Source organism: Protomyctophum bolini (assembly GCF_963924005.1).
Source record: "Protomyctophum bolini genome assembly, chromosome: 14".
Taxonomy (NCBI): Eukaryota; Metazoa; Chordata; class Actinopteri; order Myctophiformes; family Myctophidae; genus Protomyctophum; species Protomyctophum bolini.
The window spans coordinates 15,228,267-15,329,561 of record NC_137875.1 but is presented as its reverse complement, the minus strand read 5'-3'; the positions used below and the strand labels follow the sequence as shown (position 1 = coordinate 15,329,561).

Here is a 101,295-nt window from a genome sequence, read left to right as displayed (position 1 = left end):
TATATGCCCTGTGAAGAATAGGATACTACATTTGTTTGTTCGCTGCTAAAGCCTCAACGAACATAGATAAAGATACTTAAAACTATCCATCAAAGCTTCATTGCAAGAGTATAAACCATTTTGTAATTCTGCAAGTCTACCAGTGAGTAAAGAAGAGTAAAGACTAAAGTAACTGCCTAAAAGTACAGTAGGCTACTTGTTAGAGTTAAAGATTTAGCTGGGGACCTGGACAGACTTACAGCGCCACCAAAAGGTGGATTTTTGAAAATGACTCAAATCATGAAGGCAGTGTGCAATTTACGTGGAATCTTTCACAGACTTTCATACTAGGCTGAGGAATATATCCCACCCTTTTCACATTGGCCAGTTACAGGCTAGCGCCACCAACAGGTGTGTGATCGAACCCATGAACTTGTGGTCCAAAGGTGAGAGCTCTGAGCTATCCGGTGACTCAAAGGCTAACAAACCAAATACACAAAAATATGTGACACAATAAATTAACAATATGTACGTGGTAAAAAACCTTTTATACATAATACCTCTAGTCTCCAGGTAAGCTAAGTAACACACAAGAGAAATTCCACCAAATGGCCAGTGCAAGTATTAAAAAATATATATCACACAAATACTTAGTACAAAGTATTTTTATTGTAAATTGTGGGAAATACTACGTGTGTGGTGTTACAGTAGACAAGAAAATATAATGATAGGTAGCAAAAATAAATATATATCTGCGTGGACAGCCGTGATGCGTTGAGCCGTTTGAGGTGTCTGGAATTTAGAAAGCATCAACTGATGGCAGACAGGTTTAGTGAAACATGAGACTTAGAAAAAAAACATCTGCACCTGCACTCATTAGAAAGAGAACGGTAGCAATCAGTTGCTACAAAAAAAACTAAAACTTGAAGAGGGTATGGAATCTATGGATTGTTATACTATCACATTAGCCCGTGGTAACTTTTACAACTATAGCAGTGATTCTCAACCATTTCAATTTCAAGTACCCCTTGGTTTGATATGGGTTAGGCCACACAGATGCCCGTTTGATACCAATCTCATTTCCTGGACTCCCAATCTACACTGTAGTACAAATACGCTCTCAAGAGTTACACATAAGGGTCCATTTGGTTCCTATTTGCCGGGGACCCCTCAAGGACCTCTGGGGATATATGCTTCTGAACCATCCACAGTCAAGAGTGGATACAGACGGAAATGGGGCCATCTTATAGCGAAGACCGATTACATGAAGCTAAGGTTGAACATGGATTAACCTTCTGAAAACGATCTGTAATAAAGTGATTGAAAACAACATATATAGCATCTCCTTGGTCTCTTGGCTATGATTTCCAAACTCCTTCTTCACACCAATACACAACCTGCTGCAGTATGTTAGTATCAGTGACACTGTGTTCTTGTAGTGTTTCTGTGGGTATCTCGGCCACATTGCCAGCGTGGGGAAGACGAGGGACCCTGGCTTCTTGGGGGCGTCATGGACCACAGAATAGTCAAAAGTATAACAACAAGTAGGTCTTTATAAGCAAACCATCAAACACATCATGGTGATCATTGCACGGCGTGTTCCATTTTGGAAGCTGGAATGGCGGTTCGAGGAAAGAATCGCAGTTTGAAAACCTTGTGTGTGCACCTGTTCGATGCAGCCATTGTGTATGCTAAACTGAGGTATGGTTGCCAAGTCAAGGACCAAAGCAAAAAGTACCAAGCCTCAAGGGATTGTCAGGGTAACAGAAAGGGGGACATTTTCAAAAAGCACGCGGTAACAAAATCAAGTTCATCATCATAATCATCTCATTCATGTCATGCACTGTGTGGTGAACTTATGGAAAATAACAGTAAGCTAAAAGAAAAAAAGTGTAAAAGGAAACAAAAATAATTCACATTTCTACTGTAAAATACTGCTTGCTCCATTTTAGGGGTGCAACAGTTAATGCCATTAATTGATTCAAAGATAGTGAAAATAGCCATCTACTGGTTAACAAAATGTGAACGTTTAATGCGCTTGCATTGCGTCTTGGTTGTTTTTTTGCTTAACGCCATTGTAGAACAACATATAAAATAGGGCTAAAGTGGTTAATCAGTCAGACTCGTCAATTTAGTTTATTATAAAAAATTAAATAAAAAACGTCAAATTTTAACCCCTTCTCGACTATCTGATTAATAAAAAAAGAGTAATTGATAAAATATTGCAACCCTATTCCATTTGACATCCCAACATATGGCTCGGGGGTCGCATTATAAAGGGCCCCGGATGCTTAAATCTCATTATGAAACAAGTAAAAATAAAAATAAAAATGTGAGAAATACAATATAATGTCATTAGTGTACAGTACATCGAGGAGTGGTCTGGAAAAATAGATGTGGAAATCCTGTCTGTGGAGACATTATATATATATATAAAAAGTGCCAGTTAGACCAGAAAAGTTCTGTGGTTTCCGGGCCCAGCTATTAGTGTGGTGTTCATTAATAGTTCATTTTAAGATCCTTCATATGGTTTGGTCTTATTCCACATTCTTCATTTTGATTGCTTTGTCTCCTCATTGTCCACACTCAGCTGAAGACGTCCAGTGAGTGCTTGTGTCCTCTCAGTCTGTCTGTCTCACACAGTGAGACAGTCTGTCTCACACAGTCCTCCTCTAAGCCAGGCTTCTCTGGCGGGGCTTGATTCTGGGGTAGAGCTGATGGTTGGGAGACAGGAGACACAAAGGGAGGGACAACGTTAAATCAAGGGGTTTCGCAAACTAAGAACCAAAGGATTTAGTGCCTTCCCAGCCGGGACCCAAATGTACAACAATACATTATGGATTAAAAGATAGGGTTGAAAATGTTAAAGCACTATATTTTGTTACAGTAGTAGTAATCCTTGCTATATATGGCTTCCCGAAATTATGTCATAGGCCAGCCAAGTCTATGGACATTTAATGTTTGTCGAGAGCCTTAACTATAAACTTCCCATCCCAGCCAAAGTTTATGGACTTTGTACAAATTAACACCTAGAACGCCCGGGGGTATTTGTAACCATTAAATCAGGACGCCCAGCGATTTGTTTCTTGAGGGCCTATTTCAAGGTTGCTCCGTGCCATTTTGAAAGTAGCTTGAAGTAGCTAAATGTAGCCAAAACACCCCGAGGGGATTGACAAAATGACAACAACGCGACAAGCTACGGGACCGCGTTGGGCCGTCAAAAACATAATCTTTGGTTAGAATTGGACGGATTGATTTAGATCAAGAGTTATTCACGTTTGAGGATTTTCTCCTCTCGTCAACTAAAATGGAGGGGGACCACTTTCGGTGACGTCCCAACCGGAAATGACATCGGATGTTGCTCAATCGACACTCCCAGCCTGTGGAGCGGTACGCTCGGTTATACGATATCATTAATGCTCCGTCCTGTGATTAATCTCCGTCCTGGGCGACGAGCAGGATTATTTGATAGGACGGAGACCTCCGTCTATGCCACTCGGAGTGTCAAGCCCTGTGAAACTAGCCCATGGATCCACTATAATGTGTTGTTTCCAGTGACTCACCCCTAGCAGGTTGCGGGGGATGTAGCCCTCAGCGGCATCGGGCCCCATGCGGGCCCACCACCACTCCACCTCGTCCTCGTCCTCTCGCCGTACGATGGCCATGCAGTCGCCCTCGTGGAAGCTCAGCTCGTCGCCGTTCTCTCCCGCGTATTCCCACAGGCCGTAGACCACGCCGCGGTTCATGATGCCCATCTTCTCCTGAACGCCTGGGGGGGAGAGGGGGAGAATAAGGTCAAAACGCCCGGGGGTGTCAGTGGGGGAGAGAGGGGATAAGGTCAAAACGCCTGGGGGTGTCAGTGGGGGAACCTGGACAATGGTCTATTTCTCAAATACTGCTATACTTGTGGGAACATCCGACACTCACAAATATAACACACACAAGATACTGTAACACACGCACACGCACGCATGCACACAGCCTTACCGTAGAGGAACTGCGAGCACTGGGTGTATCCGTCCTCCATCTCCTCACACTTATCGGCGGCCGTCTGCATGTCGCTGTAGGTCATGGCGAACACGGCGGCACCAGACTCCACCAGGAACTTACACACCTGAACGTTGTTACAGGAGGCCGCGCAGTGCAGTGGCGTCCTGAGAGAGAGACACAGAGAGAGAGAGAGAGAGAGAGAGCGAGAGAGTTAGGCCTGTCACAATTATTAAATAATCCCCTAATCGGGTGCTTGCTGGCCTAGTGGTCCAGGCGCATGACACAATGACACTTATAGGCTCTGGCCTAGCAGTGCGTTACGTGTTCGAGTCCCGTCCCCTTCTCTCACTCCCTCTTTCCTGTCCGTCTTCACTGTAACTATCAATATGCACAAAAGCCAAAAGAAAATCTTAAAATATATATATATAATAATAAAAAATCCTGTCACATAATCGTCAATCATTTCCATGTAGAAAAATGTCCATACATTTTCAAACATTTTTCAAAAGTCTGCAGAAATAGAAAGAAAAGACATAAAAAAGCACCTGACACGACACAACTGCATTAGTATATCGGCGGCCACTCACCAGCCGTCGCTGTCTGCGGCGTTGACGTTGACTCCGAACTGCACCAGGAACTTGACGATCTCCGTGTGTCCGGCACACACAGCGTTGTGCAGGGCCGTGATGCCCTCGTCGTTGGGCTGGCTCGGATCGTCCACCTATAGGGGGCGCCGTATTGACTCGTTAGTAAATTCAGGACGGGAACCCCTTTTTGGTGTTTTAAGCATTATGTCATACTTTAGCTATTGAAAAATAGCAGATCAGCAAGTTTACAACATGTCAGTTTGTGACCCATTGTAAACTTGTTCATCTGTTATTTTTCATTATTAAAAATGTGTCAGTAATTGCGTTGCACATTTAAGTTATTTGTCATATCTGCCCTGTGCAACATTCTATTACGAAGCCTAAAAGGCAATCCCAATTATTTGTGGCAATTAACCCATTCTGGACAGGAACCCCTTTTGATGTTTTAACCATTATTTTAAACTTTATCTATTGAAAAACCCGTTAAAATGTGGCGCAAATCTTTGAATATATTCTTTCACAATGAACGTTTTAACTCAAATCTTTGCATCTGGGGGGTCCCTGAAACTACATATTTTCAGATGGTGGTCGGTGGCCAAATACATATAGTTTCTGGGAGTCCTTGACATGAAATATTGAGCACCACTGATATAGAAACATAATGTATTTCAGAAAACTGAAAAGAATAATGGTAAGAATAATGGTAAAACTAAAATGTTTTTTTCTGGTGACAGGCTGCGTCCTCCTCACCTCGTAGATGATCCTCTGGACCAGGTCGAACTCTCCCTCCAGAGACGAGTCCAGCAGCAGGGCCAGTGGGTTGAACTTCACCCTCATGCTGTGGCTGATGCGCTCTGAGCCGTTCTTACGCAGGTTGGTCCTCTTGCCCTGGAGACACAATCACAGCGGTGAGGACGGAGGCGCGCACACACGGTAGTCTCGTGTGGCCAGACTGTTGCCTCTCGCACTTTTCAAATGCTTCCGTCCGTCATACAGTCTGGAGCAACGGCAGCTCTGATCATGAGTCACATATAAAGTGAAGCCTCCCCTCTTCCGTTTTGTCTTTACAGTCGCCGCAACTTTATCCTAATATAAATCCAAATCATCTAAGCAGATATAGCTTGCTGCTTGGCAGAAATGAAAATAAAAAAAATATATGTAAAAGATATTTTAAAATATATTTTCGTGATTGGAAATGCCAGCTTCCTTACTCGGATTTCGGGGAGGTGTAGTTCCAGACTCTGAATAGCATTCAGAGATTGTGGAATAGTTGTCTGGCTATGCGAGACTACACACACACACAGGCATCAGGAGTCCAAGCAACAACCACAAAAAGAAAGACACAGCCTATGGGTTCTTGTCCATTATGTCTACACAGCCTATGGGTTGTTGTCCATTATGTCCGCCTGCTTCTGTGTTCAGAGGCAAGAAAAGAAGCAGTACTCGTTCCAGAAGCTCTTACTTCACGCCACTGATCCAATTGAGCAACGGAGGGCGCTACCACACTGAAATATGGTTATGCAATGTGTTGTTGTTGTCTGGGGGTTAGGGGGCACAAGGCAGGACCCGGGGCAGCGGGAGAGAAATGGGTCATAGCATAGCCAGTGGTGGGAAAAATAATTAAGTACATTTTCTCAAGTATTGTACTTTTACGCCATTAAGATTATTTGAAAACTTTTTGTAGATTTAGATTATTATTACAAAAAAGATACACGCAGAACAAGTACTTTAACTTTTGGCACTGATATATTTCGATGCCAACACCTTTGTACTGGTCAGAGCACTGATCGCTGATTGGTTGACACTTTTAGGGTAATCCCTGACACCTCACGGTCAATCCCTCTTCTGAAGGATTAATGGAAGCTAAAACCCACGGTGTGTGTGTAGACCAATGGTGGGAAAACAGTACTAATGTGTTTTACTTAAGTAAAAGTATCAATACCACAATGTAGAAATACAGTAAAAGTCAGGAATTCGAAAATGTACTGATGCAAACGTATTTGTATCAAAATGTAATTAAAGGTACAAAAGTACCATTGTACCATTTCTCAAGTTTTCTAATGTATAAAAACCACTACAAAGTAACTAGTAACTAAACATTTCAAATAATTGTAGTGGAGTAATATTCGCCTTTTGGATGTAGTGGAGTAGTAAAGTAGGTATTGGAAAATCGGAAATACTAGTACGTACAGTACTACGGTAAATGTACTCAGTTACGTTATATCACTGGTGTAGATATGACACTGCTAGTTATTTTCAGCACGGCATAATGTGCTGTAAATAACCTGCGAGCCTGCAGCCGATTAGGGGAGACGACTCAACAGAGGGCGCTTTCTTCTCCCAACAATGGTGGGGATTTAGTCCATTATGCAACATGTTTGAGAACAGCTTGTTAGTAATCAGCAATGTACAGTCTGGAGTCCACTCCAGGCCAGTGGAATGACCCATGACCTTGTTGACCTGTGTGTGTGTGTGTGCGCATGCGTGGCAATACAGATTTTATTTTTAAATGCCGGCGTACAAGCTCACATCTCAGCTTGTAGGTCTCCTTTGTGTTTCTTCTTTTCTTTCTACTTATAATAATGACATCACGCCCTATTATTATTATTGATTTCCTTTTTTCGAGAGGCGCCAGCCCCTCCAACTTCTGGCTCTCAGACATGACGTCATGTGGAAGCCAAGTCTATGGACTTTTTAAATGTTTGTTTAGAGCACTTTAAGCAAACATTACCAGGCACCCGTCACTTAAATTCCCCATTGACAATCAATGGAAAATTTGAGCAAATGGGCATAGTGTCTGTTTTACGTCATGAGGATAAGAGCGGCTTACGGGTGTGATTTTTAACCAATCAATGAACTGGGTGTTCGTACCGGTGGTAGTGTGGTGACCTGTCCTGTGACCTCCGGTGCCTTCATGCTGAAGGAGTCTTCTCCCAGCATGCCCTCCTGCTCGGCGCCACTGGGGTAGGGGGGCGGCGGGTAGGGGGGGAACTCCTCCAGGAAGCCCTCGGGAGGAGCGGGGGGCGGCGGGGGAGGGGGCATGCTGGGAGGAGTGGGCGCCGCCTCCTCCTCCTCCTCCTCCTGCGGCCCTCCTCCTCCTGCGGAGGGGGGCGGCGGTGGGAACAGGGCGCCGGCGTCGGGCCCCCGGGGCGCCGGGTGGGAGGGCGGGGGAGGGGGGACGATGTCCTTGTTGTCTGCGGTGACCACCGAGGAGGAGGAGGGTGCCGGGCCGGGATGCTGCTCGCTTTGGGCTGTGGACACGGGACAGTATCATTAGGACCGGACCAGCTTAGTAGAGTCAACAGAAACTTAACAAACAGCTTCACCACTTCACACATTTACAACCTATATTCATATAATTTGTCCTCACTAATGCTCATTATAATAATGGAACCATTTGTGTCTATTCTCTCTGTGTCTCAGAGGAGGGCTGTGGACAGTTCACAAACCTGTCTATTCTCTCTGTGTCTCAGAGGAGGGCTGTGGACAGTTCACAAACCTGTCTATTCTCTCTGTGTCTCAGAGGAGGGCTGTGGACAGTTCACAAACCTGTCTATTCTCTCTGTGTCTCAGAGGAGGGCTGTGGACAGTTCACAAACCTGTCTATTCTCTCTGTGTCTCAGAGGAGGGCTGTGGACAGTTCACAAACCTGTCTATTCTCTCTGTGTCTCAGAGGAGGGCTGTGGACAGTTCACAAACCTGTCTATTCTCTCTGTGTCTCAGAGGAGGGCTGTGGACAGTTCACAAACCTGTCTATTCTCTCTGTGTCTCAGAGGAGGGCTGTGGACAGTTCACAAACCTGTCTATTCTCTCTGTGTCTCAGAGGACAGTTCAGAAACATGCCTACCAATGACATCATCGGACTGTAGTTTGGGTTATGTTCAAACGAGATTGCCGTTTCAAGAACAATGGCTTCTATATTAGCATGCCAACTTTCTAGTGCTAGTTCTAAATGCTAGTATTTTGGCATGAATTAAATCAATGTCCTATCTATTCTGAAGAAATAGGCTCTATGTCCTATGAAACTCAACTGAAATTGACAACATAAAGACAACAAATGAAAAATTCAACACCATTCCACTAACCTTGACTATAAGCGGGGCTGTGAGGTGGAAGCTGTCCTCCCTCTGCTGCCTCCTGCTGGCCATTCTCTGCACCGCCACTCAGAGGGACACCAGGTTGAGCCATCGATCCCTCCGCAGCTTTCTCCGCTTCTCCACCGGGATAAGTGGGCGTGCTGAAGGGGGGGGGGGGGAGCAAGGCCATTATAGTTAGTAATAGTCTAAACTGAGGGCATGGAGCAAGTAGTTAGTAATAGTTTAAACTTATTGTTGCTGACAAAGTGGATATTAACCCATTTCGACCTGAGGATGATTCTACAAAGGCATTTTCATTTTCATGTCAAGAACCCACAAAAATATATGTAATTGGCCACCGACCCCCATCTGAAAATATGTTGTTCCAGGGACCCCCTCCAGAAGCAAAGATTTGAGTTAAAAACATTCGTAGCGTGGAACTTGGTGCCGCGCTACGAATGTCAATTGGGGGTCCCAAAGTCAAAAAGTAAAAAAAAAAAAAACCCTACCCGGGCGAAGCGACCACCGTCTCCATGGCGGCCAGCGTGGTCTTCTGGTAGAGCAGCTTCTGGATGTTGGGGCCGGCGGGGCCCTCGGGCTCCGTGATGGAGCTGCGCTTCTTCAGGGGCCTCGGGGCGTTGTACAGCTTCTTCCTCAGGGCCTCCAGGTCGCCGTCGCTCTGGTGGTGGCGGTACGGGTTGGAGATGAAGGGGAGGAGCTTGGTGGGGCTGAGTGGCCGCGGGTTGCGTTCCGTCTCCGGCTGCTGCTGGGGGGGCGGGGTCTCCGATTGGTGGGCCATTGGTGGGTAGTGGTCCACCTCGTCTGTGGCCGGGGGGGAGCGGCGCTCCGTGTAGGGGTTGTCTGGGTGCTGCAGACCGCTGGAGATCACCGGTTTACCATACACTAATACACACAAACACACAGACACCCCAACAGTTTTAGTTTTTTGGCACAGGCAGACTCTTCACACACTAGAGCATGTCATGAGAATGTCAGAGCTGAAATCGACTTGTAATTATGAAATAAATACTTAAACATGTAGCTAGCTAGGTGTAATGTTAGAGACCACAGAAGTGAACCTTTCAAGCCTGTTTTCTCAACTCGCTGTTTTATGCAAGACATTACTCTATAATCCATATCTCCAAAACTGGTGGATAGGGTTTAATAATTTTCAATAATTTGGCTCATATTAAATCCCCGGGAATTTGCTGTCCTTTTCCCGTAAAAAAAAAAGAAAAAAAATAGCCCACTAAAAGGATTTATATGTAGATATTTCCAATAGAATAGTGATTTTATTCTTTTAAATGTTTTAAAATTATTTATTTTGAAATGTGAAAATATAAAATTATTGAATTACACACACAGAGCTCGGTTTTTTTGGGTTGAATATCGGAGCAAATGTCGGAGCACGGGAAACAATCGACCTCACGTCTTTCACATAGCTATACAGTACATGCCTGGTCTTTCACCCCTTGAGCAGTGCTGGGTCCCCTTAGGTGATCATCTCGTTTTGTACTTTACCAAAAGTCCGATTGGGTATGAAAATTGGGTACTGTCAAGTCGCAGGGGAGGAGTCCCTCGCCCCTGTACTTGAATAATACTATACCAGCCCCCGTCAAGTCAAAAACACACACTTATTTATTTAACAGACAGCCTGGCCCAGTGGCCCTCTGGACAGACGACTTCATGCAGACCAACCGCAGGCAGTCTGTGTATGATATTTGTAATAGCCTAAAAGAACGACAAATGCACTGTGGTGAAGAATAAATCAGAGAACTGTGTGTGTGTGTGTGTGTGTGTGTGTGTGCACGCGTGATAAAATAATCGTGTAAGATTATCCTGTAGTGTGTGATGCAGATGCTATCAGATTTCAGACATCAAACGGTAAAATAAATGTCAGATAATATGCGCCTCTCTGTGCGTCTCACTTGAATGGCAAAATAGTGCCATCTACTGCTTATTTAATATCTCCCAAGAAGCACATTTTATCAGTGGATGGAAACAAGAAAAATACACTTTTCTTTTTTCTAATTACTTACTTGCATCTTATTTTCGAAAATTCTTGATGGAAAGGCACCTACTGCTAATTGTGATGGAATAAAGGGCCGTACTGTCAGAGAGAACTAGCGCCAGGACTTTGAGTTGGAAGCGCCAGTGACCTGTTTAAAGGACACTGCTGCCAGGAGGAACCAGTAACTGCCACTCCCAACGAGAATGGCCTCCAGAAAAGCTTTCTGATCAATGGAAAAGGGACATGAACGGTGTCCTCCAGTTAAATGGACTCAAATGGAGTGCTAACGCACCAGATGAGCACTCCTCTCCGTTATGGAGAGAGACTGTTGACAGGGTGACACTTTTAAAGGGTGCCATATACAGAAAACCTTTTAGGTTAACTCTTTTTTTAAATAGATTTCAGAGATAGCTTTGTAGACATGTTTAACATTTAACCCATTTTGGGCGGGAACCCCTTTTGGCGTTAGCATTATGTTATGCTTTAGCTATTGAAAAATAGCAGCGCTATGAGCTTGTAGGTCTGCTATTTTTGAAAAATCGAAGAAAGACTGACATAGAAATATAGCTTTTTCAGAAAACTGTCAGGATGTAGAAGACCTTTTTAGAATCTGATCTCAGGTTAAAATGCGTTAACCACTTAAACACTCCATACTTAGTAAACTTGACCGTTGGCTCTACACTAAACCTCTTTTTTTGGCTAATGTCCCCCCGTAGAATAGAGATGCTAGGGTTCAAGTGTTTAAAGTAGATTATTACGCGGCTATGTCTTGATAATGACCGCTCAGCTGTCTAATCAAAGACTCAAGAGCACCTGCTGCGCTGCTTGGATTTTATGCTGTACCCAAACATGACAGCCATGTAAACAAACACACCATGTCATTTACAGCTAAACATTGCTCTCAAGAATGTTTTTGAAAACAATTGAAGCGAGAAAATGACAAGGCAGTGACCGAAAATGTATTCTTTGTTCAACTCAACTTCCTTCTTTTACGAGGCGACCGACTGTGCTGCAGCCGTGCAGTGTTGCAGACGGCCACTCATATACAATACAATACTTTCATTACCGTCCGTAAGCAAGGAAATACCTCGTTTTGTTGATACTTTTGGGTAAAATGTATTAATTTATTAATAAAGTAGCCGTGTAATAAGTGGGATAATGCCCTTCAGGATGATTAAACATTCTTCGTTTAAACATTCTGTGGGTCATTCTTTTTCCAACAACTACTGCCGTGTCATACATTGTATCCCTTGCATAATATTCAAAGTGTTGTTTTGATTTTAGTTTTAGTCATAGTCTCTTGAATAGTTTTCATTTAGTTTTAGTCACTTTAGTCATGATAGCTTAGTTTCCATTTAGTTATCCTCAGTGAAAAAAAGGTAATCGACGAACATTTTTCGTCTTAGTTTTAGTCGACGAAATCAACACTGATTCTTACCACTGACAAATCCATTGCCTCGACTCGTGGCGCGGTTGAGAGCCCCTTGAATGACAGGCTGGTGGTAGGTCTTCCCCGGACCACCCTGCTGCGTGTACATGGAGTAGATAGAGCTGGCCGCCAGGGTCTGCGGTTTCGACGAGGGCAGCTCCGGGGTGAAGGGCCGCACCGCGGCCGCGGGGGGGGCCATGGCGTCCTGTTGCTTGGAGGGCAGGGGCAGCGTCTGGCTCTGGGACGGGGGCACCGGGCTGCGACTCTGGGGGTGCTGCTGCTGCTGTTGTTGCTGTTGCTGCTGGCTCTGCTGCTGGGGCTTGGCGGCTTTGGGGAAGGTTCCCCCCGTGTTGAGGGCCGGCTTCCCATAGGGCCCACCGGCGGGGCCCTTGGGTTTGCTGGGGACGGGCGGGGGCACCTTGACGACAGGGACCTTGTTGTTGGCAGCAGACTGCAACCACAGGAGAGAGATGGTTAAGGTAGCAGATCTACAGTGGGGTACAGACCGAGGTTTCCTCCTGGTCAAATTGGGGCCTCTAGGTTTTCCCGGGTACCTCTAGGTAACTGGTTAAACTCATATGAGCTTAGTGTGTGTATAGGTAGTGTGTGTGTGGCTGGTATCTCTCTCTCACCTGGGCGTCCCGGACCAGGTCATCGCTGCTCTGGTTCTTGCGCAGGGAGGAGGCGGGCACTTCAGTGGGCTCGAACATGGAGAACGGACGCACCTTTCTGTCCCTCTTTAATTCCGTCTCATCTAGACACACACACACACACACACACACACACACACACACACACATTAATACACTACTTCTTCATACTACAGTATCGCATAAAAAGTAGCGGCTAAACAAAGTATTTGCACTTGGGCCTGCTATCACCATGATGCTACGCCACTGGCTCAGGCCGACTAAACAGGTAGTTTTATCAACCATAAAGTTATATATATATAATACTAGAGAGTGGACTGGGAGACTAAATCAACTGTAGATTTAGTCGACAAAACTAAACACTAAAGCATTCCAGGTGACTAAAACTAAATGAAAACGTTTCAAGAGACTATGACTAAAACTAAAATAGAGTGAGTTACCTTGCTCAGCGGTGCTGGGGCTGGAGCGAGAGGCCATCCGTGGCAGTGTGGACGCTGAGCCTCCATGGCTGTTGGCACCGGACTCACCGGGGGAGGGGCCAGAGGAGGAGGAGGAGCCCCACTCGGCCAGCTTGGACGACTGGAGGCCTGCATGGAGAAACACACCAGAGGAGACAGTCAGACAGGGAGGATGTTAACGTGTAATGGAAGCAAAGCGAAATGATAGAAGAATAAAAACACACACACACACACAGATGGAAACCAGTTTCAACCAGTTTATTTGTCACTATGAAAAGAAAATAGCAACAAGAGGAGGCTATAATGTCTCTCTCTCTCTCTCTGCTGATCATCCACATTTTGGTTGATTGTCCAACAACCCAGCTAATAGTCTCCTAAGCCTTCAATGCCTCAGCAATGGGGAGGCTCTTCTCAACCAGAGACATTAGACTAGCATCACAACTAAGATGGTGAAACAACAGATCATCACCACCAGTACTGTGCAATGCCTGAGGATTGACACCAAAAATGCATTCTCTTGAGGTGCTTAGGGTGAGCATTATTTAACAAAAAGAAGAAAAAAAAACAGCAAAGCTCTGTCTACAGAGCAATCTTCGTTCTTACTCTCACCTATGGTCATGAAGTGTGGGTCATGACCGAAAGAATAAGGTTGCGAATACAAGCTTGCTTCTTCGCCTGGAAAGGAGCCAGCTTAGGTGGTTCGGGCATCTGGTTAGGATGCCTCTCAAGCGTCTCCCTAGGGAGGTCGTCCCACTGGGAGGAGACCTCGGGGCAGACCAAGGAGCAGATGGAGGGATTACATCGACTCACTGGCCTTGGAACGCCTCTGGATCCCCCAGGAGGAAGTCACTAATGTTGCTCTGGAGAGGAATGTCTGGAGCTCTCTGGTGGAGCTTTTGCCCCCGCGACCCGACTACGGATAAGCGGTTGAAGAAAAAACGAACAGCGGGGAGAATAGAGAGGATCCAAGGAGAACTGAGCCAACACGCCAACAAAAGTACAAACACACAGCAAACAGAGACAGGACGGATAAAGTATGTTGCTGTGAGACTTGATCTGGTTTATTTATTAGATCCCCATTAGCTTACTGTACAACGACAGCAGCCACTAGAGAGACGAGAGGCTCTTTCTGGTCGCTGCCAGTCAACCCCTCCAGACGTAGTGAACTGGACGTCAGGTCCAGTACTCTGGAACGCTTTTTTTCCAGCCTACACCAAATGTCTTCGCTAAAAATGCAAATTTTTTGTACACGCGCTCACATTTTAAGCCACGAAATAAAATATGGATACTGGGGTTAAAGATTGTCAAGCTCCGGACAGACAAGTGCCGGACAGACGCTAAGAAGACCACCACAACCGCCACAGAGAATCGCAACACAGGGTAAAAACACACGGGCACGCACACGCACACGCACACACACACACACACACACACACACACACACACACACACACACACACACACACACACACACACACACACACACACACACACACACACACACACACACACACACACACACACACACACACACACACACACACACACACACACACGTACCTTTTCTCTTTGCCCGCAGCTCTTTCACAGGCTTTAGTAAGAACATGGCTTCTGGAGAAGATGCACACGCGGAGAGAGAGAGAGAAGACCACCTTAGATATTCCCGATCTCCCCCTTTGCTCTCTCCATCAGCGCTCTCCCAGGGGCCTGCCTGTCTGTCTGTCTGTCCTCCCAGGGTTCTGTCTGTCTGTCTGCTGCTCAACGGCCAGGCTGAGAGCTGCACTCTCCAATGCACTCCAGCCTCCGTGCTGCTCCCCCCCCCCCCCCCCCCCCCCCCCCCATCAACTCACCATGCGGAACAGAATGCATGCAACATCACGGGGAAAAGGGAAAAAAAACAGTGGGAGAAGAGGAGTACTAAAGTAGCAATACCACAGTACAACTTGGCCACCTCTGTCTTGTGTTGTCCCGTCTCCTGTCCCGGGCGTCAACATTTGAAACTTTCTGGAACAATGACTTTTACTTTTGGTACTTTATAGGTACATTTTGATGCCAATAACTTTTTGCACTTCTACTAAATCATTTCTGTAATGTTGCAGTATTCGTACTTTTTACTTAAATAAAACATGCAATAGCAATAAAAACCCCAGGATAGTCTGATGATGAGGAAGAGAGGAGGGGGGAGGGGAATCCATTATGCTGTTGTTCTGTGTTTTTTGTTCTGGAGTTCAGCTCATTTATCTTTAATATCAAGCTCTCTGCTGGCCCAGGGGGGCATCTAAGGAAAGCATGCAGTGTGTGTGTGTGTGTGTGTGTGTGTGTAAGCTTCTGGCTAAATGAGACCAGTATGTATCCACACACACACACACACACACACACACACACACACACACACACACACACACTGAAGCTAGCTACTCCCCAGACAGTCGCTTCAAGAAGATGCAGCTTACAGCACGCGCGTCTCTTCCGGGTTTTTAAACAGCTGGTGGATGGAAATGAAGCTTGCGCTCGGCTGCAACTCGCAGCGTCGGCAAAAGCGGTTCCGTTATTTTTTTTACAGAGCCACAAGACCTACATGTTGACCTGCACACTACCCCCATTTAGTGGTGAAATGCGTTCATCACACCATTTCTCCTGCCATGGTGAGACAACAGAATGGTGACCGCACGCACGCACGCGCGCACACACACCACCCTGCTCCTCCTCTCAGGTTTAACAGCACAGCTAGCAGCCTCACTGCAAGTCAAAACACGGCAAGAAAAAATAAGCAAAACGGTTACAGGTGAGAAAACACCCATAAGCTGATATGTGTGTGTCCAGGAGATGGACCAGACCTTCAGAGCTCAGGCTGACATCACTAGCAGAAGATGTGTCACATTCCTTGGGTTCAGCTGAGGGGAGGGGGGGCAGCAGGACATTTCATGTTATACTTCATGCTCTCAACACACTCACTGCCAGGTATTATTCTTTCATTAATTCTTCCTTAACCGCCAGCATGTTTTCAGTGAAAACCCTTATTTTGGAGGTTCCACCGGGAACCCGAAACGTAAACCGGACGTTGGGAAAACGACATGTGTTGTTGTGACCCGACGCTCGTCTTTTCTTTCAAGAGGAGGAGCGAGGCAGAGGTCACATGGTGTTATAATAATGTGTAGGATTGGGATCCTTTATGATTGTAACGATTCCGCACCAAGTGCCGCGCTATGAACTTGTAGGTTTGCTATTTTTTTTTAAATCGTGAAAATGTGCCTCAAATCTTTGAATAAATATTCTTTCAGAGTTTCAGTTTTTAACTCAAATCTTTGCTTCTGGAGGGTCCCTGGAACAACATATTTTCAGATGGAGGTCGGCGGCCTATTATATACTGTATAATTTTTGGGGTCCTTGACATGAAATATTGAGACATTTTAAAAAGACATTTTCTTTTAATTTCGACGTCAGGCATGAATGTGTTCATGCATTTGCCACTGTTGTCCTGTATTTTTGCCATGAAAATAACTGTGTTAAGTGTTTTTTCCCACACGTGGACAATAAATGAAACTAACTAACCTTGCGTGTGGTGCGCGGGGGGAGCAGGGGGCAGCGTGTTGTTGCCGTCGGGGTAGGCCCCGGGTTTGACCAGCAGCTCGTTATGTCTCACTGGGCCTGCTGGGCCGCCGCGGGGCATGGTGGACGACTGGATGTACGGACCGACGGCCGCCACGCGGGACGGACCCGACTGCTGCACCGCGGGACCGTCAGAGGGAGCCTGGGCACACACGGAGAGAGAGAGAGAGAGACGGAGGGAGAGAGAGACACAGAGAATTTGTTAGAGGTGAGTGCAGCAGCAAAACAACACAACAACGTTTTGCCCTTTCATTGTGACTGACTGTCTAGCTGTTCATTTGAGTCTAAAAAGACAGTGTGTGAAGATGTTTAGTTTCACTGCTTCTCCAAAAGTGAGTGAACAAAATAGTACTGTGAAAGACGGAAGGTCCTATATCCATTGTCGTTGTCAGGCAGAAACCTCATAAATCCATATTTTCTTCGTAAATTAATGCCCTACTTTATCATATCACCATATCATCGAGTGTCGCACAAAAGTACAGACAATAGCAGATCTACAAGCTAGTCCCTGCCAAGAGTTACGGTGCCGAAGTAAAGGAAAAAGAAAATCAACAAAACAGATTGTGTCAAGTCATTCTGCAATTAAAACGAAAGGAGTGTGTGTGTGTGTGTGTGTGTGTGTGTGTGTGTGTGTGTGTGTGTGTGTGTGTGTGTGTGTGTGTGTGTGTGTGCGCGCGCGCGCGCGCGTGGTGGAGGAGAGTAAAAAAGGTTCAGCTCTGAGGCTAGTTTTAGTTACCTGGAGATGAGTGTCTTTTGAAGCCCGCTCTTTACCAGGATAGCCATTCTTTGAGAAAGTAAACAAAAAATAATAAGAAGAATGCAACAGTAACAGTTTCAAAAGATAGATAAATGTCAGGCAGTCCCTTCGCTGATCACTACATATACACAGCCCTTATAACAGCATCTTAAACGGTGTGTCCCTTTGATGCGATCACTGGCCTAACCAACGGTGTGAATGTGTGGATGCACTCTGTGGGACTGAGAGCCTGTTCTCTGTGTCTGCCAGAAACCTCCTATCTCCATGTCGTTTGTTTTTTTCTTCATGTTCGTTTCTGTAAAGCAGTGGATTTCATTAAACCAGTGGTCCTTGAGGGCATTCCAGGTGGTCCCCAGCTAAATGATGGGAGAGTTGGTGGTAACAAAATGGACCCTTATAGATATATAACTCGAGAGAGCATACAATGAAACCAAATCATTTATGCTCTCAAGATGTTAAACACCGGCATTACTTAATTTAGAAGAAGTCTACACAATTAGAGAATGTAGATGTAATTGTTATATTGATCGTGTGTTACCTCTCCTATGGTACCAACATCAATATAGCATGGAATCGTGGACAAAATGTATCCAACGATAACCAAATATTCGAAGTCTTTGGTCTGAGAGGCTACATCTCATCAAATGGTGGTCCGTGGCTCAAATGCCGAATAAATAATGGACCTTGACGTGAAAAGGGTTGAAAACCACTGTCGTAAAGTAACATCCTACTTCGTCAAAGTGACAGCCGGCAAACAAAATAGCCGACCTAACAAGCTCACAATGTTTTGAATTTTGTGTTTAAGGGGAAAGCAAACGTGCTTGTGGGGTTTTTATTCACGAATTTCAAATGTAGTCTTACACCTGCCATGTCGGGGACCAACATTGAATGCACCGGAACACGGGTTCTGCTCTTCCATGGCCAAACGAAGGGTTTTGGAGTTACAAGGTTTCTGCCGGACAGCGGTGACATGCTTGTCGGGTGATGTCAAACCTAAAAGCCTGGGTGTGTGTGTGTGTGGCGCGGGGCAGAGCCTGGATGGGATGGAGGGAGCCTGGCTTTGTGTGGCCGTGAAGTGAAAAAGACCAACTCATTATGATTCTAGGCAGAGTGGTGGGCAAACCACCACCTCATGGGGGCCTATTCAGACCTTCGTCACCCGACACTGGTGCGCGCCACACACACACACACGCACACTCACACTCAATTAAAATGTTAGTGTCATTTAAGTTGATGATTAATTGTCACACTAATAATTGCGATTAACGATTTATTGTGTTTTTGGCACTCAACATCTGAATATATTAATTAAAAAAAGTAGAACAGTGTCCATTGGGGGGTGATCATGTATCATCAATTGACTAATATCGGCCATCTTTTTTTTTCTGAGGTCACAGACTCTTCAACAAAGATGGCAAAAACAAACATTCTTTGTTCTGTACAAAACACTAAAGTCCTTAAACCAGAAACCTATAACGCTAACCCTAAACCCTAAGGTAAGTGGGGAACATAGAACCTGGGGAACATAGGGATGACCACACACACCCACACACACGCACACTCACGCACAGTTCATTACGTGACGAAGGCACAATCAAACGAGGTGGTCTTCTGTAGAGTCCAGATATTATTATAATGAAATGTCTGCTACTCCGACCTCAACGCTGCAGGTTGCTTCAACTGAAAGGCCTCAAGGTGGCATTATGGGACCCAGTATTGAGGCACCAACTTCCAGAGCATCTCTACGCTGAGCAGGGCAGGCTGTATTTGCAATGTAAATGCATTGAGCAGCACGCTTAAAGCATGACATGACTACTGACTGCTCCTACTGTGTGTATCTCCAAAAGTATCTTTGTATAAAACAGTATTTCAATATTTACACTCTGCAACAGCACAGTATATACACATTACAGTTAAGTGGTTGCATTTGGTTAATTTGATTGAGAAAAAGAAACTTAGCATAGTTAGCATAGGTCACCGAAACACTAGTCTGGCGTCGCCAGGTGATCAGCGATCTCTGCCCAGAGATGCATGTCTAAATTCAACGTAGGGGATGGAGCTGGGTTGACAGCCGTTTGGACATTTGAAAAACTAAACTGCATCGTGGAACCAACGCAAAGACCATAAGAGTGGTCCTTCAGGGGGTCAGGGTTCGGTTTCAACACAGTAGTAGTAGGTCTAGGTCACTGTTTCCCAAACAGTGGGTCCCATTTGTGGGTCGCGGACACATTTTTATGTGTCCCTCTTTTTTTTCCTACATTTTTTATTTTATTTATATTTTTATTTCAAAACAGTTAAAAAAAAAGCACAAATGTTCCAATTATTTCTAGTAGTTTCATGAAGAAACGAAAGAAAAACTAAGAAAAACCATAAATTAGTAAAACAAAATGTTCAAAATGCAGTGAAAATAACTGATTTACAAGCTCACAACTCGCCGCGAAGCAACGTGTTGTGAGCTAGGCTAAAACGTTTGGGAACCACTAGTCTAGGTAATCTTAGCGCTGATTCTCTCCTCTGTTCTAGCCCCCACATCAAATCCCTCAGACGATAGATAGGTAGGCAGAGATCTCCAATCGTCGACACCAAAACACCATCATTCTGTGTAACAGCCAGGTTCAAGTCGATTAGGGGAAATAAAGAAATAAAGTGTTGCTGTTTTTTTTCTTTTTCAGGACACGTAGAAATCTCGTGTTGTTATTTAAGAAGAACAGGATATAAAATCATCCACATCAGCTAGGCGAGGTGAGTACGTTGTATTTGTGTTGCCTGCCATCCTCGCTGTCACCCATGTTTTCGCTACACCAGTGAATGCATCACTCTCTGACTGAACACTGTTGCGACATCGAGTATGTTAATTTCTCCTCTCTAATAAAGCATTTCCAAAGGGGAGTTTGTTTACTCAGATTTAACGGTTCCCATGGCGACTCTGGAGTTGAAAACAACTCGGGAAGGGAGGAGAGGGGCAAAGGAACAGGAGATGTCAGGGCAGTCAGCTCAGGAATCTAAACGTAAGCAGCCGAAAGGACTAAATACAACATCTAATTAGTGTTTGTTGTATTGTTGTTGATGATAACAAATGATGATATAATGAGTTATTGCAAGTATGTAATGGTCTTGAGCGAATTGGAGTTCATTATTATATGGTTCACAGCTGTTATGTCGTCTGCAGTTTCCATTGCCCCGTCGAGAGACGCACTCTTAGGCCCCTTTTCCACCAAAATAACTTTGGTTCTAGATCTAGAACCGGTTCCGTTATCTCTTTTTTTTTTGGTTGGTGGTTTACATCATATATCACCCTCTCCCTCAGGGTTCAACCTAGAATAGTGACACGGCCACTTTGGTTCCCACTTCAGTACACAGAACAAGTCATTTTTGGGGTCCGGTTCTGAAAAACAACATCCGAAGTCCGAACCAATTAATTGGTTCAAAATTAGGCAGGGAAAAAAAAGAACGGAACTGGTTCAACCGCGGTGGAAAGAGAGAGAGAGAGATTAACATCTCACAGGACATTCCTGGGAGTCTGCCTGTTTTCATTAACCCCTCAACCTCCACAGAGCTGTTTTAAACCAATGGGAACTGAGGGGGAAACGGCAGAGTTAGTGTAATAACACTCCAAGATGGCATCATTATTAGTGTCTGAGATGTGATCAAATCCCTGTCAGCCTCTCTTTATTTTTCTTCTTTTCACACAAACAGAGATAGAGATCAAAGATGGGCCCAGGAGGACGAGACATGTATCTCTCTTCCTGTCGAGAAGGTCGTTAAAGGCCTGTTTCATGCTCTGCTCAGCGATGATGCCACTGATACAGAAACATGTACAAGTATTTCAGAAAACTGTTAGAATTTAGAAGATTTTTTTCAATTTCGACGTCAGGTCTAAATGGGTTAAGGCTCCTTCGGTACAGAGAAGATAGCAGAGTGTGTCGAGAGGTCGGGTAGAAACCTTACTTTTGTGCGTGCCGATTGGGACTGCCTGGGAATCTGTGGCTTCCGGAGGTAAAAACACATAAAAACACAGTCTTTTTTTTTTTTTTTACTCCAGGGCTGTTGGTGGGACAACCTTTTTTTTTTGGCATGTGATCTACTGTATCTGGATGAGCCTGAAGAGGTATCATCACCAGCCCCGAGAGTCCACAGTGAAAATAACTGCTGCTTTTAAACACAAAAAAACCTTTTGTTTAACTAGAGTCTCTCAGGGATCTGTACTAGGCACTCCTAGTACTCCTGTACAGTCTATGTACGAGCTCACAACGCACTGTGAGCTGCCTGGTAGATCTGCTATTCCCCTATTATTCCGCTATTATTGTTTAGAAATATTTTGTTTCACATCAGGATGTAATGATCACTAGATTCAGAGCAACATCTCCCAGACTCCCTCCCCTGCAGTCAGAGTTATCAGGTTTGAATGAATAGAATTGTGTGCAGGATTTAATCTTTAGACCTGATGGGACTTTATTTAACTGACTAAACCTCTTTTGAATTCATTTTAAAATCTGAAAAATGCACACAAAGTGCACAAAGACCCGCACACCGTCTGCACTGACAATACGAACTCTATTTAGGCAACGTTTCGGTCAAAGACCTTCTTCTTTTTCTTCTTCTTCTTCGAGATGCCTGAAGAAGGTCTTTGACCGAAACATTGCCTAAATAAAGTTTGTATTGCAAGTGCAGACGGTGTTTTTATGCACTTTGTGTGCATTATTCTGATTACATTGAGCCCTGCCGTCCACACCCGTCTCAAAGCATATTAGGTGTGTGACTTTGTTGCGAATTAATTTAAAAAGAAATATCCTCCCTCACATGATGCCGCAGTGTGCCAGTGATCACTCTCCCGTGTGCCAATGTTGGCACCTGTGCCTAAGGTTGCCTGGCCCTGCTCTATCTGAACACTAGGGGGAGCTCTGAGTGAAACTATTGCCATCAACTAATTAATCAATATAAACTCAGTGGCCATGAATTTACTCCTTATTGTTGGAGCCATGCCAGGTGTGTGTGTGTGTGTGTGTGTGTGTGTGTGTGTGTGTGTGTGTGTGTGTGTGTGTGTGTGTGTGTGTGTGTCGGGGGCTGCCACAATTATTACATAATTGCCTGATCTCAATTATTTGAGATAACCACAGTTGAATAATCAACAGAATTGTGTCCAATCATTTGTATGAATTATACCTCCCAATCACAATATCATCCCTTTTACCATACAAACAGCTGTGGGTGGGGCTTCAGTTCAGGTGGATCACCACCCGCCAGGCAAACCAGGCATATACTTAATGGGTCCAAAAAAAACCCAGACATTTTAACAAATACTGCACACTTGAAAAAATTATAATAATAATTTTCCTCCTTATATAATAATAATACCTGATGATCATGTTTTAGGGCGGAAAAGAAAATCCCGGCAAATAACGTGCGAAGCAGGAAGCGCCATGACTCACCGGCAGGTTCTCCTTCTGCTGCAGCGCCGCCTTCTTCTTCCACAGGCGGTCACGCAGCTCGCTCACACGCTTGTCCATGGCCGCCACCTCCAGGTTGCGCTTGTTCAGGCTGTCCCTCTGCTGCTGCAGCTTGGAGCTCTGGTCCTGGTTCAGCTTGTTCCTCAGCTGGACGGGACACACAAGACAGACAGACAGACAGAGAGAGAGAAGTTTGCGGGGAAGTGTTAAAATGAAATGTTAACACACAGTTTATTGCTGTGTTATGGCTTTTGCCCTTTAGACATACATTTAGGCACATGCATAGATTAGCCTGGAAACCAGATGAATGTGCCACAGGTTAAAAAAAACTCGGGGGAGATTGGTCTGGCACTCCTCCGTTTGAATTACATTTGGCTCACCCTCAGAGTTGTGGGTGACCAATCAGAGCCCACAATTCAAAGTGAGATTCAAAGTTTGTTGCTGTGACATTGAAATCTGTTTGTAACCGCCCCTTTGGAAAGAAATCTTCCACGCCGAAGTTCCAGACCAATATCTACTCAGTGATATCGGACTGGCCATGCCAGGCTAGCACGTACGGTACAGTACACACATAAATACTAATTACACGTGTGAGAACCACCGACATAAATGTGACCAATGCACATATGACGAGGCACAGCCACACACACACACACACACACACACACACACACACACACACACACACACACACACACCTGCAGCTCCTTGTAGAGGCGGTCCAGCTCGGCCACAGAGCTCTGGTTGTCATGGAAGGCGTCCATCTTGCCGTTCTTCAGCATCTCCAGCTGCCTGCTGAGCTCATCCACCTTGGACACGGCCACCACCAGCTCCCTCTGCTTCTGCTGGAACAGGCTGTTCATCTGCTCTATCTCCTCCACTGGAGGAGAGAGGAGGACGGCCAGGGAGATGGACGGGGAGAGGAGGAGAGGAGGACGGCCAGGGAGAGGAGCAGAGAGGAGTGAAAGAAGAGACAATTAAATACACTGTTCCTCTGCTCTATCTCCTCCACTGCAGGAGGGATTTCTGTGTTTATCAACCCAATAAAGGCCAGGGATCACACTAAGAAAGTGAAAGCAATCCGCGGCGATGCATCCCCTGTAATGACAATCTGGCTCAAATATGGACGCCTATCACATCCGGGGCAGGCGGAACTGACGCGTTTTGTATGAACTCGTATAGCGTGGATTTCTTTGGCACTGGCGCCACGTTGTGCATTATAGAGGTGGGGCATAAGTTATGTCTTATGCCCTGACTGCCCCTGTGCATATTTCAGTTTGAAAATTCCTAAAAAAGGCAAAATAAAAATGTAATTTTGTGTTAAATGACTTATACTGGATCTCTTGTCCAATAGTCCCAACATTTTAGTCTAGTTTTTATTTGTTGACAAAATCGACAGCATAATAGTTTTTTAAACATAAACATTTTTCGTCATAATAGTTTTAGTCGACGAAAACTGGATGACGGGGCATCAGGGCCCCGGTCCGGTCGGGCACGCCACTCACCCAGCTTGCCGTTGCTGAGGCGTTTCTGCTCCACCTGGCCCTTGAGGGCCCGGACCTTCTTCAGCCTGCTCTCCTGGTTGTCCACGTTCTCGCGGAGGCGCAGCAGCTTCTCCTGCTCCGCCTGCTGCTGCTGCTGCCGCTGCTCCTGTTGCTTCAGGTAGCGCAGACGCTGCTCCTGGAAGCAAAGAAGGGTTGTTGTTGTTAACAGGGCACATTGTTTGTGATTTTTAGTTTTAGTCATAAGTCTCTTGGAACAGTATTCATTCACCTGGAATGTGTTTTGTGTCAGTCGACTAAATCTACAGTTGACTTAAGGCTCATTCATAGTTTGGATTTTCGGTGGTGAGGTGACCACCGCTCCGGTGGTGAAATAACGTTGAGCGGTGGTGAGTAAAAACAGAGAGAAGGGCTGAGGCGGTGGTTGGCTCTTCACCGCGGCTTGTGACGTCATGTTGTAGTTCGGTGGTCACCTCACCACCGAAAATCCAGACTATGAATGAGCCTTAAGTCGACTAAAATGTATTTTTGCGGGCCTTGATGCCGTCGTAATGCCTCATTTTTCTCTTGCTGAAAATAGCCGATCTACTAGCCGATCTCACAACGCGTCACTCTGCTATTGTATGCCATTTTCAGCATGCAACCAAGGGTAAAATGACTTGTCTTTTACTTATACTGCATCTCTCGTCCACTAGTCCCTTCCTAACATTTTAGTCTAGTTTTTATTTGTTGACGAAATTGCCAATATATTTAGTCTTAGTTTTAGTCATCATTCATAGATTAGTTTTAATTTATTTACATTTAGTTTTTGTCAGTGAAAAAAGGTAGTCGACGAACATTGTTCGTCATAGATTTAGTCGACGAAATCAACACTGCCTGAAAACAAGGAGGAGAGGGAGAGAGATAGACGTGTCACACACACACACACACACACACACACACACACACACACACACATAAGTTGGTTAGGCTCGTTCAACAGCCTTATTAGCTCTGAGGTAACAGCAGCTCATTGCAGTTAAGGACATTAGGCTACTTCCGCCGTGGTCTGCGAACTCAAATCTTCAGACTCCATCTTAGCCCGTAGCACTTGCCGTTGCAAATTGTGATTGGCCAGAATGACATTTGTGATGATTTGATTGGTTTAGCATGGAATGTGATGTATGATGATGTATGATGATAAGAGAGGGCCTCCCTTCACACAGGGTTGATGTTTTTGATATATTAATATATATTAAATATGTGTTGTTCTTGCTTACTGTAAATCACTCTGGAGCGTCTGCTAAATGCCTAAATTGTAAATTGTAAAATTGTCGTTGTGGGGATAACTTTTGCAGAACATTTGCTGGAAAGAGTTTATGGACAAGCTCACAACGCGTTGTGAGCTTGACAATCGGCTATTTTCAGTGAAGTTTCCCCCACAATAACAGAAAATACACCAGCATAGAGCCCTGAGGGACTCCAGTCAACCATATAGGGTTTGTATGATTTAACCGTAAGTGGTTAAAGGCTAAAACATGCTCCTTCCAATGTCCAAAAAAACAGGCTTTTCGAAACTATAGTTTGGGGAGTGTGGACATCTGGAGGTGCACGGGTTCCAAGGACAACGTTCTGAGAGCATCCATCCGAAGATTGGAATGACGTCAATTTGTGATTGTATCGCCTCCCTCTCCGAGGAAACGTAGGAGTATGGACAGCCCTTAATCCATTTAGACCTGAGGACGATTCTACAAATGCCGGCTTCTAAATCCTGACAGTTTTCAGAAAAATGTTTCTCTGCTATTTTTCAATAGCTAAAGTATAACATAATGCTTAAAACACTAAATGGGGTTCCCCACTTCCCGCCCAAAATGGGTTAAGTTTCCGGCATGGTGTGTGTGTGTCCTCGTTTCTGTTCATCCTGCATAATGCAAGCTTTGTTGACTATATGTATTCATTATTGAGGGTGTGTCTTTTGTGTGTGATGTGATGTCTTTGCCCTGCTGCGTCTCTACAGCCTCTCTCTTGCCACTGTATAACTGTCTCTCAACCGCTGTGCTGCCTTCTGGTGACTGGATTTACATCACGGGATCAATAAAGGTCTTGGCTTTAATGACAGGTGCCATTAAAAAAACAAAAAACAGTGAATTATTCTGTAATCATCAAAAATGTGATTTTAATGGCACCGGCCTTTTTATAAAACAATGAGATCATGCTGAAAGCTGAATAAACATAAACATAGATTCAACTTATCTTATCGCAAGTAAGTAACGTTGGGAACAAACAGTTCCCCAAGCTGGCTCATGGTTCAGGAGCCTATCTCCTGTTTCCGTAGCGTGAGGTAGCTTGATACACTAGTTATCAAGCTAGTACACGCCCTGGACATGATGTACAAGTAAGTACAGGCCTTGGACATGATGTACAAGTAAGTACACGGTGGCTGCGATCAAGCCAACGGTGCCGGAGATTAGCTGTCCACAGACGGACACACGGATGAACACACACACACACGGACACACACACACACGGACGGACGGACAGAGTGCAAAACATACTCTCTCCCCATGCCTTCGGCCTGGTGGAGACAATAAATGCTAGTATAGTTCCATCAAGTCTATCACTTACAGCAGTGGTTCCCAGACTTTTTCATGTCAAGGACGCCCAAATTGACACTTATTAGCCTGCGGACCCCCATTGGAAAATTCACACCAAGGACCCCCATAAGAGAAGATTTGTTACAGCTCTAGCAGTTTCATGGAGCCCCAGTTTGACATGCATTAGTCTACGGATGGACTCCCATTTAATGGCATGTCTATCTCTGGGGCCCTGATGTAAAATCAATGTCCATTTAACTCTGAGTCTACAAATGGAACCAAATGGAATTAGGTTCCATCTGTACACTCTCTGAGTTACAGACCAATAAGGGTTCATCTGGGGTTCCTAACTCATTCATCCGGGGACCGCCTGGTACTCCCTCAAGCACCGCCTAGGGGTCCCTCCCTGGCCCCACTTTGGGAAGCGCTGACTTACAGTGCCTCTAAATCTTCCAGTGACAGTTGAAGCCCAGCGGCGCGGTATAAAAACAAGCTAAGCAGCGCTTCCTGGATGAGCACAATGCAGCCTTTGTGCTGCTCGGCTCTGTCCAGGTGATGTCACACACACAGCAAAGCCAGTTCACTGACATGACACTTGGTTCTAAAGCTGTGGGTCAGGACTCGGTGGGGCCGGACTGGACACACCCAACATAAGAGCGGGAGTCATTACACCACCAGCCAGGCCACCCACAAGTGCGCGCATGTGAATCGCTCGAGCAACTTTTTCTGGCAGTTCATATAAACAGACACAGACAGACAGCTGTCTGAGACAAATGTTCTTCAGTTAATACAGACACTCAAACCTGGATATTATAATAGTCTACTGTATGTCCTGCTTATATAGATATTATAATAAATCCAACTACTACATGTCCTGCTCAGCAGAGTGACAGCGTTTTTTAAGATGCCTCAGCAGCTAGGCAGGAACACAACAGAAATGTGTGAGGTAAATAAAAAAATAAAAACACCCCCCAGAGATTGAACGAGACAAGACACGGACAAGACAGGTGTCTTTTAGGTGTGAATGAGGCCTTAGGGGGCACCAAATGACGACGAGAGACGTTGTGTGGCCGATACAGTGGGCTCCCCTCACTTCACACGAGTGTGATTCGGGAAGGGGTTTTGGACGTGTTTACACTCGACACAAAATTATATTCTAAATCCTGAATGGCGACTGACACTCCCCCACGTCCAATCTGCCAGAGTGTTTGGTCCTCACCCCCCACCCGGATCTGAACCACTTTGTTGTGATTGTTGTGTTCCTCTCTCCTTTAATCTCCTCGTCTCTCTGCTTTCTCTCCTCGCTGGCTTTTACACTTTCATCTGTCTCTTTCAGGCTGTTACACTTTCATCTGTCTCTTTCAGGCTTTTACACTTTCATCTGTCTCTTTCAGCTGTTCTGTCTTTGTCGTGTCTACCTGTCCCCCCCCCCCACCTGCATGGTATAGTACAATGTACATACTAACATTTTGATAGTAGATTGTTTGGTTATTGGTTTCACATCCTGCGATCCTATCGTGTACATCATAGGCGCTACACTGTCTGTCTCTCTGCATTTGATGCGTGCAGATGACCTTGCTCATGGAGAAGAGCAGTCTGGCTAAATGCCTACATTTGTAAAATTGTACCTTGGAAGCCAGTAGTTGTTGCTGTGCGTCAATCTGTTGCTGCTGTCTGGAGGCCATCTCCTGCAGCTCAGCCAGGGTCATGTCCATCCTGGGAGAGCCCACCTGGACAGAGACACAATGCACGTTCATCAAAAATTGGACTTGAGGTTCTGATCTATTTTGATATTATTCATTTCATCCCACATTCCCTAAGATTTACTGACCATAAAAGAAAAACCTAATGATTTCAGGAACTGGGCCTGAAAAGAACACTCTCCTAGGACAGTATAATGTTGTACTAATACTAATAGTAATGTATAGTTATAATGTAACACCTAGGAGAGTATAATGTTGTACCAATAGTAATTATGATGTATTTTTTATAATGTAACACCATGATCACATACATTAACATGATCCCGCCTATGCCTTTTGTATCTGTCCACATAACTTACTTCTTTCTTCTTGATGAACGTTTGAACCACGTTTTGAACCATGTTCAGTACACACACACACACACACACACACACACACACACACACACACACACACACACACACACACACAACACACAACACACTCACACTCACGGCTAGTATCTTTCAGAGGCATGCCATAACAAATGAAAGCCGTGTGATTTTTTTGTTTGTTTTTTGCATCGGCTATTCAAAAATAGCGTTTTGAAGGACCCGGAAGACTTGACTTCCGGAAAGTACCTCTCGGGGCTCGATATAATTGCCTCCTATGAGAGTACCTCTCGTGCTGTTCTTGTGGTACCTCTATGCCACGTCACGTCACGTCACGTCACGTCACGTCACGTCACGTCACGTCACGTCACGTCACCTCACTAATGTGTGTTGTAGTGTAGATAGACTCACCCCGTTCTCCATCCTTCTGTCCGGGGGAGCCTTCACTCCGTTCCTCTTGGGCTCCAGGCTCCGTGAACCTGCTGAGTAACCATGGAAACGACACAGCACCCGCTCAGTCATCATCAGCTGCATCATGATATGTCTCGTCTGTTGACTCCAAACTCACAACACACTATAGGTGGTCCTCATGGCGTCCCGTAAATCATTAGCAATGGGCGATAATACCGAAAATAGCGAGTTTGTAGATCGGCTGTTTATCCGTTTTTTGTACACGACCATTGCACAACGAAGCATATTCGATTTAACCGATTATTTTACGCGTCGATTCAACATAACAATTAAAAAAAAACAATACAAAATTATAATCTGCGTCTCGATTACTCAATTAACCTACATGAGCAAGATTTAGGTTGGTTATTGGTCGTAATCGATATAATTTCTATTATATTTTAAGTTAATTGGCCCAGCAGCCCTACTCCGAACTCCAGCAAACGACAAAGCGACAAAGCAAACAGTTTGCCTTCACAGAATTCTGTCACAAAAGTGGCAAGAAGCTTCCCTTCTCTTTCTAACTCTCTCTCTCTCCCCCATTGCTCCCTCCCTCCTCAGACAAACAGTCTCAACACACACACACACAGGTGTGTACGTGTGTACGTCCTCGTTAGGCTGGCTCCGCCACGGGGGTCAGAGGCCAACAGGAGTTTAGACAAACACAGACTGGCTTGTGTTGAAGCAGCTTTAGAGCTTCACTTCTTCGCAGGGACACACAAAGAGATCAGTGGTCGTCTTCGGACCCGTCATAATCCAGAGTATTTAACCCACAACTCAGCGGGCCGCGCCCTTTGTGTGTCTGTGTCTGTGTGTGTGTGTGTACGTGCGTTGCGTGTGCGTACATTCCACGTGTCTGTGGAGCACGTATGTTGTTGATCCAGGTTATTAACACATCGGCCGTGGGGGTCTTAGGGAGTCGGTGGAGCGGAACACAGACCCTCGTTGAACAAAGCCCCTTTTAACCTTACATAATGGCTCTGAGCAGCGACCCTTTGACATGCGGTACATGCATGTACTGAGACTCAGTGAGTCTCAGTGAGCGAGGCCACACCGTGTTAAGCCTTCAAGGGAGACACATGGGGAGACTTATTAGCAACAAGAAGAACAAGCTTAGTCCACCTGCTCAGGATGAGGACACCACAGCATGGCGTCTATTGCTTTGCATATTTGATCTCTGCTGCCGTTTCACATGCGTTTTTTATTTGCACTCTGTCGTACATTTACGTATTAGATAGTGTCGCTCTTGCTTCAACTCTTTTGCTTGTCGTTTATTTAACCCATTTCGGGCGGAAACCCCTTGTGGTGTTTTGAAAAATCGTAACAATGTGGCACAAATCTTTGAATATATATTCTTTCAGAGTGAACGTTTTTAAGAAAACTGTCAGGATTTAGAAGACATTTTGTAGAATCGAGCTAAAGGAGGAGACACCCGCACACCGTCTTCACTTGCTCAATAAATAAACGCTCTTATTTACATTTTGCAGACGTTCCTCGGGTCTTTTGACCGAAACGTTGCAAATGTAATACAAATGTGTCTTTACTGAGCAAAGCGAAGACAGTGTGTGCCTGTGTGGGTGTCTCCTTCTCCTTGCATGTTGCTGCACTACCTACCTACGCACCTGTCGCAGAGCCTTTCAATCAGGTGCGCAAAAGACTTTGCTCATCTCGTTGTTAATTTAAAATGTTACTGCAGTTCGCGGGAAGCATGCAAGTGCAGCATCCACTTGTTTTTATGCACAGTGTAAACTTGGGACGTGACTCTAAAAAAAGTTGATTTAGTACACGGTTAGTGCCATAAACGCGCCATGATGATCCACGTGCGTAACGCACGTGGATCACAACCTTACTTGACACCCGGCTGTTTTGTAGGGGCTGAGCTGAGCTAAGCTAACCGTGTGGGAAAACAAGAGCAGGCTAAGATAACAGGAAAGGAAAACGGGCATCTAATCCCTGCCCCAGACTCAAGCTGTGAGGGGGGGGGGGGGGGGGGGGTTGGTAAGAGGGCTTAGTTATGCAACCGGACAGGATAGACTCAAATACTAGACGTTTCGTCTGCAATTCTAAGAAAACTGAAAAGTAGCAGACTAACGACAATGTTGCTGGGACATACTAGGACTGCAGCTGTTGATTTGATTGTGTTTTAGATTAACCAAATAATCCCTGTTTTATAGTTTGTTGCACAGCTGTGTCATGCAAAAAAGTTCGAGTTTGTGAGCTTGTTCGATTTGTAGGCTTTTTATTTATTTGTCTAACTTTTCTTATAATGACACCAAAATAAGGACAGATCATTTACATATTCTTCTTTTAAATAAACTATGGTTTTCATATGTTTTTTTTGCATTATTAAAATCAATTAAATTGCTTAGTCGGATGAAGTGTTGCACCTCTACAGTGGGACACCATTCCCCAGACCCCATGTGTCTCTAACATTCAGGCTAAACAAGGCTTGACGGGGGATTTGAAGCCCGTTCATCTGAATCCATGTCTGGATCTAGAGGGGGTCCTAATAAGCTACATGCTACAGTACACAGCTGTGCTATTGGAAAGAGTCTGCTATGGCCGTTATGTAATACACCTTTTCCACAAGATCCCACATGCAGAGAGAGAGAATGTGTGCGTGCGTGCGTGCATGCGCAACTTTCGAGGAATCCCAGGAGCAGACGGACCAGGTGTCAAATGTTTTATTTTCACTTTAAGAGTCAGCTCTACATAGGACAGGTCTCACGACTGAAAATGTTTGCATAACCAAGATTTGTAAGGCTGCATGAAAGGAGACTTTTATGGAAGATGCTTCCGAACATGCTAGTTTGACCACATCAAATGCTCTAAAATAATAACCGAAAATAGACGATCTACAAGCGTCTCAATGCGCAATGCATTGAGAGCACGTTTTCGCTGTGCAACATGCCTCCAAAAGACGACACGATGGACACGGCTTCTATGGAATCAAAAAGAGTGAAATCAGTCGTGGCGACAGAGAACTTTAATCCATTGCTTACCAGACTCCCTGCTGGGGGCTCGGTCGTGGCGGAGGAAGAATCGGACCTCTGCACGGTGCTGGCCCCATCGCTGCAACACGTCCAGCATCCTCTCCCCATCGCCTACGGGACGCTCTGCAAAGACCATACACATGGTTAGGTTAGTGATTGAGGTTTCGGATCAATAGTATGTCGGAAACTAAAGCCTGTACCCGTATCGTTTACGATAGCCAGTCACTCATATTTGATACAGTCCGTTTCTGGCGGGAAATGTAACTAATTCGGCCATTAGCGATTTCTCATCGTCAATTCCCCCGGGATCATTTGTCTAATGGGGGGGGGGGGGGGGGGGAACGTGACCCAGGTAGGATGCAGTTGTAAGAAATAGTATGCCTGTTATAATTCTGTGAAGTTTCCCAAACTGAAAGAAAAACAAAGAAAAACAAAGAAAAGGGGTGCAAATTGGAAAACCTTTTAAGGGAGAAGAGGGGGCCACCTCATCCCCACCCATCCCAACACCTCACTCTCCCAAAAACCCTTCTAGCCTCTCTCTCTCTCTCTCCTGATGCTAGCGGCTGACCAAGACAATGGCTACTATGAAGAGAAGAGAGTCCGCACACAGGTTTGCTCCAATGGTGTTTTCTTTTATTCAAAACACCATAAATAAGACACAACGTTCTGTACTGTACTGTACTGTACTGTACTGCACTGTACTGTACTGTACTGTACTGTACTGTACTGTACTGTACTGTACTGTACTGTACTGTACTTACCTTAGTCCAGCACCAGACAGGAACTGGATGTGCGCTAGCCACCTGCTTTTTATAATGGCTACTATGAAGACATGCATCTTGGGCACTTGTTCTCATGTTTTGTTTCTAAAAAGGTGTTTGCACACTGGTGCAGTTTTTTTTCCCCCAGCGAATATCGGAGCGAATTTCGGAGGACGACAATCACGTTTGCACACTGCCGCCAAAACCTTTGTCTGTATAAAAGGTCTTTTCGGACCGATTTTATCCGTTTTCTGCAGCTGTCTAGTGGGGTGTTGTTTACCTGATATTCTATAGTTTCAATGTACATATACAGGATTTATTTCAAAGTCGTGCTCTTTGTTTTTAAGTGTTTAAATGGTTTGGCACCCACTTATCTCTCTGAATTGCTGAAACCTTATGTTCCCACTCCTCTGACCAGCTTCTCCTGGTGGTGCCTAAAACCAGGCTGAAGCTCAGAGGGAACCGGGCTTTTGCAGTGGCAGCTCCCAAGCTTTGGAATGAGCTGCCTCTGCACATAAGACAAGCCCCCAACCTTCAGGTGTTTAAATCACGCCTCAAGACGTATCTAAAATAATTATATTATTTTATTGTAAAGCACTTTGGTACAACTTTGTTGTCATTTAAATGTGGTATATAAATAAAGATGGTATGGTATGGTTGGTATATTGACATGTAGATGGCACGTTGTTTAGAGAGATACTAGGTTCATTACCTTTGTGTCCTACTTTCTGGAGGCACTGGCTCTACATTATTCTCTCTGCATTCTATGTGATTATTTACCTCGCTGTGGGTAAGAGGGAATGATACCAACATTGTAAAGGCGCCATCAGTGGTCTTCTTATTTTTTTTTTTTTTTTTGTTTGTTTCTTGTTTTTTTGTGTGTGTGGAGGTTTCTTGACAATGTCTTTGTCTTGTGGAAACACTTGAGCAGATTGGCTGGCGCTCTCCTCACTCACTTAAGGCAGCGTTGTCACGGCAACGGCTGTGAAGCCCAGGTCCTCGAGCTGTGATTGTGGCATTGTGCACACTTCACTTCCTGAGTGAGAATCAAAGGACGGGGGAGGGGCTTTAATGTTCCTCCCACTTTACCTGAGACGCACAGAGCACACGGAGCAGCCAATCCAAACCGCCCCAAATAATTGACAAATCACTAGGAGTTTGTTGATGTTAAGAAAATGTGGTCAAACAATAAAAAATAAAGCAGGGGCTCGCAACTCACTTTAAGATGCTCCAAACTTTATTTAACGACAGGCAGGAAGAAAATACGACTTTTTAGACCTCACGGTCTTTGTCAAGTATAGATACTCTATACTCACACCCACTCACCAGAACCTCCTATGCTGTAGGACGCTATACTCTTTAATGCCACTCACCAGAACCTCCTACTAGGACGCTATACTCCTTAATGCCACTCACCAGAACCTCCTATGCTGTAGGACGCTATACTCCTTAATGCCACTCACTAGAACCTCCTATGCTGTAGGACGCTATACTCCTTAATGCGGCTAATGCCACTCACCAGAACCTCCTACTAGGACGCTATACTCCTTAATGCCACTCACCAGAACCTCCTACTAGGACGCTATGCTCCTTAATGCCACTCACCAGAACCTCCTACTAGGACGCTATACTCCTTAATGCCACTCACCAGAACCTCCTACTAGGACGCTATGCTCCTTAATGCCACTCACCAGAACCTCCTACTAGGACGCTATACTCCTTAATGCCACTCACCAGAACCTCCTACTAGGACGCTATGCTCCTTAATGCCACTCACCAGAACCTCCTACTAGGACGCTATGCTCCTTAATGCCACTCACCAGAACCTCCTATGCTGTAGGACGCTATACTCCTTAATGCCACTCACCAGAACCTCCTATGCTGTAGGACGCTATACTCCTTAATGCCACTCACCAGAACCTCCTACTAGGACGCTATACTCCTTAATGCCACTCACCAGAACCTCCTACTAGGACGCTATACTCCTTAATGCCACTCACCAGAACCTCCTATGCTGTAGGACGCTATACTCCTTAATGCCACTCACCAGAACCTCCTACTAGGACGCTATGCTCCTTAATGCCACTCACCAGAACCTCCTATGCTGTAGGACGCTATACTCCTTAATGCCACTCACCAGAACCTCCTATGCTGTAGGACGCTATACTCCTTAATGCCACTCACCAGAACCTCCTATGCTGTAGGACGCTATACTTCTTAATGCCACTCACCAGAACCTCCTACTAGGACGCTATACTCCTTAATGCCACTCACCAGAACCTCCTATGCTGTAGGACGCTATGCTCCTTAATGCCACTCACCAGAACCTCGCCACATCTCGGCCAGGTGGCAGTCCGTCTCTCCCGGCTCCTTGCACAGCTCCACCACGTCCCGGCACAGCGTCTCCGGGGTGACGGGCACCTCGGTAAAATGCTGATCATTGTTACTGAGGTACACTGTCAGGAACATCTGGAGGAGGAAGACACGGACATGTTAATCAGGTTGGCACGCTGTCAGGAACATAATGGAGCAATGAAGAGGAAGGGAGGAGACACGGATATGTTAATGAGGTTGATACCATGTCAGGAACACATGGAGGAGAGACGGAGACACAGGGGAGAACTGAAGAACTGCTTCCAAATTCCCACCTTAGTACTTAACTTAGATATGACAACCCTGCATGCCTTGGTCAAGTGTTACCATGTTTTTGTTACCATGTTTTTGGAATATACTATTCCCTGGCTCAAACTTTATCCAGCAAAATGTCTGCTGCTCCATTGTACTCTGTGTGATGCCGTCTAATTCCTAGATAAATACCTACAATATCCCTGTCAGTGTGTCTAATACATAGATAAATAACCTACTATATCCCTTTCAGTGTGTCTAATACATAGATAAATAACCTACAATATCCCTGTCAGTGTGTCATAATCATGAACGGGAAGTGCGATTAAAAGGCTTTTAAAGCCGTAGCCGTACCGGAATATGTTCACGGCTCTGATGTGTCCGTCGGCATGGAATGAGAGCTTAGATAAGTCTGAAAATAGAAACAATAATATTGTTTCTATTGGTATAATATTATTAGACCACAGGTGCCTTGTGTGACGTGGCACGAGCTGAGCTGAGCGAGGTGTATCTCTGTGCAACAAACCTCGGCCCTGTGCGATATGCTATCCAAACGACTCACCAAAACAACTACACTCGAAACAGGACACTTGCAGTGTATCCGCTCACATCCGCCGATCTACAAGCTCACAATGTGTTGGGGGTAAAGTAGAGACCATAAAAAGTATGGCTCTTTGGGGGGGGGGGGGGAACAGTGTCCTAAATCCGCATTACGGACCATGGTTTTTTCCCCTAGTATTCTAGAAGTGTCAGCGGGACTACAGGGACTATGGGGAACATCAGAGGTCAGGAAGGGTCACAGACACAGACACAAAGCACCAGTAGCAGCTGTTGTCCCCCGACAGGAAAACAAACTATTGTCAGAGAGGCCTTTAGCCTTTACAACTGTTAGGACGCACTGCTTAACCTACTTAGACCTGAGGACGATTCTACAATGTCTTCTAAATCCTGACAGTTTTCTGAAAAACCCTACAGTATGTTTCTATGTCAGTGGTTCTCAAACATTTTCATGTCAAGGACCCCCAAAAATATATGTAAATGGCCGCCGACCCCCATCTGAAAATATGTTGTTCCAGGGACCTCCCGGAAGCAAAGATTTGAGTTAAAAACATGCGCTCTGAAAGAATATAATATTCAAAGATTTGAGGCACATGTTCACGATTTAAAAAAAATAGCAGACCTACAAGCTCATAGCGCGGCACTCGGTTGTACTTTTACTACACTACGTTTATTTGAAAAACTTTAGTTACTAGTTGTTAGTTTAGATTTAGATTATTACAAAGCATAAGGCTACATTAACCACTTCATTGTGGCAATTTGAAAATGGCAGATCTACAAGCTCACAATGTGTCGCATGGCGACGCATTGTGAGCTTGTAGATGTGCCATTTTCAAAGGATTTCAATACATTTGAAGACTTGAAATGGGACATTGTGCGTAATGAGTACTTTCTACTTTTAGTACTTTTAAGTACATTTTGATGCCAAAACGTTTGTACCTTTACTCAAGTACTCATTCCGGACTTCTACCTGTAACTTCTATATTGTAGTATTGATACTTTTACATAAGTATTAAAAAAACTTTTTCCACCACTGCTTATTCCTCAAATTTAAAGTCTCTTCCAAAAAGAAAAAATATGAATAAATTATTTCACCAGTGTAAGCGTGGGCATGGCCAGCAGATAAGACGGAAGTGATGGATGGATGGTGTGTGTATGTGTGTGTGCGGCTGTGCGCCGTGTGTGTGCGTGTGTGCGTGTGTGTGTGTGTGTGTGTGTGTGTGTGTGACTCAGGGGATCTGAGTCACACCGGTGTCTTTGTTCCCCCGGGGATATGCAAATGAATGATCTCTTCAATGGAGCTAACGATCAGTGATTCATCATGCTCGCTAATCTACAGTTCCGACACACAGCTGTGAGAATAGATCTGGGGGTCTTGACGATTCTCGCAGGAAGAAGAAGACCCCCACGGGAGAGGAGAACCGACGACAACAGAACTGGATTGATCAGACTGACTCACCACCACCCATTTATTATTATTAGACATATTTGATCCCTTGGGGGAAATTCTGTTTTCAGCTTCAACCGACTGATTGCTGCCTAAGTGGTCAGACTTAAGTGCAGGAGGGGCAGGGGGGGCGGGGGGGGCACTTAGGGGTTACATTTATCTTGCTCAGGGACACCTCAGCAAGATTTCCGGGGGCCGGGGAATCGAACCTGGGACCTTCCATTTCCCAGAAGGCAGCATAGGCTCCATTTTTGTCACTGCTAAACCCATTATCCCTAAACTTCTTTGCCTTTTTTTTTTGCAAAACATTTTTGAACACGGGTGTCCTTAAGTTGGCTAAATAATACCAAAGCCGGAACTCTTCAGAAGTCCATCATTAAAGCACTAACCCCACCCCCCTGCTGTAGAGTAAAGTACACCTCACAGACATCTCTGACGCTCGTCAGTAATTCATTCGGAACAGCTTGTTGGGAACAGCTGACATCGTCAGGGCTTCCTGTTAGCGTTGAGTAAGTAAGGGCATTCAAATGACCCCGTTAATGTCTGTGAGAGACAGACAGAGTCAATGAGAAACTACAGAGGAGGCGGTGCTTAGTGTGTGTGGGAAGAAAGAAAAAAACATAAGAGAATGGAGGACAGCACAACAGTAACGGGAGGATGGTGCGGGAGGGGGGGTGTCAGGTGGGGAGGCGCTCCAAGTCAGCACTAGGGGTTAATGATCCAGGACCCCCGGCCCACACACACACACACACACACACACACACACACACAGACCACTCCCACCAGCAAAGTGTCAGCAAAGTGCCAGCAAATTACGAGATGCAGGCCCCCAGCCTGCATCCCGTAATTTGCTGGCACTTTGCTGACGCCGTACCGGTGACCTTCATGCACCGTCCTTAACTCAAACTGACCCTCCCTCACTCACTCATTGCCAGTACAGTCCCTCTACGCCTATACGGTCTATGCCAGCCATTCACAAACTGTGGGCAGTGGCCCCGCTGGTGGGGCGTGAGGAATGAGGATATTTTCAAGTGTCCCCCCCTCCTCCTCCCCCAGTATGTGTGGGAGGGTGCACCTAAAATATGTGGTGGTGGCAGCTACAGTACAGTATATGAAAAGGTTCGGCTCCCCCAGTGCAACTAGTGAAACTGTGTCTGAGGGAGCGGTTAACAAATACTGTAAAACCAATGAAAAGGTTAAGAGACATCTCATCCCGGGCGACATGTCCGGACTTTTGGGGCGACATGACCGGTGAGTTATCCGGACTTTCCGGGTGAGATGTCCGCACTTTTGAAAAAAAGTTGGAAAAGGGGCGAGTTATCCAGTTACCAATGAAAGGTATTAACAAACTAAATCTGGAACACAGGTTCCCATTTTCTGAAAACGTTTTGGGACATGTTTCTGCCCCGACCCGACAGCGACAATGTGCTGACTGAGGTCCGGTGAATAATATGCAACGTCGCTGAGTCTCCTGTGTGATCTTGGAAGTATGGGGGAATGAATGTAATCGGTCCAGCTAGCTGGAGACAAGGCTAGCACAGGCTTCTTTTCTGACGCTCTGCTTTCCCCTCAGCCAAACAACTCCTTCCTAAGCACATTAAATATTCATTAGATAGACACCCCGTCCAGAGGAATTAAACAGCTCACTAATAACAACTCCATGATGAGACCACTAAACCCGCAGAGCCAGGAGTTAAACCACAGAGCCCCTGTGACCGTAGGCCTTTGGCTCTCAAACCTTTTCATGACGAGGACCCCCCCCCCCCCCCCCCAAATAATAAATAATGTGTCCCCTTTTTAGAACAAAATGTGTTAGATTAAAAAAGCTTGATCTACAAGCTTGTAGATGGACTATTTTCAAATATCCAATGTTTATAGGGTTCAAGCGGTTAAACTGCATACAAACACATTTGGGGGTGGGGGGGGCTTCAGACGCTTGGCTTAAATCTTCTACGAGCCAGAGAGAGAGAGCATAGGAGACAAGCTACTGCTATATCACGCTTCCTTCCTAGAGTACCTACCCAGGGGAAGGAGGGGAGGCTGGGGAGGAGTGGGGAGCATGCCGCTGCTGCGCTGGGGGACAGAATTATAATTCCACCCCGAGCATCGGCGGCCAGAGGACAGCAAGCTTCTTTCCTCTCTCTCCAAGTCTTACTAGTAATCTCTAGTAAGAGAGTGGTGACACTAGCATTGACTACTTGACTCCCATTGTAACAATGGAATGTGGAAGTGCTCATTCTATCTCAATGGGATAGTTCCAATGTTTGGAACTATAGCCCATAGCACCCCGCCTTGTGGCGAGACCAAAGCGTGTCGCCACTCTCTTACTATATCACTCTGTCCAAGTATTTCCGTTTCCTATCCATTACTCTTCCCCCTTCCACAGTATTATTATGATGATAATGACATTTGCCGCTTTTGTGTATATTCTGACTTTCCAGGGTCAAACTACTACTGACACACACACACACACCCAAATTGCATTGTCCAGGTCTTGTGTGTTTATGTCCACTTGTTGTTTCCGTTTGTCCTGTAGTTTTATTTATGAGTCACATTATGCTATTGTCTCACACACACACACACACACACACACACACACACACACACACACACACACACACACACACACACACACACACACACCTCTTAAATTAGAGAAGAGCGAAAAATATAATCTGAAACGGCCAATGTAAGACCGGGGGGTGGAGAGAGTTCTCCCCATTCTCCCCATAGAAAAATGCCTGGTCAGCCTTACTGTATATCTCCTGGACAGACTTGTCTCTCTCTCTCTCTCTCCCTTTTCTCTCTCATTCGGAGAGAGAAACAGACACATATAAGGGGTTCATGCGGTTTACTGTAAATCACCTCAGTGCTTTTCCTGCCTGCCTCTATCTGACCAACCCCATATGCCCATCATCAGGCAGGACAGATAGTCCGGAGGGGGGAGGGTGCAAAGTCTCTGCCAAGTCCGTCCCAATCTCACTGATGCATGCTCTTTCTTTACTGCCCTTCAGGTGCTGAGCTGGCCCTTGTGCAAAGGGCCTGGGCAATATAGACCTGAGCTCCATTCTACAAATGTCTTGTCTTGAAAACCCCACGTTTCAGTGTCAGTGGTGCTCACACTATTTCATGTCAAGGACCCCAAGAAACATTATATGTATTTGGCCTCCGACCCCCCTCCCAGAAGCAAAGATTTGAGTTAAAAATGTTCGCTCTGAAAGAATAGATATATTCCAAATTTGCGACACATTTTCACGATTTTTCAAAAATAGCAGACCTACAAGCTCAGCGCGGCACTCGGTGCCGCGCTATAAGCTTGTAGATCTGCTATTTTTCAATAGCTAAAGTATAACATAATGCTTAAAACACCAAAAGGGGTTCCCGCGATTCTGTCTAATGTCCCTCACCACTGCCTGTAGCAGTGGGGTCCTTTTTTTGGAAAACGCCCTAATTGGTTAATCCGATAAACAATTTAAGCCCTATATTATATCACCTTTGTTGCGTGCATAAATAGGAGCACAAAAGCTTAATCGAGGCAAAAAGTTTGAAATAACTGTGACGTCGTTTTGTAGTCATGTCGGCCGGCCATACCCGTGCGAGCTTCAATGGGCTCCTGTCTCTGGCTACCAGAGGCCCCCTGAGGGACACAAGTGTGTTACATTGATTTCCTGTATGTCCCTCTGCTAAACAGCGAGAGGAGAGGGGAGGTCCACTGGGAACTGGCTTTTCAGGCCTCCCTGCTTGTTTTAACAGGAGACTTAGGATGCCTGCAGTTCAAACATAAACAATGTAACCCATGGCCAATTAGACGAAGGCATGCTATCACAGGCATGCTATCGGGGGTGTGTGCGTCAGTGTGTATGTGTGTGTGTGTGTGTGTGTGTGTGTGTGTGTGTGTGTGTGTGTGTGTGTGTGTGTGTGTGTGTGTGTGTGTGTGTGTGCAGTGCAGTGTGCACGCACAGTGTGTCATTCTAACTGATCATTAAGATAACGTGCACTGACACACGTGTGCTCCAACACAAAAGGGCAGAGAGCAGTCTAGTACTACTACACACAGTAGACTGGATGCCAACAAAAGTAGTAGGCAGAACTTGGACCGGTAATAAACATCTGATCACAATGATTATAATGAGGTAATGGCAATCGTTTTTGCATAATCGTCAAGATACGTTTCCAATTCAATCTACTTCCCAAATCCGCCCGCAAGGGTCCATTTGGTTTCATTTGTACACTCTCAAGAGTTACAGACCTGTCGTGGTCATTCAGGTCTAGATCTCTTTATCTATACAGAATCTCTGATTCTGTACGTCCGTGGCAAAAACGGAATATTGATCAAAATGGTCACCACAAGCCAGCATGGGGAAGACCCCTGAATCCCAGAACAGGCAGAATGAGACTCAGAGACTCAGGGTTTGGGGAGAGGGTCTGGTGGTTTCATTTGAACAGAATGAGACTCAGGGTTTGGGGAGCGGGCTGGTGGTTCCATTTCCTTGTCAGAACAGTTACCCTTCAGTCGGCTTTTAAGAGGCTTAGCCTTTCGATCGTGCACGTCCCTCTCGGACGCCGCGAGCCCATTCTCTCCTTGTAAAGGGTCAATTCTGCTGCATTAGTCTCCCGAGACCGCCGTGTAAACCTGATTGCCCTCTTATCGAGTTAGAATAAAAGAGCGTTCAGAACTGTCTGCCGCTGCAGTTTCCTATCTCACGCCGCCAAGAATAAACTACGCACGACGGGTCCAAATACAATCACTCTGCCGCATCAGGCCCATTCATTACCAAATGAAAGCCCATTATAGGGAATAAACATCGATGCAGCTATAAATGGAAAAATACATCAAAACAAAAGTCACTGCTGCAACAACCGTATGTCTAATGCTCATTTGGTATTAACATACACCTGTTTACCAGGCAGCTCAGTGGCCTTGTGTTTGAGTGTCCGTCCTAAGATTGGGAGGTCAGGGTTCGATTCCCTGGACCCACCATTCCTCACTGTTCACAACAGTCCGTCTAGGGACAGCATCCGTTCGAACCCATTAAGAACCTGAGGCCGATTCTACAAATGCCTTCTAGATCAGTAGTTCTTATCTGCTATTCAAAAATAGCAGATGTGCAAGCTCGCAGCGTGGCACAAAGTGACATGCTGTGAGCTTGTATATATCTGTGATTCTACAAATGCCTTCTAAAATCAGTAGTTCTCAAACACTCTCCAGATTTTTCGAAAATGTCAAAAAATAGCAAATGCACAAGCTCGCAGCGCGGCACAAAAAGTGACACGCCGTGAGCTTGTATATCTGCTATTTTATAATAGCCAACGCTAAAATCTAAAGTGACACGGGATGCTTTCCCGGTTCAAACTCACTCGCCGCAAAGCTCATCTTTTGACATCTTTTTGTAACTTTATTGATTCATTATTATTTATTGATGGTCTCGCTGGTATATCCACCGCCTAGCAGCGTCCCCGTCGCTAGGTAAGAGCTCGGCTCGCCAGTGGTCCCGTCAATGAAATGAGTCCACCGCCATTACAAGCTCTATCTAAAAACGTTGATGTTAGACAGTTAGAGGCTCATTACTAAAATCGTCGCTACCTCGCCGTTACAAAATGAATGGGCTATTAAACACTTTGGCACTTGCATTGGATAGCTATTCTCCGAGTGGAATAGTAAGAGTGACGACACGCTTTGATCTCGCCTATGGGAACTATCCCACTGAGATAGAATGAGCACTTTCGCAATTCCATTGTTACAATGGGAGTCAACGCTAGTGTCGCCACTCTCTTACTAGATTACTCTGGCTATTCTCAGCCTGTCAATGGACTGTGTACAGTATCTGTCCCTATCAAGTAAAACTGTAAATAAGCAGTCATATAAATGAGGAAGAGAAATGATTAATTTACCTTGTAATAGGAGCAGAGAAAAGTGTCGGACTATTTCAGAATGTCAGGAGAGAGACTACAGAAAAATCCCACACAGAACTTAATCAGTAGACCTTTATAGCCGGTCTGTTAACTTAATTATGACCCCCATCACAATCAGCCAAGCTGGCAGATAGACCCTGACGAAGACCTTTTGGTCGAAACGCGTAGGTCCTGTTATTTATTTGCCTTGCTCATCATCAAATAAACTATTTAATTTTTCACCAAAGACGGAGTGCCTTGGATTCTTTTCTTTTCAAGTCTGCAATTCCCACTTTGACAAGCAGTACAACTTGGAGGAAGGATACCTTTTGTCTATATGGTTTTACCTGTATCACCAAAGAGCACCCATCTAAGAGCCACTAACAGATCCATTCCTCTACCCCCATCACATTCACCTGTATCACCAAAGAGCACCCATCTAAGAGCCACTAACAGATCCATTCCTCTACCCCCATCACCACCAAAGAGCACCCATCTAAGAGCCACTAACAGATCCATTCCTCTACCCCCATCACCACCAAAGAGCACCCATCTAAGAGCCACTAACAGATCCATTCCTCTACCCCCATCACATTCACTTGCTGGCAGTACGATGACAATGCTAATGATTTGTTGTTAATTATGCCACACAAATGTGATGCATTCATTTATAGCTTGCTTACTGCATATACCATGCATGTACCTGCATATAATGTCACTACACACTGTAGTCTACATGTGTGTAGAAAAAGTCAAGTGAAACAAGAACGAGAAACAAACCAAACATTGTTGTTTTATCTCCAATAGGCCTACTGAATATATACGTACTGTATATAAATAATTGCAGGCCAGGGGTAGAGAGATACAGGTCATTCAATCACTTAAACACTATTTCATATACTTTGGCAAGTGAAGTTGTCGTGCGAAAAAGGGTTATGGCTAGATATGCCGCGTGTCGAACAACTGCAGTCACACTGTAGATGAATGCTGGGGCTTACAGAGCTCTGGGAGGCAGCGGGAACGACAAGACAGACACAGCGACAGAGGCCGTCCGCTGTCCTTGACCATGGCTGAGGGGCTTGACTGGGGGGGGGGGGGTGCATTCTGCCCATCACATGAGCACGCACACACACACACACACACACACACACACACACACTCACTTTCCATGATAACACATATTGCTGTGGTAAGCAATCGAGCCAACCAAGTCTTGTTGAGCGAGTCACCTCTGAATGTGATTACTGTGAGTTTATGAGGAGAACTGCACCCTGCACGGAGAATGCTGCGGCAGGATCTCCCCGTCCCGTATTATACCCCCGCGAGAAACATCTCTTGTCCTCCCGGGGCCTAAACACTGTGCCTCAAGACTTGACACAGTTCCAGCACAGAGTACACCTTCAAAAAGGCATGATGGCAAAAAGAATAAAGAAATAAAATAACCCAGCTTACAGTCAGCTATATGCATTATTCCTCTTCATCATTCTCTCTCTCTGCCTCATTGGGGGAAATGAAGGGGCAAGTTAGAAAAGGTCAGAGGTCAAATACAATGCATGGGACAGAACATTTGGGGTGAGGAGGGGGGGGGGGGCATGCAGTTCTCCCGTTGGCTGCAATATTTAGGAAGACATGCAGGAGCAGACATGCTGAAACTGCAGCAAGTCACTATCTGCACTGCAGTACACAAGGGGTATAAATTTATAATCTAACCTCACAGCGTGCAGGATGCTGCTGTTCCTAATCTACATGATGGGAGAGTTCAAACGCTGTGCGTCCTTTATAGCAATGTGCAATACACTGACATTATTTATATCCATACCATGATTATATAAAGACTATCGTCCGGAAGTTTGTAATATCTATAGACAAACTATAAAATGTATCCACAATAGTTCTATTATTCACCTTTCCCATTGACCTTAATTACATAGGCATTACTGGTGATCAAAAAATCTAGTAGAGTACATACTGTATGAAAGCAGCAATAGTAATCCCCACAGTATTGCTACTGGTATTTGGTCAAACATTTAGTGACATTAGATTTTATCCATATCGTAGCATATTTTTTATATTTTAACAACTAAAATATTGTATGGGAGTTAACAGTTCATGGGACCCACCTGGAACTAAATATTTTCAAAATGGGTGTCCTGGCCAAATGCATATTAATTTGTTGTTGGCATATAGAGAAGAAATATCTTTGAACATTCCCCCTACAACATTTTAAGGCAAAATAAATATAGTAGCGTATATTTATTGGCACGTACATAGTCAGCATTGGGTCGGCATGCAAGCATGGCCACCACACAACAGCATTTTCTCGCACCAAGTGGCTTTAACTTCTTTAAAAACCTAGCCCTTACACGCCTTATCGGTCAACTTTTCACCGGTTCACAGTTCAAGCAAGGAGCAAACACAGATTCAGCCCAGAGGGCTTTGCTCAGGGAGCGACCAATAAATATCTTAGAGAGTGGACATCCGGCGCTCAGATTGTGTAGCGTGTGAACTTGGCCTAATTATAATAAGAGGTTAAAGAAAGCAGTCGTGTTTTCACCTGGATTCCTCGCAGGTATCACAGTCACTTTTCTAAGGCAGGGAAACTGATACCTGCTCGGGTAACTCTTGTGATGTGTATTGTCTTTCTCGTATAGGGAGAACAGGTTTGTGTGCAGCACTGCAGGAATGGGCCATCGAGGGACCACACAGACTGCATGTATGCATTTAAAAAGACATGCGTTTAGCATTTATTTAGAGTGTGACGTAAGAGCAAAAATGGTGAGTGAAACTGAACTAATTTTTCATGACAAAAGCTGGATGCTCTGTGCTCAGTGTGCTGAGTCTTATTATAAACACATCATTACATTTTTATTTAGATTGCACTTTACATTTGAAACAAATCTCAAAAGTGCTAAATCATCAGTGCTACATCAATTAAATTATTACGGTACAGCACTTAAGAGACCAGTATATGGTTGGGTATTACAACGTTGCCATTATGGAAATGGTACCAGTCCCAGAGTTATGAGTTATTATTACATCCACCACTGTAATGGGTTTGACTGACTTTTATAATCCATTCTTCTTAAAAGCAGACGGCGGTTCATAACAACGGCCTTGGTGTGCGTACATTTGCCCAGTATCTTCCCGGAAAACAAGCTCAAAAGAAGTGACCAGTTTTACCACTTGAGCTCCATTACATCAACGATTTGAAAACAGACGATCTACAAGCTCACAGCGGTCTGCGATGGGACGCGTTGTGATGTTGTAGATCGGGCCTTGACATGAAAATGTTTTAAGAACCACTGGTTTAAAAAGCAACAGGGAGGGGAACAATCCCAAATAAGCAACTACACTTTAGAAACGAGCCCATTAAAACCACAACCCACAACGACCAATATTTACAAGCAACTTTACAGAAAAAGGAGCTCAAAGTGGCTTATAGTAAGCCGGACATGGCAACACTGCTAGTATCCCCGTCCAGGCGATGTGACTGTGTGCTGCTTACGTAACAACCACAGAGAGCCCCCCCCCCAAACAGAGTAAACACAAAGCCTGTGCCTGACTACAGAGGAAGCCAGCGGCTCAGGTTTCTGTTGACACACACACACACACACACACACACACACACACACACACACACTAAAGTCTGCTTACCCGGAGCATTACCTCATTTTCCCACCTTCATAACAGATAGATTGTCGTGGTATGGTGTTAAGCCTGACATTTTACAGTCTCAAGAAGACGTGTGCAGTCAAAGAGAGCAACACACCACAACTGAATGAAAGTGCAGGCCAGCGAGCGCACAAACTTTCACCTGCTTGAAAGTTGCACACACACACACACACACACACACACACACACACACACACAGAGAATAAATATATTTTTGGGGAACATTCGCCCCTCCTACAAAAATGGCAATGGAGAAAATCTGCGTACAGTATGTTAACTTTCTTTCAGTGAAGTGAGTCCAATGGAAATAGTGTATGACAGACACATATGATTTTATAGCCAAACATTTTCACAAATTGTCAAGAAAACATGCAACGTAAAATATACAAACTCAGCCACAACACGTCGCAAAGCGACACACTAGCTTGTAGACGCAAGGGGAAAGTCATGTATACTCTGTACTGTAGGGTTGTCGTTGGAGACATAATGGGCCAATAAATAAACCAGCACGGAACTGTGGCCTAAAAGGTGGCATATTGGCATCCATCAATCCATGTCGAAAGAACAAGGCTGAGAGATAGGGGGGTGAATTAAGGTAGAGGGTGTTGTTGGACCCTGCAAAGGCTCCACAATAACAGAGAAAAGCATCCCTTATCAGGGTGCTGCCTGCCTGGCTGCCACAGAGCAGGCCTGCACACAACAATGGTGCCCTCCCACTCCCACAGCATGTCGTAAAGATCCCCTGGCTGGCTGGGAGAGGCCATTCATTGTATTCCAAAAACACTGGCCCCTCTCTCTTTACCATCGCGGCCAGCAATTACCACGGCCACGCTGCTGCATTCTATTCTGACCGGCGTCCCGTCGATGGCGTAGCCTGTACCAGCAGGACCAGGGGATATTGTACACTGAGCTCAGACAATAGTTACCTCATAGTCAAACATGGCTGTGTGTGGAGAGTGGAGGCCCCTTTTTCTGCTGATCTGGCCCATAGCTCACACTTAAAGTTAAACGACCATTCTACACCCAGACAGACATGTGTTAGAACATCAACATTTAATTAAGGATTGTAATTTTATGAATGCCATTTTACCCACCTAGGCACCTACAAGCTCACTTGTGGCAGCATGATGCTTTTTCCTATTCTTCCAGTTAATTTGATCCGACACACCTGTAGGTATAGTATGCAATATGCATAAGGAGTTTTTTTCATCCAACCATAGGACAACATTTCTCTTGTACAACGTCCATTTCTCAAATGCTGCTATACTTGGAGACATGTGGCCCTCACAAGTAGGCTAAAGTAATACAAGCACACGAGCGCACAGTGCACACACACATGCACACACGCAGAGCAGAGGGCAGCAGCCAAGGTTCTCGTGTGACATTATGGGAAAGCATGGCACCGTAACAATTTATATTGATATTGTTGTCCATGAAAATGTAGCTGGTCTGGCGTTGACAAACGACTTGTTGTGTGTGAGAGCAGAGCGGATGACCTAGGTCCTGAAGCAGACGGCATTCCCAAGTTCCCAACACCGATCTGTCTCCACTGACAACATGATGAATGCATGCACAGTGTCGCACACTGATCCCCCACATGACTTACTGGAAGGGGAGGTCTGACTCACTGAGCACATATTACACACGCACAGACACTACCTGTGCACAAAATACTGAGGTGCTGCACGATAATGACGCTTCACTTCACGATTAATAGTGTCAGACAAATAATTGCGATGAACGATTTAATTGTCGTTGAACACGATTTAATTGACGGTGCAATATTTCGGTTGCACCGAAACGGGTCGTAGCACCACGAAGGGTTTAATCCGCCACGGTTTGTTTGTATATTTAAGTTAGTTTCCTGTGCAATTTGTGATTACGAAGCCTAAAAGGCAAAAATAAATACAATTTGTAACGTTCCAATGTCCAATGCTAAAAAACACAATTAAATCGATAATGGCAATTATTTGTGTGACAATTAATCGTCAACTTAAATGTGTAACAGTGTTGTTTTTGGCGGAAATTTTTGATTTTAGTTTTAGTCATAGTCTCTTGAATAGTTTTCACTATTTAGACACATTTTAGTCACCTGGAATGTTTTAGTGTTTAGTCTAGTGTTAGTCGACTAAATGTCATAAGATTTTAATCGACTAAATCTACAGTTGATTTAGTCGACTGAAAGGTATTTTGGCGGGCTGATTTTACGCTGAAAATAGCCGATCTACAAGCTCACAACGCGACACATTGTGAGCTTGTAGATCTGCTATTTTCAGCATGCAACCAAGTGTTAGATGACTTATACTGGATCTCTTTCTCGAACAAACAAAACAAAACAAAAAGGTAGGAGCGCACACCAGTAGTGGGGAGGTGCTGACCGCAGGAGATAAAACTTTGACTGAGAGAGGAAAGAGGCCGCAAACACTCCGAAGTCACAATGCCATAAACAAGTTGCCTTCTTCAGGGTATATAAACTAGTACCTTTCTAACATTTTAGTCTAGTTTTTCTTTGTTGACGAAATTGTCAATATATTTAGTCTTAGTTTGTCATTATAGTTTTCATTTAGTTTCCATTTAGTTTTTGTCAGTGAAAAAAGGTAGTCGAAGAAACAATGGAACATTTTTCATAGTTTTAGTCGACAAAATCAACACTGATATGTAATCGTGACAGCCCTACTCTTCACTGACATGTATGGCCTTTGATCCACCTCCACCCACAGCAGGCTAAAACCACTATGTAGTAAAAGATAAAACCATTCACCCACCAACCCAACGATAATGTACTGATTGTGATTCATCTTAACCACTAGAACCCCAGCAAGCCTATTCTGCCAAAAAATAGAAGATCTACAAACCAAAGACATTTTGGTAGATGGTGGCAGCCTGGCAGGCATACCTACCTGATTTTTCATTGATTGAATAGTTGATTAGACAGAATGTAAAAACAGCAACATAGTACAGTCTAACACTTGACTTTGTAAAGAGGGGATAGCAAACAAAAAATGTAGGTCCTATGCCGAAACGTTGCGTTTTCCTATTAATACACTTTTCAACTGCATCCTTTTTCATCTTGCTGAACAGTAAAGAAGGGCCCTATTTTCACCGGTGCCTTACTCCTTATCCCTAAACGACTTTGCCTTATTCTTACCATTTTGAAAAACTCAAACCAGAGGCTAGTTAAAAAACTGACACCCCCCCCCCCCCCACACACACACACACACACACACACACACACAAAACTCCCTGCTCTCACTGCATACACACCAAAACTCCCTGCTCTCACTGTATACACACACCAAAACTCCCTGCTCTCACTGTATATACACACCAAAACTCCCTGCTCTCACTGTATACACACACCAAAACTCCCTGCTCTCACTGTATATACACACCAAAACTCCCTGCTCTCACTGTATATACACACCAAAACTCCCTGCTCTCACTGTATATGCACACCAAAACTCCCTGCTCTCACTGTATACACACACCAAAACTCCCTGCTCTCACTGTATACACATTACACACACACCAAAACTCCCTGCTCTCACTGTATACACACCAAAACTCCCTGCTCTCACTGTATACACACACCAAAACTCCCTGCTCTCACTGTATAGTATACTAAAGAAGTGCTGAGAGATTGGAGAGCCAACTAGCACTGCAGCAAAAGAAACACGAGGCACTGGTGATGACATGGGCACATTTCCAAAAAATCAAGGCTTTTAGTGTAGTTAGTAGAACTAAGAGCTAGAGGTTGATGGGTGGGTTCTCTGAGCACACTAAATGTGTGCAAATAAAATATTAACCCATTTAGACCTGAGAACGATTCTACAAATGCTTTCTAAATTCTGACAGTTTTCAGAAAAACCCATGTTTCTATGTCAAAAACGTCTGGGTTTCCGACGCACTATATCAGTGGTTGAAGTGATTCTCAAGCGTTTTCATGTCAGGGACCCTCAAAAATATATGTAATTGGCCGCCGACCCCACATCTGAATATACGTTGTTCCAGGGACCACCAGAAGCAAAGATTTGACTTAAAATGTTCGCTCTGAAAGAATATATATTCAAAGATTTGTGCCACATTTTCACAATTTTTCTAAAATAGCAGACCTACAAGTTCTTGAACTTGTCTTGTAGATCTGCTATTTTTCAATAGCTAAGGTATAACATAATGCTTGAAACACCAAAAGGGGCTCCAATATTAATAATAATAAAATCACACTCCTGTGAAGTGAGTGGCACTCTTCTTATCATCATACATCACATTCCGTGCTAGCCAATCAGCTGAACACATTCCGTGCTCATCATAGACACAAACACACAAAGCTCTGCATAGGCCCTCTGATGGATAATTTTGAATTATTAAGACATTAATTGTTTGTGGATGTCGTAATCATATGCCCTATGACTTAATCAGGTGCCTTTGTATCTTCATGTCACACTGTCCCAACATGATAAAGAATTGTTTTTCTACCGTTTGCCACAGATTGTATCTGTGAGAACTGTTGTTTCAAAAACAGCAAATGCACATGTGGAGCCTGAGGACTGAATTAAATATACTGTAGCTGGCGGGCGGTATAGCAGCTCAATCTCTGCACATTTCACACATGTAGGTGAAAATGCAGGATATATCACTGAAAACAATACAGGATCACATCTGGCTTTAACTTAAAAGTTTGGCTTTAACTATAAAGTTGTATGTAGGCTAACCATGGTACATGGTTAACATAATACTAATACTAAGGTTAAGTGTAACCCACCCCTTTTAGCTATATAGGTTAAGTGTGGAGTTGGGATTTATTCTGTAGGACTAGTAGTGAGTGAGTAGGGTTAGGTTTAACCTAGCCTTGGAGACCACAGGTGTTTCTCTCTCTCTCTCTCTCACACACACACACACACACACACAAATTTAAATAGCCTACCCAGTAACCAGGTATAGTAGTCGATCTCAAGACTGGCTACACCCCGGCTTGTAACATAATATCCAGCTACAATATGCATACAATGTAGGCCTATCCATCTCGCGAGGAGGAGGGTGTCACTTGCCAAAAAGTACAACAGTGCCTCATTTCCAAGACTTTTCAGTCGTCACACAAATCGAGTATAGTTGGACTTCTACTGTAAAGTCTCATTTCCTGCGAGATGTGTTTATAAGGATGTTATAAAAGGCTAACATGAGAAATATCACCTGAGCTACAGTAGGCTACCAACTACCAAGTCGGCCATATAGCACCGAATGACAAAAATTAGCATTTCAAAACAAAACGTGAGACACCAGAGTGGTGTAATAACCAAATTAGGCAATATTAGGCCCATGGTCGAATATGACATCAAGGTATTTAAACAGAAACTTAAGTAATAAGTTGCTAACGCAGTCCCATCCCGTCCCACTTACTTCTGTCCCTGCTCAAAATGAACAATTTGGATGAGATTCTGTTCTGTTCTTTGGCATCAATATAAGCGACACCATCGCACCAAATGGATTATAATAAAATGGGGCTTTAAAAAAAATGAAATTAGTAGAGTAGTGAATAATAGAGGCGAGATTAAAGAAACTCACCGGCATCATTTTGGCGTCGTACCGCATTTAGTTCTCCTCTTCCAGGCCGAGAACGTTACGGTTCGAATTCCAGTGATCCCAGTACAGTAGACACACCTGCCCTGGCTGGCTGGCTCGGAGTTTCGACAGAAGAATGCGGTCAACCAGTAATCCTCCCAGAGCAGAGCCCGTCCGTATCCAAGAGACTTTCTCCTCCCTGTCCGCTGTGTGTCTGTCTGTCTGTCCCCCTGTCTGTTCTGTTCCGAACACACAATATGCATTGCAGCTTAGCTCAGAGTCAAGTCAACAGAACATGTTTCCATCTTTGTGAATAATAAATACGAGATAACAATAATAATACGTATATTGTCGTTTAGTTTCACTGGGCTACGCTACGCCGCGGACTTGTTGCAACTAACAACTAACTATAAACACAACACACACTGAGGCCTTCTCCTAGCGAGAAAGAAAGTTTTGCGTAGCGGTCGTTTTGAGCATCGTTTTTTTTTTACTGGAAGTTTAATTTGTATTTATTTTTACGTGGCTTGTTTTGCGAGCGCGTTGTTTTGTTTGCCTTCATAGAAACACACACATTAAGTTCGGCTATTCAACTGTTATAAAAGTACTATGGGTGATATAATGGGTAGCATTGAGTGTAGATATTTACCAGAGGTAGGACGCTGCAGCCCGAGCACACACACACACACACACATACACACACAGCAGCCTATCCCGAAGTGAGTGACGTAGTGGGAGGAAACTCATCCCACAGTGGAATGTAAGCCACGCCTCTTTTTTTGAACAAGGCTTCTTTTTTTCCTCCTAAATAGTGCTAGGGGTCGTCGCGAGCTGTTGTTATTAGACCAGTTGACCCTTCACACTAGATGTATGCATTTTCTTTTCTTTTTTCTTAAAAAAAATATGTATTTAGATAAGATTAAGATATTAAGATATTAAGATATGTTTTATAGTAGAGACAGTAGAGATGGGGAGTGATTGGTTTTCAACCTTTTTCATCAAACAAGGCCCATTATTTATTCTGTATTTGAGCCATGGACCACCATGTGACCTATAGCTCAGGTCTGGTGCATAGCTCTAAATCTGCTCTAAATGAACTGCATTAGAGCTATGGACCAGAGCTACATGTGACCATTTCATGAGATTTAGCCTCTCAGACCCAAACTAAAGAATAATTTGTCCACTTATGGTACCAGGCAACAGGCATAGGAAATTGTGTTGACTTCTTTTCTTGAAAATTAGGTAATGCAGATGTTAACAATAATTGTCTCTTGAGAGTGGGTTTCATTTTACACTATCTATAAGGGTCCATGTGGTTACCAACTCTCTCAATTAGACATTTGCATACCTATCTTAGGCTATCTATGACCATCAACCATCATATTATTCATAGATGATATATATACCGGTAGATATAGATCTGACAGAGGGAACCCATCGGCAAAAAAGGAACAACAGCGCCCTCTGCTGTTCGGTTTCTCTGTTACAAATATATCTCAGTCTTGATCCAAGCCTAAAAGGCTAGCCTTGTAGAACAGGGTTAAAATAAAGACAACTTTATTGTCCACAGTCCATTAAATGTAACATGAAATGAACATTAAGCCTTTGGCACACTGGCAGTCAGACAACAATAAAAACATGATTGATTGATTTCATATTTTTAATATTTTATTAACAGTTTGCATGGGGGAACTATGTGGGGGATTAGGTGGTAGAGCTACCAAAATATTTTCTTATTTAAAATGTCCACCTCAGTTGAGGCACGTGGGTAGAATCACTGTAAATCTGAAGTGCTTTTTTTGGTTATGGAGCAGTTGTATATCCTGAAGTGAAGTTGCAATTGTTTGTCTCCAATGCTCCTTACTAGCCTGGTTGGTTGACTATACCTGGGTGAGCTGGTTTCTATCCCAGAGATTCCCATACCAGTTAGGAGACAATATAGTCATATTTCAGTTCTATTTGAAATGTGATTGTTGATAAATGTATTCTATTGCTGCACTTATTGTAAGGCAATCATGCCTAAAATAAAATCTTGGTAGGGACCAACATAAATTGAAGCAGCACCTATTTTTCGATACACATTCAATTTATCGTGTCTAACCGTTTGGCACGTCTCCAGTTAAAATAGAAAAGCTGAAGATTTTATGTTATTCAATGTTAATTTCTTGACCACATTATTTAAACGGAAGCTTGATACATTGATTATCTGGTATGCTATAGTTTCAATGTATACATTATTTTATTTTGACAGTTCATCGTTTAGATTGATGTTCTTGGTTTACTGAGGCACTTCACTGTCTTTTCTTTTTATACCTTGCTTATTGTAAATACCTAAATTGTAATGTCAGGTAATTGGCGACAGCTTCTGGACAAAGACAGCATTTATTCTCAATACAACACATGATTAACAATAAGTGAAATTACTGGGAAATAAAACATAATTTACACTTTACAGGGTATAGGAAAAAAACTGAACATGTGATGCAATGTAGTTATTTAGTCACAGGATCTTGCCAATACTTTTCATTGGTTCAATATTTATAGACCCAACAGACAATCTACAAGCTCACAACATGTTGCAGTGAGATGCATTGTGGGCATTGTGGGTAGATTCAATCTAGCTTGTAGATTCAATGTACAAGCTCACTTGCCTTGTGAGACATTGATGCACAAAGAAACAGAACATTAATTTATAGGGGGGAAAAAAATAACTTGATCATTTTGACCTGGACTGTACAGCAGGCAAAGTTAAACCACGCTGTTTTTTTGTTTTGTGTTTCCTTCTACACAAAATCCAACACTCTTGTCGTGTGAGGAGCCACAGTGATAGCTGTGTGACCCATTTAACCATCAGATAAAATAAAAAGAACTGAAAATGAAACTATTTAACCCCCTTCCCCAACTGAAGAGATAAACCCTGAATACTTAGAGAAGTGCAGTGAATAGAACCGAGTTGGCCCTATACTTGGGGTGCGCTATTTTTCTTTTCATTTTTTTTATCTCTACATCAAATCAATTTGTCAAACAATATCCGACTTCAGGTAGTTGACTGCCCACTGCAGCATGCCTTCCGAGACTTTAAACTTGAACAGCTCCTGCAACAGCCGCTCACGTGCAGCAGGTTCATCGTCGTACGCATTCGAGAGCGGTGTGCCGTCGCTGTGGACAGTGGACTGCACGGTCAACAACACGCTCTCTTCCGTAGACCGTGTCTGCTTTAATAAACCACTCCCTACTTGAGCCCTGGAAACCTGCTGGCTTGCAAACAGCCAAGTGGGAGGGCTGCTGGAAGTGCGGACCTCCTCCCCCTCCTCCAAGGCAGGCAACACGTCTGAATTGCAGTGATGAAACCTTCGCTTCCGTTTCCTCCGTGCAACCTCCTCCCATGTCCCTGTCAGCAGGAGAGGGCGTGAGGAGATCCGAGAACAGCGGCTCTTTGCGTGGGGAGACAGATTCAGAGACCTGCCAAAAGAGGCGCAAAACAGTTAATAGAACTGTTCGATTTAGTTCATTAGAAAATAATAATAATAATAATTTGATAAAATAATCAATGAATAATCTATCCCTATTTCGGGCATGTCTTGTTTTTTTATAGGCGAAACATTTTCCCCCATAACAAATCTAAAATAGCAAATAGCAGAACTACAAGCTCACAATGCTTAGATCGATTTATTGGTATACATTTAAAAAATAAATAAACTGCAATTCTGGATTATTCAATTAATTGGAAAAACGTAATCGATAGAATAATCACTAATAAAATAGAACTTGCAGCCTACCCGTCGACAGATCCCACTGAACGTCCAGAAGTTGAAGAATCGGACGGGGGACTCGGGCGAAGAGTGGGCTGTGGTTTCTGGTACGGGTGAATGGAGCTCTGTTCTCCATTGCTTCGTTCCGGTGTCCGGGAAATGTCTGATGAACCCCTGGAGGATACTTGTGTGCTGGTTGCCAAGAAGGGAACACCCTCCACCTGGGATGTAATCCCGGCTGTATCAGTCGGGGTCTTGGGTGGGATGGCTTCTGGGATTATGGATTCATCCACGCGTGAAGAAGGAGTGCACAGCAGCGTTTCAATGGGTGGAGAAAAGGCATCCCAAGGATTGGTCTCGTCAGACTTTAGTGTATTTTCCTGGGGCGATGTGTCCTCCTGACTGCCAGGGGGAGAGAGAGTCTCCACGGTCTCTGGAGGGAAGGTTTGGGCGTTCAAGTGACCCGCCATCTGATGAACAGCCTGTGAACGGTTTGGTACATCTCCAACTCTGTCGTCTGGGCGACTGAGGAATCCGCTCGGTGTCTCGCTGCTCACTTGTTCGACGGCCTTTAGTGGCTGCTGAGCCTCTTCCTCTGGCTCCGGGATAAGCAGATGACACACAGGGATGACGAAAGGCTCCGCAGACTTGTATGCGATTTGGTCAGCTTCCCAGCTTGTGCATGCGTCTGCGTGGCAGCCGGCTGGGTTGCAGGAGGATGTCGAGGGCTGCAGGGCTGTCAGAGCATCCATCTGTGTACACAGGGTTGTTAAGGATCATGACATCATGAATCGTCGTAACAATTGTGATTAACGATGTAATCGTTCCAATGTGTTGGTTATGTTACAGTTATGTATGTTTACCTTTTTGGCTTTGTGAATTGAAATTACACAGGGCAGATTAGAAGTTAAATACACAGAAATGACAGGTACCAATAGTCTGAATAAATAATGTACTTGCTCAAGGACAATTGGACACTAACTAACTCTGGGAGAGCCTGGGTTTGAAGTTGAACTGGGAACTTTTTATTTCCCAAGTGGCCGCTCTACCTCCTGAGCCACTGCCTGAGCCACTGCCACCCCTATAACCAATTAAAACTGGGAAAATATCTGTGTCATTTTAGATTTTAGTTTTTCAGAAAACTCTTAGGATTTAGAAGATTGGTTTAGAACAGTGGTTATCAAAAATATCAGATGCACTGTACTAGCTCACAGCACTGTACATCACAGCAGATGTACAAGCTTGCAGTTCTGCAAGCTTGTACATCTGAAATCTTGTATCTTGAATAATTTTAGCATTTTTTGCAACACAAATCTTCTCTTCTGGGGGGTCCCCAATCACCATGGCACAAAACATTTTCAGATGGGGACGGTCCGTGGTCAAATATACATGAATTTGGGGGTCCGTCCTTGGCAGGTCAAGTAAATAAGTGTGACACGCCTGCCTACCTGTACATCGCGCAGGGCGTCGTGATCCCACGTCCACAGCAATTGGGACAAATCAAAACCATGCTGGGCATTCTGAGACCCATGAAGCGAGTCCTGCTGGTGGGCCAGTCTCCACGTCTTACAGACGTGCTGCCTCACAGAGGCCAGAGTCATACAGGGAGGGGTTCTGTCTTTAGGCGGTCCTGCCGCCACGGTGGCCAACTTGCAGACGGACAGGAAGAAGCCGCTCCTGTCCTGCCGTGGATGCGCGTAGAAGTCCACACGGCACTGCACGTGCACCGTGCTGTGCACCAGGGTGGACTGACTGTCTGTGTCCTCTCGTTCCTGGAGGTCCTCCAAGGCAGACGCAGTTAGAATAGCCGGCACCTGACAACAACAACAGCGGTGGGAAGGTACATTATTTGTTGGGCTATCAGGCAGAAAGTACTTATTCTCCATATTTTAACTTTTAGTTTATTCGTAAATGAACGCCCTACGTGATCATACCACAGTGTCACACAAAAGCATCAAGAGTAGCAATGTTGTACATATGAAGGTTCTTTCCAGCCGACAGACGTTTTACTTTAGTACAATTTTGAGGTACTTTCATACTGTTACCTACTCCACTACATCTCAGAGGCAAACGTTGCAATTTCTTTCTCACTCCAATGAGTTTAATCCACAAACCAACGCTTGGTTCCCTCTGGAATGTTCATGATGAAGATTCAGAGGGACTGTCGTACAGTCAGTGTATTTTTGTTTCTTTGTGAAACATTTGACACTTTTATTTAAGTAAACCATCTGCCATGATCCGAGTACTTGTTCCCCCCACAGGTACAGTACGTACGTACCTGTACGACTCCGTCGGACAGGAAGATCAACTCTGTTATCCCCTGCTGCTGCTGCACTGTCTGGGCCTGAGACTGAGACATGTGTCCTACTCCAACCACATGAGCTGGAAAGAGATACATTTAGGTTAAAACGAAGAAAAACTAATTGATTAAAAAGGTGTTAACACTTGAACCCCAGCATCCATATTCTGGGGGGTAACAGGTACGGTCGCCCCTTTTCCATCTCGCCCCACTACTCTACATAGCTGTAAATAACAAACATAATTCATGTCAAATTAATTCATATTCATTTGTCATTGTTAAGTTCACTCTGTATATCCATGGGCATAATAGCATGATGATGCCATTACACAACATGGGCTACATGGAAGAAATGTGTTTAATAAAACGAAAACTCCTAGAAGGTACTAAATTAACTTAATTAAGCAGTCACCGTCTCTGTGACATGTTGTTGTTTCTAAAAATTGTACACAACATAGAACCTGGGAAACATAGGGATGACCCCCACATCATTGTCAGCCCCCCCCCCTTTTTTTTCTCCATAATAACATGTTAACTTCTGAACTGTCCACAGCCTCCATGGTTGAGTGGGGAACATAGAACCTTTTATAGAACCTTTTCTTAGTTATGTGGGGAACATAGAACAACCTTTTTTGAGTGGGGAACATAGAAGCTTTTTTGGGGGGCTGGGTGAGTCGGGAACATAGAACCTGGGGAACATAGAACCTGGGAAACATAGGGATGACTCCCCTCACTGTATAAGTTTCTTTTCCCTTTTTACCTCCTTTATGATGAAATCCTGTTCTGTTCTTTGACTATATAAAAGTGTCTATTTGTACGTCTCTAAATGTTTTGATGAATTGAACATGGTGGACCCTCTTGTAAACAAGTGTAATGCTTAATTGGGTCGTCCACTCACAGTTAACAGTCTTTGTATTGAGTTTGTGCTTGAAATGTACTGTAATTCTGCAAACTGTTAATAAATATTTCAATCAATCAATCAATCAGACCATTTTTTTCTTTTCGCACGCAGATAAGTAAGCCTGGGACCGACGCTACACTGGACCAGGGCTACGTTGAAAAGTGGTCCTTAATTGACCTTTATCAATAAAACATCTAACTTTAGCCTACCTTTGAGCCGTCGCCTGTTTGTCTGCTGATCGCTGCCATCATAGCGGAGGATACATTTTTCTATCCATGGCTCAAGTTCTGATCGAGCCATTTCAGTCAAAACAAACGTGTGTACAAACGGTTGGACTTGGATGCATCTATCAACAGTTTTACATTTTACCCGCGGCTTGCTGATTTGTAGCGGTGTAACTCTATCTACAGTCCGAAAAAAACATTTGCAAGGTTGTATGGTTCCTTCCTTCAAGACAGAAATCTGAACTTTTAATGAAGTTCAGATAAAAAATAAAAATGCATACGTTTATTGTTGTACAAGAAACATTTAAAAACTGTAAAATAGTTGAATGTCCCGAACATAAGTGAACATAAGTGATCAAAAAGAATAATCATAGATGACAGTCCTTAAAAAAATATATATTAATAATACAATAATACAACTCCGCGAACGATCCATCGAGATTTCACCCGTCATAATTGATGCATTTGCAGTATTTGATGATGACGCCTGCAAGATATATGTTCTTTTACAATAAATCTTCATTTTGAGATGTGATCTGTTTTGTTTTGTCATATTTGAACAATTTCCACTCTACTATTAGGCCTACTAACATTAAAACCTAAGTATTTTTTTTATTATCCTATAGTCTAAATGTCTGGGAAGACAACAACAATCTTAAGCAACTGCATGGGGCATATTTACATTGGCATAGGGGAGGGTGATCACTAGCACACTGGCATAAGTGTGAGAGAGAGGATTTTTCTTCTAAAAATAAAGAAATATTATTATTATGTTTTTAAGTCAAACTGTTTGGGAGGTGCATGGGAGAGGATTAGGAGATGGGACCAGGGTCACATCTTTAGGCCTGTTATTACGAGTGGGGAGTCTATGAGCAGGTTAGTGAATATATATCTGGGAAGTGGGAACTATATTTAATAAACTCACCTTTCAGTCCAATGCAGATATAATAATTATCAAAAAGGAAAGACAATGGCTCTATCTTCTCAGGAAACTGGGAAGTTTCAAATTACAAACCCTGACCAAGTGAGTATAGTGACCATAGTCTATAACTCTATACCGGTAGTTAACTTAACTAACACTTTTAACATATAATCTCCTATCTTGGTATGGGAATCTTGAAGCCAAGCCGTATCTCTCTCTCAGAGATCGAGAGAGAGATTTTTACCTGTAGCCTACTATATTTTTACCTGTACTTTGAGATTTTTACTGTAGGCCTACTTTTAAACAGAGAGAGAGAGAGGGGGGGGGGGGGGGGGGGGGTCAGGACAACCGCTTCATAACCAAAAAGGCAATTCACCCTTCATTTAATCTCTTACCATCAAGGCTATTTTAATGCATTGTGAATTATATTAAATGAATTGAAGGTGCCCCAATGGAAACATGACAATAAGCCTAGGCGTCCTTGTATTGGACTGTGCTTTTGTCTGCAAACTGTTAAAGTATAAAATGAATGGTCTTGAGTCTTGACAGTCAAGACCACTCATTTTATACTGACTGACCATTCATTTTATAATTGAGTCAAGACTTGACTGTTATTCAGCCATGCTGCCTTCAGCTGCGGAGCCTGGCTTCCCCACTAGAGAGCAGTGTAGATCCACGGTTTAGACCACAGTCTGAGGTGGTCTTAAGATGGTCTGGTTTTTGGTTGTAGTATTTCTTCTTGAAGAGAATGTGATATGCCTCTCTCATCTAAAGTGGATAAGAGTAACAGTAGTATTCTAACATTCATTAATCACATCATCTGGTTACCAAATACATAATTGGGCAAGAACACCTTGCCTTGTTTGATATTATAAATTTATATTTAGCTAGTGTTAGATTTCTGTTGTAGGGAAGAAAAAATTAATCCATTTTCTTAATCACACCCAGACAACATGCACTATATTCTCTAAATATCTGTCGTTACTCGTTAACCTATTTTAATGCTATGCAGAAAGCAAGACATTGGGTTAAGCCATAATGCATTGCCTAATAAATCAAGATATGCTCTTGGACCAATAACATTTAAATACGTGACGGGTCTTAGCACTCAGAGTAACAAGAGTTATTCTTTTATTTATTCTATGTCTTATAAGGGACAAACGTTTTGCCTATCCAGACTATGATCCTGACATGCATTGCTACTGGCCATACAACGGCCATGACATTGACATATGGTTGTTGAATATTATATTGATACTGACATGATTGTTGACCATTAATTATACTGATACATGGACATGATACTGACCAATACCTTTGTACTTTTACTCAAGTAAATTAGAGTATTTCTACATTGTGGTATTGAGACCTTTACTTAAGTAAAACAAATGAGTACTTTTTTGCTGTTGTGTCACGCAACCTCATCTGTTGTACTTGTACACTATGACTGTTCTGGGCCCTCCAGTTTGTAATGCGGGAGCTGGCGAAATCTTCTGGAACTCACTGTCACAGTGTTGAGGACACAACCCCATGTTGTGTACACTGTCTGTATACATTCACTGACATCTACTCTCACAGCCGGCTAATCTGCTTCTGAGGTCAACGCAAGCAGTGACCACACATTAACCTATATAATCAGGAGGTTAATTAGATTACTGCTGGACGTTTACTTGCTTTTCCCGCCTCAATTCAGTCTGCTGATATTTACCAATTTAGCAATTATTTTTTGCAAGTTTGTGAATCATTTTCAGGTCAGACCTCGCACAGATACCTATGTGGGCCTATGTGTTTTTCTTCTCCCCTTTTCTGGGCATTCAATTCTTGATTATTACTTGAGTATTTCAAATGTTCTGTATTTTTTACTTCTACATTCTACACTGCAGTATTGATACTTTTACGTAAGTAACACATATCACTCAGTACTTTATCTACCACTGGCATGCTCTGCCCATATCCTGTAGACAATTGTATTTGTACAGTGAGCTGTCCTGTGTTCAGAAGTTGTTTACAGTGCAGTGAGTGCACTTACATAGGCTTGTGCAGACATGCGTTAATTGCGTTTGGTCTTGTATGAGCCTCTCATGACGTGTCATAATCCTCCATGCAGCAGAGAGATGTGACGGTGTGTGTGTGACAGTGTGCGTCATTATGAGAATATCCAGATCTGCTACAGATCCCATTCTGCCTCCCCTCCCACCTCTCACATGGAGCTGCAATTAAAAAGCATAGAAGAGTATAGAAGAAATACTATAAGTAAATGTGTGTGTGTGTGTGTGTGTGTGTGTGTGTGTGTGTGTGTGTACGTGAGGGGTCTCCCCTGCTAAGCTAGGAGATTACAGTTGACAGGTGGCGTGTTGAACTTCATAGTTCATAGTTTCAGTGACAAAAAGATAGCAGACGTCTCATAGAGGCTTAGCTCAGCTTTGTGGACTAAACCAGTGGTCCGGGGACCACCAGTGGTCCTTGAGGGGGTTCCAGGTGGTCCCCAGCTAAATTATTGAAAGTTGGTAACCAATTGTATGGACCCTTTTAGATAATTAACCATTGAGAGTCCATCCATCCATCTTCAACCGCTTATCTGTAGTCGGGTCGCGGGGGAAACGGCTCCACCAGAGCACTCCAGACTTCCCTCTCCAACATTATAGTAACTTCCTCCTGGGATTCCAATTCCGAGGCCAGTGAGGTTGACCCCTTTTTTCCATATGCCAGATATATTACATACAGCCAGCCTTCCAACAGGAAGTCCTCCTGTCCAATAAGTCCTGCATGTATTGAGGACGTACGACGCGTGCAGAGAGCAGTATTTTTACTTTATGTAAGCAGGGTCTTAAAATGAAAAGCCCCTTCGGCTCCACCTGGCTTATAACCAAATCCAATTTAGTCAAATCTGCTTACATCTTCGTCTTGCCCATTTGCTATGGAGGCATACCTGTACATGCAGTACATACAGCAGGCTTGAAATATTGAATAGGGTAACTTCACTCGTCACGAGAAGTTAAAATATGTATGTACAGGTATGTACTGTATGTGAACAGAAGCACTGTTTACAATAAGTCGACATTATGTTTGCATAGAAAGGACATAAGAAACCAGGGGTACGGCCCGACAAGCCTAGTGCGTCTCCCTAGCGCCTTTTCAGACATTTTGACAAACCTTTAGAAGTGACGCTTAAAATGATTTGTATTCTATGTATACATATGTATACATAGGTATATCGTATATGTATGTCCAATATCGGAAAAAACTAAACTGAACTTACTGAACTGAACTAAACGAAAGCACAGAAACTCTGAATGTGTGCAGTAGAAATAAAAGCGCATATGGTATACCACCAATTGCATCGATTTGATCTGACGCAATCACAGACAGACGACAGTATTGACTGCAGATGTTTCAAGATTCAAGATTCAATAATTTATTTGCCATGTTACCAAGTTGATAGGAATTTGTCTTGGTTCATACTCAACATATACAGACAACCATAGATACACGAACAAGAAGGACACGATACAAAAACTAGGATACCTAAATCCCAGTCTATAGTAGATCTAACTATCCATAATAGTAGATCATAATAATACATATATGTACTGCATATTTCAGAAAGTTCCATTCAGTGCAGTTTGTTTTAATTAAAAGGTCTATATACAATTATACAGTACATGACTCCATGAGTAATGCTAGATTACCATTATATGAGAGTTAATATATACAGTACACAAACCACACTTTCATTCAATTCACTTTCTGTGTCAGGCGTTGGCCGTCCACACACCAAGCAATACTGTACATACTGTTCACCATTGTCGTCGTTATTGAGATTTTTAAAAACTGTACCTTTATAAATGAGTAAAATAGTGTTCGGTGTGTGGACGACCCTTAACATTACAGCATGAGAAAAATGAGGATTTTGCATGTTGGCATTCTCTCCGCCAGGCTGTGGAGAGGACGCATCACACATTCCACACTCCCAGGCGGTGGCGTAAAGTCACTAAGTACATCTACTCACGTACTGTACTTAAGTACAATTTTGAGGTATTTGTTGTGTTTTACTACATGTCAGAGGCAAATACTGCACCTTTCACTCCACTATAATTATTCGAAAACCTTAGTTACTAGTTACTTTGTAGATTTTGATTATTATTACAAAACTTGATTATTATTATTACAAAACCTACAGTAACCACTTCAGGGGGTCTTTGTGTTCAATCTCGGGTCTCTCATATTCACATATACCTCACACATCCTGCCTCACTGCAAGCATCCATTTGATTCATGTGCCTCGATCTGGCCGGGGTGGTCCTAGCAGACAACGCACGTCTTCGACTTCCCTCCATCTTGAGACAGAGAGAGAGAGAGAGAGAGAGAGAGAGAGAGAGAGAGAGAGAGATTGATTGATTCAGAACCTGTGGTCTTAAGCCCTAACCACACCAAAGAGTCAAGACTGTTTTAGCGTTGTCCCTGCGGTGTGATATGTCTTGTTGCACGCTGACCCACGTTGACCATAGTGATTCAACGCATAGAATTCAATGGCCCAAACCACACCAAAGGGTCGAGACGGTTTTAGCGTTAACTCCTTGCAACCGTTTGGACCCAAGGAGTTGCATGCCGGTGACCCTTTGGTGTGGTTAGGGTTTTAGTCTTGGTCGTAACAGTGTTAATTTTGACAGAAGATTCTGATTTAGTCTTTAGTCTTTTGAATAACACACCATTTAGTTTTAGTCTAGCCACTCAGATACAGCCGTCCACTCATTGAATTTACACGTCAGCAGACCGTCTGGCTGCAAGGATCTACACTGTTCTGGCCAGGTGGTGGTCAAATCGAAAACATGCGGAAGTAGACGCCACTGAGCAACTATGGTTCCGGCACGTACCTCCATCTCCTCCACCTTCCAGTCTCTTCTTCGCATCCTCGACGGCCTTCACCTTGGCCTCGTGAACATCCGCCAGCGCCCTCCACTCTTTTCTGTTGTTATTCAACCCGTCAAACATGGGCTGGATCTCCTTGTGGAACCTAGAAAACTCCTGCACTCGCACACGCGCAAAGAACCAGGGTGGGGAGCGGGGGGGAGAAGGAGAGCGATTGCATGAGATATTTCACTGGGAAATTGAACAGAAAGCAGTAAGCACAGAGATGGTACTAGAGATGCTGTACAAATGGCAGATCAACATTAAAAGAGAATAAAGTCCACGCCCTGGATCTCAGCTACTTTTTTTATTACTGTTCAACACTTCATTCAATCTATCCATTAGGAATGGATTGATGAAGACTGTTTGAGCGACACGTTGGACAGCAAAAAGAGCGAGTGTGCAGAACACTTTGTCCTCCTTTAGAGTTAGTGGCTCCTTAGTACCTTGTACACAAAGGAGCAGACGAAATCAATGAAGCCGCACTGCATCTTGGGTAGCTCTTCGGCGTGGTCTCTGTCCATCATTGGCTACAGAGAGAGAGAGCAGGATGACATTGTTGCTTTAAAAAAGGTTATGAGGAATGGACAATGTTTTATTGACTTTTATTTATTCAAGGCAGACCATTTTTCAGTAGAGTACAACATGATCACAACATATACGGATTTTATTTATTTATTATTATTATTATTCTTTTAATAAAGTGCAATATAATGAACAACAAAATAACATGATAATGCAGACACAATATCTACTGTCCAAGATGAAAGAAATGCTCTTACAATGGGTTGCTGTTCCAGAACGCTCCTCTCCAGATCCCCCTGCTCCCAAAACTCTGCTGCCACCATCAGAGCCACCTATAACCAGACCAGACCAGACCAGACCAGTCATATGTACTATAAGTGACTCACAGTTTGGCTATGGGAACAATAATGTATTGTACTCATGGATTAAAAGCAAAATGAAATCTCACAATTGAATTTTTGGTGAAATCTCACAACTGAACATGAACATGAACTGAACTGACTCAAACCGCGCGTGGAACAGAACATGACACAGAACTCTCTCTGCCTGAGAGCCAATCAGAACACACTATATGTCCAGTAAACGCACACACAATAGGTTGCAGGTATAACACTGTAGTTGGGCATAGGCTGGCACTTTTCTCCACTCCCTACAATGTGTCAAATTAGGATGTTTAGGCTAGCCATACAGCTAACCATGTTGAAGAAATTGCAGATTGAGGATTTAACGTTTAGGCTTAAAGCCTGAGAAAGGTCCGGAGGGACCGAAACGTTGCTTCATTAAATAAGAACCGAGCAAATACACAGTGTGCGGGTGTATTCTATTGCTTTCATTGATGTCCACTGGCCTACGCACCTGTGCATACGCCTGATTTCTAGGTGTGCGAAAGTTTTCTCCTACAACGTTTAGGCTTATGAAATATCTTTCATTTCATTTCATATTTATTTATTTCATTATAAATATGATAGATCATTAGGGTAAAATATAAACAAATAAACAAACACAAACAAAAAGGAAAAAAGGAACCCATTTATTACCGAATGGGTTCATGTATACTGTCTGATGATTGGTTGGATATTAATGTTTGATACAATCCCAACAATTTAATTTGTAAATTTGCTGGAAATTATTCAAAAATGGCCATAGATAGCCAGTCTACAAACTCATACAAACTATGTTCGCTATTTGTTACCCCACAAGTGTATAGGGCTTTTTTTTGGTCATTCTGGACGGGAACCCCTTTTTTTTAAGCATTATGTTATAGTTTAGCTGTTGAAAAAAAAAATCAGATGGGGGTCCGCGGCCAAATATAGATAATTCTGGGGTGTCCTTGAAATGAAATAGGTTGAGCACCACTGACATAGAAACATGTCCAGAAAACTTTTAGGATTTAGAAGAATTTTATTTTAGAATCGACCTCAGTCCTAAATGGGTCAAATTGAACGCACCTTGCTCTGGACCTCCCATGGCTTACAGATGGCTGACAAGTCACAGGCAGTCATCATCATTGCCCTGTGGAGCACACAGCGAAAGGTCAGAGGTCAACACACACACACACACACACACACACACACACACACACACACACACACACATACACACACACACACACAACACACAAACTGGGGTGAATGACTGTCCAGCCATCGAGATGAGGTTCTGCCAAAGGCATTCAGGACGGGAACCCCTTTTTGGTGTTTTAAGCATTATGTTATTCTATAGATATAAAAAAATAGCAGATCTACCGCACAGAGTGCGCAAATCTTATTCTATAGCTATTCAAAAATCGTATTATATAGCTATTCAAAATAGCATATCTACCGAGTGCTGCGCTACGAGCTATTTTTGTGGCGCAAATCTTTGAATATATATTCTTTCAGAGCGAAAGTTTTTAACTCATATGTTTGCTTTTGGCGGGTCCCTGGCTGGAACAACATATTTTCAGATGGGGGTCGGTGGCCAATTACATCAAATTTTTGGGGTCCTTGACATGAAATATTGCGCACCACTGATATCGAAACATAGGTATTTCAGAAAACTGTCAGGATTTAGAAGACTTTATTTTATTTTATTTATTTTAATTTTTTTATCCCACGATTTTGTAACCCATTTTTCACCCCTGTGTCAATTATCTAATGTGATCCTGGGCTCTACACACCCTCCGCCAACCTGGGGAGAGCAACGGACTTGAATGCCTGAGTGTCCAAGTTGCTCCTTTACACCTGACAGGGGGGAGTTTCCCTGGTTGGACGTAGCGCGTGGGAGGAACACGTTATTCCAACCAGTTCCTTTCCCCTCCATCAGGCGCCCCGGCTGGCCAGGGGGAGGCAGTTTAGAGACCAGGATTACTGCATGTTTTTTGTGAGGGTACCTACCCTAGGGGACACGGGGAGAACATGCAAACTCCACACAGAAAGGCCCTTTCGCCAACCCCGCCTTCGGGGAGAGACTATTATTTATATTTCGACATCAGGCCTAAATGGGTTAATATCTTTAATTATTAATAACTTTAATAACTTTAGCAGCCGTTAATACATTCTATATATACATTTGAGTTGGTGCGGCTTGGCTACGGAAGTCGTCAAGGTCACCATATACTGTGCTGTATGCAGAGTATGCGGAAGTGCCGCATTTTCGCAAATTGCCGCAAATGGCAGACCTACAAGCTCGTAGCGCGGCACTCAGTGCCACGCTTTGAGCTTGTAGATCTGCTATTTTACAATAGCTAAAGTATAACATAATGCTTAAAACACCAAAAGGGGTTCCAGACTTCCCGTCCAAAATGGGTTAAATTAACATCATGAAAGGTCCCACACACACTGAAGAAGGCAGTTAGCCGAAACGTTTGTCCCGATGAAATAGAGTGTGTGCGACCTTTCATTTATTACCGGTATATATTTCTCGGCATAACATCAGAAATGATCCCAGAACGTCTGCGTTGTGTTCAATCACAGGCACAGCGGACGTCGTGTCGATTCAGAGAAAACAGCCTTTTAAAAAACAGCCCAGAAACAGGAACTGGACTCCTGTGTTTCCTTCCTTATGAAGGAAACACACGCGTGACGCGTGTCACTGCGTCACGTGACACGCACGTTGACGCAGTGCAAGGCATGTTGGGTTACAGGTGCATGATTTTTATTTATTTTTTACGCTAGATGTGAGCGCGACGAAGGTCTGCATGCGAACATCTAGTAAACAATAAGTCACGTATTTACATGATGATTTCCTTCCTGGTTGCGTTGTTGGCGATGTGGTCTGTCTTCGCCTTCTCGTCCGTCATCGGCTCCGTCTGGTCAACGATCTTCTGGAACAGTGTTCTCTTCCTGGAAGCCAAAAGGGTGGGAGAGCAGTTTGTCTTAAGGCCCATTCATAGTCTGGATTTTCGGTGGCGAGGTGACCACCGGAGCTGTAATAACGTGGAGCGGTGGTGAGTAAAAACAGAGAGAAGGGCTGGAGAGAGCGGTGGTTTGCTCTTCACCGCGGCTCTGTGACATCATGTTGGTCACCTCACCACCGATAAATCAGACTATGAATAATGCTTTAGTAGTGTGACACGAGCTACCACTGCTACTAAACAACTAGGGCAGGGCACACATGAGGATCACAAAAATCCAATATCCATAAGTTTGTATTGTGATAATATCTTTTTTATATAAAATAAAAATGGTAGAAAAAAATGTCCTTCCGCACACCTACAGGGACAGGTGCGTCGGAGCAGACAACCAGTGCGAATAATGAGACAAAAGGAAATCCCGCACACCGTCTTCACTTAAATGGCAGCAGTTTATTCAGCTAACGACGTTTCGGTCTCAGACCTTTACAGGATAACATTAATACATTTACTTTGAGAGTGTACAAAAACACTTTGAGTGCAACCAGTTCAATGAACACTGATGGTTTTACAGTGTAGCATAGGGTCCCAGAGAGAAAAATAAAGTATCAAACTGGGATTCAAAATATTGAGAATAACTGCTCTCAAAGGAGTTCACCCAAAAATGTCGATCACACCCCATGAATTCAAGGCTTCATGGGGTGTGATCGAAAATAAGCAATGTTTTGGGTGTACCACTACTTTGATCCAGAGCGACTTACAATAAGCATGGCAAACACAAAAGTTTCTTACTTGAAGTAGAGTGCCAGATCTGTGGCAATAATACACACTTCAAACAGATGCTGCACCGTCTCAAACTGGCGCTTCTGAAGGTTCTGGAAGATGTTCAGATTCTGTGGAGCAACGATAGTCCCGTGTTAGTGTCGCGATAGACTTGAATGGTGTCTAAACGAAATTTAAAGAAAATGTTTTTATGACGGGACAATAATTTTTTGGAAAAATTAGAAAGTTTACATTTTATGACAATTCAGGAAAATAGAAATGATCCACCCAGAATGAGCAGTGCAGAAAGGTACCGTAATCTCTTTTTTATTTCAAGCTTGTATTGCTGAGTATGCGTGTTGTTGTTCTCACTTGTTTGACCGTTCTAGAAACACAAGTCAAAGTTCATGCGATGGAGTCTAAAGGCATATTCAGATATTTTAGATGAAGAGGTGGCCACCTTTTCAGTGATGGCGGCGTGCCGCTCATAGTCCATCACCGTGCTCACATCTCCTAACCTCCATGGCCAACAATTCCTCAAATTCGTCCATTGTTTTCCCTCTACTTTTGCTCTACTCAGTGTCTCAGTCTACTGCCTATATCTCCCTCTATTATATTCCTTTCTGGTCCTTTTTCAGTTTCTTTCCTATTCTATATTATAGTCTATCTCTGTCACTGTCTCTATTATTTAATTCCTTTGTTCTCGTTCTCCCGCTGCTGTGTTTCGCGAGTTTGCTTTTTGTTTTTACGTCGGGAGCTTGCAAAACCAAAGAGGGCCGCCCACCCAACTTCTAGACCAATCACATTACCCGGAGCAAGTCTCTGTGACCAGCGTGTTGGTGGTTAATAAAATCACACCCGTGTGAACCGAGTGGTGCAACTCCCCTCTCTCCTCTCCTCTCTCTCTCTCTCTCACACACACACACACACACACACACACACACACACTGACACACACACACACACACACACACTCTCTCTCTCTCTCTCTCATTAGCAGGCAACAGTGCAGCACTAATACTATCTCCCTCTCTGTTGGCACAACAGCACCCCTACTGGTAGTCAGTCATACTGGCGCTCATACTCATGAACACATAGGTGAACAACACATACAAACGGACATTGCTGGTTGTAGCAGTGGTTGCACCACTCAAAAACAGAGAGCTCTTCACCGCAACTCAGTGACGCCATGTTGTAGTTTTCGGTGATAGCGGTGGTCACCTCATCACCGAAAACTGGAGTATGAATTGAATAGGCCTTAAATGAAACCCACCTCGTCTGACATGAGTGTCTTGCTGTACTCCAGGTGGTGTCTCTCCATGATGGAAGAGCTGTGCAGTTTGGCCAGAGGTGACAGACTCCTGCAAGACAACAAGCATCAACATTCTAACAGTTTGGCCAGAGGTGACAGACTCCTGCAAGACAACAAGCATCAACAGTTTGGCCAGAGCAGTGCTGATTTCGTCGACTAAAACTAAGACGAAAAATGTTCGTCGACTACCTCTTTCCATGCCCCCTTCCTATACAAACCCATGTAACTTCAAACTTTTTAGAATCTAACCATGTTAGATTCATCGAAAACAAGGTTAACCTTTTTTTCATACTGCCCTCCTAATACGTGTTTTTTTTATGACTTTTTTCATTTATTTTTATGATTAAAAAAAATGCATGCTCGTACTTTGTCTGGTAGAGATTGTTGGTTCCTCTGTGGTCGATATCGTGGCAGAATCCTGCAGAGACCATGGCAAACATGTCCAGGTCAGAGTAGTACTTCTTCAGTTTACCTGTCTGTGGGAAGACAGAGAGACCCGGATGTAAACAAGTCTTCTGGTTTTATCCTCGTAGCAGTTTTTGTATTGAACTGCTTTTCATTTGAATCCTGAAAAGTTAACAGTTTGTGGACAGCCGACAGAGACGTGACCCACCGTGAGCAGTGTGAACATGGTCTGGCCCACGTTGAAGATAGGTAAGGGATAATGTATGGCTGGGTGGTTATTGTTGATAGATAAATCACCGACAGGGTGATTAATCTATCAACAATGACCACCCAGCCATACATTATCCCACTTATTACAACGTCTACTTAATACACAAATTACTAAATTGACCCAAAAGTGACAACAAAACAAAGTATTTCCTTGCTTATGCTGGAAATGAAAGTATTGCAAGGACCCGCAGCAAGAGCGCAACGAGTCGCCTCGGAAACAAGGAAGTGAGCGTTGATCAAATGGAATCAATTTTCGGGTACTGCGTCGTCTATTTCTCACTTCAATTGTTTTCAAAAACATTCTTGAAAGCATGTTGTTTAGTTAGATTGTGTGTTAGTTCACAATTCACATGGCTGTCATGTTGGGTACAGCATAAAGTCCAAGCAGCGCAGCGGCCGCAGCCAGGTGCTCCAAGCCTTTGATTAGACAGCGTGGTCCGATATAGATAGAGCGGAGCAGTCTGTTATCAATAAATAACACACCGCTGAATTCGGCGACTGACTCACCAATCATAATCAAGCATTCAACCAAGCCGTGTAATAAATGGAGATAATCAACGCTACGTGACTCACCATGAGCAGAGTGAACATGGTCTGGCCCACATTGAAGCAGTGACTCACCATGAGCAGAGTGAACATGGTCTGGCCCACATTGAAGTGACTCACCATGAGCAGAGTGAACATGGTCTGGCCCACATTGAAGTGACTCACCATGAGCAGAGTGAACATGGTCTGGCCCACATTGAAGTGACTCACCATGAGCAGAGTGAACATGGTCTGGCCCACATTGAAGTGACTCACCATGAGCAGAGTGAACATGGTCTGGCCCACATTGAAGTGACTCACCATGAGCAGAGTGAACATGGTCTGGCCCACATTGAAGTGACTCACCATGAGCAGAGTGAACATGGTCTGGCCCACATTGAAGCAGTGACTCACCATGAGCAGAGTGAACATGGTCTGGCCCACGTTGAAGTGACTCACCATGAGCAGAGTGAACATGGTCTGGCCCACATTGAAGTGACTCACCATGAGCAGAGTGAACATGGTCTGGCCCACATTGAAGTGACTCACCATGAGCAGAGTGAACATGGTCTGGCCCACATTGAAGTGACTCACCATGAGCAGAGTGAACATGGTCTGGCCCACATTGAAGTGACTCACCATGAGCAGAGTGAACATGGTCTGGCCCACGTTGAAGTGACTCACCATGAGCAGAGTGAACATGGTCTGGCCCACATTGAAGTGACTCACCATGAGCAGAGTGAACATGGTCTAGCCCACATTGAAGTGACTCACCATGAGCAGAGTGAACATGGTCTGGCCCACATTGAAGTGACTCACCATGAGCAGAGTGAACATGGTCTGGCCCACATTGAAGCAGTGACTCACCATGAGCAGAGTGAACATGGTCTGGCCCACATTGAAGCAGTGACTCACCATGAGCAGAGTGAACATGGTCTGGCCCACATTGAAGTGACTCACCATGAGCAGAGTGAACATGGTCTGGCCCACATTGAAGTGACTCACCATGAGCAGAGTGAACATGGTCTGGCCCACATTGAAGCAGTGACTCACCATGAGCAGAGTGAACATGGTCTGGCCCACATTGAAGTGACTCACCATGAGCAGAGTGAACATGGTCTGGCCCACGTTGAAGCCGTGCCTCCAGTTGTGGTAGGTGATGTCACGATAGCCCCGACGCACCGTGTACATCCACCGGGTCAGGATCTGAGGAGAAGAAAACCACGTCATCATAATCACTGGTGGAAGAAGTACTCGCAATGGTTTTTGAGGACACACACACACACACACACACACACACACACACACACACACACACACACACACACACACACACACACACACACACACACACACACACACACACACACACACACACACACACACACACACACACACACACACACACACACACACACACACACACACACACACACACACACACACACACACACACACAGTACCTCTGCTGGGACTTTGAACTTCTCCACCACTCCCATCTCAAAGTAGCAGCGGATTCCCATCTGGATGAGGTCAATCTCGGACACGGGCAGGTCACTGAAGTGGAACTCCAGCAGGTTACTCTTCTTGGCGTCAGGGATCTTGGCCCTCTAGGGAGGGGGAGAGAGAGAGAGAGAGAGACGGTTGGTTATATCTTAGCTTGACTCAACTACGGACAACTTTTGGGGTTTTTCAACCAAGGTTCACGTTTTAGGTTATTAGAGAAAGTAAAATATGAGTGTTACATTTTTTTCATTTGCTGCTTTCTTTCGTTTTAACGAATTCAGCTATTTTTGACAGGGGGCGAGGGCATTCAAACAAGTGGCAAACATCCCGTGATCTTTTGTGGCCAGATGTAATTTTCCGGAGTCTAGTAGGACTAAATAATACCGGTATACATACATATCACCCATAAACAATATACTGTACTGTAGGTAGAGTCGACCATGATGTTATCCTAAAAGCATTATCGTTTCACCATGTTCTTACCAACAGTTTGTACATTTCCTTTTGGTCACAGTCCTCTGGTGCACTGCCCATCTTCTCCTCAGTGTTCTGCACGAATAAAAAGAAAGAAGAAGGATCTAATAACACATCATGATCTTCTAAATGATCTCCATTTGCCGTAGGGCTAAAAGTTCAGACCCTTAAAGGGACACTTCACCCTTTTTGCAAAAAAATATATGTTAATGACGTTTAGAAGCTTTAGATCACTTTCCTGGGGGTATTTATGTGTGTAATATGTGGTTTTAGATATTTTAGATTGTAGCAGTGAGCCTGTTGTCTCTGATGTCATGGACACTGGTCTCACTACCTTCCTGGACTACAATTCCCATAATTCTTTGGTGCACTGCTCCTCCTTGTGGATAGGGGGAGGGCTGTCTTACTGACACAACATGTAGTCCAGGAAGGAAGTGAGCCCAGTGTCCATGACATCAGAGACAACAGGCTGCACTGCTACAATCTAAAATATCTAAAACCACATATTACACACATAAAGACCCCCAGGAAAGTGTTCTAAAGCTCCTAAACGTCATTAACATGTATTTTTTTGCAAAAAGGGTGAAGTGTCCCTTTAAGGTCCCTGTACACTGGCTGCGTTTTTCGGATTGTTTTAGTTTTCCCGTCGGTTTTCCGAAAAACGCGCCCAGTGTGCAACCACCTTTACCCTCTGAGAGTCTATTTGGTTCCAGTGTGCAACCACCTTTACCCTCTGAGAGTCTATTTGGTTCCAGTGTGCAACCACCTTTACCCTCTGAGAGTCTATTTGGTTCCAGTGTGCAACCACCTTTACCCTCTGAGAGTCTATTTGGTTCCATTCGTACACTCTCAGAGTCATGAGGATCCTAAAAACTGAACTATGATAACATAGTTATTGGTCATGGACCAATTGTTATGGGCCATGCTTCGAGTAAAATGTCTGTCGACAATTTCGTCAACAAATAAAAACTAGACTAAAATGTTAGGAAGGGACAAGTGGACAAAAGATCCAGTATAAGTAAGACAAGTCATTTTATGTTGAAAATAGCAGATCTACAAGCACACAACGCGTCGTGCTGCGACGCGTTGTGAACTTGTATATCGGCTATTTTCAGCAAGTGTAAAATCAGCCATTACGACACCATCAAGGTCCGCCAAAATATATTTTTGTCAACTAAATCAACTGTAGATTTAGTCAACTAAAATGATAAAATCTTATGACATTTAGTCGACTAAAACTAGACTAACAATAAAACATTCCAGGTGACTAAAATGTGACTAAAGTAAGTTTTATTCCAAAGACTAAAACTAAACTAAACTAAACTAAAATCTAAATTTGCTGCCAAAACAAAAACACTGGTCAGGACTTACCAGGATGGACTGGACGTGTTGTAGGGTGGCTTTGTTCTGGTAGTTGAGCTGCTCCTGGGCGATGTCTTTGGCCCACTCCGTCCTGTTCAGCTTGTCGTACGTGTCACAGTTCAGCGTGGACCAGCCCAGGAACTGGGTGAGGGCCTACAAGTAATACCAGGACACAATCCATCGCAGAAAACTTTAACCAACATTAAGACCGGGAACACATCCGTTTCACCTTAGCTTTTAACCAATTTTAACCATTATTTTATACTTTGGCTTTTGAAAAAATAGCAGCTACAGTATCTAGCTCTGACACACAAGTTACCTGGCAATATTTAAATTCCAATATAACCGTTTTGTTAGAAACACAAATCTTGTGTATACTACTGCAATCATATTGTCTAACACTGGCTTGGTTTCGTCACTGAGAAAAACTAAATAAAAACTAAGCTATGATGACTAAAATTAAGACTAAATATATTGACAAAAATGTTAGGGTGGGACTAGTGGATAAGACATGTCATTTTATGCTTGGTTGATTGCTGAAAATAGCAGATCTACAAGCTCACAGTGTGATGCAGCACAACTCATCAAATCAATCCCTTATATATTTGAATATGTATATTTGTATGTGCCTTTTATATAAATTTTGTTTGTTAATGGTACGATATATCAGGGTTGTGGCTCTTTCGGGAAAATATTTTTTTTTGTATGTTATCTTTATTTGACTCATGTGACTTGAAAATATTAACAAAAGAAACTTTGATAAAGAAACTGTCAAAATCGATTCATACTTCTGTAACTTGCTCGTCCGGCTCGTCAAACGGCTTGCCGTCCTTCCTGTTGAAGAAGGTGGCGATGCCCACTATCTCCTCTTTCTTGTTGACAATGGGCAGAGAGAGGACGTTCTTTATCTTCCAGCCCGTCTCGTCCACGGCTCCTTTCTGAGAGGTACATTAAACCAAACATCCACACGTTATCTTTTTGAGAGGCACATTTAAACCAAACATCCACACGTTATCTTTCTGAGAGGCACATTTAAACCAAACATCCACACATTATCTTTCTGAGAGGCACAGTCAACTCATTCAGGATGGGTGCCCCTTTTGGTGTTTTAAGCATTATGTTATACTTTACCTGTTGAAAAATAGCAGATCTACAAGCTCATAACGCGGCACTGAGTGCCTCGCTATGAGCTTGTAGATCGTGACAATGTGGCGCAAATCTTTGAATATATATTCTTTCAGAGCGACCGTTTTTAACTCAAATCTTTGCTTCTGGGGGGGTCCCTGGAACAACATATTTTCAGACGGGGGTCCGTGGCCAAATACAGATAATTTAATCAAACTATCTTTCTGAAAGGCACATTCAATCAAACATCCATTATCTTTCTGAAAGGCACATTCAATCAAACATCCATTATCTTTCTGAAAGGCACATTCAATCAAACATCCAGGCATTATCACATCATTAAAAGTGTCTTGATGAATCAGTAGGAATCTCAAATAACCACTTAACCCAGTGGTTTTTAACCAGTGGTCCAGGGACCACTAGTGGGCCTTGAGGAGGATGGAGGTGGTCCCCAAACAGCTAAATGATGGAGAGTTGGTAACCAAATGGTACCCTTATAGATCTTTAACTCTTGGACTGACTTAACCCATTAAAACCGGGAATAAAAGCATTCGTGACATTTTAGCTATTCAAAAATAGCAGATATGCAAGCTCATAGTGCGTCACTTTTAGATCTGCCATTAATGAAAAATCTTGAAAATCTGCACAAAGCTTTGAATGAATATATAATATTAAAGCAGAATTTTTAACTCAGATCATTGCTTCTGGAGGGGTCCCTGGAACACAATACTTTGATATATAATTATAACATGAAAAGGTTTGATAATGAACCACTGATATAGCAACAGGAAACTGTTCACGTGATTGATTGTAAAAATGTAATGGAGTAGAAGTAAAAGTATTGGAAATTGGAAATACTCAAGTAAAGTACAAATACCTCAAAATTGTACTTAAGTAGAGTACTTAAGTAAAAGTACTTCGTTTCTTTCCACCACTGAAAAGTCTCCATTCATTGTCAATGGGAATTTAATGTTTGACGTTTGTGGACGGTAACCAAAAGCTGGATGTAGAAGGGGATGGCGGCGGCGCCCGAAAAAAAAGGGGAAAAAAGGAAAATGTGTGGAAGTGATCTCACCTGGAATGTGAAGTACTCGTCTGCTGAGGCGTTCATCATGTTGCAGATCTGGGATCAAGGAGACATGAGGTTCAAGACAGTCTGGGATCATTAGAGGATACGTTTTGAATGAAATGTGTAGTGTACTTTAATTATTATTATTATTTCTTTATCCGACGATTTTTGTAACCCATTTTTGTTTTTTTCACCCAGTGTCAATTGTCTAATGTAATCCTAGACGCTATACACTCCCTCTGCCAACCTGGGGAGAGCAACGGACTGACCTCATGATTCCTTCAATACATGAAGAGTCCAAGCCGCTTCTTTTCACCTGACAGGGGGGGGGGGGTTTGCCCGGTTGGACCTATAGCGCGTGGAAGGAAGATTTCCTTTTTTGGAACGTTATTCCAACCATTTCCTTTCAGTTCTCCATCAGGCGCCCCGACTGGCCAGGGGGAGGCAGTATAGAGACCAGGATTACTACTGGAATGAAATGTGTTGTTGGACAAGAGGTCAACTTACAAATCCTTGCTCGGCCACGTATGTGGGCAGTCCACTGACCAGGGCCCAGTGGTCAGCAGGAGGGGCTCTGTGGAAACGGACCAGATCATGAAGAAAGAATCATCAGTGGTGGAAAAAAACTACTCGCATTTTTGTAAAAGCACAATATTCGGAGATGTATTGGAAAGTGTAAATACTCAAGTAAAGTACAAAACACCTCAACATATTACTTAAGTACAGTACTTGAGAAAATGAAACATTATGTCCTTCATAGATGTAGATCTGTTCATTAACCCATTTAGGATTGAGGCCGATTCTAAAAAAGAACAATCTTCTAAAACAGTTATCTGAAAAACCTCATGTTTCTAGTCAGTGGTGATCAACCTTATTCATGTCAAGGACCCCCAAAATATTTTCACCATCTGAAAATATGTCTTCCTCCTGAAGAAAAGATTTGTGCCACATTTTCACGATTTTTCCAAAATAGCAGATCTACAAGCTCGTAGCGCGGCACTCGGTACCGCGCTATGAGGGAAAAATGCATGGGGAAGTATTTCCTGGGCCTGGCCAAGGAAGCTCTTAGAAGGAAGTGAAATGGTCACGTGACTGGGCTGCGCCGTGACACTTTCATGGGAGCCAAACTCACACCGGAAGTGCAATGAATACATGGCAGTGAATGGAGCCGGCTGGACCAGCTCATAACAAACATTATTCATGAACACAGTATATAATTTTATCTGAGGATCTAAACAGCAGCAGGTATCGTTTCTGGCACTGAAGTATCGCGAGATTTGGCTGCCACACAGGAAACGGTGGGAAGTCTCGCGATACTTTGTGCTTTCAGAAAGGTACTTTGTGCTCTTTAGATACCATACCTCTATAAAAATTACACAGTGTACACATCAAATAACAACACAGCAGACAATAATGTGTTACATGTCTTCTGTTATTTTCCAGAAGTGATTACTTTACAAAAGGTCTCAATTGTTCATAAATAATGTTTGTTCATGAGCTGGTCACTGAGCTCTCATTGACTCCAGTGCATTCTGCCAAACTTCCGGGTAGTTTGGCTCCCATGAAAGTGTCATGGGCCCATGAGCCCATTCACGTGACCACTTCACTTCCTTCTCAGAGCTTCCTTGGGCCTGGCGTCGTCATGAAAGGGGGTGGGACTGTGACGCCCTATGGTGCCAGACAGTACTATGATGTCCGTCAGCTCAATATTTGGCAACAAACCGTAGAGGCACAAATGCAGATGCACAGACAGATTCCCGGAATGTACATGTGTAACCAACCCAATGCTGCCTGTATGACCAGTGTTAGTTTTCACAACAAATCTTGATTTATTTTACTCAGTCTTTTGAATAAAATTCCAATTATTTTAGTCACATCATGTGAGCTTGTAGATCGTCTCTTTTTGGTTGTGACGCGTTGTGAGCTTTTAGATCGGCTCTTTTTGGTGAATGTTCCCCCCAGAATATAGTGTTTCATGTTTTGTTGTACACAGAATATAGAGATGCTGGTGTGTGTTTCATGTTTTGTTGTACACAGGTTAAAAGGAAAGTTCTAGGAGGAGGCAAGAAGTCCAGAGGGCTTATGAGGCCTCATAAGCCCTCTGGACTTCTTGCCTCCTCCTAGAACTTTCCTTTTTTGTATTCTACGTGTATTGTTTTTATATTGGGCTAAATAAAATCAAATCTAAATCAAATCAAAACTATGCATGCACTGTTCATATACAATACAGTATGTTATGCTACTCACGGGATGACCTTGATCTCCTCCTTTTCCGTTTCCAGAAGGTAATCAATGATTTTGTAGAAATTGATTTCCTAAAAGAAAGATACAAAAACATTTGCTGATTATTATGCATTTGTTTAATCATCAGAATGTGTGTGTGTGTGATTTGTGAATCCTTGTGAAAGGATCGATCGCATCCCGTGGCATCGGAAGATTGTGGCAGACAGTGGTGGAAAAAAGGTACTCACATTTTTTACTTAAGTAAAAGTATCAATACTGCAACGTAGAATTACTCTTTGGAATTCAACATGTACTTGAGTAAAACTACAAAAGTATTGGTATCAAAATGTACCAAAAGTAGTCATTGTGCAGAATGTTCCATATTTCAAGTTTTCAAATGGATAAAAATCTTTTGAAAAAAGTGATGTCATTGTAACAGGCTCTGATGTCACACAGAGTAGTGATGTCATTGTAACAGACTATGATGTCACAGAGTGTAGTGATGTCATTGTAACAGACTATGATGTCACACAGAGTAGTGATGTCATTGTAACTGTGTTCTTACTCTGCCATCAGGTGTCTTGGGTCCCTTGTAGGGTTCCACGTCTCCTAGTTTGACCGCCCATTCATCAAAGAATTCCTATCAAACAAAAGGAGAGAGACTTGTCATTTCATTTGCAATATTATTATTAACCACAAAAAAATACTCTCGTTGTACGCCGAATGCCAAAAATAGTGGATCTACAGGCTCACAATACATCGATTAGTGATGCAATGTGTTGCGAGTCTGCAGAACGGCTATTGACATTTATTTAAATTCGGGAGGAATTCTGGCACATTTTTTGCAATCGATTTGAAAATGTTTGCCTATAATGAGTGACATGCTCAAAATAGGGACGCCGGATTGATAGCGGTTAAGTTAACGTGATTATTATTATATTATTATGAAGAAACCACAACAAAATTATCATATTTTCAGGAAATGAAGAAAACCGTATATTTTGAAAACGAAGCAATACTGCTTCATCAAAGTTGGTGTTGTGACTTTATATATTGTCAATTACTTGTGAGGGAGGAGAGCTGGTGGAGTTAGCTGTTTTACTGTTTCAGACAGTTTGAGGGTGCAGTGGAGTTAAGAGGTTTTGTCCCAAGCACTTTTTACTACTTTTCATTGGTTCAATATTTTAGAAACAACACACTGACGTAAAGGTAGGGTGTTCAATAGCACTGATTTATGCAAAAATAATAATAAAACAAATCAAAAACCTCAAAAATGGAGCAACGATATTATTTTTTTCAATGCCATGTAAAAAGGTGTAATCTAGTGTAATCTGACTAGTGTAATCTGTCAAGATTCAATAATTTATTTGCCATGTCAACAAGTTGATAGGAATTTGTCTTGGTTCATACTCAACAGTACAGACAACCATAGATACACAAACAAGAAGGACAATACAAAAACCAGCAGTATAGGCAATTACATTCAGTTTTTTAAAGTGCTATAATTATGCATATATCTATGAGTTCAGATGTCTAATGGCTACGGGGTAAGTGCTATCCCTGAAGCGACAAGTTGAGCTCTGGATACTTCTATATCTCCTGCCTGATGGGAGGAGATTGAAGAGGTGATGTGCAGGATGGGAGTTGTCTGCAATGATTTTATTTGCCTTCCTAATTATTCTGGTGGAATAGAGTGAGGAAAGTGTAGGGAGGCTACATCCTATGTTTTTTGATGCGCGACGTACTACTCTTTCCAGCTTTGATTTGTCTTGAGAGGTTGTGTGACCAAACCAGACAAGCATGGAGAAGGTTAGAACACTTTCAATAGTGGGTCATGGCTGCTTGGCTGACTTTAAACTTCTTAAGCTGACGCAAGAAATAGAGACGCTGGTGTGATTTACCTATTATGAGACTGGTGTTAAGATCCCATGATAAGGATTCATGAATGGTGGTCCCGAGGAACCGGAAGGAGGAAACTCTTTCTACCTCTTCCCCATTGATGAAGAGGGGGGGGGAGGGGACTCGATATATTTTTCCTAAAGTCTATAAACATCTCTTTGGTTTTAGAGATGTTTAGAATCAAGTTGTAACTCTCACACCATCTCACCAGCTCCTCTACTGCTCTGCGGTAGTCGGTTTCAACCTCGTTGGTAATAAAATAAGACCTACTAAAGATGTGTCATCAGCAAACTTATACATCATAACTGTACTAAAGTGAGATTGACAGAAATGAGTATATAATGAGTACAGAAGTGGAGAAAGGACGCACCCCTGGGGGGCCCCAGTGTTTAGGAGCCTCGACAGCGAGACGAGATCGCCTATTTTGACCACCTGTTTCCTGTCACATAGAAAATTAGGCGGAAGTGAATGTTTGTGGACATACCTTGTCTTTGGTCATGTCCAGGAGTCCCACAGAGTAACGTTCACACTTCAGGTATATTCTGACAGTGTACAGAGCTTTGTGAAACTGCCTCTCGATGTCAGTCAGCTCCTCAAATACCTTGCTGGCCGACCACAGCATCACCTACGGCCAAAGGGGGACAAAGGACTCACATGATGTTTTACTAAAAGTATCAATAATGCAACTCTGTTAGAAGGCAAAGTCCGGAATTCAACATTTACTTAAGTACAAAAGTATCTGTATCAACATGTACTTTATAAGTACGAGCAGTAGAAAGCACTGAATGTCTTGTTTCAAATGTTAAAATGTCTTTTGAAAAAAGCGAATAGATAAAGGGGTATTTGACTTTAAAACACATTTGGGGTCAATTCAACATCAATTCTGGCTTTTGTTTTTATCGCCTTAGAAAAAAAAAAAAAGCACAGGCCAGGTCCGGTACAGCGTACACGTACCACATGTATGATAGATATTTTAGGTGCTTTACCTGGCTCCTTCGGGACTCCACGTACCACATGTATGATAGATATTTTAGGTGCTTTACCTGGCTCCTTCGGGACTCCACGTCCCACATGTACGCAGTGTTGGCCTGGAGGATGATCACAGCGGCAAAGTTCATATATTTGTTGAAGAGCTGCAACAGTTTTTGGAGAGAAAGAAAATCATGTTGGTTTAATTTAAAACATTTTCACTTTTTATTTTCACTTTCAGTAGCAAAGAATGACACGACAAGATAGTGGCTCAAAGCCTCAGCCTTATGGCCTCAAAAGTCTAATATCTCCTCCGGTCCATAAGGATATCCCTTTGGTCTAGTAGTGGTTAAGGTATTGGACTAGATATTGGACTTTCACGCAAGAGACCCGAGTTCGAATCCCGGGCGTTAGACACAACGGGGTATAGAAACCTTATGTATATGATGTATCGCCATGTTTTGTTCTTGCTTAATGTAAGTCGCTCTGGATTAAATAGAGCGTCTGCTAAATGCCTGAATAAATATGTAAACCAACCTCCTGGTCGCTCTTTGAGAACTCGTTAGCGCCCTGCTTGTTGAGCGCCATGACCACGCCCACGGGCTCCTTGTCATTCATGATGGGCGCGGTGAGCATGCACTTAGTCGTGTACTTGGTCTGCTTGTCCACAAAGTCACTGAAGTGTTTGTCCTGGAATGGTCAGGACAAAGCGCACAACGCACGCATGCACACACGCACGCACACACACACACAAAATCGTGAACATTTGTGCAAATCTTTGAATGTATATATTTTAAGGCAAACATTTGTAACTTTGCTTCTGGGGGGGGGTCCCTGGAACAAATTATTTTCAGATGCGAGTCAACGGGCCAAATACTGTACATTATCATTCTGGGGTCCTTGACATGACAAAGTTTTAGCACCACCGACATAAAAACATACCAATAGGTACTGTATATTTAGAAAATTGGAAGACATTTGTAGAATCTGGTCTAAGCTGGTCTCATTAACTTGTGACACACATACCAAATGTTTCATCATTTTTATCCCACAATTTTTGCAAACCATTTTTGCCACCCAGTGTCAATTATCTATTGTAATCCTGGGAGCTTCACAGTACACTCCCTCTGCCAACCTGGGGAGAGCAACGGACTGACCTCATGCTTCCCTCGCTCCCTCAAGGCTCACCCTACCTCCTTAAAATGTTTTTTTTTTGGCTTTCGCCTTTATTTAATTTTTTATAGAGGGACTGACAGTAGGCTGACAGGAAATGGGGAGAGAGATGGGGGGGTGACATGCAGTAAAAGGCCGTCGGGATCGGGAGTCGAACCCGCGGCACACTGCCAGACTTGGGCTATAGCGGCCAAGGTGCCTGGACCACTGAGCCACGGCCCCAGGCCTCACCCTACCTTCTTGACGTCGACGATGTTCTGCGCTTTCTTGGAGTGCGCCGTCCACCCGATGATGCCCATGTCGGTGGGGAAGACGATCTCCACGCCGGGGTTCACCAGACACTTGTCGTAGGCCGAGGTCGGCGTCACGTCGAAGAGCACGTTGTTCAGCTCCGGGCTGCCGTTGCGGGAGCGGCACGCCCAGTAGCTGAGGCGGTCCGCCTGCACCAGCAAACAGATCCTCTGCAGGACCTGTTGTTTGTTTGTTGTTGTGGCGTGCAGTGAAAAAAAAAAAAATGACTCAAATGTTGTTGTTTTTTGTTTGTTTTAAAAAATAACTTTAAGCTTTATGTTACACTTTAGCTATTGAAAAATAGCAGATCTACACGCTACGAGCTTGTAGGTGCTGCTGTTTTTGAAAATCTTTGAATATACTGTATATTCTTTCAGAGTCGTTTTTAACTCAAATCTTTGCTTCTGGCGGGTCCCTGGAACTACATATTTTCAGAAGGGGGTCAATTAAATATAATTTTGGGGGTGAAAATGACATGAAAATGTATGAGAACGACTGACATAGAAACATAGGTTTTTCAGAAAACTCTCAGGATTTGCAAGACATTTTAAAGTTTTTGACATCAGGTCTAAATGGGTTAAGATTTGGTATTTTTGGGGGGAGGGGGGGTTTATTGATTGATTACAGTAGTTTGACAGGAAAGGGGGAGAGAGATGGCGGGGGAAGACACACAGCAAAGTTCGTCGGGATCGGGACTCAAACCCGCGACACACACTGTCAGTGTGCCTATAGGTGCCTGGACCGCTATTTATCACCATATCGACCACCACAGTATCAATACTGCAATATAGAAGTACTCTGTTACGAGTAAAAAAAATACACTCGAGTAAAAGTACAAACTTAAAGTAAGTAAGTAAGTAACAGTGCTCATTGTGCAGAATGTACAATTTCAAGTCTCCAAATCTACAAGCCCACAATGCGTCGTATTGCGACGCATTGTGAGCTTGTAGATCGGCTATTTTCAAACGGCTAAAATGTATACAGGGCTGTATATGTACAGTATCATGTATGTAATGTACTATGTACAAAGTACTAAAGTTGTCAAAGCTTTCAATGGAGTAAAATACAATATTTGCCTCTGAAATGCAGTGGAGTAGAAGCAAAAGTACTGACAATTTGACATAATCAAGTAAAGATACAAATACCTCAAAATCGTACTTACTAAGTACGGTACTTAAGCAAACGTACTTTGTTCCTCCTCCCCACCACTGACCTTGTGCAGCTGCTTCTCGAAGGGGTCGGTGGTCTGCATCTCCTTGACCAGCTCGAAGATGAACTGGGCCTCCTGGATGCTGGTGGCATCCTTGTAAGAGGCAGGGTCCTTCAACTGCACCTGGTTGTTGAAGGCGGCGGTGATCACGTCCGCCTTCACCTTCTTGTCGAAGTACTCCTTGGCGAACTGCGGGTTGTTGTCCAAGAACTTCTCGCAGGTGTCCTTATCCGCCATCTCTGCCTGAGGCTGAGGGTTTGTATGAATGGACGATATGTACTGTATGTATATCCCGTGCCAGCCGTGCTGTGTCAAGGAGGAGAGAATGCGCAGAGGAGCGGCGGCGGTCTAAATCCACAAAGACGTGTTGCGAGAAGAGGAGACACTTATCGAGGCATCCCTCCACCTCCGTATCTTCTTCTGAGCGACGTACGCAAGCTGTGGCTCCAGGCTCCTTTCACTCCCCCGGGCCAACAGAAGGTATAGTGGCTTACAGAGTAAGGGGATCCCCTGGCGTTATGACGACTCTGACGTAACACGCAAGAGTCATAAACCCACCTGAGCTTTCTTAACTTGTAAATCCATCCAGCCCAACTTGTCATTTCGGCGACAATCCCCTCACCGGTAATGATGACATGCATGAGTTATGGCACCTCTGACCCGGGCTTGTAAGAGGTCAAGAGGAGCGCGCTGAACGCACGTGCATGGGGAGGTCCCCTGAAGCAGAGCATACACATATATGTGAAATATGCAATAATCATGAATAATGTCTCTGCTGTATGCTGACAGTGGCGTCAATTTGTGCGGCTTCATGGACTTACGTATGAATTTCGGTGCACATTTAAGGAGGATAAGGATAATACCATAAATATAAATCCCTTCAAAGAGGGGCAGGACTCAGGAGAGAGGCTGTCTGCATGATAAATGCTGCCTTTAACTGCCTTATTGAGTCTGAGAGGCTTTGTATGAAGATGAGAAATGTGACCTGCATGGGACAGAGTAGTACAGAGACGGTCGTGCGACGCTAAGTTCGGGCGCAGGACGACATTGTTACGAGGAGTACACAGCATCTGTTTGTAACTCTGAGCTGAAATGAGAAATGTGACCAGCATGCGACAGAATAGTAAAGAGACCGATGTTATTGCATTACTTAATGTACAAGAAGTCTATGCATTACAGAATTGTTATTTTTTTTCCAACATTAATACAGCATGGACAACATCTTATCCAACTATAACCACTGTGCTATGACAACTGAATTCCACTCGCAGGATCACTAAAGGTCTACATGTACTATAGTCCTACCTACACACCTACCTATGTATACCTAAGTGTTTGCAGGTTGTGTGTCTACCGCAGTGAGAGGTCAATACGCAGAGAACAAAGGCCTGCCAGGGTGTTAATCTAATGACGGTGACACCGGACCACCTGAGGCGACAGCGCTCCAGTTACGACAGAGGGACGACGGCTCTGTGTGAACGCAGGCAGTTTGCGACGCTGGGGTCTAATTTTATAATTAGTCTTTCTTTATCGAATGTAGTTGAATGGTGGCTGCCATTCACCCCTGGGATGAGCCTAATTAGGGATTTGGTAATCACTGCTCTAGGTTTAATTATCTCCTTTGGCAATCACACCACTTGTTGTTGCTAAACAAATCAGATTATCCCAACGAGTTCGCCTAGTTCACAAGGTGAGCCGATGCTGATGCATGTACAGGTGTAACAGTAGCTGCTTATTTGAATAATAGATTGGTTGTTTTTAAGTCGTCTAAACGTATGCCCCCCCCCCCCCCGTCTTTCCTACCTGTAGAATAACCATGATGATGAGTCGAAGGGAGCAGGAAGCTCAGGCCAGGGCTGCTCAGACTGGTAGCCCTGATGTGTGGTTCACAGAGAGGATTGTGTCATTTGTGTGCACATCATATGCATGTACAGTACTGTCAAGGCATCAAGGCCAGGATCAAGGAGAAGGAAGAAACATCTGCACAATAGTTTAGTGCTCCGAGGACTTACTTTATTTTAAATGGCAAAAGAAACGCAACGTTTCTACCCATCAGGGCTTCGTCAGGTCAAAAGCTCCGATTTGTGGCCTATCCAGATTGGACTATACATTGTTCTTTTGCAGCCTGAAGAGCAAAAAGCATATGGAATCAGACCCATCCCTCCCTCCCTCCCTCCCTCCCTTCATACCTGGCGTGGGAATTCCTCCTCCATCCTGAAGAACTGGCTTATGGGAACGGACGCGAGGGCAGAGAAGCTTCAGATGAAGGCGAGCACAGCAGAGCAGACACCATCCTGACGTTGAGAGAGCGGGGCCCGCCTGCAGCAGACACCATCCTGACGTTGAGAGAGTGGGGCCCGCCTGCAGCAGACACCATCCTGACGCTCCTGTGTTGGCTGGCCAGCGAGACCAGCAGGAGGGCAGAGAATGAGATGCTTTGTCATGCCGTTTGCTCCGGCTGCCGTGTCACGGGACAAAAGCTTAAAGCAAACAGCATTATTACTCCATAGTGGCAATTTGTTTTAACCTTTTTTTACTCCTCACTCAGTGAAGGGAAGACACTTGACTTACTAATCACAACAGGTGCGTCGGCGACGAAGCAGCAGACTGTAGACACGTAGAGAAGGAGGGAGACCCGCACACTGTCACTTGCTGCTTCAAGAGCTTTTTATTAAAAATAAAATGCTCATGAAGCAGCAATTGACAGTATTTTGAGAAGGTTTGAGAAGGACGACAGAAAACCATTTTAGAAGACATTCGTATATGTTCATATATCGTCTTGTGGCCGACGCTAGTATAGTATTCCAGCAGCTCTACTACTAGTGGCCTTGTGGTTAGAGTGTCCGCCCTGAGCCTGGGAGGTTGGGGTTCGATCCCTGGCCGGGTCATACCAAAGACCCAGTGCCTCCTTGCTTGGTGCTCAGTATTGGGGCTAAGTCCCTGTGACATAGTAGTGTCATGTCCAGGGGGTGTACTTGTATATTATGCTGCGTCACGCTGCATAATGTAGATAGGCTCCTGCGTCTATGGGCCTCATGGCTCGGTAAGGCTTTACTTTCTTCTCAGACGTGCTAAGCTGATATTCTAACTTTCCATGGAGATGTATCTTCGGCTTCCTTCACAGCTCAGGAGGACCGAGGTGTGTCTAACTGTGTTGGAAGCCTGGTTCCACGTCACGGTCTCCCTACGTATACCGTCTGCTGCATATTCTCGGCCAGCAGCAGCAATACTAATCCCCTGCCTTAAATAGTATGGGAAGGGGATTAAACACAATCTGTTTTGAGCTCATTTGATGGGGGTTTGAACCGTGACGAAACAAGCACTTGGCTATTAGAATAAGATGATCCAGTGGCACATCAAAAGTATGAACTTTTATTTCACAAATAACTCCACGCTGAGCATTGTAATAGTTATTGTGAAATGTAAGAAAAATAAAATAAACCTAACAAAAGGGTTAGTTCAATATTAATTCCTTTTAAGTAATCTTTATATTTACAAAGCAACGCTTTGTAGCCGAATATGTTCTACGGGTACAGTATGTGCAATACTGAACAAACACAGGCTCAGCAACGTAATAACCCTATTATAACAATACTCCTTTAAGAAGTTCACTGAACTTAACAAAATACGTTTTAAACCAGTTTTATGGTTTACTCAATAATAACAAAACGTAAAACAAGTGTACGATTTAAAACCAATGGTAACGAACAGAAAGCTACAAGGAGAGATAAGGGGCCGTTATCCATGTAAAGCCTTTCAATGCAAGGTGGAGCACTTTGGATATCAGGCTCCATTTTCGCTGGTGCCTTACCCTATTATAAAATATCCCTATACGTCTTTTGTTTAACAATTTTTTAAAACATTTTAAAATACTTCAAATGGCTTGTGAGTTTGTAGATCTTCATTTGAACTATTTAAAAATATATATTTTTAAGTATAGTAAAAAGAGGCAAAGAACTTTAGAGATAAGGGGTAAGACTCCGGCGAAAATAGGCCGCCATATGCCCAGATGGCTGGCACACAGTGTGCATTGACACCCGCAACATTAGCATCTATCACCTGCTTGTAGAGCTTGAACATTCTGTAAAACTGTAAAACTGTCTCGGTAACGATTCAACGTGTCCAGGATGCTTCAGCTAAAAAAAAAAACGATGGGCACAGAGAGCGCTGAAACGGCCTGAAGAGCTTGAGAACCGCTGTGTGAGCGGTTCGTCCGGCAGGCTCCTCTCAGTCCACACAGCGCTCCAGGTGAGCCAGCAGCTCTGCGTGCTGGCTGGCAGGGTACAGGGCCAGGCACCCGGGACACTCCAGGAGGGTCTCGTCCAGCAGGTCGGGGGCGCGAGGACTGAGAGAGGAGGACCTTGCGCTCCACATGGAGCGCAACGGCCTGGCCTCGTCTGACCCGGCGGCAGCGGCGGTGGCACCCTGTCGTTCCTTCTGAAAGAAGACGACGAGCGTGAAATAAAACTAAGTGACACTGTCACACTGTGGCTCCTGTGTGATGACTGATGAGACCCACCTGTGAGCGTTGTGCCTCATGCTGCTTGCTTCTCTGCTGCATGTTCCTCAGAACCTTGTGCAGCTGCTTCTGCAGACACTGGCACTCTCGCCGCTCGTCTTCCAAGGTTTTGGAAGATATCTCCAGCTGTTTCAGAAATGTTGCAGACATTTTGAAGTTGTTGAAGTTGTTTGAAGCTGTCGTGGGACTCAACCATTATATAGACGGAGTATACATTGGGGTCCGTATATATACGGACCTGGGATATGACATCCCCTAGCGGCAGAGTCCATATATATACGGACATGGGAAAATATAATAATACGCACCTGCGACAAAATGGCGAAACATGTGTGCAAGACTGTCTCCAGTCCTGACCGTGCCGTTGATTTATAATATTTTATATATCACGCTACAATTTCAGATGTATTAGTCTGAATGTAGAAAGCAAGGACCGTGGTCCTGTGAATGAGAAGAGCTCAGCGACGCTAATGGACGGTGTCACGGTCACTGACACGGGTGGATGATCCTCATTAAAGAAGAATGAATGGCTGTGGTATCGTTTAAAGGTTCAAGTGGATTAACAGCAGGAAACCTGGGCTCCTCTTTATTACCACCAGTTTACTCCATTACTGTTTAACACATTTAGGTCTGACCTCAACATGTCACTAGTTTAGACTCTAAACTAGTGACATGTACAGTGGAGTCTCTAAACTAGTGACATGTACAGTGGTTTCTCTAAACTTTAGAGACTCCACTGTACATGTCACTAGTTTAGAGACTCCACTGTACATGTCACTAGTTTAGAGACTCCACTGTACATGTCACTAGTTTAGAGACACAAGTTTAATTAGTTTGCATATCGACTAGTTATATAAATAAGTTTACAATACATAGACTACATAGATACACTAGTTTGCATATAGACTAGTTAGAGAAATTAGTAAAAAAAAACTTTGAGTACTTCTTCCAACCACTGCATTTCGTACAGTACCTGCTGTGCGAGCTGGGCAGCCCTGCGTGCCTCCGGCTCCAGGCTGCTGTGCAGCTCCTGGGACTCGACCCTCAGCTCCTGGGCCTCGACCCTCAGCTCCTGGGCCTCGGCCCTCAGCTCCTGGGCCTGGGCCCTCAGCTGCTCCTCTTTGAGGCCCCAGCGACGTTTCTCCTCCTGGGACTCGGCCCTGAGCTGGGCAGCCCTGCGCGCCTCCAGTTGCAGGCTGCGCTGCAGCTCCTGGGCCTCTGCCCTGAGCAGCTGCTCTTTGAGGCCCCAGCCACATTTCTCCTCCTGGGCCTCAGCCCTCAGCTCCTGGAACTCTTCCCTCAGCTGCTTCTCTCTCAGGCCCCAGCGACATCTCTCCTCCTGGGCCTCAGCCCTCAGCTCCTGGAACTCTTCCCTCAGCTGCTTCTCTCTCAGGCCCCAGCGACATCTCTCTTCCTGGGCCTGGGCCCTCTCCTCCTGGGCCTCAGCCCTCAGCTCCTGGGCCTCAGCCCTCAGCTCCTGGGCCTCAGCCCTCAGCTCCTGGGCCTCTTCCCTTAGCTGCTTCTCTCTCAGGCCCCAGCGACATCTCTCCTCCTGGGCCTCAGCCTTCAGCTCCTGGGCCTCAGCCTTCAGCTCCTGGGCCTCGGCCCTCAGCTCCTGGGCCTCTTCCCTCAGCTGCTCCTCCTTCAGGCCGCAGCGACGTCTCTCCTCCTGGGCCTTGGCCCTCTCCTCCTGGGCCAGGGCCCTCTCCTCCTGGAGCTCTGCCCTCTCCTCCTGGGCCTTGGCCCTCTCCTCCTGGGCCTCTTCCCTCAGCTGCTCCTCCTTCAGGCCCCAGCGACGTCTTTCCTCCTGGACACTTTTCCTGTGCTGCAGCCTCTCGGCCTCCACACACTGCTCCAGCTCCTCCACTTGCCTCTGCGCTGCCTCACACCTACAGTACAACCAGGGGTGGATGTTACAGTACACCCAGGGGTGGATGTGCTAACTGAGTACATTTACTTGACTTATATATTTTGCAAGCATATTATAGACTTTCACTCCGCTACATTTCAAAATAGAAATATTGTAGGAAATTACTCTGACTCTTGGGTCCCAAACGAGGAAGTATGGTTGGGGAACAGGTTCTGACATATATCCATATATGGAGATCAGAAGGGTTTGAGGTCAGATAGAGTTGCTGGCCAATATTGATGACATCAGGGGTCTCCATATATGGGCTTAACTGCGCTGTCGCAGTTAAGCCCATGTATGGTCGCATTTACTATGACATCAGGGTCTCTACATCTCCATCCCTGATAATGTCACATGATGTCACAGGACTTGGGCACCATATATGGTGCCCGACCAACACACTGATGTTTCCCGACACACTGACGGGTAATGCATGATTCCATAGTTAATTGCGACCTTCGGTCGCAATTATGAATGAACCACTTACCCCAAAATGACTTTTTTTTCTATCGATTACTCTTACTTTTGTCGCATTCCTAAGCCAATAATTTGATGACCAGCAGTGGTTCCCTATGGAGACGGAGACGGAGACACAAAGGAGACTTTTGTGTCTCCATAGGTAAGTCTCTATGGGGTAAGTAATCGATAGAAAAATAAATTTTGCGCTATGATATAATCTGTTTTATTATCACTTCCATAATACACATTCGGCATAGGCTACACGGGAGCAAAATACCGTTCTCTGCAACTCAACAAAAGACATTAAAAACAGCCAAGGGCATTACAAACATTGGTAAAAAAGAATCACACCCGTGTGAAGTGCGGCTCGCTAATATATTAAAGTCTAAAGGCTCATACATAGTCTGGATTGTCGGTGGTTAGGTGACCACCGAACTACAACATGACGTCACGAGCCGCAGTGAAGAGCAAACCACCGCCACCGCCCCTTCTCTGTTTTTACTCACCACCGCTCCACGTTATTTCAGCTGCGGTGGTCACCTCACCACCGGAGCGGTGGTCACCTCACCACCGAAAATCCAGACTATGAATGAGCCTTTCATCATGTTGATTAGGTGATGTAAAACAAACGGTGACAAAAAAACATTAAATTCTCTTTATTGTTAATGGCATTTAATGTTTGTGTTAGGGACAAGATGACGTAAATGTTCCCTTCATTGTCAATGGCACTTTTAAAAGAAACATTAAACTAAAAACAAACATTAAACCTGTATATAGGAAGAGCTAGCACTCCTCAAAAACAAAAGTGTTAATGCAAGTGCAATATACAGGTACAGTACAATTCAAAAGTGCTATTGACCTCATGATGTTGGTGAAAATACCAGATCTACAAGCTTACTACGCGGTCCGACCTGGGAAGCAAAAGGTTCCCAGGTTTCGATCCAGGTTTCGCCGGCGGGGGCAGAGGCTGCCCACCTCATGAACAGCTCTCAGCGGGTAAATGGGGCTGGTCAAGGTCTTAGGTTCCAACTCCGATATTTTTGATTTTTCCTCCTGGACCCCCCTGGGGTTTAAGAGGTTTTAACCCCCAACCCCAACTGCCCTCCACCCTCCCTTATACTCTCCCAGAGTGATAGAAGCACTCTGTTGGGTGAAGCTGAGAACTGAATTTGAAAACAGGTGTAATGATTATTTGGCTTGGGTCTTGGTGTTGACTCACCTCCACTGCACGTCAGCCGCGTGTTGCTGTGCCGTGCTGGCTTGCTCCCTGAGCTGGTCTCGGCAGCTGTGCAGGAGCTTGTCATAGTGCTCCTGCATCTCCTGCACTCTCCTCCTTATCTCTGCAGTGACAGGATGGCAACAACAACAAAAACAAAAACACACTAGCAACGTTATACCCATTCTGGGGCGGGAACCCCTTTTGTTGTTTTAAAGCATTATGTTATGCTTTAAGCTGTTGAAAAATAGCAGATCTACAAGCTATGAACTTGTAGGTCTGCTATTTTTTGAAAAGTTGTGAAAATGTGGCGCAAATCTTTGAATATTATATAATGTGGCACAAATCTTGGCACATCGTGGCACAAATCTTTGAATATATATTCTTTCAGAGCGAACATTTTTAACGCAAATGTTTGCTTCTGGGGTTCCCTAGAACTACATATTTTCAGATAGGGGTCAGCAGCCAAATACATATAATTCCAGGGGTCCTTGAAATATGAAATAGTTTGAGAACGACTGACATAGGTCTAAATGGGATATATATGCACGACGTGCAGTGCACGGCTCAACTTCTGAATGGGCCGTGTGCTGCGACAGGCCCCTCGTTGGCCCGGTTCAGCATGGCTCAACTTCTGAATGGGCCGTGTGCTGCGACAGGCCCTCGTTGGCCCGGTTCAGCATGGCTCACCTTCTGAATGGGCCTCTTTGTGCCGCGAGAGGCCCTCGTTGGCCCGGTTCAGCTTCTCCTCCAGCCACGACACTCTGGCCAGCAGCCCTTTCACACAGCCTTCTCTCTGCCGCTCGTATGCCAGCAACTGCTCGTTCCTCTCCAAGGCCTCGACACACACACACACACACACACACACACACACACACACACACACACACACACACACACACACACACACACACACACACACAGATCGGATAAATTACAGTCATTTGGAGTGAAAATTGGCAGGTTAAATCTGTGGCCGTCCGATCGATCAGAGCATCTCAGAACTCCAGTTGTGTCATAAATACTTACATCTCTGAGCTGATGGTAGAGCGACACTTCAGCTCTCGACTGGTCCTGGTGCTACGGCACAATATTATGAACATAACAAAATTAATACAATCTTAAAAATGCAACACACATTTTGTTCAAACTCCAAATTAAACTCCCAGATAGGGCTGGCATGGAATTTATTTTCCAAATCTATTATGGCCATGTCCTGTCCAAATGAAGTCTAAGTGAACACTGGGTTAGCATATCTTTGCTGTCGGTTGGAAACCTCTCACCAAAGCAGGATTCTATTCAGAAATAGTAGATCTACAAGCCCAAAGGCGACGTGTTTGTGCTTGTATGCTTTTGTGTGATGAAGATCTTGAGACAACTTGTTGTGATTTGACACTTTAATTAAATTGAATTGAGAATTGAATTAAATTAAATTTTTGTGAGACTAGTTTTGTGAGACTAAGCAGATCAGAATACAGATGTAGATACTGTAAATCCTAGACAGTCAGAGTGACCACAGGGCTCAGTCATGGCTCTGCCTTCTGTATGAGAAACAATGTTTGCTGACATGTCCTTATCTAGAAGGCTTCTGAGTTCTGACCAGTTCAACCGACTGTGTGCCACTTCAAACCCTATACTGCCATCTAGTGGCGTTAACGCTGAAGCCTTTGCAAGAAAGAAAGAAAGAAAGAAAGAAAGAAAGAAATGATAGGATCTAGCAGAATCTACAAGTTCTACAGGCTGCAGCTCACAATGCGTTGCGATACATGGGTAAACTTGTAGATTGGCTATTTTCACATTTAAAGTATGAAACAGGGCCCAGTGCCCACTCAATCCTGGTCTCTAAACTGCCTCCCCCTGGCCAGCTTGATGGAGGGGAAAGGAACTGGTTGGAATAACGAAAGGGCCTTTCTGTGTGGAGTTTGCATGTTCTCCCCGTGTCCCCTAGGGTAGGTACCCTCACAAAAAACATGCAGTAATCCTGGTCACTGAACTGCCTCCCCCTGGCCAGCCGGGGGGGGTTACAAAATCGTGGGATAAAAAATAAAGTAAAAAAAAAGGAATGACGTGTTCCTTCCATGCGCTACGTCCAACCAGGAAAACTCCCCCCTGACAGGTGTAAAGGAGCAACTTGGACACTTAGGCATGAAGGAATCATGAGTTCAAGTCCGTTGCTCTCCACATGTCCCCCATATATGGGGACTAGGTTGGCGGAGGATGTGTAGAGCCCAGGATCACATTAGATAATTGACACAGGGGTGAAAAATGGGTTACAAAATCGTGGGATAAAAATTATAAAAAAAGAAAAAAATGAAACAGGGCCCACCCACCGGACTCACCCCCAACGGATGACGGTGCAATAAAGGCCTATTCATACTCCAGTTTTAGATGAAGAGGTGACCACTAAAACGGTGGTTAGTAAAAACAGAGAGATGCGTGTGTGAGCACTGAGCAGTGACCTCACACATGACATCATGTAATGTTGTAGTTTTCGGTGGTCACCTCTTCACCGAAAACTGGACTATGAATAAGCCTCTGTATATAGTTTATTGAGTGTTTTAGGTCGTTTCATCACGTTTTTCTTGGATTGGAGTGTACATTTTTCACACTAACCAGTGCATCTAAGTGACTAAAGCGAATAAAGTGAATCTAATGAGACAAAAACAAATTAGTCCCGATTATTCGAGTAATCTAAAACGTTAACGATAGAATCATCGCTAAGAAAATAATCGACAGCTGTAGCCACCCCAAATTACACTGAAAAACAGTGTGTGTGTGTGTGTGTGTGTGTGTGTGCGTCTGTCACCTGCTGCGTTCTTCCCAGATCTTGGGACCTCTTGAAGACCGTCTCCAGTCTCTCCAGGATCTCCTCGGCCTCGGCCTCCAGTGACTGGACGGCCCTCAGCTGGTCCCTCAGAGCACTGATCTCCACGTCCGGGGCCACCAGCACCTCCGAGGCTTGTCTGATGGTCTTGTGAGAGTGCACGTTCTGCCAAGAAAATGTCGTGCCCATACAGTATGTACCGGTATGTATGTATGTATGTATGGACAAAATGAGGAGCTGAACAACAGTGCTTTCAAAACGATCCATCTCTAATAAACCTTTTCAGAGCTACAGTGCAGTGGGCTACAATGGCGGCAGTGGTTCAGGGGTAGAGCGGCCGCTTGGGAACCGGAAGCTTCCCAGTTCGATCCCCTGAACCCCTAATTGCTCAAGATGAGCAGGTTTGTGTCTTGCCTGGTTTCTTCCGCCATTGGTGTGTGAATGGGTGGATATAATGCACAATTGGATGAAGGCCCCGATTTCCAATCATGTGATAGGATCGGGACAACCCTAAAATGCACCATTTACCTTGAAGTAGGCGTGCAAAAGGATTTACTTGCCTTTTCTTTGGCAGCAATTACCTGGTGGAGGTTGTCACTCTCAGAATGTGTTGACAGTTGGCCAAAATTAACACACTTCCCATCCCGTCTCCTGGGTCTGTTGATGTCCATCTCACACTGAGATGTTTGTCTCGGGGCAGCAGAGCAGGCTGATGTTATGTTATCCAACAGTACCTATTTCCAAAAACAACACATACCGTGATAGTACATACCGAACCAGTGTGTCAGCAACTTTATATATATATATATTCTTTCTTTAAGGATTGTTTGTTGTTATTTGTATGATACTGAAACGTCAACCCCATTATGTAGGCCTATGTGGTTGGCAGACATCAAAATGACAACAGTAACATGTAGTGGCAATTAGCATTATTAATCGAATGAGATCTAATTTCTACATTTGAGCAAGAATCGTACAGCACTATAGTTGGCTGTCCAATTCATTTTAGTTAGGGTCTTGTGTTTTTGCTAAAAGAGAGACTTTTAGAGGTTTAAGGGTTTAACTTTGATGTTGTCTGTTTAAAGCCACAGTATTTGGCTCCAGGTGCCACATTTGGAATGTAGTACTGTTCAGCAACTATAGACTAAAGACAAGAAATTATCTTTCCTGATAGTAAATACTGCATGGAATTTGTGGACAAAATCTTATCCAACGACAACATTCAAAATATCCCTTTAGTTTTGGGTCGTCGGAGGCTAAATGTCATCAAATGGTGGTCCGTGGCTCAAATGTCGAAAGCCGAATAAATAATGGACCTTTACTTCATTGTTATGAAAAGGGTTGAAGACTGAACTAGCTCATGAAAAGCACCTTTGAGGGAACGATGCAACGATCGAGCAACTGTCTGAGTTCAGAGTGTGTTTTTTGTCCACGTTTGTCCGACAACAGAGGCACAATTTACTATTCTTTTGGGTATATTTAGCAATTGTTTTTTGCCGGGGTATATTATGTAAGTATTAGTGTATTAATCGTCACAGTACCTTAAGAACCTGGATGTTTTGTTCACATGATGTTCTTCAAGCTGCTGAAGTATAAATGTTGTTTCCTTCTCACGTTGAGATTTCGGCAGACTGACTAGAAAAACTGCCCTTCGGTCGGCGTATTGCTGCCCCCTACTGTTGGTGTTTAGTAGTGGTTCTCAAACAGCAGTTTGGTAAAGCATTTCATGTTTCGATTTTTAGTGGTGGAAAAAGTACTGACATTTTAGTACTGACACAAGTAAAAGTATCAATACTGCAGTATAGAAAAACTCTGTTATAACTTACAAGTAATTCGAAACGTAATCAAGTAAAAGTACAAAGTAATTGGCATCAAAATATTCTTGAAGTACCTTAAAGTAAAAGTACTCATTATACCGAATGTGTAAGAATCCTTTGAAAATAGCAGATCTACAAGATAGCTTATATCTGATTGTTTCAGATAGTAGTAATACTAATCAGATCCAATAGTCGAGCTGCCTACAGTACGTCTATATCTCAAAAATAACACCCACGACTGTTACCATAGGTATCTCTGCAATCTGCAGTCCCATTTTGTGTAATAAATCATGTGAAAAATACGACAACAAAAGAAGAAAATACAAATTAAAATGTTTATTAAAATGATTGTCATTATAAATATAGGCAATAACAAGGTTTAAGTACAGAATAAAAATCTAGAGTTCATAACTTTCAGAAGATGAAGAAATGGGGGGGAGGGACAGATTTGAATTTAAAAACCCTACATGCTCTCGATCTAGGCCGGCTATTTTCACAATTTTAAAATGTTTTTGAAAATAGTAAAAAATGGGTAATAAGTTAAGGCTTAATGTGATTAAACGAGATATCTCTCAAATCACACCTACACTCAATTATAGGTCAACACAACTGTTAAAAAAAATCACACAAACACATACTGTACAACGTTTCACGAAATCCTTACCCCATTGGTATTACATGCCGGTAAACAACGGTAATGTATGACAATGCGGTGCGAGAGTGATGTCTACAACACCAACTCGGGACCCCTACATCTAGAAAATAACAAAATGGCACTTAATTTCAAAAAGTTTGCTAGCCCCTGCTCTACAGTGTTATGTTGTATGATGATAAAGTGTGTTCAAGTATAAAATAACCTTTTGAGTTTTGACTACCGTAATTTGAAGACATTCAACATACATACATGGTTGGCAAGTCCGAATTGGAATTCAGTGAGAAATACATTTAGATTTTATAACCTACAGATCAGAATACAGGCCAATACATTAAGGTCGCATTCTCACCAGAGAGCTTTGCTGCGATTAAAACGAATCCTGCTGCGCATTTTCAGAAAGTGCGCTTCGTTTGGCAGGTGTGAAGGCTCTTTCGAATCCTAATGCGCAACAAAGAACCGCATTTTACTCCGAGCAAAAACGGGGGTTTCGCTTCGCTTCCAATCGAGCTTGACTACGATTCGGTGCAGGTGTGAATGCAATCCGCAGCAAATACAGGAAATGAAGCAAACATACGTCAGGCGGGTGAGGAGCTGAACACAGTTGGAGACGGAGAAGGCATATTTTACGCAGCGCAAAGATGTCCCGTTACCGTGGATAGACGTGGTCGAATGAGGAGAGTGGAGACTGAAGCCCTGATCGAAATGAGGACGAGTACATTAATCAATTGCTTAAGAAAACACAAACACTGCAGTGCAGTGTAATAGTATTATAGCCTACAGAATATTCTGTCTGTCTGTGCGTGCCGTAAACATGGAGTGCTGTCACTGTGTGGGGACTAGTGGGGAGTAGGAACTTTCATCTCGATAAACTTGTAAACATTTTGCGCTGCTGTCTGTTATATCAGTGCGCTCAGCGCTGTGCCTCCATGCCCAAAAGAACAGTGCGTGCGTGGCTGCGTGCTTATAGTGAGAGAGCGAGAGAGGGGGGGGCAGTCCCAGACCGTCGGCACGACACATAATGCACGTTATGAGTATAATTATCACCATAGATTTATCATTTCACTGTGTAGGCTAGTTTATGAATGTAACACATTGATAAAGGTCCCCCCTGCTGCGTTTCCAATTGCTGCGGATCATGACAGTGTGAAGGCAAACCGTAGCCAATTAAATATGCAAGAATCCCATTTCTCCTCCCATACGCATTCGAGTCTACCGAAGTATTAGGTGAGAATGCGACCTAAGTTGCCATCACCATGAGGCCAATTCACGTGCATTTGGGCTGAAACTTTGGCCCCATCTGACCACGTTTGGTCATGTTTGGTCTTACAATTGCTGACATCCAGCAAAGAAATAATTATGG

General features: G+C 43.9%; 3 protein-coding genes across 7 annotated transcripts; all 3 read right to left on the bottom strand.

Moving 5' to 3' along the window:
• Nucleotides 1-629: 629 nt before the first annotated feature.
• On the bottom strand, nucleotides 630-53,808 carry LOC308328652 (apoptosis-stimulating of p53 protein 2-like). Of its 5 annotated transcripts, none has more exons than XM_080782640.1 (23): nucleotides 53,749-53,808; nucleotides 53,103-53,338; nucleotides 35,668-35,815; nucleotides 32,595-32,708; nucleotides 29,554-29,624; nucleotides 28,697-28,798; nucleotides 24,499-24,673; nucleotides 23,692-23,873; nucleotides 22,976-23,140; nucleotides 21,495-21,533; nucleotides 17,526-17,573; nucleotides 16,733-16,931; nucleotides 13,163-13,309; nucleotides 12,705-12,826; nucleotides 12,082-12,523; nucleotides 9,142-9,535; nucleotides 8,642-8,793; nucleotides 7,428-7,807; nucleotides 5,307-5,444; nucleotides 4,557-4,690; nucleotides 3,967-4,133; nucleotides 3,543-3,748; nucleotides 630-2,693 (listed from the first exon to the last, which is right to left on the bottom strand). In XM_080782640.1, exons 2-23 carry the CDS (start codon nucleotides 53,127-53,129, stop codon nucleotides 2,652-2,654), a joined length of 3,594 nt encoding a protein of 1,197 aa, XP_080638766.1. In that variant the 5' UTR covers nucleotides 53,130-53,338; nucleotides 53,749-53,808; the 3' UTR covers nucleotides 630-2,651. The 5 variants fall into 5 exon arrangements, with proteins under 5 accessions (XP_080638766.1, XP_080638768.1, XP_080638767.1 ...); XM_080782642.1 differs by having other exon boundaries at nucleotides 21,495-21,527; XM_080782641.1 differs by having other exon boundaries at nucleotides 29,554-29,621.
• A 1,949-nt stretch (nucleotides 53,809-55,757) lies between these two features.
• Nucleotides 55,758-60,390, bottom strand: LOC308328765 (uncharacterized protein). The gene is made up of 5 exons (XM_080782875.1): nucleotides 60,261-60,390; nucleotides 59,130-59,233; nucleotides 58,300-58,665; nucleotides 56,879-57,603; nucleotides 55,758-56,561 (listed from the first exon to the last, which is right to left on the bottom strand). The coding sequence occupies exons 1-5, from the start codon at nucleotides 60,349-60,351 to the stop codon at nucleotides 56,120-56,122; spliced, it is 1,728 nt and encodes a 575-aa protein (XP_080639001.1). The 5' UTR covers nucleotides 60,352-60,390; the 3' UTR covers nucleotides 55,758-56,119.
• Nucleotides 60,391-61,808: 1,418 nt separating this feature from the next.
• LOC308328764 (cone cGMP-specific 3',5'-cyclic phosphodiesterase subunit alpha'-like) lies at nucleotides 61,809-86,773 on the bottom strand (the record flags this gene model as incomplete). Its single annotated transcript, XM_080782874.1, has 23 exons — nucleotides 61,809-61,852; nucleotides 66,072-66,222; nucleotides 66,552-66,635; nucleotides 66,888-66,962; nucleotides 68,079-68,142; nucleotides 69,846-69,953; nucleotides 70,754-70,854; nucleotides 71,997-72,084; nucleotides 72,402-72,511; nucleotides 74,334-74,441; nucleotides 74,699-74,845; nucleotides 75,225-75,290; nucleotides 76,587-76,730; nucleotides 77,366-77,515; nucleotides 78,778-78,825; nucleotides 79,279-79,345; nucleotides 81,019-81,086; nucleotides 81,560-81,634; nucleotides 83,378-83,518; nucleotides 83,937-84,026; nucleotides 84,400-84,552; nucleotides 85,272-85,505; nucleotides 86,540-86,773. The coding sequence occupies 23 exons, from the start codon at nucleotides 86,771-86,773 to the stop codon at nucleotides 61,809-61,811; spliced, it is 2,550 nt and encodes an 849-aa protein (XP_080639000.1).
• Nucleotides 86,774-101,295: the final 14,522 nt, after the last annotated feature.

Bases quoted from the DNA above. Each gene is read 5' to 3' on its own strand.
- LOC308328652 (XM_080782640.1), bottom strand. From the start codon at position 53,129: ATGCGGTACGACGCCAAAATGATGCCG. The intron at 28,799-29,553 runs GTGAGTCTATCT...GTCTCTGTCCAG, and splicing joins ACAGAAGGATGGAGAACGGG to GTGGGCTCTCCCAGGATGGA. The intron at 13,310-16,732 runs GTTAGTTAGTTT...TTCTCCATGCAG, and splicing joins CCCCGCGCACCACACGCAAG to GCCTCCAGTCGTCCAAGCTG.
- LOC308328765 (XM_080782875.1), bottom strand. From the start codon at position 60,351: ATGGCTCGATCAGAACTTGAGCCATGGATAGAAAAATGTATCCTCCGC. The intron at 57,604-58,299 runs GTAGGCAGGCGT...CTGTGTACACAG, and splicing joins ACGCCCTGCGCGATGTACAG to ATGGATGCTCTGACAGCCCT. The intron at 56,562-56,878 runs GTAGGCTGCAAG...CTCTTTTGGCAG, and splicing joins TCAGTGGGATCTGTCGACGG to GTCTCTGAATCTGTCTCCCC.